The 144179-nt window shown below is 40.0% G+C and overlaps 2 protein-coding genes across 7 annotated transcripts; both read left to right on the top strand.

Annotated features, from left to right (window-relative positions):
• Positions 1-28641: 28641 nt before the first annotated feature.
• Fam135a (family with sequence similarity 135 member A) lies at positions 28642-98594 on the top strand. 6 transcript variants are annotated; one of them, XM_051204591.1, is made up of 23 exons: positions 28642-28745; positions 30181-30269; positions 40631-40722; positions 41887-42002; positions 50633-50712; positions 60041-60180; positions 60259-60329; positions 61703-61876; positions 63346-63472; positions 63995-64148; positions 68147-68224; positions 70839-70888; positions 72805-72960; positions 78809-78882; positions 80545-80699; positions 81508-83266; positions 84640-84800; positions 86136-86227; positions 86663-86760; positions 87710-87861; positions 90925-91035; positions 95829-95942; positions 97198-98594. In XM_051204591.1, exons 4-23 carry the CDS (start codon positions 41926-41928, stop codon positions 97401-97403), a joined length of 4029 nt encoding a protein of 1342 aa, XP_051060548.1. In that variant the 5' UTR covers positions 28642-28745; positions 30181-30269; positions 40631-40722; positions 41887-41925; the 3' UTR covers positions 97404-98594. The 6 variants fall into 6 exon arrangements, with proteins under 6 accessions (XP_051060548.1, XP_051060545.1, XP_051060546.1 ...); XM_051204588.1 differs by having other exon boundaries at positions 80917-83266; XM_051204589.1 differs by lacking the exon at positions 30181-30269 and having other exon boundaries at positions 80917-83266.
• A 6738-nt stretch (positions 98595-105332) lies between these two features.
• On the top strand, positions 105333-113555 carry Sdhaf4 (succinate dehydrogenase complex assembly factor 4). Its single transcript, XM_051204332.1, has 3 exons — positions 105333-105460; positions 107483-107632; positions 113213-113555. Exons 1-3 carry the CDS (start codon positions 105406-105408, stop codon positions 113320-113322), a joined length of 315 nt encoding a protein of 104 aa, XP_051060289.1. The 5' UTR covers positions 105333-105405; the 3' UTR covers positions 113323-113555.
• The last annotated feature ends 30624 nt before the right edge of the window (positions 113556-144179 follow it).

Here is a 144179-nt window from a genome sequence, read left to right as displayed (position 1 = left end):
TATCAAATTTTACCAGCTAATTGTATCAAATTTTACGTTGCCAATTTTATTAAAGTAGATTATTCTGAAGTAAGTGTAGCTTGTTATGAAATGTAACAGTCTTACTATAACACGATTTTAAAACAGCATCATTAGAATATTGTCAGCAGAGAAAGACATCAATAATATTGGGTTTTACATATCCTAAGAAAGTCGACAAGCTATTCTTGACTGTGAATGTGACAGACAGGATTTCATCAATCATATAAACAAAAGCATGGTGCAGGAACCCAATGATATTCAAACTCTCTTCAATTCATTAAAGTTTAACTTAAAACAGTGACTATATAGTTGGTCAGCGGTGGCACACGCCTTTAATCCAAGAACTTGGGAGGCAGAGGCAGTGGTATGTCTATGAGTTTGAGGAGAGCCTGGGACACACAGTGAGTCCCAAGACAGGCTCCAAAGCAATGCAGAGAACCCCTGTCTTGAAGTAACAACACACAACAACAACAAAAACCAGTGACCATAACCACCATTTTATATGTGTATATACCAACATGAAATTGAATGTTGGTATTATTACTGAAAAGAATGAGTTGTCTCCTGTCTAATCAGAAGCACGAATATTTGTTAAAAGTAAAACTGTCTCAATTATAAGCTGTTTGGAACTAGTAATAAATCAGTGTGTCTTACATTCCCCCATTTTGTATTTCAGGCAGCCAACATTAAAAAAAAATGACTAAGAAATCCATAAAAAATTTATTTAAGCACATAGTTCTGTGGTTTGAATTAAAGAATAGACATAAAGTTTAATCGTTAAAGTTTAATGGTTAATGTGTTGATGAGTCTTAACATTTCTTAGATGTCTACAGCATTTGTGCACTAACTCTCCATAGAAATCAGGAATTCTCCAGTGTTACCACTAGATGGCAGACTTGGAGACTCACCCACCTAAAAGGATGTTACATCTTAACAGCTCAGGAGACCTCAGTTCTTTACAACAGAAGTACAGGCAACTAAGTAATGCTGAGAGAGAGAGAAATAAACATCCCCAGAGAAGAAGAGCATACTGACTGGTTATCCAGTATCAAAGAGTCAACCCTGAAAAACAAATGTGGGAGCATCCTTATACCGATGGAGCAAGTTGTATTTATGTATGTAGGGATATATGTGAATGTAAATATACACATATGTTTGTAACAACAGTTAATGAACAAAGAGACCATGAATCTGAAAAAGAGCAAGGAGAGATATAGAGGAGGGCTTGAAGGGAGGAAAGGGAGAGGGAAATTATTAAAACATAAAAGAAAAAACTTTAAGTAATGTTAAACAAGACACAATATCCTGTGAGCATAGTGGACATCAACACATTTACAATACCTTGAGTCAAAGAAAGAAAGAAGAATTAATAAGGAATTTTTCCATGTACCAGATTTGGGTTTCCCACTTGAAAATTTAGGATAGTAGAATTTTATAAATTAGCATATTTGGGACTAAGGAAGAAAATTAGAGTTAGAAATAAAATGTTTTCTGTGAAGTTTACCTATTTCACTACAATAAACATTACAACAGAATGGTGATAGGAAGAACCATAGAAACTCAAGCCCCTTTTCAATTTTGTCTATGTATGTATAAACGACATATACATACAACCATTGGGAACACACATCTACAAGTTAGCTATAAACTAAAAATTTGTGAACAAGGTGCTTGCAGCGCGCTCTGCAAGGCCTATGAAGTGGAGCAGTGGCAAATTAATCTCAATGACTGGAGACAATGACAAGGACACACTGACTAGTTTCCTGCTGGGCGGAATAGAGCGTTTAACAAGAAGTGCCACCCTAATTTCCTGTTAGTGGAAAAGGATAGCACTATCACTGAGACTGAAAACGTTTTCGGGTAGTTTCTAAACCAGGATAGCTTTGGTATTATTCTCATCGACCAGTACATCGCAGAGAGGGTTCTGCATATGCTGTGTATCCATTCCAGCCCATCTGTAGATCCCATCAAAGGCTCTTCCGTTATGGAGATCTCGCAAACTGAAATCCTACATGTTTTCAAGGTTTGCCTATGTTGCATGAGGCAACCTCACTCCTTTTCACAGCCAAAAGCATTCCATTATGCCTTCTTATGCATTCAACAGTTGGTGGACATTTGGGCTGTTTTCTAACTTTTTGCTATTGTAAGTAATGAGCATTAGCATTCAGGTATCTATTTAGGTCTCTGTTTCCAATTCTGGAATGTTAATGTTCATTACAAGTAGATTCGTGGACTGTTGATAATTCTATAGCTAAGTTTTAAGGAACTACCAAACCTGTCTTCATAGGAACTCCAAAATGGCAGGATCCCACCAGCAGTGGCCAAACCATCTACTTTCTGTTTGCCAGCAGCTATTTTCTGGGGCAGAGTGTGGTTTGTTTGTTTGTTTAGTGTGTGTGTGTGTGTGTGTGTGTGTGTGGTTGTTTGGTCGGTTGCTTATTTGTTTGTTTTGAGAAAGGATCTCACTGTGCAGTACTAGCTGTTCTGAAACTCACTCTGTAGACCAAGATGGCCTTGAACTCACAGGCCTTGAACTCATGAGTGCAAGGGTTAAGTATTTCACTGCATTCAGTGCTTGTTTCTCATAACCAACCCACAAGGTGTGAAAGGTGGCCACACACTGCAAGAATAGCATTGAGGCTAACTATAGACACCCCATGCCACGCGCTGGTGGTGCCATAAAATTATAATGAAGCTGAAAACTCTCCACCTTCTAGTGGTGCCTTAACCATTTCAACAGCTCCGGGCAACGCATTACACACATGCTTGCAGGATTACTCAAGTGAATGAACCCAATGCACTGCTCCTGTAAAACTGTAGCATATACAATCATACACAGTACGTGATACCTGGTAATGACAACAAACAATTTTGTCACTGGTTTATGTGTTCAGTATGCTCTACTTTCTGTCCTAGCGCAGAGTGTACGCCTTCTATTTAAGTCACTGAAAAACAAACAATGTGCCGCATAATAATAGCAGCAGCCCCATACCAGACTCATTTCCTGCATCAAGAAGCCATGTGTGGCAGCTGGCCCTTACTATCTATGTTTACATAAACACACCGTGATGTTTGCACAACAAAATCAGCTAATAACAAGTCTCTCTCAATAGATACCTGTTGATGGCTGGCACATGACAATATGATACTAAGCCTTTAATCTACATTTTCCCTAAGGACACCTGATGATGCTAATCACCTTTTCACATGGACTGCTGGTCTGCTTTCCATGAATTAATGTCTATTTGAAGCCTTTGCTCACTCACCGTTGCATTTTCTCTTTAGTACGAAGTCCTCTATTCAGTTTTAAATATCTCTAACCAGTACCTAATTTGCAAATGTCGTTCTTGCTCCATGGCTTGTCTTTTTACTTCTTTTTGTTTGTTGATTGTTTTTGTTTTTCAAGACAGGATTTCACTGTGTAGCCCTGGTTGTCCTGGATCTGGCCTTCACCTCAAGTTGGCCAGGAGCTCAGAGTTCCACCTGCCTCCCAAGTGCTGGGAGTAAAGGCATGTGCCACCATGCCTGGCTATCTTTTCATTTCTTAGTGGCATACTTTGTGGCCACACACCACAGAGTGTTTTCTTTTGTCTCTGGGGGCAGCAAAGGTGACTGCGTGGGTAGTTAAGAGTACTTGCTGTGCAATCATGAGGGCCAGAGTTCAACTCCCAGCATCCACATAACAAGCCACGTGTACTGCAAACTCGTGTGACTCCAACTCCACGGGCTCCACCCTTTTCTGGGCTCCACACGTGCAAGGTGCTTATACCCAGGCACTCATGTGCATGTACATTAACACAAGTACACACACACACACACACACACACACACACATACACACACACACATTAATTAGTCAGGTGTGGTGGTACATGCTCTCAATCCAGCACCTAGAGGCAGAAGCAGGTAGATCTTTTTGGGCTCAGGACCAGCCAGGTCTACATAACCAGTTCCAAAAAGCTAAAGCTATAGAGTGAGACCCCATCTTGGTCAGTGTGTGTGTGTGTGTGTGTGTGTGTGTGATTAAAATAATCCTTTTGAAATACAGTTTTATTTGCCAGTTTTGTTTTGTCACTTTTTCTTTGGGTGCCATAGATAACGAACTAGCACTGAACCCTAAGTCTTCGGTTTCCTCTATTTTGCAGCCAGCTTTCTGTAACTTTAAGAAAGGGAAGAAAGGGCCTGGGTAGACATCTTAGTGGCTAAGAGGGTCAGGAATACACATAAATAAAAGTAATAAAAACATCTTTTTAAACTAGAGAACCAATAAAAGGAAAGAAAGTAAAACCATTGCAACTTATGTTTAAAAAAAAATAAAAACACAAAGCTAGATGCCCTTTGACACTTGAAACTCTAATGATGTTCACCAAACTAAGAATAACAATCACAAGAAAAGACAATTTCCCTGGCCAATTTCATTTGACTTGTCACTAATTCCCTAGCTGAGATTAGAATATGTTCATTGACAAGAAGTAAATACGGGCTCTAAGTGTGTCAACACATACTGTTATACTGTGGGACCAAAGTAAAAAGGAGACTTGAGGAGCTATCACCAAAAATGAGCCAGACCCTACTAAATAAAAGAGAATCTGGCCAGGTGTTGGTGGCGCACACCTTTAATCCCAACACTCGGGAGGCAGAGGCACGTGGATCTCTGTGAGTTTGAGGCCAGCTTGGTCTACAGAGCGAGTTCCAGAAAGAGAAACCCTATCCTGAAACAACAGCAAGAGTGGATCATGACCAAGTCCACAGATAAATTTAACCAAACGAAGCAAAATTCAACTAATAGATATTCTGAGTGAGAAAATACCTAAATATATAAATAAGAGTACTACATTGTGTGTTAAACTTCATATTCACATGTTCTATAACAATGTGTATTCCACATACATAAGTCCATATGAATGCACAAAGAAAGGGTTGTAAAAATACACATTACTAGAATCTGCTTGCTTCTAGAAAAGCCACTAGAGGATGTAAGTGGTCAGAGACGAGTTGGGCTTTATTTTAAATGACTGATTTAGTTTTGTACAGCAAGACTCTATTCATGAATAAGCTACACAATTGCTATGGTTTGAAAGTATTCCCCAATTCAAGCATCAGAAACTCAATTATCCAAATCAATGGTATCTGAGAGCTCAGACCTTTTGGGAAGTGATTACGTCATAAGGGTCAATCCCTCAGGAATGGATTAAGCCATTCATGGCTTAATGAGTTATCCTGGGAGTGGCTTTCTTATAAGATCCATTTTTTTTTTTTTTTTTGTCTTTCTTGCTCTGTCCCACTATGCAATATCCTCCCCCACATTATGATGCAACAAAAAGGCCCTCACCCAGTGCCATGCTCTGGGACTTCCCAGCATTGAGAACTATGGGATATGTAGACTTCAGTTCTTTATAAATTACCCAGTCTATCATATTCCATTATGCAAACAGAAGTAGGCAAAGGCACAACTAAATACACTTCTTAATTATTTAAAAAATTTTGATAAAAACTTGAAGATACAGTAATGTGGAAAAAACAAAGATATGATTGATACAAAGAAGTATGGAAGGAATGACTTAAAGCTTGCAAATTCATGCTTTTGCAAGGTCCCAGTATCAGCGATTCATTAAGATGAGTTGCCTAAGTGATGTCTCATGGGAAAACTATAGTAATTAGAAAGTGGTTTCTATGCAGCTCTACTCTCAGAAAAAGAAAATGAACTACTCTAAACTTTCCCTGAAACTTTGATGCCTCTGTCAGAGAGAGTTAACTGAAATAAACGTAATAATATGGGATTCTTGCTAGAGGCCTTAAGGTCTGGGGTGCTTCCAATGAAATGAATTATCTGTGAACAAGCATGAAACAACAAAGAACAGGTGGCCTTGTCCACCAGAGCCTAAAATTGAAATATCAAAAAATTTTTTCAGGCCTAAAGAGATGGCTCCATGGTTAAAATCCAGCACTGCTCTTCCAGGACTCAAGTTCATTTCCAAGTACCTGGACCCCAGGATCCTCATCAGATAGCTCACAACCACCTGTAATTCCAGCTTCATGGTTCTGTCTTCTTCTGACTTCCACAAGCATTGCATTCATGGACACAAGCACACACATTCAAATGCACGCACACTCAGACACATACATGTGCATGAACAGAATAGAAACATAATGTTAACTTTAAAAATAAATCTCTCAAGTGTTTTCCACCTTGCCATTTCTTAATTATTCCATTCCTTTCCTAATCCTAACCGTAATCCTAATTCTGTCTAACCCTAACCCTTGAGTTATTCCTCACTAACTGCAATTACTAATGCCTCACCAAAAAATTTCCCCAACAATTTTTCTGAATGCTAATCACACTCTCAAATATTTATAAAGGTAAGATAAGGGGGAAAAGAATAATGAGAAAGTTACTTGTGTAAAGTGCCAAGTCCCTCAAAAAGCTTTCCAAGTCATGACCTAATCTAAAATGTTCTAAAAGTGCAAGATAAGATTATATTTGTTTGTTTCCATGTGCCCTACAGAAACCCAGTGAAAGGTTTTCTAGTGAGGAAGAATGGGGTATATGCTGAGGGTGACAGAACTTACTGCTGGCACATGACACATAGGACTCAAGTCCTTCCTCCTTTCCTGAGAGTCTAGGGTAGAAATTGAAGAGGAGATTCTCAGCAGGTTGGGAGATTGACCTGGAATAAGAGACTCCCCAGTATGAGAGTCTCTCTTCTTGTGTTCCTTCTGGGGCCACCAGCCCAAGGTGGTCTTATTTTGGGGAAGAATGTGGGCTATGAACTAACTAGATTGTCATATCAGGAAATAAAGGTTGACAAAGTGATCAATGGAAGCAATTCAAGCTCCAGCATTAAATGTCACAGGAGGCAGCTCAGGCATCAGTGTCAGCCAAGATGTTCTTTAGCCTGTCTCACAATGTCTTGATGCCATGACTTTCCTCCCATATAGCAAGACAGAGCAACCACCGATGCACTAGTGATGGGCACAAAAGGCCACCAAGCTTCCCATTCAACTCAAGAATGGCCTGACCCACAGCCTTAGCAACACCAGTGGGTACCTGGGTAAAATTTTTGGTAATATATTAGCTACTGTGCTACATTTTCCAAGAAAGACCTATCCACAGTCTTAAGGGAGACAATGATATCATAGATTGTGATCATGAATCCCTCCACAATTACCTAATTTGTCACCATGAGCGTCCTTGGCTGGAGAGTTATGTGGTACTGAAGACATTACAGATGATCTGGAAGAAGTTATTGTATTTATTCCACACTTCAAAAACATGAAGTTATCAGCAAGAGGAGCAAAGATGACTCTTGTAGCTTCAAGCGACCCCTAGATTTCCCCATAGTAAGGAAGACCCCAGAGGATCCCACAATGTATATATCACCAGCATCATTCTACATTACATTAATGGGACTTTGCTCCTGGAAGATGGAGTTGGGCTTTCCTTTCAAGACAAAATTCCCATTCTCAGCCTTCACATTGTCCTTGAATCGAATCATGCTGAAACATATAGACAATATAGCTGAAATTTAAAAAGTGTCATTGATTTTAACAAGTTCCTTTTGCCAGAGCTGAAAGCACCTTTGGTGACCAGATGCCCAATATGGTCAAAGCTAGTCTTTGTCACCATGTCTGAGATGCAGCCAGCACCAAATGAGAGGATGTGGTTATCTGTCAAGCAGGGCAAGCAGAGAACCAGAGGCAAGATTTGGGATGCCCTTGTGGTGAGAAAATAAAAGGTCAATCATTCTGGAAAAACACGTGAATTATTAGAAAAATCTTCAGCTACACTATGAGGAAAGCTAAAAAAGGGAAATTTCCCACAGAATTCTCATTTCTTCTGTCTTTAAATGTAAAACACAAATAAATAATTAAAGATGTCAATTTAAAAAGCAAGCACTCTTTCAATGTGCTTTTGTATACATTCCTGAGTGACTGCTAATCGAGTGGATGGACTTCTGTTTGGTTTTCCATTAATAACTACAGATGTGCACACATCCGTCTATTCTCGCAGACAATGCCTCACGGGTCCAATAGCATCCATTTGCACAATGGCTGGAGACAGTTAGAAGTGGTACTTCAGGCCCCTAGGCAAGTGGAGCTAATTGAACTACATGTGAACTGAGCACATGACCTTGGCCTCTGCTGAGCTACAACAACACAGTTTAAGAATCAACTGATACTTGCTCAAGTAAAAGTAATGTTGAAGAATAAAAATGAGTTGAAAATTAAATGTATGTTATTGGAAACATAGACAGAAAACAATAGAATAGACAATAAATGCCAATTCTTGAATGACCTTCAAAGTAATTGTATTGTTGCTTTAAATTTCCAATAATTGTTGGTGGGGATGCTTTTGAAAGTCCTTTTAAATTAAAAACATTTCTGTAGGGATATTTAAAAGTCTTTTGAGAGTTAATCTGTAGCAAAAACATTACATAAGATCCTTCGAGTTAAAATTTAATTGCTATGAAAACTATAATAACCTACAGGTGATAAAGGATTAAGCTGGGAAAGGGAAAAGTTCATAAGTGATAAGGAGGTTAGTCACTAGTTCCTGTATATGCTGATTCTGAAAATAAAATAAAAGCACCCACCAGCTCCCAACACAAACTCCCAGCAACATTCAGCTGCAGGAGTAACAGATATTCTTCAGTAGGTCTCAGGTAAATGGAAGAGCCGGACTAACCATGAGGGAGGAAGTTTGATGAGTAACTTATTGATAAATCACTGTAACACAACACCCGGCATTCAATCAAACATCCACCTATAGGTTCTTGAAGGGTATTTTTAAGTTACAATGACTTAAGTCCTAGTCCTTACAGTAAGCTTAGAGTCAGGAAGGTTACCTTCTATGGCGATGGGAAGACTCAACTTACTAATTTTTGTTGGTTTTTTTTTTTTCCCAAGACAGGGTTTCTCTATTTTGCTTTGGAGCCTGTCCTGGAACTAGCTCTGTAGATCAGGCTGGTCTTGAACTCACAGAGATCCACCTGCCTCTGCCTCCCGAGTGCTGGGACTAAAGGCGTGCCCCACCACCGCTCAGCTTCAACTTGTTAATTGAAGATCTTCTGAGAACAGACCAAACAGTCCTTCTGAGAAGGAGGAAACTTGTTTCCAGTCTGTAATCTCTTCTCTGTGTCTCGGCCTGCCAAACTTTTCAGTGATCGCTGACTAGCTCATGTGATTGTGGCAGCTGACTAGTACAAACACACAGGAACCAATTTATGCCCCATTAGTTCTTTTTATCTGGAATACACTAAGTACTGTAGATATATAAATGGTCTTTAAAGTAGGTTTCTTCCTCACAGAAGGATAAATATAGGTCCTGCTATTACTTTTAAACACATTCATCTTCATGAGAAGGGTGAAGGAAAAGTGGATTTATTTACTCAACAGTGTAGGAGTGTGCATCGGGTTTTGTGCTGATGGCAACCACCAATTTAGTCCTCCTTGCTCAGTTAATAAATTTGCATATAATTAGCTTCCCCTGGAATTTTTACTGTCAAAAATTTGTCGCCACACTGATAATCACAATCTTTAAAATCTACTTGATAGTTAAAATTTTCACTGTGTATTAACACATTGGGTCAGTTATGGGTCTAATTGATGCCAATCAATATTGATGTGAGTCAATCTTCTTCAACTAGAGTCCTCAGAAAATGCCTTTGTCTTAAGGAAAAAATGGTAGTTCATTAGCTAAAGAATGCGGCGGAAAGGCAGAAGACATGAGCAGGTTGCCTTGGTTATTTTTCTGTTTCTGTGACAAAGCATGATGATCAAGGCAACTTTTGTGTGTTTGTTTGTTTGTTTGTTTGTTGAGACAGGGTTTCTCTGTGTAGCCCTGGCTGTCCTGGAACTGGATCTGTAGACCAGCCTGGTCTCCAACTCAGAGATCTGCCTGCCTCTGCCTCCTGAGTGTTGGAATTAAAGGTATGCGCCATCACACTTGGCATTGAGGCAGCTTATAAAAAAAAAAAAAAAAAAAAGCGTACAGTGTCATAGGTTTAGAGTCCATGATGGTGGAGCAAAGGCATGGTGACAGGAAGAGCTGGGAGATCATCTTGATCTACAACAGAGAGGCAGAGAGGCACAACGGGGATGGCAAGAGTCTTGAAACCTCAAAGCCCATCTCCAATGACTGACACGCCTCCTCCAACAAGGCCACACCTCCTAATCCTTCCCAAGCAGTTCCACCAACTAAGTCTTCATATATTTGAGCCCATGGAAACCATTCTCATTCAAACCACCACAGAAACACAAAACCAAAGTCAGAAAGGGAAGCATGAGGCTCACATGATCATCTCACGTGAACAGAGCAGAAGCCAACCACTTGAGGAATGCTGTGAGAGATGTTTAACGAGGTCATTGGAGTTAGCTCATTCTCAGATTACCATAATGAGATGTCCGGATCACATCCTGAAGCCGTGGAGGATGGGATGTATGTTGGAGAGGGGGCTATTCAGGTGAAAAGAGGAGTATAAGAGTGAATAAAGCCAAAGTATTGTGTCACGCATGCATAAAAATGCCACGTCACCCATTAATTTCTATAATAGCTTAAAAGAGAGAAAAAAAACAAATTTTTAAAAAGAGAAAAAATAATTTTCCTAGGAAAGAGCTTCACAGACACATACCCTCTCAGTAGTCACAAAAGAGCTTGAAAAACAGAAGGGATGCAGTATCAAAGTAGAAACCAGTCAGCAGGCTGTTGGGTGTTATATTTAGCATATTTTATAATTAAGTGAGCTGCATGTTAAAGTTATTTTGAGAATATAAACAACTACTTAGTTTCCCTAATAAGACTTAGCACTCCACATATTATCTGCCGGCTGTTACCATACAAACAGCTCTGGGTCCTGGAGAAAAGCTTGACAGCTTTTCGCTATTATTCTGTATTAACAGTTTTTAGTGATGTGAGGACAGTTTCACTGGAGCAATATTTTTAATTCTGTTACTGCATACCATACAAGCTCGAGCTATGTTGGTAACTGACACCTTAGATCTATGTAACTCCTAACAATGGTAACCAACTTAAACTTAGTATCTTGAACTATAATGCCTATACATTTACTTTTATTCATAAAATCACAGAACTCTGGAATAAGGTAGTACTTAGCTGTGAAAAAAAAAGAAAGATATTTTAAGTTTTAAAATTTCCATTTTTTTTCCTCATCACTTCCGACTCAAAACCTGTCTCGTGGTTTTCATGCATGGGAACTTAATAAACACGCAAGTTTCAAGGCTCGGTGGGCCCAACAAGGCTCAGGGATTTGCATTTGAAATAAGAACTTAGGATGGTCCTTGAAACTTCAGGTTGAAAATTACCAATTAGTGCCCTTACGTACATGTAGTAGAACTTAGCTTCAGAGAGGATAAATGATTTATTTGCCCAAATCCACACAGCTAAATGATGACAATCGGGGGTTGAACTGATGCAGCCTGTCTGTTCTGTGCTTGTACAGATGGTCCTGATGGATCAAAACAAACAAATCGAGAACAGGGCTGAGGATATGGTCAGCATCTGCAAGGCCCTAGGTACAATCCCCGTACCGGATTACAGAAGAAGAAAGGGAGGAAGAAAAGTCAGACGAGGAAGAGCAAGAAGACTGCGAAAGAGGCCGGAGGAAGTAGTAAACTGCCTTCCTTGGGAATGCATAGTCAGGAGGTAAAATTAGGAAATGATGGACAAGCATACTGGGATAATGGAAGGAACAGCCATGGCAAAGGGCCAGCGGCTCCCACGAGGGTGCTGGCCACATTGTGTCTCTGGAGCTGGATGAAGTTTATGACTGAAAGATTTTACATGTATTGAAGGCTTTAGAGGTTACTCAGTGGTTAAGCAACCCGCTGCTCTTCCAGAAGACCTGGACGTGGATTGAACACCCACATCAGGCGGTTCACAACTGGCTGTAATGCCATCTCCAGGGAATCTGGTACTTTAGGCCTCTGTGGGCACAGGAATAAGGTACATATATCCACACACAGATACATACACAAACACACAATTAAAAAAAACATAAATCTTTAAAATGTCTTTAAGAGATAAATTTAGCAGATTAAATCCAAAGATATTATTATTGTTGGACATTCCTATTTTAGATGCGAGGGTTGTCTCTCCACGTGGCCTAGTAAACTAGTAGCCTACAGCTATGTATCGGGTCTTTGTAAATATTTGCCCACATCCTGGCCCATAGGACTCACACCCCAAGGCTGTTGTGGGGCCCAGTTGTGAGTTATTTGATCAGAAGTTGCCAAGATCCATTTAGTGCTAAATATATCATCAACCTGGTTCCAGATGACTGATGGATTTGGCACTGACTGTCAAATCACGATCTTAAAATAGTTAAGTTTTCTTGTTCCAGCAATGTTTTCACATACGGTTTCTATGGTTTCCTAACCACAAATAGAGAAATAATATACATTCTAGAGGGAAAGAGAAGTGATTTTCTGACTTTCACAGGGGTAAAGATTATCATTTTGTCATCAGGAGAGTATTTCTCAGTCTCTGAGTATCTGTATTTAACCTGGAAACCAAATTACAATGTTAACCAAGACATTAAACATGAAAACAATTATGGCCTCATTCATTATGGGAACTAACTAGTGCTACTTTGACCCCAAGAATGATGGTGAATGATGGGTGTGGGTGTGTGTAATCACACTAAAGTTAAAGAACAATCGTGAACCTAACCTAAAAAGGTTTGTTGTTGTTGTTGTTTTATTTTAGTTTGTAGAGACAGGGTTTCTTTGTGTAACAGTCCTGGCTGTCCTGAAACTCACTCTGTAGACAGAGTTGGTGTGGAACTCACAGGATCAGTCTGCCTCTGCCTCCCAAGTACTGGGACTAAAGGCGATCATCCCACCATCTGGCTTTTTTTTAACATATAATTTATTTTTATTTTATGAGCATTGATAGTGTTTTGCCTACATATATATTTGTATGAGGGTGCTAGATACCCTGGAACTGGAATTATTGGCAATTGTGAACTTCATGTTGGGTGCTGGGAATTGAACCTGGGTCCCCTGGAAGTGCAGTCAGTGCTCTTAACTGCTGACCCATCTCTCTAGCCTTCTGGACTGAGCAACACATAGATTCTCTTTTCTTCTCAGGTATGAGACAGGTGATGTGGAACTATTTCAACTACATTGCATGAGTTAATTTAACAAATCTTTTGCTTGGTGTGTGTGTGTGTGTGTGTGTGTGTGTGTGTGTGAAAACACACATTCAGTTGATTCCTGGCTAATGCAACTACCAAAAGCAAGATGCAGATTCGGTGCAATTCTCATCAAAATTTTAATGCCATTTTTCACAAAACACAGTCTTAACATTCATGTGGAAGCATTAAAAAAAGTGTATAGCCATAGCAATTGTAAGCAGAAAGAATAATGGAGGTATAACCATACCCGATTTCAAGTTACAGGGTCATATTCATATAAACATCATGATACTGTCACAAAAACAGATTTGTAAAACCATGAAACAGAATGAGGACTGTCTTATTTAGGGTTTCTATTGCTGCCGTGTAACACCATCACCAAAAAGCAACTTGGGGAGGAAAGGGTTTATTCAGCTTACACTTGCACAGCACTGTTCATCATTGAAGGATGTCGGGACAGGAACTCAAACAGAGCAGAATCCTAGATGCAGGAGCTGATGCTGAGGCCATATAGGGGTGCTGTTTACTTGCTTGCTTCCCCTGGCCTCCTCAACCTGCTCTCTTGTAGAACCCAGGACCACCAGCCCAGGCATGCTACCACCCACAATGGGCTGGGCCCTCCCATTTTGATCAGTGATTGAGAAAATGCCTCATTTTCTCGCATGGAGGCATTTCCTCGGCTGAGGCTCCATCCTTTCTGATGACTCTAGCTTCTCTCAAGTTGATGCAAACCCAGCCAGTAGAAGGTCCTAGACATAAACCTGCCAAGCTATGGCTACCTGTTTTGTTTTGTTTTTAACAACAATGTTAAATATATATATATATATATATATATATATATATATACTGTAATAAAAAAAAACAAAAACAAAAGACTCTTCTCCATGTGGAGAAAAATGAAAGCAGAAGTGGAAAATTGGCTCAGTCGGTGAACCGCCTGCTCCATCAGCATGCGGACCAGAGCTTAGATGCCCAGCACCATGGCAAAGGGCTCGGCATGGTGGCATTCGCCATAAGGTATCATTGGAAAAGTGAGGAGGTGAACAGAGATGATCTCTGGAGCTCCATGCTCATCCAGCCCCTCTACAGTGCTGAGAGAAAGACCCTGCCTGTAAACAAACAAATGGGAGATCGATGAAGGAACGGACTGATGCTGGGCTCTGCCCTCCGCAGGCACACATATGCTTGCACATCTGCAAGCTCCCAGAGGAGTGTTGTAAGGCGGCTTTATATGCTTGTGGACATGAACTAGTCATTTACTCATGTTTCCCACTAATTGCCTCCAGTTTGCTCCCCATAAAAAAGTAAAAATCATTTTTGTTCCTTTATTTTTTTTTTAACTTCATTTAAAGTTTGCAAAAACCCAGTGAGAGCTTCTTAGCACTTTCCATGTCCAGGGTAAAGCACTTGAGCCCTCCAAACAATTGCACTGGTATTACGGCTCAGTGACAAAGCATGTGATTTGTACGTGGGGCTCCTTGATTCAATCCTTACCCCCACAAATAAAAATTAAATAATATCCACACTGAAATAATCCTCCCCCAAAGGAAAAAAACCTCCCCCAGGTTACAGAAATTCTCACTGTTTTCATCTCATCTCTTTGGGGATGAGGGTCATTTGGATTCATTTATAGTATTTGTTCCCTGGTCTGCTTTCCAAGATAAGGTGGAAAGATGCTGTGATGACAGCTGCTGGAAGTATAAACTGTCAACAGTGTTCCTTCCATTACTAACATGCACTACCAAGACTCCCTGGATCGGGATGGTGCAGTCGGCGCTGTGTGCTGCAGAAATGTGTGTCGTTTGTTCAGTTCCCTCCTACTGTGGGAAGTTGCTGTGGAAATCATGCTTCGGAGCATGGGAACCATGCATCAACATATCCTAGATTATTAATAAGCAACAGGAAATGAGGTGCTAGAGGTACAGGTAACAGAGGAGAAATGCTTGCCTAGAATGCTGTTTGATCCTTAGTCCTGCCAAAAGCAAAAAAGAAAAACAAAAGGAGGAATTGTCTTAATTGTCTCCAATGAGTTTATTATAATGTGCGGTGACAAGACAGCCACCTTTAAATGGGAGATGCTTAAAGAAAACACAACTGGTCCAGCTGCAGGGAGAACTATGGTGTGCACAACCCTAACTCATACCTCTATAACACAACTCCTACCTCTACAGCTCAGAGACTATCAAGCAAGAGGGAGCAGAAATACTGTAAAATCCAGAAGACCAGGACATCTGTAGCAAGAGGCTGCTACATTTTAACAGGGAGGCTGCACCCATGAAATCTTGAAAATATGGTTGCTTAAGTATGACCCACACAATCACAATACTAGTAGATTTGGCACTATATGTGCCATGGGTAGGCCCTACCCTTAGGTAAAGAGCTACAGGCTATTAATATCGGCCAAGAGAAGGACAGTCAGTCTCCTCTAGGGATGAGCTCCCTACAGATTATCCAATCCCAAACAGCTCTAAACACACACATAGTGGCAACTAATGTATACACAGACACACACACACACACACACACACACACACACACACACACACTCAGAGGTAACAATGGCTAAAGAAGAGATTTGAGAGAGAGATGGGGAGGGAGAAATTGGAGGGAGGAGAGCAAAATGTGGAAAGATGTAAATACAGCTCTCATAAGACACTGTCCAAAAAAAAAAAAAAAAAAAAAAAAAAAAAAAAAAGACAAATCTCCGAAGGGGAGGAAAAGAAAGAGTTTAATCCTAAAATAAAAATCTCACCCAGAATCCACTGAATGACATTTCCTAGAATTTAAAAACCCTTAATGAGAAGGAAACTTTGGATACGCCGATTAACCTGTTAAGTTTGTTATTGGAAAAAGAAAGCAAGGTCGAAAGAGCATTGTTTTAGCAACCTTTCTTTTGGCTACTCTGAAAGATTAGATAACCAGTTACATAACAAGCTACATAAAACACCAGGCTGAATCCAAGAGACATCAGTCTAACACCCGAGCTTTCACACGTAGTACAAAAGCCTATCCGACTTTCTCTTGTGCAGGACCTGTGGCCTAAAATGATTACAATTGTCACTACTAACGTAAAGGACATTTTAACGCTTCCTGGGAGCCCTTTATTTAAAGAACACAGTCAATTAGATATTTGGATGGTTATTCATAAAACATTGCAGGGTTACGAGTAAAACTCCCACGAAGATGGAGGAGTTCTGTCACTCAGTTGTACAATGTTTGCCGAGCATTATAAGGCCCTGGGTTAAATGTCCAGCACAACAATGATTTAAAAAATTTTCAATAATTGGTTAACAAGTTGAGTGGGGGTAGGTGCAGGCGAAAGACAATGACATTAGAGCAGCAGAGACTTGAACCCAACTTACACATGTGTTATATATATATATATATATATATAGAGAGAGAGAGAGAGAGAGAGAGAGAGAGAGAGAGAGAGAGAAAGAAAGAGAAAGGACAGATATAAGATCAGCAGGACCCTAAGGCCAAAGCTAATCCTGTTTGGTTTAGGCTATTATTTGAGATAGTAGACTGTTCCAAGCTCACTCTGCAGGAACTAGAAGTTGCTGAAGTCTATACTACAAAAAAAAAAAAAAAAAAAAAAAAAAAAAAAAAAAAAAAACCCAGGCCATTGTGTATTTCCAGAAATGGAAAAAAAAAGGCTCTATATTACACAAAAACAGAGTGCACATCACCCTGACCTTGATCAATCCTAAGGGGGGAAGGTTAGGGTTCAACTAGCATGCTTCTCACACTTGCAGAGGAGCTTTGGAGGGAGCTAGCATCTGTCTTTCTCCTAATAATGATACATGGATAGGAAGAGAAACCTGCTGGGACTGGAGCTGCTGGTCTGGTAAGCTCGAATCAGTCCCGCACATAGGAACCAGTCCAGTCACTCTACCTGCCCTTCTGATTGGCCCCATGGGAGCCACCCTCTCCCAATGCTGTGATGAGAGACTAGAGGAGGGTTAGGTGACCTGGAGAACCATCCTGCCTCCCTCTTGAGAGTAAAAGTCATCCTACAGTAAAGACAAATTTGGCTCATTCCTGTTTCCCAAGGATTGGGCTGTGCCTCACCTGTAACCTTAACTACTTATGCTCCAGGAATGGCAGTCATGTTTTTGTTTCAAATAGTTGTTCATAACCAGCTTGAACCCTACCTTTGTTTCAAAACGTGATACGACCACTTATGGCCACTTCGTTATGTTCACCTTGCAACCATTGTCTAAGTTTCAGGAGCCCATGCAGGACTAACTTGTTATGCTTGTGTTCTGCTGCTGTAACCCTGCCTGTTTTGCCTGCCAAATGCCTCATTTGGAAACTCCCTGTCCCTACCTATAAAAGTTCGGTCTTCCTCATATCCTCTTGAACCCCACCGTAGGGGGAGGCAGCCCATTTACATTGAATAAAGAAGCTTGCTTTTAACGAACTGCTTGTTTTAATTAACTGGGCCCTGGTGATTTGGACAAATGATCTTTTTCCTCCCATCTTGGGGATTAACAGAACCTCTATTGGTCTCTCCTATGATTGTTTTCACTTTACAGACAGGGACAAAATCCTCCCACATTCCTTCAAGTTCCCTCCACCAGCTCACCTCCTAGATAATTGGAGCAAGTTAGACCCTCGGGTGCTTGGGAAGGGAGTTAGACAACTATTTACCACTTAATGAGTCTCTGTCCTGTGTCCTAACCATCATGTGTCCTAGTTAACTGAGGCTTCCAGAAACTGTGTTGTCAGACTTACAGATGTTGATGTAACCTGGGTTTCATTCAGGTTTGGCCCACATTGTCCTCTACGGGACACTGCAGCTGGTACATGGACAGAGGCATCTCTTGCTGGTAAGGCCTTGCCGATAGACCTTCTACAGTATTCTGATAAGAAAGTTTCTGGTACATAGTCCAGACAGCTATAAAATTATTCCTCACTTTATTAAACGAATCTAACCATAATGTCAGGGAACTTCGCTTATTAACTTTGTCTTGTGATATTCCCATGAATTTACAAGAAAACAAAAACAAAGCTTCAGTGGCCGACTTCTCAACTTAAACTGATGGATGAAAGACTTCTTGAACTCCTGAACCAGACAAATGGCATCCTCTGTGTATATTATGGTAGTCAATGGTAAAATAATCACTCTCTTGGTGCTGATGGCAAAGCCTGCAAAGGATATTTTGGTTTTCTTGCTCATTCTCTTCCTCCAATAAGGACAAAACGTCTCTGGACTATGCTCTTAGGAATTGCAGGACAACTAATCATCACACTTGACAAGATGCATCCAAAGATGCACACCATCACCAAATGGTTGTGTGTCTCTGGATCATCACCATCAGTTAAGCTTGGACCCTTAGGTAGACCCTCATTTAAGGAACTCTGACTGCTGCACCTTGATCATCAACCCTTTATCAGCTCAAAGCATCCAATGCAGTCGTCACCCCCAAATCCCCTAACAGCAGTTACGGTGAGCTCTGAGGGGGGAGAAATGAGAGACCAAGGGTTAGACAAACTCCCTAATAATTTCCTGCTGGTGGACTACACTTCCTAGCTTCCCTTGTGGACTGAGGGAGTCATTTTCCACACATTTCCATCCCTACAAAAGGCAGTGTCCCATCTTCCCCTGTAGACATTTTGGTCATCAGGTGGGTGCACAAGATGCCCATCACCAGGAATAATTATGGTCTCTCCTAAGGTCAGGCTGAGCCTTTCTGTCTGTCTGCTTTCTGTCTTTCTGAAGTTGCCTCTTTGGTAATCTAACACTCCCTGGTAGGCAGAAAGATGGAGAGATGGGCCATGGCTGGGTAATAAATGTGGTGAACTTCCAAGATGGCTGGCTTCTTCCTCAACCTCCTGACTTGAGACAGAAGCCTGGCAGCTTGGAGCAAAGGCTTTATGGGCTTTTGTTTCCTCCTAGTTGGCCCCTGCATATAGAGACAGGCTCAACAAATCAAAGGCCTGGCCAGGATGTGTCACTCAATAGCTCTGGGACAATCAACCATCCTCTCTGTCTTCTATCGGACTAACCCTAAAGTAGGGGAGGAAAGCTCCTCGGAGGCTCAATATCCCCAGTTCTCAAGACTGGAGCTCTTGCCTTCCAGGGCTCCACCCCTGTTTTACAGAGGGTCTTTCTCTCCCTGTGTCCACTTGCTTATGAGTGTTTCCTCACCCGCAGTAAATGCCTTTCTTCAACTACTAAAGAAAAAACACAGGCAGGAGAGAGAGAGACAGAGACAGAGAGACAGAGAGAGAGACAGAGAGAGAGACAGAAAGAGCTCATAAGACAACAGAGGTATTTTGTACCTAAAACAAAAAAAGGAAAAGCAGCCCATGCAGGTCAGGGGAAGTTGTTGTAATAAATTAGATACTATGGCAAAGAACCTTATTCCTTTACACTTTCCACCACAGCTCATGTTGTGTGATAAGTTATGGCTTTCAGAGGCCTCTTCCTGTACTCACCTATTTAGACATGGGTACAGATAATTTACAGAAGTGTTCTTACTGAATATTATACCAAAATTAAATCAGAATCTCCCTGATACCTCATCCCATACATGACATTTCTACTTTTTAATAGTAGTAAAGCCTTTGTCTAATGTGACTAAAGTAGAACATGACACACATATTCTTTATCTTGTATTTCACTCTTGATTTTTTTTAAACCTGCCCTGTCAAATTTTTCAGTTCCTTGTTGCTATTATTTGACTTTAAGAAAATTTCAATACCGCTGGGTGTGGGGTAGTTAACCCCAGCACAAAGGAGGCAGAGGCTGATGATTTCTAAGAATTCGAGGCCAGCCTTGTCTAAACAGTGAATTCCAAGACAGCCACGGTTACACAGAGAAATTGTGTCTCAAAACAAAACCAAACCAACAAACAAAAACAAAAAATAAAAAAGTTGGAATATAAAAATATATAGATGAGAATACTAAAACTCTACATAGACTTTTGAAACTCTGGCAAGTGGTTGATTCTTTTATTACCTTGATGGCTAAATCTCCCTTTGTATTTATTCTTAATTTCAATTACACACGTTTTAATCAATTTTTAGCCTCTTTTGTTCTAAGTTCTTAGATTTTTTTCCACATCATAATTCTCTAGTTTCCATTGTGTTGTTTCCTGTTATGAATTATTTAACGTGGTTTTTTTTTTTTTTTTTTTTTTTTTTTGTTGTCTTTCACAGAATGACAGGCAGCACTTGGGGTTATTTCACAATGCAGTTCCTTCCTGTGTAGACATTCACACACGCACCCACACACAAGCACAGAAAGCAGTTCCTACGCCTTCGAATTCTTTGATTACCCCTTTTCCTCTCTATTGGAAGCATCCCTTCGCCTTAAGTTACCTTGCACCCTGTACCTTGCTGAGTACCCTGCATCTCTTTCTTATAAAGATCCCAGTGTCAGCCACAGCTTCTGGAGGTCCTGCATTATGGTGGCCGACAGCAGACATGTATAGGGAAAACAAGGAAAGAGGCAGATGTTCCCGGCAGCTGGCAGACAGTCTGTCCACCGCAAAAGAACTTCTTCTGAGTTACGTCCTGTCTGTAACTAGACGGAATCTGTCCACCGCAATAGAACTTCTTCTGAGTTACGTCCTGTCTGTAACTAGACCGAACGTATTATATCTGTTGTGATTAAACTCGCCCAAAGGGTGTTTCTCAGAAGAGTGGGGCAGCGCCGTGGTGTGCGAAATGGATAACTGGGGGCTCAAAAGTTTAACAGTGCAACCTATCAGAACCGCATGCCCACCCAGTCAAATAAAAACCTCAGAGGTTTTAACCATCTGTTGACCTTCAAGATTCTAGCTTATTCTAGAGGTGAAAATCTTTGCTTCAGGAAAACACAATGGGATGTTCGGTTGTCTAGAGCACTTCAGTTCTGAATGGTTTCATGCTTAGCTTAAGCAATCATGAAATACGTGACTAGGTGTTTCTGGAAAAGAGACATTTAAATAGGATAGGTCGTTCATTTGTCATACATTTGTTATGTATTAGAGTATATACTACCCTGATTCAGAAAAAAAAAATACTTTTAATAGTACTTGTGGGCTTATTTCTTCTGTACTGGGGAACAGTTTCATATAAACAGGTTAGAAACTTATTCCAGTTTGTTGATATCAACGTATCAGTTTTTCTCAGTAATAGGATCAGAAAGCTTCTGCCTATTTCTTTCTTTTGAGATAAAATGTCAGGTATCCCAGACTAGCCTCAGACTTACCATGTAACCGAGGATGTCTTTGTGCTAGGTGAGGTTATAGGAATATGCCACCGCGAACAACTTCTGCTCAAATTTTAAAGTATCAGTGTTGATACTTTCGATATTTGACTCACTGTCATTTTAATATTAAAAATATATGTTATAGCTACATAAAATTACCACTAACATCTTAAAAACTTGGATTCTGGCTATACACAGGTAGTTTTTTGCTTTAGCAAAATTACAGTGAGTATGTCAAAGTGAGCTAAGACTATTTACTCTAAAGTGCTCCATGCCCCCAAACAATTCTACACCATATGGCAGAAATTTGGTACAGATGGCTAAACTTGCTGTCATGTTCGTTAATTATTAATTGTAAAAACCAACGCAGAGAGTTGGATGTGACTAAATGACCCCTCAGAACTAAGAACTTGGGTGAAATTCTATCAAAAGACCATCTCTGACTAATCGAAAATGTGTAAGACAATAGGCAAAGATGGGAGACAAAGGGAGAGATGTGTATGGTATGTGCCAGCCAGACATTGGGGCACACTCGTCTCATACTTTAGGTGACTTAACACCACATTTAGATAGAAACCCTTACAGGGCTGTCGACACGACATGTTTACCTAGGTTTTCTTTTTCCAAACCAGCACTTGGTTCGCATATGCATACTAGAAAGGTTAACTTGCTCAATTTGATGGTTCTCTTGCACAATTTTTGACAGTCTCATCTCTTGAATCATCATCTGCCCCAGGCTTTACTTAGTGCCGTCTCTGGAAGACTGGTTTAGCACCTTGACTCACCTTCCAAAATATGTGCAATACAGGCCGCTCATTCTGTGTCCCAGGTGGCTCGTGAGTCATTTTCCTCTCCCCACTGGACAGAGCAGGATATCAAAGCCTCGTTTATCTTTCTGGGTGGATACAACATCATTAAGCTTAAATATGCCCTTTGCCAACAGACTTGAGGGTTGGGTTTAGTTATTAACTTGCTGAGCCTCCACCCAGCTAACTATTCTAGGAAATAATCTGGTGAGTCAGGTGTTTTTATATTCATATTTTAGCAACCAGTAATCTGCCCTGGGTGCTGCAGCTAAAGGCCGAATGTTCTGGAAAATCTGTCTCCATCTTTCCAATACTTCAAAGGCTGAGTGCCCAAACGCCCAGAAAGATGCATTGTTTGTTTTAACACAATCGTTTTTTTTTTTTTTTTTTTTTTTCTGGTTCTCTCTTTTATGGCATTGCCCTGTTTGTTATAAAAGGTCACGTTTGCCTGCCTCAATCTTGATGAAGTGGCGAAGGCTTGCCATCAAGCACAAAGCCGCCTTCTGACTTCAAGAGCATGAAGTGAGAAAGGCAATGTGACAGTGTGTAATGAAACAGGACTGAAAAATGAGCTGCTCCGCCTCTGCTGGTATCCGAGTCCTGACCATGTGCCTCTCCGTCTAAACCACTTGACTCACTGGCTTGCTTTCCTTCTGGCAGCTGGTGTTGCAAGCATGCCAAGTGGCAGTCTTTCCATCACCCTCCTCCCACCAAACATGCATACAGAGAAGAGTCTAGGGTGAGAGAGAGACAGCAGGTTGGGTAGTGCCTCCCCTGCACCCCACTTTTTCACAGGAGCAACCACAACACAGTCTCACCCACTTGAGAGGTAAGAACTCTGATTTATAAGAACACAAACACAGAAGAATTTCCTAAAGGTGAAGGCATGAGGAAATTTATTTTAGAAAAAAAAGTCTTCCTAAAAATCAAATGAGTTAGTTTTCTATTGAATTCTTTCCGTGTGGTTAAGTGCTAAGCCAAAGACCGCTTGTGTGCTTTTGTGCATGACAATGCTCACAACATCACAATATGTTGCCAATATTTTTACCATTTTACAGGCGAGCTTTTAGATTGAGATTTTCTCAGAGCAGCACAAGCGAATCAAAACTGAGATGGAGTCATTTGTTCTGAAGAACTATTACATTATGTTGCATTTGTCTGGAAGAGTCAAAACTACTAATAAAGTATATTGCATATACACTAATTCTTTTAAGATATATTAATTTTATGGGTATGGATATTTGCCTGCATGTGTGTATGTGAATCAAGTACATGCCTTGTGCCTTCAGAGGTCAGAAGAGGGTATCAGATCCCCTGAACCAGAATGATGGATGATTGTGGTGTTGGGAACCCATGTGGTTGCTGGGAACTGAACCCCACCCAGTCCTCTCCAAGGGTAACAAATGCTCTTAAGTCCTGAGCTGTATCTCCAGCCCACTATAGTATTGTTTTTTGGTTTTCCTTTTAAATTAATACTACTAGCATGTACCCTGCATAGCAAATTCATGACTGGTGTGGTTTGAATATATAAAACAACATACAGATGTCAAAACTTGTGACATAGGTGTTTACCATTCTTTAAACAAAATGATAACAAAATTTTCAAAGCAAATGTTTCAAAACAATGAGAAATAAGGAATTTCATCAAACATAACTAAAATTCGTAACCTAAGCAATACTACGATTCAGTGGCAAAGCAGTGAGTGATGTGGCTTGAAAGCCATAAAGAAGAAAAATCATGCTTTCAGATTGGACAAAGATAGGTTGGATGGTTGTACATGCATGCATGCATGTATATATGTACATATACAAAAGCATGAGTTTTTATATAGAAATATATTCCTTAAAATGCAGATTATTACCTATGTAGAATTTTTTGCCATAATCCCTATGCTTTTTGACTATGCTTGTTACAAACATATGCTTTATGTCTTAACTAACAGCTACATTCAGATATAAGAAGAAAAATTAAGTGCTAGGTAGCATAGAAAAACAAAAAATGATTAGGATTATATTGGTAAAGCAATAAACAGGCTTCCAAGATCAAATAAGGGTGGTCTAAAAAACTAAAAACCATTTCCAAATTTATTTGACAAAGTTGGTATAAACCTGATACCAAAGGATGTTAAATACAAGGAAAAGAAGGAGAAGGGAAGGAGACTAGAAGCAAGAAAAAAATGAGGATTTTAATTTGGGTATAACTGACATATAAAATTCAAGACATAAATGTGATATTTTAGCATACAGTAACATGATTACAGCTAAGTTAACTAACATTTCACAGATTTGCGTGTGCTGAAAATGCTGAAGATGTAATCTCAGCAAGGTTCAAGCATATAAATTAATATTACCTGTAGTCACTATGGCACATTAGGACTCCAGGACTTACTCGGTAAAAGGAAAATAAAGAGATATTGGTTATATGACACCTGTAAATTTTCCTATCTATACATTTCAATCTCAACAAGTATTTATAGAATCATATAAAACCAACAAAGAAGTGGAAAAATATTTTTAAATTGGTAGCAAAATCATTACTGTTAATTTTTTTTTTTTTTAAAATAAAGGGTCTCTATGTAGCCCTGGCTGGTCTGGAACCCTCTATATAGAATAGACTTTCCCTGAATTCACAAAGATCTGCCTGCATCTGACTCCCAAGTTCTGGGATTAAAAGTGAATGTTATAACACACACACACACACACACACACACACACACACCTAGTTGCTAAGTAGTCTTACATTCTGATCATGGTACAAAAAGGAAAACCCATCACCAAGGCTATTTTCCCTGAGTCTGCAAAAGGAAGTGTGTGGCAAATTTCTTGTTCAAGATGTTTTTACAAATGGCGTCACCTAGAAGCTGTTAATTTGCTACTGATCTAGATTAGTTTAAATTGCATTTTTTAAATTAGAAAAATGATTTAAATAGCCTTTCAAGATGGAACGGAATTTTTAGTCAATGACCATGCCATTGACCAACCTTGTTTGATCTTGGAAGCTAAGTAGAGTCAGGGCCTGCTTAGTATCTGGCTGGAAAAAAATGAAAAACTAGATTACCGTTCTTTATGATACTATATGGTTTGCTTTCTCTGCAACCTAGATAAATTCAGCAACTCATAATATGTTTCAAAAATAGAAAACATAAGGGAAAAACAAATTTGAAGTTGATAATAAAGGAAATTCAGCTTAATGAGAGCTAGAACATAAAAATGTAATTTTATTGTTGTGGCTTTTCTGGCTACTGTGATGGTTTATAGTGATGGTTCCAATGTAAAACTTAGAACTGTAAAAAAAGAACCTTCTTATTGAAAAGAAATTTTAAATGTTTAATTTTGCATTCTGTTTGGACATTGGAGTTTAGAGCTGTGTGTATCTTTAAAATTTTTATTTATTTTGTGAACATTGGTGTTTTACTGGCATGTTCATCTGTATGAGGGTGTCAGATCCTCTGGAACTGGAATTACAAACACTTGTGAACCTCAATGTGGGTGCTGGGAATTGAACTGGCGTCCTCTGGAAGAGCAGCCAGTGCTCTTAACCACTGAGTCATCTCTCCAATCCCAAGTTGTATGCATTTTTAAGGGATGTGTAGCAATAATTATAGATATTGCCTAGAAATTCAATTAACCTGTTTAAGAACAGAAATATTCAAAAGCAAGGATCTTTCTTTTCTAAAAATATCTTTGAAGGAATACATTTTCCAATACACCGATGAAATAGTCTATTATGACTGTCTACAGATCAGAAAGTGGTAAAAATTTTATAAAGTCACAGATCTTCAGAAGACAATACATCTAAAATTTTAAATTAGCTAATGAATTCATGAACTGAAAACAAGTACACAGCTTTAAAAAAAACTCTAATTGAAGAGGCAAGAACACTGATTTTAATGTTAAGCTAATATGAAAAATGATACACATAAAAAGAATGGTTTAATTTGATACATATGAGTTTTCTTTTATGCAGTTTTTAATTAATAATAAATCAATGTTTAATAACCTTAACTTATTAGTTGCATGGCTGATTATTTTAAACAATCTTATCAGATAATCTTGTCATAAAATGAACAATTTAAAGTTGACAAAACTCCTTCATTTCCATTAATAGTATGCTTTAAATCCCTTTCTCTGATCTTACTAGAAGTGCTTTTCCTTTTTTTTTTCCCCAAGTCAGGCTTTTCCTTGGAGTTGACAACCATTTGAAAATAGAGATGCATTTGGAAACTAACACGATATGGAAATAAAATAGATGGGAGACACAGGAAAACATCCTATGAGACTGGAGGTTCTAGGGTTGGTAAGTGAATCTGTAAGACATACTGTCAGCCAGGTCTCTGCACAAAGGGAAAAGGGAAGTGGTCAGAGCTCTGCCTGAGCTACAGTGAACAAGAAGATTCATCAGACTACCTAAGAAAACCAGTCTGATGCAGCCAGAAGATTATGTGGCTGGAATTGACTAAGAGATCAGGACTTGAGATGAGGCATGAGTCAGCAGAATGAGATAGTTGCCCTGATGTGTTTGCTATCACAAAGCTAGTGATAATTAGCATAAATATCACATTGCAAAAAAAAAAAGTGGTAAGCTTTAGGCATATAAAGCATAGCATAATTCATGAAGTCATGTCATTGCTGTCACTTGATCCTAGATAATTATACTTTTCAGGAGTGATTCAGAGGTCTGGTGGTGGGAGGAATGTCTCCTGTCTGACAGGTTCTGATCCAAGCAAATGCTTTGTCACTTGGAAAACCCAAATAATCTGAGTTGCAATCCAGAAGTAACTGCACATTTTCACGCTGTGTATCAAAAACTACTTGCAGTTTAATCAATTATGCAGTATCAGGGCTTCCTTGGTAATATATTATTAAAGACTATGGCACATGCATTTTAAACCTGCATTTCTTTTATTTTGATTCCAATCTTCTCTTTTTAATACAGTCACTTAGATCAAGCAGTAAAGTCTTCTCACTCCTCATCTATCTCCATTCAACAACTAGATGCAAGTAACATAATCAGCTTTAAAAGAAAAGGAAATCATTCACTTATTCAGACAGGGTGTCACTCTGTAGCCCTGGCTGGCCTCAGCCTGTCAAGTGCAACCACGCAACACAGCCAGACACTTTCCTTTTAACTGGAGGATTGGCTTGTATCATGCCTTTTCCAAAACGATCATGGCCATGAAGTCATGAAATAACATCACAAAATTATGAAGGGATACATGTATCCTTTGGACTTGTAGCTGATGTACCCATGAAGAAAGTGTTATACTTAATCTTTGCTTTCTTCCGTTTCAGTATATTTGCTGTTAAAAGAAATATAACTTCCAAAACTCACTTACCATCTTAGTATCTATGACTCTGTCTATAGGAGACAAGAATGACTGCACCAAGAGTCATCTTTGCAAGTGTTAACAGACTGGCTATAGGCAATGGAAGCATTCCAATCCTTGTTTAAAATTTGTTCAGAAAAGCCAATGGGTAAAATGGCCTAAAGTACAAGGCAACATTACTTCTGCCGAGAGAACAGAAAGGTTCCGCTCATCTTTAGTGTAGCAAAATGCACACAGAAGTTGCCATTTTTAACTATTTTTGGATCAGTGGCCTCACGTCCACTCACGTCGTGCGTGACTATCACCACCACCCGCACTCCCAATTTTTATCCGTTGGGGAAATGTTCCGCAGCCCTGCTTTAGTCACACACAGAAACTTGAACGCGCTATGAAATGTTCTGCTGGGGCAGTGGGAAACGGAGGATGGGGTTAATCAGTGAAGGACTGATGGTTGTGAGCTCAAGACCTGCAAGCGTCTATTTATTGACTTAGAGAAGACGCCGTCCATCAGGAAGCTAATGGATCAGCATCCGCGCATCGCCGCAACCACAAATGAGCCCCGAAAGGGCAGCCGGGACCCTCAGCAGCTTCCTTGCCTATTATTGCCCTGCAAGGAGAGACGGGAAGGAGACAGCCAGCTCCACAGCCTTACACCGTCCCCTCCAGCCTCTCCCGCCTCCCCTACGGCTCGGCCAGCGCCCCCAACGCTGCCCCTCACTCCCACCGCGCCGGGGGCGGGGGGGGGGGAGCTCAGCGCTTCTTATTGACGCAAGCCTCCCGCTCTCGCGGGAACTCGGGAGCGCGAGCCGGGCAAGGAGAGCAAATCTTGAAAAATCTGTGTGTGGCTCCAAGGGGGCGGGGCGCGGAGCCCGAGGGGGCGTGGCCTCGCTCGCGAGAGGGCGGGGCGTGGGGAGTGGGGGGGAGCGCCAGGGGCGGGGCCGCGGGCCGGGGACCTGTTGAACGCAGGTATCGCTCGCCCGCCGCGCTCCCTCGGGGGACCCAGGCGACTGCGCATGCTCGGCGGCGGCGGCGGCGGCGGCGGCGGCGGGCCGGCAGCCGAGCGCCCGTGACGAGCTGACTCCTGGCTCGCGGTGGTTGCGTTGCGGGTGCTGCGATGGCGATGTGAGGGGGGGCCCCGGGGCGGGATGGTGCTGAGCCGGGTGAGGACGCCTTCCAGCCGGACGCCGAGCTCCTCCAACGCACAGGCGCGAGCGGAGGCCGCGCGCCCCGAGAGGTGAGCCCCCTCGCTGCGCGGCGCGACTCGCCGGCCCCCCGCGACCCCGCTTCGGGTCCCTCTTCCCCCGGGGCCGCACAGGAAGCGGCCTCGTCGTCTGCCCCGGCTCTCACGCCCTGGCCTCAGCCGGCTGCCGGCGGTCGCTGCCGGGTCCTGGGCCCGCTGAAGGTCGGCGGGGACGCGAGGGGCGCGGCGCGCAGCCCGGTGCTCCCCGCCGGCCCTTCCCGCACGTCGCCCCGCTCCGTCTTCGCCGCCCGGCCCTGCGACCCTCGCCCGCTTCCTCCCCCTCTCCAGCGAGTCGGGTGGCCCCTGGTTGTCGGTCTGCTCTGCGCGATTTGCTTCCCTCCGCTGCATCCCCCCGGTCGGTACCTCTTGGCCACCGCGGACCAGTTTTCCGACTGTCGACACTGTTTTTCGCCTCTGGTACTTCGTCGTAGCTCTTTTGTTAGTTATTGACTTGTGGGAGGGTGGGTTGTTTCTTTCTTTTTCTTTTCTTTAATATTTTTTTTTGGTGGGAGGGGGGCTTTTTTGCTTGCTTGATTTGTTTTTTTCTTAAGCATCCCTTTGCGCCTGTGTTCTTTCTGTGTTCCACCTTGCCTTTAGAGGCCCCCACTCTCTTACCTCTCTCTCCTCTGGTACCCTGCTTCATTGCTTTCTGTCTAACGACCCCTAAACCTCCGTGCTGAACATGTTTCTACTCTCTAATCTTGGGTGGTTTTGTTCTTTTTCGTCTGTAAAACTCCTTTTTCTTATTTGTTTGGATGGAACCTTTTCATTCGGTCCGTTTGTTTTACTCTTTATTACATCCCTAAAGAGTTGTTACATGCTCTTCTCTCTTCTTCCCACGGAACCTGGGGATATGCTTGCCCAATATCCTTAGTTCAGCTTCCAGAGAAATCAATTTCGTCTTTCTTCTCTTTATAATATCTAAAGAATAGCAGTACACTTTATTGAATCTTTAAGAAACATATCCAGTTCATTTTATGAGAAACAGCCTGGTCATTTATAAAGAGGTAAGATTTGGCAAAAGCTCAGGTAAATATAGTTGTCCAGGAACAAATATGAAATGAAATTTAACAAAAAAAAATGCTATATAAAATGCATTGATTTGGTGTTTACACTCAACTGTTAACGGCTGGTTGCATCATTTTGAGTCTGTTCTCTTTAGTAAATGTCTACGGTTTCTGCTAACAGGAATAGGATAACTGCCCACTGGGGAGGAACAAAAGAGAATAGAATCATTAATCTTTTGAATTGGGCAAAAGAACTTAATAATATAAAAAAAAAAAAAAAAAACTGGGAACCTTTCTTCCTTTCATTTTGAGCCAGATCTAATTTAAGGAAAACTTTTGTTTGTGTTGATAATAGTGTAGTATCAAATTCTGGAGGCATCTGCTCAGGCAATTATTGTCAGTAAAGTTTGCCTTTATTCTAGGGTTGAAGACCACCTGGATTATGTATTTCATTCTGGAATCTCAAAGCAGCCCACAAACAATAAATTCTTCCTTATGTTATCTATGCCAGGTAGGAATTAAATCTTTCTATTTTTATTTTAAGAAGGGAAATACTAAGGCAAAAACAAACAAACAAACAACAACAACAAAAACAAACCCTCCTTTTTCAAGGTAGCTTACACATAGCAGAAGGGCCTGGAGTTAGCTCTCCCCATGTGAAGTGAAGAATCCATCCTACACCTACATTTTAAATGCTTTTTTTCAAATGCAAATAAAATCATTGCTATTTCTCAAAGGTGCTTAACTCTCCTCTAAAAGCAGGTCTTTTCATTCCTAGGGAATTAATCCATTAGAAATCCACCAGCTACACATTCTTAGTATTACAGTGAACTACTTTTATTTTCTTTGAAATTAAATAAGGGGTCTGTGTTATAGAGCAGGCACAGGACTAAATGTCAAGAGGTTTGAACCCTTGTGTAACTCCATAGTAGTTTGTAGAAGCCACTTAGCATCTTCCTCACCTCCACCTGTAGAATGTGGTGACAGCAATGCTGGCAACCCAGTAATCTGTCTGTAGTCAGCCCATCCTGTCATTTAAACATGCTTAGGTCCACCACAGACAGAAATTACTGTGTAAATACACAGGGTTTTGTTTGTTTGTTTGTTTGCTTTTTGTTTGCAAACAATAAAGTTGACTACTTAAATCCCTTAAGATCAAGTTAAACAGTTTTTGTTTTGTTTTTTCTATGTAATACCCAGTAGAATACTAGTGAACTATGGACTGGCTTAAATTAGTTAATGTTCAGACACAATGAGCAGATACTGCATCACTCGGGGGTGTAAAAAAGATAAAAATGTTCTCTTTTCCAGGAGTAGATACTCAAAGGAACTACAAGAAGTCTATCTTTAGTTACTCTCTAGTTGTTGTCTTTTATGTTCACTTTAATTTCTGTAAACTGTAGGCCCTGGCCCTGGAGACTTCTGGGTCATGAGAGATTGTTTAGGAGATAGAAAAGGCAAGGATTTCCTTTGCTTTGAATTGAAGTATTGAGGAAAGAGCCACTCAGTGAACTGTGTGACCTGTGCATGTGTTTATTTCAGTAAGTGAGTGGAGACAGCCTAGATGTGTAAAGTGAGTGGGGGCAGCTTGTTTTGAGTGGTAGGAAGAAGGCTGAGAAATGAATAGGAACCAGATGCAGAGTCGTGATAGAGAGCACATTCTTACTGGATCCTGAGGCTTTTAGTTCAGTGCACATGTCATTAGGTATGCATGTTTTCAGGAGGTTAGTGAGGCACCTCCCCAGTGGTTGCATGTTCTAAAGATTGGAAGTTTTTAACGTGTACCCATGTTTAGTTATCAAGGGCATGCTAAAATAGAACTTGACCTCCTTATAGATATGTAAAAGCACCAGGTATACTGTGCCATTAAAGGATATTTACTACTTAGATAACCTAGTTCTTGATTTTATGAAACCACCTTTGTGGATTATCTTTCAACTAAGGAACCATTCTGAGAAGATGATAGTGTATATTTGCTTTTATGTAGTTTTGCCAGGCCAATCATGATACAAAAATTATTTCTAAGTATCTTGTGAATATAAAATTTGGGTTTGACCAAATTGAGTGGGTTCCTGATAGGCACCTAGAACATTTCTGTTGTTTCATTTAGCAACAGTTAATTTAGTCTGACCTAGAATTGGTATTCCTTTATTGAATCCCTTGAGGTTGCCCTATAGAATGCAAGGACAGCATTCGTAACTGTTGTTAGAGCTGTGGTGACTCAACACCAGACATGGAAGTGTTCAAGTTGCCAGTAAGTTAGACTTGGATATGCTGCTCCCTGTCATGTATAAGTAACACAATCAGGGATTATCACCTCAGTGTAAGACCATGAAAGCCTGTGTACCTCCACCTATCACTTCATGGTACCCCCAACCATCACTTTTGTCTTTTGGAATTGAGAGCTCCAGATTTTCAGACTGCTGTCATCCTTACTCAGCTTTAAGACTTAACAGTAGTCCCCCATCCGTGGACAAAGTTAGAATACAGGCTTTAGGCAGCTCCTTTATGGAAAATTCGTAACTACTTTGCCACCATACAATAATGTAATGCTTGCAGGGGAGTTTTGAAAGAGTCCTGATACAGGTGAGCCAGGGAGATGTTAGGAGTGAAATCAGTGAAAAAGATTCTCTGAGTATCTAATTGAAATCTTCAGTAGGTTTTTCCCCCAGCCTTTGCCAAGATCTTCCTTGGATTTTAATTGAAGCTAAGCATTCTGCTTTTAAAGTCCCCTGTCCTATAAATGAAGATATTTTTCAAACCATACACTTGAAAACTATAACTTGTTTTACTTGATCAGCATTATTTTGAATAGATATTTCCTTCAATATCTTCAATTAGTGATTAGCCAGGTGTTGGTGGCACACGCCTTTAGTCCCAGCACCTAGGAGGCAGAGGCAGGGGGATCTCTGTGAGTTTCAGGCCAGCTTGGTCTACAGACTGAGTTCCAGGACAGCCTCCAAAAAATACAGAGAAATCCTGTTTCAAAAAACAAACACACAAACAAAAAACCAAAAATTAATGATAAAAAATCACAGGTCCACTATTTATTGATTATCATGCACCAAACACCACATTTAGTGCTTTCTGTATATTATCTATTTCCATTTGAGAAAACAGGTTTACATCTGAATTAGAATCCAGGTCTGGAGTCAGAGTTCCTAGTAGAATAACAACTACAAGGAGGCATAGGACGTCAAGAAAACGTTTCTTGCAATATTCTTATAGAAAGTTGTGATTCTATTCTTTTCACTCTGAGTATTGTTTTCTCTTGAGGCAACCAAAAAAAATATTTGAAGCACTGTTAAACACACCCTTGAACTGGCTAGACATCAGATGACCATTGTGGTTCACTCCGCTTTTGTAACTTTCACTCTTCTGACTTTCTAAAGATTTGTAATAGCGTGACTTATTCAAAGGCATTCCATCCTACAGTGTTGGCAGAATTGTTTTTACATTAATGTAGCATTAAAAGGTTTGCATGAACTGCTTTATTAATTTGGGTATTCCTATTGTCCAGTCCATTGTCACATGAAAAGCTCTTTGTTTACTCCCTTCTCATGTACAGAAGGAAACAGAATAACTCTAAAATTAACCAATGCATCCTATTGTATTTCTTAAAATTTGCAGCCCCCTTTTATGCCACTGACACAGTTTTCTAATAGCCACAGTGTTTTTATTGTTTTTTTAAGTGTCTACTTAATATGTCAGTTCTAATATTAGTAGTAGTGTATTTCCTTTCTAATAGCTGTTTATAAGTCCAAATACAGGCAGTGGGGTTGAACACATTTTAATTCTTTCTCTTTTTCACTGTTTCCCTTCTATGTGACATTGAAACAAACATTTTGAACCTTAATTTCTAGACTTAGAGGAGAAATAAATCAAATAGCATAACTAGAGCTACCAATACAGAAGTTTCTGGGCCAAGTTGTAAGTGCCTACATTTGCTTTTATTTTACTCTGCTGTTTGGTCTATATTTGGTATCCCCGGTGGAGAACAAAGCTTTCCCAAAACATGTCTGTCAAATTGCTCTTCCCTTTCCTCTGGATGTTCTGTCCTCTCTCCCCTCCCTGGCCAAAGAAGAGAACCTAATTCTGTATTTTTAAATTTTGTGTAATTCACGAAGTGTGCAAATGGCTGGTAAAGTACTAAGTTCAGAGATTACTTTTGATAAATGAGGAATGCCGGGGGAAATGTATAGATATATGATTTTCCTTCCTTAATGTGCCCTGTTTATTTGTAACACCTCTCATGAACTCAGTTTTGCTGTGAGTCATCCTTTTGAATGAGTGACTTTACTGCTGAGAGTATGTACATACAGGTGCTTCTGAGTAAAATAAGAAAAGGTTAAAAGCTATCTGAGGGTGGTGATCTTTGGAGGTTACTGCACGCCAGCTTGGCTGGGCCATTGAGGGCAGGTTATGATCCAGTACTGACCATGGCTGGCTCCTGCAAGAAGCTTACACAAACATGGATAGGGTGTCATGGCCTCAGCCAGCCTAAAAAGGAATACAAACCTAAGACATTAGATTTGTTCGAATACTCAGAATCAGCCAGCCAGTACATGCGTAATCACATGACCAGAATTTACACATGACAGCAGGCTTGATACAAAGACTGCAAATCCAGATGTCACCAGCTGATTGTTTTCAGTATATATGCTGTGGTTTATGACCTAGTCAAGATTAGTGCAAAGTAGCTATGTGAATTTAGTGTTCTAAATTTAGACTGAAACTCAGGATAGTTAAGCATTCCTTCCATCAGGAGGCCCATCTTCCTACTACTTGTTGGACTACAAACAGGGTTATTAAAAGAAATTTTTGTTATAAGAAAACAGCATTCTGAAGACTTGTAGGATTCCTCCTTTTTAAGGCTTTCTAATAATTTCTTTAGAGAAACCCAAGGAAATTGGCACAAACTTTATATTCATTGCTATTAGATGCATTGAGGTAATGCTATTCTAACATCATTAACACAAGCTGGAGTTATCTGAGAAAATGCCTCTATAAAATCTGGCTCTAGGATATTTCTTAATTAGTGCTTGATGGGGGAGGGGCCGGCCTATTGTGGGCTCTCCCCAGACTGGTAGTCCTGAGGTCTATAAGAAAGCAGGCTAAGTAAACCATGGGGAGGAAGCTAGTAAGAAGCATCCCTTCATGGTCTCTACATCAGCTCCTGCCTTCAGGTTCCCGTCCTGTTTGAGTTCCTGTCCTGGTTTCTTTCCATGATGAACAGTGATAAAAAGGTATAAACTAAATAAATCCTTCCCTCCCCAACTTGCTTTTTGGTCATAGAACCCTTGACTAAGACATGTGTCCATGTAAAAATGAAATATTTACACGATTTTTATATTAAATCTTCAAAATCCATTATATATGTCAGCATATTTGAGTACACTCCTTTTGTTGTTGTTGTTTTTAGAGACAGAGCTAGCTCACTGTATAGCCTGGCAGGCCTGGAACTAGCCATGTAAACCAGTCTGGCCCCAAACTCACAGAGATCTACTGCCTCTGCCTCTTGAGTGTAGTGCCATGTCTGACCCTAATATTTTTAATGCTGTACATATAATGCTTAAAGTAGTATCAGCACAATAAAGCTATGCTTAGTAGGTACCTTACTTAGGGTTTCTGTTGCTGTGAAGAAACACCATGACCATGGCAACTCTTTTAAAAGAAAACATTTAACAGTTTCAGAGTTTTAGCCCCTTATCATCACATAGAGAAGCAAGGCAGCAAGCAGGCAGACATGGTGCTGGAGAAGGATCTGAGAGTTGTACATCTTAATCCTCAGGAGCAGGGTGTGAACGCTGACCCATACTGGGTGGAGCTTGAGCACGTGTGCCCCCACAGTGCACTCCTCCTCCAACAAGGCCTCACACACCTCCTAATAGTGCCACTCTCTATAGGCCAGACCATTGCAGTGGGGAATGTAGCATGGCTTTCATGTTAGACTGAGGTTAAATTAAGAAATCAGTTCTCCAGTCACATTAAACACTTCTTTGTTGTGGTCTCCATGTGGGACAGAGCATTTCAGAAAGAACAAGAATAACTTTCAGATTTTTTAACCCCCTTTGAGAGAAAGCTAACTTTTCCTGAGGTATCACAAAGTAATTTTTTTTTTTTTTTCCTCCCTTCCTATGATCCTATGATGAGATTTGCTTGGTGGGGCTGGGGAATCTTTTTTTTTTTTTTTTTTTTTTTTTGGTCTCCCTGAGGGCTTTTCAGCATGAATTTCTCACTGAGTACCAGAGTCGTCGCCTTGTCTAGATTGGGCTCAGCTGAATTATCTGTTGGTGGTTTAGGAAATCATGCAGAGCAGGTTCCTGTTTGATTGGTCTGTGGATTACTGAATTCTGTATTCTATTTTTCCAGGGCTAGAAGAGTAAACCATTTAGTCTCAGATAAGTCAGCTGATTCGGATAGCTTCAGAGGCCAGGATCAAGTGATGGGCTCTGAGCCATCCCAGACTGTTCAAAGGCTGTGATGTTCATGGCTTGTCGTGACTACAGAAAGGCGTTTGCACTGGAGAGCACCCTGTGCAGAACTGAGCTAAAAGGAAAGAAGTCCTTTCTAGCAATTTCTTTTTTTAAAATTGTTTTTGAGATGTCCTTTTTTATTTCCAAACATTTTTGAAACATTGTAATTTCTCTTTTTTAAATTTAAATTAGAATCAAGCTTGTTTTACATGTCATTCCCAGTTCCCTCTCCCTCCCCCCTCTCCCCTGTCCCCACCCCTCCTTATCCTATCCTCTTTCTGCTCCCCAGGGAGGGTGAGGCCTTCCATTGGGATCTTCAAAGTCTGTCCCTTGAGAAGGGACAGATCAGGACTTCTCTTGTGAGTGGCATAAAACTACATAAATTAGAAATCAGTTTGTTAATCTGTAGAATGAATCTGCACTTTATGAATTTGGTTTGCAATGCACAGTTTTTGTCATTCATTTTTTAGTGAGTTGACAACTTTTAAAAGTAAGATTTCACCTTTGTGGGGAAAGATGGCCTCCAGTTTCCTCTTGAGAATGTTTTACCACTAATAATTGCCGCCAAGGATGAAATGGAGATCACAGAAAATATTGGGTTCCTCTTGTAGACAGCCAGAAAGGATCGAAGGAAGCAGCATTTTCTTAGCACTTCCTCGATGGAAACAGACTAGTTTGTGGCAGAGAATCGCAAACATGGTCAGTGAACCTGAGAGTCCTCAAATTTTCTCTTTTCACCCCTTTACCTTTTCCTTAAGCTCTTTTGTTACCTTTTTTTCATAAAAATAAAACCGCCTGTGCTTTAGAAGATGACAGTGCCAGTCACAGCGATCTATAAGCATCATTTGCATATTTGTACATACCTATTTCTTTATAAGGTTGCTCGGTGAAAAGGGAAGTAGTTAAGGGAAAGAGCAACAATATAAAAAATAGCATAGCAGGGTATAGGGATTGGAATAGAGGGAAATTCTAAATATACACTAATAAAGGAGCTTATTCATCCACGCCTGTTTTCAACATACCTGTATTGTAATTACATTCTCCAAATTGTTTTTAGATAGGAGAAAAAATAATTTCTATTTGTGGAATCTTTAATATTGGTATCTTAATAGTCCCTAAATTAAATTTAAGTACCTTCCATGAGACTGTTCATAGGTATAACTCAGTAAACAGTAACTTTACAAAAGTTTATGTTTTAGATGTAAAAGAGTAGTAAGGCTAGATTTGGTAGCACTTGTTTCCAGTTGAATTATTTAGAGGAAGTAGTACAAAGATTGGGAATTCAGAACCAGACTATGTAGTGACTCCCTAATTTTACAGGGTAGTAGGTAAAGCGTTGTGGGTTATTTGTATACTTTGTGAAGATATACTGCTGTGATTGGTTTAATAAAGAGCTGAATGGCCAATAGCTAGGCAGGAAAGATAGGTGGAATTTCCAGAGAGAGAGAGGAAAAAGAGGAAGACTCTAGCCCCACAGATTACTTTAGAGACATGCCAGAAAGACACAGGGAATTGGACATACAGAATGAAGGAAAAGTTTTAAAAAAAAATGAGCCAAAACAGATTAATATAAATGGGTTAATTTAAGTTGAAAGGTCTAGTGGAACAAGGCTAAACTAAAGGTCAGACTTTCATAATAAATAAGAAGTCTCAGTGTCATTATTTGTGAGCTGATAGCCGGGGGGGGGGGGGGTGAGAGCTTACTACTGTAAAGTCTTTAATATTTTAAAGGGACATCAGTACTTGGGAAACAAATGGGGTGTGGCCAGAGAAGGCCTAATTGAGAGGCTGGGATTTAAGTCTAGCCCAAGAGGAGGTAAAGGAGTGAGTCATGTGCATACTTGGAAGGACAAGAGCTCCAGAGGAAATGAGTGTAAAGACTGGGTGCTTGAGGAATAGAAAGGAGGTATGACTGGACAGGGCAGATTGCTGGGAGATGAAGTCAGATAAGTTATAGATTAAGTGCATTTACTGTATCAAAGAATCGTAAGACTAAAGAGCCAAGCAAGGAGGGTCTAAGCTGCTAAGACACTCTGGAATCCACAATCCTTCCCTTCTTGGCCAGTCTTTAAGAGTTTTGGCCTAATCTGTGTGATCAAAGCTAGATCATTGTCAAGAAAGTACTCCAGCCTAGAAAAATGAAGGAAGGTGAAATTCAGGGCAAAGAATTTCCTTTTAAACAAGTAAGGCAGATGCTGCATGCTTCACTTCAGTTTATATTACTTGAGTAGGGTCAGTTGGCCACATTCCAGGGGAAAGGATAACTTGACCATTTGTCGTGGAAAGGAGAAAAGAAATGGCATGCAGTGTACTAGTCTGTTACTCTAGCCCTCCAGATATCCCACGTATAACCTGTCAAAAACACCTGGCCTTCCTAGAAAGAACCCTCTATGTGTTGCATTAATCCTAGGTCACTGAGAGACCTGCAAGTCCAGTTTCCTAGAAATAAACACCTGTCTGCTCTAGTCCCATCCCTTCCACACATGTCCGTGTTTTATGATAAAACCAGAAACAGAATTGTAAAAAGTCTCCCATTTGGGAAAGCAAACAGTAGGAAATGCTTTCTAGCTGAAAGCAGTGGTGGACTGGAATGATGAAGATGTCCCTGCAGCAGAGGAATACCTGTGTTCATTGCATTAGGAGCCTTCTGATTGCTGTCTGGATACTCCTCCTTATCTTAGCTTCTGTATAGCCACATTGAAGCTCATGTTGAAAGTTTGTCTACTTTGAAAGGAACAGTTTTCATAGCCTTCCATAGCTTCCTGCTATTGCAGATTCTATAGCTTGCAAGTTACATAGTCACAAGCTTTTGTAGGTTATTTCTTTGACAGATAGTGTTCTGTTAAAGAGAAATAGGACTTTTATTATTTTTTTCTCTATTCTATTTTTTGTGACAGTGACTCACTAAACATTTATGGATGTGGCTCATATGCTCGCCCTTTCTCTCTGTACACCTACTTCATTTTAATAGCCTTATTTCAGTGAGATTCATCTTTATATATCATTTTAGTGACCATTGTCTTTAAACTATATGTAATAACAGGCATTGTCAGCGGCACCTTTAACCTAATCTTAATTTGTTATGTCAACACTTTTTAGAATTCCTTTGACAAAGATGCTTATCCTGGTTTGGGATATTGGAGTACTTGGCTGCAAGCCCCTAGTTTCTGCCCCTTCATTTCCTTCCATCTTTACTTACAAACCAGCCAAAGTAAACACAGTAAAGAACCACCCACACAACCAGTATTGTGATTCTTTTCAACTGCTTTTCTGGGGCTCTGGACATATATGGACACCTAGTTCTGGAGGTTATTATAGATATTTTTATTGGTTGTTTTGCTCTCTATGTAAGAGTTTATCAGTATTTTAGTAGTATGTTTCCTTGTTGCCTGGTATGTAATTACTAAGCTAATATCAGGTATTTTAGGATTTTTGTTGCAACTGTACCCTACTTCTGGTAATTGTTAAGTCATTTGTACCCTACTTTCCATATTAAATTCTGTGCATTAGAGTTATTGTTATTGTAACGAGATCTCTCAATGAAAAGAGCTAAAAGAGATCTAAGTTTATTTCTCGCCCATGTAATAGGCTGTTACTGGTTTATATGAGATGGATGCTGTGTGCCTTAAAGGGGATGAAGATACAAGGGCAGCAACCCCTGGGGCCTGAATCCTAAGGCCTTATTGTTATCGTTCTGCTGTACTGTATGTACTCACTGTGTTTCTTCTGATTATGGAGCCCATGGCATCCAGAACTGACCTACACTTAACTTCTATGAAATGGGGAGTCTCTTATCTAAAGATGCATTGATTTGATCCATATTAATCTTTATTATTGTTGATGAGATTACTAATATAGCAGCCTTAGGATTGGCACAGTCTACACCATCATGACAGAAGAAAAAAGTGAAGAATGAACATGATCCTCACTTTAATGGTTTTGGAACACAATTAATTATATTAAAGGCATAAGTTTTTTTCATCTAAATATTAGAAATGTAAGGAAGAATACAGCATAGGCAATCTTTTGTAATTATTTTAAATACTATGTTTTATGCATATGTATCTGTATGAAATATATGCATCTATATATAAAATTATAAAAATCACTATTTTGTTATTATTAATGAGGAATTGTGCATCTTAAAAGTTAATGGTGAGATTCCAGTGTTTTAGGTGTTCATTGAGAAGTGTTCCTGAAAGTACCCTATTATACTGTGTGGTCTACATATGGGAATCCTTAGTAGAAACACATAATAGTGATGAAGTTATAATGCGTTCCCAAGTTTTGAGGATGTAGGTTCTATGTGTAAATTGTGAATGTTAAGTAATTAAACATAGGTATTTTTATAATAGATTTTGTATCTCTAACTTTAAGATTTTATTGTTTCTTCTAGGGGGAACAGTATATTTTTAACAACAAGAATCAGTAACTGGAAATAAAAGATTGGTTATTTAATAATGTAAAATGAAGATTTGATCAGCAGAGGTAAGCATGTGGCATTTCTTTTGCTTGTAATTCGTAATAGGTTAGAATATTTGCTGAATTTTAGGAAAGTATTTTTCAAGAGCTGTGAAGATTGGAGACTTTACTAGGCTTGCATGCTAATGAATTGCTTGCCATGGTGCTATAAGGTTGGCAGAAGATAATGGACTTACCAATCAAAGACAAAAATGGTTTATACTCACAGCTTTCAAGCTAGAGTGCCAGGTGGCATCTACATAGGAGTAAATTATATTCTAGAAAGGGAGCCCTGAACCAAAGGATCCTGATAATTTGATAATGCACAGTGGACCCACCTGTTCCATGCCTTGGCAGGCTTTATTGTGTAGAATCGTTTGCAGTTCTGCTCTTTGCTCTAAAGTGAGACCCTGTCTCTGATGTTTAAAACTGTTCAAGTGTCCCTGAATAGAGAGCCCAGAATAAAGGCTGTCAGTGTCCCTGCTTGAACGAGGAACAGAAACACCTGGAGTAGAAATCTCCCAACATTTCTTTCCTCTAGATTGCTTTTGAGAATCTGTGCTCTTGGTAAGGATGTTTGTTATTTTTCTGAAATAGTGAAGATAGAAACCACTGAAACACCAACACTAGGTAGCTGTTGAAACTAACATGCTCACAGTATAAGAGTTACACTTAAAATAATGTTATTTATATGCTTATTAGCTTAACATGTTAATGTTTATCAGAAAATTGTCTGAAATGAGATTAGAAAATGTGCATGCCACAGACACCAATTTTACAAAAGTTGTAGTAATGCACTCATATGAATCTATATATTTCAATGGATATAATAATGCTTTAATTTTCAGTTGCCTGTGTGCCTTTTGTTTTAACTTCTATGGAAATGAATGCTTTTAGGCTTTTATAATAAGGGGATTTTTTTTTTTTTTTTGGTTAATTCAAAAGAACTTTGTTCTTTAAGCAATATTTTTATTGCTTTAAGCAAAAAAAAAATCCATTCATGGATTCTCACATGGATGTCATCGGGGGAAACATGATAGAACAGCTTCATAACCAGTCTGAAGTGGTAAAAATAGTACTGTGTTCAGTGGTCCTTGGATTCTAGTACTATTTAGTTGGACTAAGCTAAGTTAGGCTCATAAATTGGCATTTCTATTGTGCTTCTTATGACTCTTCCCCCTTTTAACTAAGGTGCTGTTACCGGATTTGTCCTTTGGGTATAAATTAAAAATGACTGAAGTTCAAGCAATGGTAGAATTCTCCGTGGAGCTAAACAAGTTCTACAATGTGGATTTATTCCAAAGAGGGTATGCATTTTGTAGTAAAAATGTAATTACAGATTTTGTTTTAACATATATTTTAAAAATGGGCTGTATTTGGGTGATTATTGTCTAAGTAATTGTATTTAACTAGATATTTGTGGATTATGCACATGGATTTAGTGATAATACTGAATGTGTTTAATATGTGTTTGAGTTTGTACTGATCATTGAGGGGGTGTTTAATGAAAATGTTCTATCTCATTTTTACTGTTTAAAGGCATATTGTTTTAATGGAGGAAAGTTATTTACAAAGAAACCACTAAGTAGATATACAAAGCATATATGATAAAGCTTCAGTGGGTATAGGAAAATATAGAAATCAAGCAGAACATTTTTCTGGATTTGTTTATTATTAAAGTCATTACAGTGATATTAGCAGCAATAGGAAAACACAGCCCAACACAGCCTGAGGCATTTCCTTCCTTGTTTAGAGATCTCCATTCAGAGAAAGCCATATCTTTGATGCTCTGCAGAAAAGTATTTTATAGTGAGCCAGGGTAAAGCAGTTAGCTTACTAAGACCAAGGATGATGTGCTCTCAAGAGACAGCATTTAAGAGGAACAAAAAAGAGAAGTGTTTAGGAAAGTTGCGGTCCATATCCAAGACAGGGATGTGAGCTTTTCAAGAGGTGGTCTCATTTCAGTGACTATCTCAGCGGGATGTGCAAAGTGCACACTTCACAAGTTTTGAAGAGTAAGCAAACCTTAAAATTTAAGTTAAAAATTAACGAAAATGATATGAGCTGGTTTACTTTTTGTTATCTTAAAGAATTCCTTTTGTAAATGAAAATTTAAAGTGGTTTTTGAAGTGCATTGTTTAGGTTTAATGGCGTGAAAGAAGTACTAATATAGTGAATTTCAAGATTACAACGGCCTTAACCCTAAATAATCCTAGCTTGTTTGTTGTTTAAGATTGTCCTCTCTCTCTTTCCCTCCCTCCCTCCATCCCCCCCCTCTGTGTGTGTGTGTGTGTGTGTGTGTGTGTGTGTGTGTGTGTGTCCTCTGCATAAGCACTATCCATTCTTAACCACTGAACCGTGTCTCCAGCACATTTGTTTTCAGCATCCTTGTTTGAAAGGCTTTTAGGAAAACAGGCATTGTCTCTATAGGCAATTTTGAGTTTATCCTGAAGTTTCTTTACTTTCAGTAGGAAAAGCAAACTAGATCCTAGGTTGAGGGACTTCTTCCCTTTGTGTCCCATTTTTCCTGTCTGTTTATCCTACCTCAGAGAGATAGGACTAAAATTCAAGTAAGACTTAACTAGGTAAAGGATGAAATGAAAGATTTTAATAGGAAAACTGTTTGAGTTTTAATAGGAAAGTAGCTTGAGCCAAGTCTTGGAAATACAGACATATTTATTTAGTTAATTTATTTTGGTTTTGTATGTTTGTTTGTTTTTTTTTTTTTTTTTTTTTTTTTTTTTTTTAAAGATAAGGTTTTACTACATAGTCTTGCCTGACCTTAAACTCATGAAAGTGCTTGTTGCTCAGTCTCCCAAGTGCTTGGATTTTTATGGGTATATGGCACCAAGTGAATATGTTATTTTTTAATGGTATTTAGGAAACTGGATGTTTTCTAGAATTCTAGAAAAACAGGTCATAAGGAAAGCAAAGCTATGTTTCTGATAGCTTTTAGTGTCTGGAGATGAGTTGATACTATGGATTTAGGTAACAGTGAGTCATTTCCAAGTGAGAATAGAATTACTACTACTACAAGTACTTGTTAACATGAGAACTTAGTTATGTTTCTATTGCTGTGATGAAACACCATTAATAAGGCTACTTATAAAGAGAACTAGAGTCTGTGGGGATGGAGTAAAGGCATGGCAGCAGGGACAGCTGAGCACCTAACATCTTGATCCTCAGGTTGGAGGCAAAGGGAGTGAAAAATACACCCTCTGGGAATTAGTCCCAGTCTTTTGAAACTTCAAAGCCCTCAAAGCCCAGTGACATACCTCCTCCAACAAGGCCACACATCATAACCCTTTATAAACAGTTCCACCAACCAGGGACTAATATTTCAAACATGAGTTTATGGAGGCCGTATTCCTTTAAGCCACTGTGTAAATGTTTCAGGCTAGCCTGTGCTACACAGGAAACACTTTTAAAGATATAAAGAAATTAGCAGAGCCAGGCATGTTCAGTAATTCTCAGCTGTAATTCTGAAGGGCTGTATAGCGTGCTGTGCTATCCAGTGCTTAGTTTCCTAGCCTGCTGACTCAGTTCCCTATATTCCAGAAGAAATGAGGAAACAAAACCTGGTAAAAGTCATTGCATCTGTTTCTAGTCTGGTCAAACAAGAAGAGCGACAATTTATAGAAAACCATGAGATAGTCCAGGAAAAAAAAATGTAGATTTTTGTTGTAAGACAGTTTGACTAGCAGATACTTCCCTAGGGAGAAGGCCACTCACTGGGCCTCAGTTTCTGGTTTCTTCATTCCCTATTAGGAATCCATTTTTTATTGAAGGTCAGGTCTAGGGAAAAGGACTTGAATGTTCTGTAAGATCCCCCCCCCCCTTTTTTTTTTTGAAAAGCTCTTTGGGTTTTATGGAATGTAGGTTAAAGATCCCTACCTTTTCAGGGACATGGAGTTCTTTGTCCTTATGTCCCTTCTTTTGACAGATGTAGGGCAGGAAGTCTTTTGTATCTTTTCTTCAGAGGTTTGCTGCCAGTTCAGCCTGCTTCTAAGTTCAGTCTGCTTCCTAATCACACCTTGCAAAGGCAAAGGGCGGGGTGGAATAGGGTGGTGGACTTGTGGTCAGTGGTTGGTGACTAAGTACCTTCCTATAGAATTTAGAGCATCTCCTCTGCCACCAGGTCTTTTGCTAGCCTCGTCTCATGGTGGTAGGTGATGGATAACTACGTTAAGTACAGGAAGCTTTAAAGAGTTGATTTTTGAAAGGATTTAGCTTGATTTTACCATCTTATTAAGAAAATACTTCGCTCCAGTCTGTTCCATGTGACCTCTCATTCATCAGTAGACTAGCCTGACTTAGTTCTCACAACAGAACTCCAAAAAATGTACTGGAGATACAAGGCCTCTTGAATTGGCACATTGTTTCTTCTACTGCAGTCTGCTGGGTTAGAAAGTTACAGAACAGAGTCCAGGCTGCTGGCTTTTTGGACTTAGCTCACTCTGAATGTCTGACATGGCCATATCTTAAAAGTCCAACTCTAGATATAATCACTAATACCACTTGGGGATCAGAGTTCTTTAGGATCGTGCCTATAAAGCTCCTAAAAAGCATTTTGTCAACATGAAAATGCCTACTTACAACCTTTTTTTTTTTTTTTTTTTTTTTTTTTTTTTGGTGAATTTTGAAAAAAAAAAGTATATCCACAATCTTTGATTCATCTTATACTGTGAATCTTTTAGATCAGAAACAAACATTTTTTCCCCCCAGCTCTCAAGTCCTAGTCCTTCCATAGTCCCTGAAGCCTTTAGTAAAGTGACTGATTCTTTCTCCAGCTTTTTCTCTCCTGTTCCATCTAAAATGCTCAGCGAGTAGCAGCTGTTTAGGATTGCTTTTTCATGTCAAAAAGTTTCTTGGGACATCATCTAATTTTTGTTATTATAGACAGCATATCTTATCGTTGCATAATAAGAGTTACCACTTTTCTAATTTCCTGTTGTTTCTTCTTTATTTTTCTGCCTCTTATAATTTAGGTTGTCCATAAAGCCATTGTGTTTTAAATTTCTGTTATAGTGTCAATCCTAGTTATTGGTTTCTACATTTTTTAAATTTATGACTGTGGTATTACATCTATAAAGAGCTAATAACAAGCACAAAGCCTGCAGTAGCATTGCATCAAACGTGTGTTTTTTCTCCTAATGCTGTATTAGCTCAATAGTTCTGCTAAGCTGTTTTTGCTTGAATAATCTTTGCTGGGTTCACTCATCAATCCAGTCAGCTGACAGGTTGAGTGAGTACTAGCTGATGCAGAATGGCCTCAGCTTAGCAGACACAGCTTTCTTTTAGTTTTCATCCTACATCTTGTCATGGAGTGGGCAAGGATCCAAAGAAAGCAAGAAACCATTCAAAGAAACCTCTTAACACTTAGAATTGGCCAGAGGCACACTATAGCATGTACACACACACACACACACACACACACACACACACACACACACACACCCGGGGAGCGGGGCAGCAGGGGGCAGGGCACAGTACACATGTGGAGATCAGAGGGCAGCCTATAGGAGTCATTTTTTTCTTTCCTCCTGTGGTCTCCAGATACCAGTTTCAAGCCCTCAGGCCCGATGGCAAACAACCTCAATGCACTGAGCCATCATTACTACCTGCTACATTGTTTTAAACACTTTTACCTTATACAGTTCTGTTTATAATAGTTCTAGGGAAAATGTATCATAGGAATACATTCTTATCCTACTAAAAATTACATCATAGGTTGCATTTGATTATATGTTGCTTAGATTGTTTTTAAGGCTATAATCATTGACTTAATTAATCTAAAGGCTAAAATTCAGTAGAGTTTGTAAGAGGAATGCTCAAGTAGAGCTGTGTCCTTTTGGATACATTGCAGAACATACAGTGTCTGGTTGTTTCTTTTTGTGACAAGATTGATTCAAGGGTTATCAATCTGGTGGACCCTTACAAAGTTTTCTATAATCTAGTTGATAGTGTCCTTTGAAGGTCTTTTCCCAAAGTGGTTATTTTACTAGGAGTTTCAAAACAGTGCCACTCTAATTCTCTTACTCCTTTTGGCATTATTAACTGGGATTTTAGAAAGAGAAACAATACTTCATTCACTGTTTGGTTACTCTGTGTAGAAAGGGATAAGGTTTTGTTTATCTTGTTTAGTTATTTTCAGGATTTTGTCTTGTGCTCTTTTGGTTATAATTTTTATTCAGTGGCAGAATGAACTCATAGATTTCTTAGCATATTTAGTGATATTGTCTCACTTTTTTATGTTCATAGGACACTCACTTGGCTTCACACAGTATCTAATCACATTGTTCTGAACCAATGACCATAGGATACACTTGGGATCTCTACTTTTCTGGTGATAGTTATAGTTATTACCAAAAAAAAGTCTAAGTATGAAACAAACTAGCATCCATATTTGCTAATTTTATATAACACTAGGTAAAATACTATAACAGCTAACTATGAGAATACATAAACAGGATGGGGAACTAGTCCTGAACCAAATCCAGACCTATCTGTTGATTCATTGCATCCATGGCTGTTTTTCCTCAGCACAGGGAAGAGTAGTCACAACAGAGTGTGTGGCCCACAATTAGATGCGAATTACTGAGCCCTAAGTTCATTGGTCTTGGGCGCAGAATATTTAGGTGGTGTCCCATTCTTTACAACTGTCCAATAGTTTTTCCCTAATGTATTTTAACTGGTATGCTTTCATACGTTGTAAAAAAAAAAATTATAGCCATTATATTTTATAGGATGCAATGTAATGTTTTAGTATAGAAGATTTTGAAGCTATTTAAGTTAGCTTGGCCATTGCCTCACCTACTTATCTTTTAGTGTGTGGTAAGAACATTTAAAATTCTTTTGAAATTTTGAAGTATGCAATACATTATTTACATGTGGTCACCAATCTATGCAATCTCACGGCAACTTAATTTTCCTTTATAACTGAAATATTGTATCGTTTGATCAACAAACTCCACCCCCTAGTCCTCTACCAACCCCACCCCCACCTCCTCTCATTCTACATGTCCTTTCATGGGTTCAACTTCCTTAGATTCACATATAACTAAATTAATGTGCCTGGATTATTTAACATAGCAAAATACCTTCCAGATCTATTCAGTTATTTCAAATGACAATTTCCTTTTTAAAAGCTCATTTCATGTAATGAATCCATTTTCTTGTATTCATTCATGGATAGACAGCTTGCTTACTCTGTTGTTATGAGAACTGTTACAATATGGGCTGCACATAGCAATTTCTGTTGCTGGATCATATGAACATGTTCTTTTTAGCTTTTTGGGTAACTGCTGTATTGTTCCCCATGATGACTGTGATAATTTATATTCCTACCAGCCATGTACAGAGAGGTTCCTTTACTTACAACTTTACCAACCCTTGTTCCTTTTGATATTTGTCATTCTGTAGTGAATAATTATGAATTTTATTTATATTTGTGTTTTTTTTTCAGCCAGGATATATTGTTAAATATAGGATTAACACTTAACAAATAGTACAACAAATAGTACTGCTTCAGAAGTTTAAAATGAACATTACCTAGTGTTTGTTTAGTTTAAATAAACTTTTGTGTCACATACTTACATTTAAAAATTACAATATTTAATTCATATTTAACTTCATACTTATCCATGTTCTTCACATGGGAAGTTGAAGAGCTCCTAACATCACTATGACTAACTTTGACTCTGTGATGTGGCCATATATGTCCTCTCCCATCTTCATGTTATTTATAGGTTCAATGAATTAAACTACTCTACTTCATTATTAAAGAAAAATAAACACCAAATGTTCATCTCCCCAATATACATCTAAATTTATCTTTTTTTTTTTTTTTTTTTTTTTTTTTTTTTCCCTCCCTGAGAAGAGTCTCACTACATAGCCCTGGCTAGCCTAGAACTTGTTTAATAGACAATTATCATTTGAAGGCTTAACTCTTGTCTTTGGCAACCGATACTGACATTTGTTTTCCATGAAGTGACAGGAAATGTCTGCCAAATACTACATAGCTTGTCTGTCAGTCAGTCTTTCTAGTAAGAATGATGTTCCATGAAAGGAGGCTAATTTAGCATCCAACTTATAGGAACAACATCACATTTTACTAAGCAGCAGGAATACATTTTATCATTAAACATTAAATGTAGTCAAAGGTTGAAAGTTAATTAATAATGTCTGTTCCTGGGGCTCAGTGGTCAAGACCACACACTGCTCTTCAGAGAACCTGAGTTTAGTTCCCAGCACCCATGTTGGGCTGCTCAGTTGCCTGTGACTTCAACTCCAGGAGATCCACTCCCGGATTTGGCCTCCATGGGCACCTACACCCACGTGCATAGACACATAAACACATAATTAAGAATAAAATAAAGCTAGAAGTAGAACATACTTTTAATCCTAGTATTAAGAAGGCAAAAGCAGATGAAACTCTGGGTTCAGGGACAACCTGACTTAGAAATAGAATTCCATGCCATCCAGGGCTAAATAGTGAAACCTTGTCTCAAAATAAAATAAAGCAATGATTCTTAACCTGTTGGTTGTGACCCCTTTAGGGGTCAAATGACCTTTACACAGGAGTCACCTAAGACCATTGGAAAACACAGATATTTGCATTATGATTGATAACAGTAGCAAAATTACAGTTATGAATTAGCAACAAAAATAATTTTATGGCTGGGGGTCACACCACAACACGAGGAACTATTGTCAAAGGGTCACAGCATTAGGAAGGTTGAGAACCACTGGGTTAGGTGTTAAGAAAACCTGCTCTTGCAGGGGGATATAGTTCAATTCCTAGCACTCATGACAATTGGTTGCCCCCGTAACTCCAGTTCTAGGCTGGTTTCTTCACTAGTGCAAGTACCAGTTTCTTCACAGTAGTGCAAGTCCATTTATGCAGGCAAAACACTCATATGCATAAAATAAATAAATCTAAATAACTATTTAATACTTTCTATTGCCCATGAAGGACATCCATAAGTAAAACAAGTTTTATTTTCTGTGGCTATAGAGAGCATGATCACAGTGTTACTACCTTCAGTGCTACTGCCTCTCCCCACCCCCACCCCCAAGATAGGATCTTACCATGTATCCTTGGCTGTCAGGAAATTCACTATATAGACCAGCCTGGCTTGGTAGTCGCTGAGATCTACCTGCCTCTGCCTCCTGAGTGCTAGGATTAAAGGTGTGTGCTGCCACACTCAGACACCCAGCTTATCCTTATGTTTCTTCACTGTGGGAAATACTGTATTAATAGAAAGCTTTTACTTCATAATTTTTACCTAATTTAAAATGATTATATCTATTTTCTTTCTCAAATTCACAATTAAGAACATTTATTTTCTCTTAATTTTTTTTAACAGTTATTATTGTGTATGTGTGAGTGTGTCTGTGTGTGTGTGTGTCCGCGCTTGTGCGTTCACACTCATGTGCATGCACATAAACAAGTATACACTTACATGTGGAAATCAGAGGACAGCTTTTGGGAGTGAGTTCTCTACTTTCTCCATGAAAGTTGTAAGGGTTGAACTTAAGTCATCAGATCAGGAGTGGCAGCAAGTTTCTTTAGCCAGTGGGCATCTTGTAAGCCCAGTTTTATTATCTTAAAAAAAAAAAAAAATGAATTGTAGGTGAAGTTCTTAGATGTCTCTCCAATCCTGTAGGTTACCTTCACATTCACAGCTGGTACAGTAAAAGCTACCATGTATATTTGCTTCTGTTTCTATTGTTCGTCTTTATACATGCTAAGTCTTTCTCTTTTGGTTTCATGCTATGCTAATGTTTCATAATTTCATAAGTGAAATGTTATAGGAAAACTGGTAGAACTATAGAAACTGGTAGAATTGTGCCAATTGTTTGTTTTAATACATAACACAGTATAGAGATAGGAACATACGTTTTAAACTGACTTTCTTAATTATTTTGCTCTTAGTTTTTACCAAATACGTGCATCAATGAAAATTCCACCAAGAATTCCCCACAGAGTAGAAGCCAGCTTGTTACATGCAACAGGTAAGTGAAGAAATATTTTTAAGTTAAAAATAAGACAAAAACATGTTGGTCAATGGTAATATTTTGTAAATACTTCTACATTTTCCATTTGTAAGCATGAGTTACCAAATAGGATTATTAAGATCTCCCTCTTTAGAAATCAGTAAAACAAGCTTAATTTAGTTTCTTACAAATGAACACATGAGAAAATGTTTATAAAAATTCTATGGAAATAAACATAGATATGCGTGGTATTAGTTGTGTAAGTTAAGGTTTAAAATGGTACACAATAAAAGTACTACATACTTGATTTAAAGTTAATGGACTACTATATATAATGAAATTTCACAGTATGCTTTTTAATTCTGCATCCTTGTGACTCTGAGTTTGGAATACTGGTATTTCAGCTATATATCACCATGCTGAGCTATTGAGGTACAATAAAAATGCTGTATAAAATTATTTCCATTCTCCATATATAAGCTACATATGAATTTTACCTTTAAATTTGAGTCTCAAATCCAGTACTTTATTTATATACAGATATTTCACAACCTGAAAAAAATTAAAAATTTAAGCACCTCTAAATCCAAGCATTCTGGGTAGGAAATACTCAAGTTGTATGTGTTTTTATTCCATGTATTTAGGAAGTGAAATAGTTAGTAAAACATTCTAAAACGTTGTCATGTAAACCTGATATTGTAGTTTTCCAAGCATTAAAAAAATAATAACATACTAAACCTAAAGTTATGCTGAGCATAATACAATCCTTTTGATAGTTAAAGAAATTTACTGGACATTAGAATTGTTAATTGTCTTTTTATCATACTGTAGATATTAACATGCTATTTCCTGTTAGATTTAATGAATAGTTATTGTGCTCAATGGTTTACCTTTCAAACCACTATCAAAGTTGTCAGGAAGCCTATTATGATCACAAAAGAAAAATAGCTTTGTTGTCTTAAAAAAGAAAATCAAAATGTTTTCTTCTTGGCCTAACATGTATCTTGTATATATGTTTATTGTCATAACAATAGCCTTCTGTAAGTTTACCTTCAAGGAACAGAGGAGGCTGGAAGGACAGTTCGGCCGTTAAAGGCTAGACTCACAACCAAATATCAAGAAACAGGTAGTAAAGCCATAGTAATTTCCAAACAGACTTGGAGCTCCCCTTTGAACTTCCTTAGGCCTAACAGGTGGCACATCTTGCTCTGTGTTATCTCTTGAGGTTGCATTGCAAAAACCTCAGGCTTGACTTTATGAAATACTTTTCCAGATGGCAGTATAGTTTATGTAAATTAAAAAAGGTCAACTAAAGTTTACTGCTTTTAAGGATTGAATTTCTTAAGTAGAATCGGTTACTTTAGTATAATGAAATTTGGAGATAACTAAGGCAAAATTTTGTATTTACATTTATATGGGAATGTGGAATAATAATTGAAGAGATTATAAAATTGAGAGGAATTGGGGGCACATATAACAAATTGGGGTAGAGTATGGGATAGAAATCTTAATTGTACTCATAATCTCAAAAACTAATGCAATGTAAAAATGTAATATTAATAGATGTAAGTAGTAATAAACTATATTAGTGTATAATATAAATATATATAAATAATGGCATATATTATGGTAGATATACCATAATATATAACATATATCATGCATATTTTATCAGTACATATTGCATATTAGTATAATATATTGATATTTATTTTCCAGATGGCTGTATAGTTTATGTAATAAATAAATAGTTTATATAATAAATGTGAAAATTGTAAATATTATTTACAGTTGCTGTTTTCCTCACAAGGACATGAGATTTTTTTTTTTTTTTTTTGAGGCTGAATTTATGCTGAAACTAACATTTCTTTATCTTGTTTATTCTAATTTGGAATTAATTTGAAAACATTGCTTTTTCAGTGTTTGGGTGTAGGATTATTTAGTTAATCCAGAAAATTCTAATTGGGGGTAAGGGAAAGATAAGAAGTCTCAAAAGAGATGAGGAAATGGTAGAACATATACAAAGCTATGTAAGTTGTGAATTCCTGGCTAAATACTGTGTGAAAGGCCAGAATGAAATGTGCTAGAAACAACAGATCCAGTATCTTTTTTATATAGTGTTGTTGTATTGAACAGAAATAGCTCTTTGTTTGTGTTTAGTATAATTTGTTTGGGGGAGAGGCAAATTTCATACTTAAGAGATTAAAATTTTTTTTAGTAATTCAAAGAATTACTTATACCTAATTTTTCTTATATTCTAAACAACTCTCTGGGAGGACTAATCATGGTTAGTATTACAGAATAATTCTAAGAAAGATTATGGATGCCAGAATTTATAGGCAATAGTGTCAATGTCAAATGGACACCTAGTATTTGAAGCAAGCCTTATGTATTTAGATTGATCTAAATGGTAGAATTAAATATCAAAGTATTGCATCTGGTTGATGTGTTTTGTTGAAAATTGCATATGATTGCCATAACTTCTTTTTCTATAAATTATGTTGGCCTAAAGTTCATAGAATATTTGTCTACTTGTTCTTCTTAACTGGTGAGCTAGGGGGTAGGAAGAGCATGAGAAATAAACTCCCAAAAGCTTTAGCAGTAGCTCATGAGTACTTTCCCTACTCTAGTAGACCTTAAGTGACTCACTGACTGCTATTTGTATGAAATTCCCTTATATATGCATGACATTCCCATATATATATATATATATATATATATATATATATATTCCTGCCAAGAGTACCCTTTTCTGCCCTTAATCTTGATTAACAGTAAATCAGAATTGCAAATCTTGTTAGGGGTCTTACAATCCAGTAGTGGGAATGGCATAACCATTGTGGACCTTTGAGACCAATTTACGTCCCGGAAATTGTAGCAGAAACTATGTTTTGTGACACTAAGAAAGTGAGCTCTTCAGGGCCCAGCAGTTTCTTCAGCCCCTCTGATAGATGTTTAGTCCAGGCAAATAGCTGAAAGATCAGTTAATTTGAAAATACTTAGATTCCTGCCTCTTTCTCACCTCTTCTTTTTCCCGCTCCCTTCTTTCTGGTTCATATGACTATAGGTAAATGTCCTTTTGGTAAAATTACAGGTTGAAAACCTGTCACCAGCATGTGTGGGTTTTGTTGCAGCATACGAGGACAGGGCTTTATTAAATTGAAGTGAGTATCAAGCATGAAAAAAAAAAAAGCTTAAGTTTCTAGAAGAAAATTTAGAGAGGTTTAGTTATTTGAGTATTAGTCTAGTCAAATAGGTAGATAGGGAGACAGGCAGACATGGATACAGTTTAACTGTTGGTTTAGACATGTCACTCTCAAATAGTAGACAATGTAGGTATTAGAATGCAGAAACCAGCTTCCTTTTATGCCCCCTGGGAAAACTCACTTTTTTCTCAGAAATAAAATTCTATTAGTAACAATCCAATATCAAACATAAAGAATACATTTTAAAAATAATTTAAGAAAATACGTAACTGGAGGCAATTCATATCATGTCTCTAATTATTTGCTGTAACTGATAGCTGGTTAATCTCAACAGCCATGGATAGAGAATTCACCATCAGATTTTATGGGTTATGAAGCCTTTAGATTCATTTGGAATTTCAAGCTTCCATTTTGCTTGCTCCCATTTGAACAGCTTCATTCTCTCAAGGAAAGATTTAACATTGTGCTGTGAACTCAGGAGGCAGGCATGGTGCTTGTTTATGTGGCTGTCTTTTACTTTGCAATATTAGTGACAATGAGGTGAGGCTGAGTAAAAGCTCAGTTATTCAAAAAGTACAATGAGAGATCTCAAAGGTACTTGTTTAGCCAAGTATGTGAAAATGTAGCTAGATCGTGATGGAACTAACATGTAGATTAGTGTAAGTACTAAGCTTCCACATTTGAAAAATGTCCAAAAGTAGGGTTTTGGGTGTGTAAAAAAGAGCTGATTAGCAAAATGCAAATAGTCACTTGAACAAGAAAATAGGTCACTAAATTTAAGAAGTTAGATGGTTATTTATTCATATATACTCATGAAATGTCTGTTATGTTTAACAGAACAGTGCTGAGTCCAAAACTAAAAGACTTTGTGATTCTTGACTTCATGGAGTTATAGCATGTTGAAAAGCCGTTTCTGATTCAGAATAGTACATTGAGGATTTGTATGCTTTGATCTATTTCTAAGCCATTTTGTGAGTGAATGCAGTCGTGTAAGAAGAATAACATGAGGGTAGAGTTGAGTGCTGATCACCAAAGCTGACTACCTTGATTTGACCACTAAACACTAGTTACATGCTGCTACACCATACCCACAAGTGTGCAGGGTTAAAATTCTAATTCAAAATCAAATTTTAGAAAAAAAAATATGACAACTCTGTCCATTTGTGATAAATCTTCCCCAGCCCAAATTGTTGGAAACTTTGAGACCTGTAAAAGACATCTATGATATTCTTTTTAGTTTTCTTTAACTGATGGTAAAAGAGTTGGTATTTTCCTCGTTTTATTTATTTTTTTTTTCTAAGCACAATATAAACAGTTTTGGTTTCTAGCGTGCATGCTTAAAAGTTTCATTTAGATTTCTGCTAGGTCTCAACTGTCTAACCATGACTGAATAAAGGAAGGGAGACATGAGATATTCTAAGAGCTTGTTGCATATCTGTTTGAGGCTCATTTTAGATTGTAAGGAATTCTCGATAGTATTTATAACTGTAGCGTGCAGGAGTCTTCCTCAATCTCTCCCCTGCCATCTCTCACTGAACCAAAAGCTCACTAACCAGCAAGTACTGAGCATCCTCCAGTCTCTGTCCTCCACCAGAGCTGTGCTTACAGGTAACTACCACCATGCTTGGCTTTAAGCATAGGGTATGGAATCCAAAATTGAGTCCTTGTACTTGCATAACAAGCGGTTTGCCCATGAGCTGGCTTCCCAAGTTCCTGGAGATCTATTTTATTGGTTTAGTCAGAGAATTGTGCCAAGAATTGTGAAGAATCTTAATATTTGACTGTAAAATATTGTAAAAAAGTGTGTGCTTCATGTTTCTGAACATCTTGTGAGCAGAGATAATTAGAAAACCTATTGTAGATTTTAAAAAATGCTCATGGGCAACTTTGGAAGCTATAAATCTTAGTTTGAAGCACAGAGTAAACTCTTTTCCTGACTAGTCTGATAATGAGACTGCCTCCTGCTGAAACAAAGGCAGACAGGTTTACATACATCTTCTGATAAAGATTGGAGCAACCAAACCCTCCTGGCATGTGTGATATCCATTTGGCCAGTCTCCCCATCACTGCGATGGGGCTTGAAGTGAGGTAACTGATGTACAGCTCATGCCTGTGCTGGGAATTATAAAATGTCTTGTCTTGTGTCTTCTTCCAGTGTCTGGGAAGCTGTTGCAGATTAGCTGGTTAGCTTATGAGTGGAATAATTTCTCAAAAGAACACACAAGAATGTGTTGTCCAGAAAGGCAAATTAAGAAGTGTTCAAGACTGAGACAAATTGTAACTCTGGCAGATGCTGACAAGTAAATGAGATTTGAGAATTTTTTCATTGGATTTAATAGTGTAGAATTCATTGGTCTTGATGTGCAGTTGCATGGGTCAAAGACTAGCTGGAATGTAAATTAATTCTTGCTGTGTAAAAATTTGCCACCCAACTTAGTTTTAAACACCACATTGGCTTAGTTTCTGTGTATCAGGAATTTAGCCCCATGCCTCTGGTTCAGAATCTCTCATGAGTTAAAGTCAATTGTTTCTACTATGTTTACACGAATTATATCATTACTTTTGTTGTATTCACAAACATTAATCCTGACAATGTTGTGGTGTGGACAGGAAGTGAGAAATCAGTGGGCCACCTAAAATTCTGGCTATAACAAAATAGGCTGAATAGAGAAGAAGGGGAGATATGAATTAGATAAATATACTAAGTGCCACGAACTTGAGCTGTTTGCCAAAAAAGGAAACAGAAATAAGTTGTCTAGGATCTTCTGCAGGTAGATATGGTAGTGGGGCTTATAGAAATTCTCTGATGAATTATTATTTTTTTTGTTATGTCATGAAATAAGTACCCAAAATTATCAGAAATTGAAGGCTAGGGTTGGGGAGAGAAAATAAATTGTGAAGTGTAGTTACCTAGAAATGTGTGTAACAAACAGGTTGAGAAGTCAGCATGATTGCTAGGTAGCACTAAAGGGCCCACTTGAGATAATTGGTCATGACATAGCCAGTCCAAATAGATGTATACTGTTCCCCAGGCACATAGATAGGGCTTGCAGGTGTAAGTACAGATTAGACAAAGAGCTGGACTTAGCAAAATTGAGATATACAAGCCAATATATTAAAGCAAGAGTAGTATATAGCCACACATAAATACATGCATGTATCAATCATGTATGTATGTGTGTATGGCATGTATGTGTGTGTGTATGGCATGTATGTATGTGTGTGTGTATGGCATGTATATATGTATGTATGTAAAACTGAATGTTTGATGATTATTTGGTTGGTTGGTTTTTGTGTTTTGAGACAGTATCACTGAGTTGCCCAGGCTAGACTAGAATTGTCAGTCCCTTTACTTCAGTTTTGAGAGTCACTGAGGTTCTTGGCACTGCTCCTGGATTCTTGTAACAGGATGTGTGTATATAAAAGGGTGTGATAATGTTGAAACAATTTAAAATGTGCTAAGAAAGCAAGTGGTGCTTGGAAGAAAATGGATTGACCAAAAGAGGCCCAAGACTCATAAAATTGCTCCTAAATGGCCCAGAGGATTGTTAGACCTTGTTATCTGAGGAAGTAAGCTGGGAAGATAGGTGTAGTTATAACAGGAAGTTGATTAAAATCTACAGCTCAGAGGAATTGCAGTCAAAGGTAATGTAAAATTCTAGGAAATGATTATAGGAAAGAGTGGCTAAGGAAGGCTGTGGGGCAGGAACACACAAAGAGGAAGAACACCTAGAAAATTGAGGGTGCAGGGTTTACCTGTATTGCTTGCTGTTCATAAGGAACATGATATAAGTCGTTTGGGAGGGAATAATTCTGAATTAAGAAGTGAAATCTTTAAGAAATTAGGTTCTTTGTGACGACAAGAATGGGGGGGGGGTCAGTGGCATACAGTAGTCTAACGATAGGAAACTCAATGTTGTTAACAGTGGTGATTTAAAGTGAGACAGTATCTAAAAGCATCAGTAAGGGAAAGGTGCCCTGGTCCTGGTGACTAAGTGCAGGAAGGGGCTGGAGAGATGGCTCAGTTTGTGAAGTACACACCTTGCAAGCACGAAGGCTTAGGTTTGGACCCCAGCCTGTAATCCTAGCACAAGGGAGAAAGACAAGGGAATTCCTGGAGCTCACTGGCAAGCCAGTCTAGCTGAATTTGTGAGCACTAAAGTTCACTGAGAGGACCATCTCAAAAAATAAAGTTGAAAGTTATTGAGAAAGACACATAGGAGCAACTTATTAACCTCCATACACACTCCTAATCCTTACCCAGACACATGTTTACAACGACACACAGAGGAGCATACAGGAGAGGAAATGGCCCGTTTGAAAAACAGAATGCACAGTGAGAGCCATAGGAAAAGCCTTCGCTTCTAAAGGAAACAAATTCTAATTAGCATTACCTGAGGGCTTTACATAGGACCTACGGTGTATTGAAAAGTTCTTCCCTCATCTTCGTTCTCTAAAACATTCAGTCACTCGTATGCCACAACCCAGGTGTGGTGGTCAGAGGGACAACTTGCAGGAGTTGATTCTCTCCCTCCGCCTTGGGACCCAGCGATAGAACTCAAGCTGTCAGGCTTGTGTGGCAAGAACTTTGACCTGGTAAGCCATCTTGCCAGCCTAAGACCATTTCTTGTGAATGTGAGGAACTTGTCAGGGTGTGCATGTAACTTTGATCCATTGCTTTTTTTTTGATCCATTCTCTTTTGGTCACGCCTTCACATGTCCCCATCTGTCACTCTACCTTCTCCTCCCTGAGTGCATTCTTTGTCCTGCTGGATTTCCCTTTACAACAGGTTGCTCCCCTAATGTGACATTTCAGTCCTTTTCACCTTGCTGAAGAGTTTGTGCCAGGAGGTCATTTCAGAATGTCCCCTCCCTTCTTTGACAATAGTGGGCATTGTAAGCTGCAGCTGCCTGCTTTCTCCCTATCGCCTGACTCATGTGGAAGCCTTTCTTGAGCCATCTGAATTCTACACTGTTTGTCTCATACATTACTATTTCTGGGGGGCAAAGCAGATTTCATAGGTTAGGAAGACAGCCCTTCTGCAGATGCCAGTCACAGGTTCAGTGGCCAGCAGCAGCTGCAGCCTTCACTTCTAACAAACTGAGTTCAAATTTGTAGTGCCAACAATTTGCTAATTTTGATAATTCACTAGAAGAACTCACTCAACTAAAGATAATGCTTATTTAGTATAGCTTTATTATTCTAACGAAAGTGTCCCATCATAGCCAGTCAAAAGAAGAAATGTAGCCAGCAAGAAGGCTCAGTGGCTAAAGGATCTTACCACCAAGTTTAGCAACTTGTTTAATCCCTGGAACCCACACCGTGGAAGGAGAGAAACAACTCCCTCACGTTGTCCTCTGATAGCTGCACAAGCACTATGACACATACACACACAAGGGTGAACACACAGACACACTAAGTAACTTTTAGACGTTTTTGAGAGATAAGTAGGACTGAATATATAAAGTCTCGTATGTAAGCCTCCATTGTTTTCTTCCCACCACTCACATGCCCAACCCATGTAGTTAAGGATTTGCAATATTATAAGCCAGGGAAGCCAGAGTTATTATCGAAGTGTTATTAGGTATGCACAATTGATTGACTTATCCTCCAACATAATTTCAAATCTCCAGTCCTTTTCCTTTTCCCCTGCCTGGGTAGTAACCTTACTTCCTGTGGCTGAAAGCCAGTTCTCTAATAATCACATGGTTTGTCTTCATGGTGGTATGGTTAGCCCCATCCTGGGTCACCTCCTTAACAAGAGAAATCTGAGATCACACATTTGGAAGAGTCTTCTGTCGCAGTAACAAAGACAAAAATCCAGCTGTATTTCTTTTTACTTCAGCTGTGGGGATCTAAGCTGCACCTTTTCTGTCTGTATTGAACAGATCAGTGTTCACTCTACAATAGCTAAGATTTCCTCACTCGCATTTCAAGTACAGAACATTCTATACAGGAATTTTCATAATAATTATGGTATACTTTTTAGTCAGTTATCAAAAATTAGTTAAGTTTTCAGATATATAAAATTGTAATGACAATGGGATGATATCAAATTATAGTACTTTAGCATAGTATTTAATTACTTGTACTATTACTTGTTTTTTTACCTTTCAGTTGTATATCTCATCTGTTTTAGGTGTGACATTAGCCTTTCCAGCTTCAGTTCATGATGCTCTGGTTTGCAGTAAAACATTTCAGATCCTATATAAAAATGAAGAAGTTGTTCTAAATGATGTCATGATCTTCAAAGTTAAAATGTTGTTGGATGAAAGAAAGGTAAACATCTCTTTATTTCTACTTTCTGTGGGACTTCAATGCCTATTTGTATTAAGCATCTTATAAATGTCTCTTTAGATTGAAGAAACCCTTGAAGAGATAAATTTTTTGTTATCCTTGGATCTACATTTCACAGACGGTGACTATTCGTAAGTAGGCTGGCTGTTCAGAAAATTAGATACTCGTGGCTTTACTTGTTATGTATCCCCATTTTCTTTTCTTGGAACCTCCACCTCATCCTTGCCTATTTTAAAGTGCTTGTATTTTTTTCTGGGAAAGTCTATTGAGAAGGTTGGGACTACTCTTCCATACCCACGCTCCAGGTAGTGAAATCAGATAAGGTGAGAAATTATGAACTTCTTCCCCAGACTTTAGAACTTGAACAGGGGCTGCTCTTCAAAAGGTCCTGAGTTCAATTCCCAGCAACCACATGGTGGCTTCCACCACCTCTGGTACCCTCTTCTGGCCTGCAGTACATAACAAACAAATCAATCTTTAAAAAAAAAAAAAAAAATTGTACAGTTGCTATAGCAACACTACCACAAGGCACTTAACTGACTTCTCTTCCATTGGTCCTTGGTGATTTTTTTCCTTGGCATGAGTTGTAGCTTCTCTAGGTGGGACTATACTGATGTTCAGAATGGTCAAGACTGGTGACAATCGTATTGGGTATTTCTAGTTTATTAGTTCTAACCCTTGACACATACCTAGATATTCAGTCACACATTGTGCTTTTATTCATTTAAAGCAAGGATGTTATTTCAGAGACCTTTTCCTCCATTTAAGCAAGTATGAAAAATACTTCTTGACTGTGTAATACCAAACAGTCACATTATTGAAAGTGTCCTCTTTATTTTCATTTCAGGATAATACTTTTACATAGTAACTACTCCGCCTCTTGATACTTTTTAAAACCAAGTCATAATAATTTCTTAAGTAGGATAAGCTGAAGTTAGGTAATTCACTAGCTATAGGTAGTATAATAAATGCATGGGTTTGTAAAAGGTTATCCAGATATAATTTTCATAACTTATTTTTCTGGGTTTTTTGGATGTGTGATTGTGACAGACTACATAACGAAAGTATCTTTACTGACTCGGAAGTGGTTTGTTTATGAGATGGGTTCTCACTAAGCATTTAATCAGGGTCTCTAAGCAACACTTAAAATTTTGTGCAGCAAAAATATTTTGACATACGTTGGGGGATTTATTATAGTAGGGTTTGACCTTGTAAGAAATAGAATTCTCCCTGAAGTAAAATTTAAGATGGATGTTAATTATTGGGCTATCAAAAAAGCCTTGCTTTTATAGGTGTGTTAGTGAAAACATAACCCGATCATAAACTGTTAGAAAGCTGTGAGTAGAATCTGGCTATTTTTATATCATCAATTTGATGCTTGCAAATTACTCTCATTGTAAATGTAAATAATTAAGCCTTTAAAAAGAATGTAAAATGATTTATTAAATAATAGGCTTTATGAAATATTTCATAATTACTTGAAAATTTGTCCCTTTTTTTATAGGGCAGATGATCTGAACGCCTTGCAGCTAATAAGCAGTCGAACACTGAAGCTGCATTATAGCCTCTGTAGAGGACTTCATCATCATGTGAATGTTATGTTTGATTATTTCCACCTCTCTGTTGTGTCCGTCACAGTCCATGCATCATTGGTTGCACTACACCAGCCACTAATAAGGTAAATTTAACTAAGATTTTACTGTTTATTAATATAATATCTGTCTTATACTGAAAACATACTCTGACAAAGTAACTGAAATAGTAAAGAATTATTAAGTACATAATTATTGATATATTTTCATTTATGTCATATAATTAATATTGACATAATTATACATAAGAATAAATTATAATTGCTTAGTAATAAGTATAATTATAAGTGATTATAAATAACCATATTAATAAATATTGTTATTCTATATACATGAACTATTTTTTATATACATGGGACCACTAGTATCAATAATGTTTTATTACAGAAATATGGAATAAATTGAGTGTTTTTTATTTTAATCATTCAGTTAATTGACTAAGTAAAAATACAATACAGAAATAATGATACAACATTGTTTAGTCTGTACCTGGTTTAATGTTTAATTTATTTTAGTTTTTAGATATGCTGTACTGTTAACTTGTTCTGTGTAAGGGAGTATGAATGTATTCTTAGTGTTCTTTATCTCTTTCCTGGATCCTTATTTCTTCTTTTTAACAGTCATACAAAAGTCATTGCTTTTTAAGGCTTTAAACAATCTCATGAATCTGTACTAACATTTTTATATTATGACACAATACTCTTAATTTGAAATTGTGTAATATTGGGATTCAGAGATGGCTTGGGGTCAAGAGCACATAATAACCTTCCAGAGTACTCAAGTTTCATTCCCACAGTTGTCATTGGGTGACTCATAACCACCTGTAACTCCTGCTCCAAGGGCATCTGAGACCTCTGGGAGTACCTGCACTCATGTGCACATACCTGCTCCTACACATACACATAATTAAAGTAAATCCTTAAATAATATGTAATAGTCTAGTTAACAGATTCATTGGATGATTAATTATTTTTTCTAACCACTTCCATGGGGAGAAAAATTGTTTCATTAGTATAAGATACAATTAAGCTTTATGGTTCATAAAATAAAAGTCTTTGGTAATGTAGGCAGTAAATGGAACTGTCAAATCAGTAACATTATCTAAAAATACCCCATAGATTTGATCTCTGAACTGTCTACACTTTCTAACACAGATCTGATTGTAACAACTGTTATGGATGATACTTAAGCAGTATGTGTGACATAAAACACACACACACACAATCTGACTTGCCAGCTTAGTAGTTGAGTTGTGGAATTGTCCTCAGAATTTTCTGGAGCCTGGCATGCTATATGCTTGCCTGGCTTTTGTAAGGTCTTGGTTCTGTCCCTAGTTTCTCAAAAAGAAAGACACAGTCTCAAGTATCTAGCCTTAGAGTCCTTAATATTCATTGGCCTTTGTATAAATTCTACTTATGAAAAGGAGAATTATGAGTACTATAGAATTTGGAATGCCGCACTTCGCTTGCGTTTCATTTTTGTAATATTTTCTTTTGTGAATCGCCATATGCAAACGGACTACTGAGACAGTAACAGTGTGCTCCCTGTTCCCCAGCTTTCCTCGCCCTGTGAAGACTACCTGGCTAAACAGAAATGCACCAGCACAAAGCAAAGATTCAGCCATTCCTACTCTGGAAAGTGTAGTCTTTGGCATGAACTACACAAAACAGTTGTCGCCAGATGTAAGCACTGAATATGTGTATTACCTTTTTCATATTTTACCCCTATTTTAAGTGAATGTAGTAAGTGAATGTAGTTTCCTTGATGAATTGATTGTCTCGGTGACGTAAAGATCTAGTCAAGTAGAATCATGAGCAACTGCTTAGTGTAAGTATGCGTTATGAACAACCTGTTGAGAGTGGGCTTCAGAGTAGCACGAGCATGCCCACTCCTAGGGAGGGGAGACACGTGTAACGACTGTGAAAGCAGCGTCTCCAAAACAGTTGCAGTAGGAATCCCATCATAACACAGTCACAACTCCAAAAGTGCTATGTCACATTTTATATTTAAATCATTTACATGAGCAGCAAAGTACTGATGAATTTCTTACATGGTTTTGGATAACTTAATGGCAATAAGTTGGTTGGTTGGGTTTTTGTCGTTGTTGTCCCCCCCCCCCCCTTCCTTTTTTTTCAAGCTTTCAAGTGTAATGCATTTAGAGTTTTGCTTACTAACATTTTATATTCCAAATCTGTTCTTTTTAGGGTTGTAGCTTCCTCATTGCAGAGTCCTTCCTACATCATGCCTATCATTTTCATTATACACTTTGTGCCACTTTGCTGCTAGCCTTCAAGGGATTGCACAGCTACTTCATTACGGTAACAGAAGAGATTCCCTCTTGTCAGAAACTAGAACTGGGTATGTTACAAGTGGCCAGACGTCTGCGTGTCTCTCTTCACCGCTCTCACTAGCCACCAGCTTTGCTGCAGCTTTCCTGGATTGTATGCTTTGCTTTTCTCTCTCAATTCTGCCTTTCTGTACCCTTGATAATCACTTTTTGAAATTTAAAACTTTTTCTTAGAATGTGGAGAAATAACTTCTTTGTGCTAAAATGAAGTGAATCTTTAAGTAGGTTTTTAAAATAACAAGTCATATGTCAGTGTTCCGTTTCTATTAAAGTTTAATTAAGAGCGAGCTAGAAAGCAGAGTCTTGGGAAGGTAAGTGAAGTCCACACTTGAGCATCCTAAGAAGTACAGACACTTAGACTGTGAGTGAGTTATCCCAGGGCTTTCTTTCAAAGTACTGTAAGATACAATAATGTGGCTTAGTATTTTAACATCTCAGAATTACTTATATCAAGCTTCAGTTTTTCTTGGATGTTTCATGGGCAGTTTAGCATTCATTTAATTACTAGTTTTTCGAGACAGGGCCTCTCTGTAGCCCTGGTTTTCCTAAAACTCAGTCTGTAGACCAGGCTGGCAAGGAACCTACAGAGATCCTCCTGCCTCTGCCTCCCAAATGCTGGGATTAAAGGCGTGCTTCAGCACTGGCAAGTTTATAAACTTCAGTTTTCAAATATTGGCTCATAAAAAGCTCATTTAATTGTCTTGACAGAATGAGTTCTTTTTATAATTATTTCAATAAGTTAAGAATTTTTGAAATTTTACTTAGCCACTATTCCTGTTATATTTCTTTGTACCTTGGAGTTAACAGTCCCAATATATTCTCTAAAATGATAACTATTATCTTAAATATTTTTGGATTTGAGACTAGATGAGGGTTTTTGTTTTTACATTGTGAGTTTGAAGTTATAAAACACTGCAAACCGGGGGTTGGGGGTGGCTGAAGTGATGGCTCAGTGATTAAGAGCACTGACTATTCTTCCTCTGGACCCAGGTTCAATTCTAAGCACCCACCATGTGGTTTATAACTGTCTGTAATTCCAGTCCCAGGGGATCTGTTGACCTCTTCTGGCCCCCTAAGGCACTGCACACATACACTGTGACTACATGCATATAAGCAAAACATCCATTCGCAAAACGTGAAAGTAAGAAATTTCAAGAGCCTTATAAGAAATTGCAAGGCTTTGTGACCTCACTTCAGTTCAGTTATGAGAAATTGCTAGGTAGGGTACCGCTCCTTAGCAAGCCATAGCCCAGTGGATGTGGTGAATGAAATTGTTCTTCAGTTCAGTTCACTCTGCTTTCACTTGACAAAACACAGTCATCACTAAGTGAACTGTTGATTTGATTCTCTGACTTCCAGGGATAACAAACACAAGAGTAAGATATGCTTGCTTCCTTGCTTAGTTAGGTAGAGAGGTACACTGACCATATATTCTTCCTCAAAACAGAAATAGTAGTATGCAAAGGGAAGCCTTTTGACATTGTTCTCTGAAATGCCCCTTTGTTCTCTCTACTTCAAGTCCTTAGATTGCCTCTGTATGAAGCTGCAGCCTCAGGCAGAGTGATGGTCTCTGCTGAGAAAGAAAGCATCTTTTATAAAGTGGCGATAATTCAGTCCATCTTTTATTTCCGACTAAAGCAAAGTAATGCCCTAAGTATAATAACTTGGGACTCGAAATATTTTTGAAAGAAAATTAAAAATTTGGTTAGGATTAATGACCAGACCACAAAATTCTGAAACCCTAGTATTGGTGCCAGAAGGGAAGATTTTTGAAAAGCACTGCCCTTAGATGTGTAACTCTGCTGAGTCCTGGGTGCTTGCCTGGTATGTGTGAGGCACTCAGTTGCATCCTCTGTACCACCGTAAAATTAAAAATTGAACCTATAAACAAGACAGAGTATTTTAATAGGTCTGTGTGAAGTCCACAATGAGAATTAAGAGAGGGTTTATTTATTAAGAGTGCATCTGACGGTATGTCTTTGACTTTGGATGTATAGACCCCAGCTGGTTTGGATTCTCCAGGTAAAATTGAAGGAAATCAGTGTTGTATATGACAAGTCAGAATCTAAGAGTAAGACCACTCAAAAGCCAAAGGTACAGTTGCACTAGCAGTGACACTTCTTAGGGTGATTTCATTGGACTTTAACATAGCTACCCGTGCCAGGCACAGTGCTAGGTGCAGATGAAAGGACAGAGCTGCATCTTAGATAACTCCCCCTGACTCCTATGTCCTCTCTCTCCCCCCAGCAACAGTAGTAACAAACCACCTTGTTGCTAGGATGGGCAGGAGAAATTCACACAGCACCACTCAGCATCTTTTGATTTTGATAGATGACGTGGGCCCTTAAAGGACCAGTGTGAAGATGTTCACGTAGATTTAACATATCATATTGACAAATGGAAATACACAGGGGCCAAATTTTAAGTGAGAAAAAGTATTTCTCAACCAGAAACATGTTTATTGGCAAAATGTCTAACTGGTAACCAAACAAAAACATTTTGTTTTGTCAAATATCTTAGTGCTAGTACGATTTTTATCAATCTAACTTCAGCTTAATAGTTCATTTAGTTATAATATCCTCAAATTCCTTATGTTGTATAACTTTGGGCATACAGGTATATTTTATAAAATTGCACATTTAAAAAAAAAACCTTTAAATTTAGGAGTTAGTTATTAAATGAGTATGAGCATGATTCCAAATGACTTGCCTTAAAATATTAGAAACAAAATTCTAAAGCAAGCCCACACTTTAATTTTAGAAATAAAAATATTAGAGATTAAGATTATTAGTATAATGCTGGACTATGGTGGTGCACATCTTTACTCCCAGCATTTGGGAGGCAGAGGCAGGTGGATCTTTGTGAGTTCGAGGCCAGCATGGTCTGCAGAGCACATTCCAGGAGAGCCAGGGCTACACAGAAAAACTTTGTTTCGAAAAATTTTAAAGAGAAAAAAAGTATTGTTGAGAATATATATATATATAATGAATTAACTGGTAAAATAGCACACTGTGTTTTTCATTTTGTTAATTGAAAAGTATAGCCAGTCAGTATAACATATGATAGTTTCCTAGGGATTTTTTTAAAATTAGGATTAATCTTCAATAAATATTTATTAGTAATAGGGTGTGTCCTTGAACTTTACTATTTATATTTTCTTTTTATTGTATTGTTGTTTACTCACAAGTATATCCTCTAGAGAAATATCTAAAAATATATTAATTTTTTAAAGTGAAATTTTTTGTTTCACATTCTGAGATTATCAATATTATTGTTCTAATAAAATTGAATTGTGGATACTAATATATATTTCCATGGTATATAATGTACTATTTATCAGGCATCATTATGATCACTAGTTATAATAAGGGGATATAAAGTAGCTCCTGATTAGAGAATATATTTTTTCTATCATTTAATATTTTTCTTAACATTTCAAATAAGCATGGAGTTAAAATTCTTAAGCACCATGCTTTGGAAAACTAATGTAAAGTCTTCCCTCTTTTAAAATAATACTTTGAATTCCTTTCTGCTCTTTTGCCCTCTTCTTTTTTCCTGGATAAATGATGTACATTGTGTTTTGAGGACATATCATTAAATACTGGCTGGATTCAGAACGTCACTGTAAAAAGCTCATAAAATAAGTCAGGTCTTGTGGAGTCTAGGGTTTGGCAAGTCACACAGCCTGTCTGAGCCTAACATCTACACTTGGGAAAGCAGGGAACTGACCTGGCTGGTCTCTGAGACTCTTGCCAACGTTAAAATTTTCAATCCATGTAACTAAAACATCAAAGTAATAATGGAATAAGGAATATTGAGCACTATAATTTAAATACTAAAAAGAAAATAATTTAAACTTGAATGTACATCATTTGTAATTCTAATAAGCTAATTAACCAGTTGCCCTATCAACACTAAGTCTATTATTATTAACAAGTTGGAAAATTCAAGTAAGTTTTGTTGTAAAAGGAGTGTAGTAACTAGTGCTGTGTGCAACCCTTATGACTAGCCAAGGCCAGCATGCAGGTCCTCTATGAGCGCCTCCTCAGAAGAGCACAGCCAAGAGCCCAGAACGTCACGCATGTAGGTATGTCTTCAAATAGGTTAATTAAATATTCCCTGATAATCAAACTTTGTAAACAATGTAGTGTATTCCTAGTGCTTTTATTTAAGAGATCATATATATGTGCTTGGTTTACAGATAAATTTGGGTTAATTTTATTGGTTTGTAATGGTCACATTTTTATTTAGAAATGGAAGTGATAGTGTGAAGATCTCTGGCTTTTCACATATCTAGTTTTTATAATGACCACTTTTTCAAAAACATCTATATTGTCAAAATTTGCCTCTACTTCCCAAGTGCTGGGATTAAAGGCATGAGCCATCACACCCAGGCTCATTTTAAACTTTTGTTCTTACATAGCAGTAATAACTAGTTTACTAACTTTCTGTAAATATATTGGAAGTTTTTTCTTGATATTGAATAATGGTTGTGTTTTTAAATTACAACTATTGAAATTTTTAAATGAAATAAAATTGTATTCTTGGTTGTCAGATTAATAAGCAAAATGAAATAATGAGGATAGTCTTTCATAGTTTTTCAGATGAGTACTGGCTGATAGTTTCTTAATTTTCACTAAAACTATCTAAATTCATTTGTTTATCACTGGAAAAAATTAAGGTTGAAATGTTATAGTGTTTTATTCTCCTAGGAAGTTATATAAAATTAAAGAATTCATAGTATGGAATTATGGCCATTTGTGGCAGGCTTTAGCACTCTTTATAGTGATTAAAATCGACTTCTACTTTAATTAGTATACTTCCAGCCTGTCTGCTTCACTTGTGTGCATTCTGGTTTTATAAAATGCTGCTTGTCTTAAAAGGAGTAGATTTTGACCATTGGAGAAAAGTCTTGATTTAAAACTAAGGCATAAGCCAGATGGTGGTGGCATATGCCACCCAGCAGCACTCAGGAGGCAGAGGCAGGCAGGCATCTAGCCTGATCTATAAAGCAGGTTCCAGGATAGCCAGAGCTACACAGAAACCCTGTCTCCAAACATCAACAAAACCCCAGACCTACATGTTAGCTGTAAATACCATTTGAGTGTGTAGATGGACGGATCTAGAAAATACCTGTTACCTGAGTAGACCTCTTCACTTTGTGACCTCAGCTCTGCTTTCTGCATTCAAAAATAATGTTTTTAAAAAGACATGTACAAGTAAGCTTATTATACTGTTTCTCTCAGTTAGCAGAACATTAAAAAGATAATGGCCAATATTTGGGCAAAGAGTAGAATAGGGAAAATTTTGGTATACCTACATAAAAGATTGAAAGGTACTTTTTATTAAAAGTGCTTAAGCTAGGTGGTAGATTCACCAGACAAGTGCTGAGAAGGCAATGCAAATTTCAGAAAATGTGTAAAGTAGAATTCCACTGTTAAAAACTATTAACTCTGAAATTCATATGTGTATGTGTGTTTCAAAAACATAAAAGGATATATTCTAGATTGTAACCTTGGACAATAGGAGGAACAAATGTCCTCATGATAATTTAAATAAATAGTGGGTATAATTTTGTATTTCTATGAGTTGTTATATCATAAGGTATCATTTGAAAAGAAAAATATAATTAAAACAAAATTTTTTTAAGTGAGATAAAATTCTGTAAGTCATTTTGAAATCATTGTGATTGAGCTTAGCAGTTAAATTTAGCTTTTAGTCCTTGTTGAAGATGTTTCTGGCCGAGGACATCAGTCAGTGGTTAAAGTGCCTGCTGCATAAGCATGATGGCCCGAGTTAGGATCCCCAGTACTGAAGTAGAATCTGGGTGGATCCCCATCACTGTAGTAAACTCTGGGTGCAACTGCTTGCATCTGCAACCCCAGCAGTGGGGTGCAGAGACTCAAGAATGCCTGGGTTTTGCTGGCAAGCCAGTCAGGCTAAAGCAGTGAGCTCTGGTTCAGTGGGAGACTGTCTCCAAGAACAGTGTGGCCAGCACATCAGAAAGTCATCCAGCCCTCACTTTGGCTTATACACACAAAGAACGTTTTCATGGAGTAGCTCACTAGCTATAATAGGTATTTGGACTCGTAGATATAAACATTAGGAAAAGATACCAGAATTTTAAAGTTTATTTTCTGAAGTGGGATGTATAACCGAAATCTAATTTTAATGATTGTCCTAGTCATAGTAAAATATAGTGAATGATGTAAAAATAGATGTTGGCATATGGAACTTATGCACGGTTTGCTGTTGGGCTTTTGGTTTTAACTAAACATTAGAAGCCACTGGTGTTTCCGACAATGAAATGATTTGTGAAATCAGTGAGCTATTAAGTCAGTTGCAGCATGTCATAGGATGTACCTTCACTTTTGTGTGAGGATGATTTTTTTAATGACTTTATATTTGAGCCTTTAATGTAATTCTTTCTTTAAAAATAATTAGTTTTTATGTTGTTAGTTTCATTGTTTTCCTGTTGATATTGCCATTTTAACTATAAATATCTTACTAGATGCTTAGAGTATACCTAAGTAAATCAGAATTATAGGACAAAAAATCATTTTACTTTTATAATACCTAATATCTTGTTAAATCGGGGGTTCACTTTTTATTTCAAAAGATTTTGTCCTTCATATACTATCAAAGATAGTTTTCCATCTAACACTGAAATCTTTCCTCTAACTAGTTTTTACCCCTTTCAGAGGAAATGGATGTAGAAGCTCGTCTTACTGAACTGTGTGAAGAAGTTAAGGTACTTGAAAAAAAAAAATTTAATTTTAATTATTTGAGTGATTTTTATTTTCTCTTCTAAATATTTTGTTCAAGAAAATTCAGTTACTTCTTTTTTTTTTTTAACTGCAAAGATAAATTGGGTAATCGTGCTAGAACCACAGATTAGATATGCAAAGACATCTAACCTCAACATAAAGCTAACTTATCCTTTGAAAAATTTGCTATTTTGCACATAAAGAACAATTGACTGAGCAAATATATACACTTTCTTCTGTGATTTTATTTAAAGAATTTCTGAACATGTTTTTAAAGCACTTGTATAGTTTTGAAACATAATATTTGTTTATCGATAACTATTTTGCAAAGAAATGGGTTTCATTGTGCCAGTATTTTGCAGGACTAATTGTACTTTGTTCTCATTTACCCTCCCTGCACACTGTCCTGTCTGTCCCTGTCTGTCCCTGTCTGTCCTCTTGCTGGCTCTTCCACAGAGCAAACCAGCCTGTAGCGTAAACCTGTTTTCCACGTCATTCTTACAAATTGGAGACATTTTTATTTTTTGGTCAGGAAACTGCCTTGACTATCTTAAGTTCACTGTATATTCACTGTTCACCAGCTAGGTTGATGAGAGAAATCAAAGCCATGAATCACATGAAAGTGTCCATTTGGTTTGGAGTGTGTTTCTGTATGTGTCAGTGAAAACTAGATTCTTAAAGTAAAGGGTCTTTTTAATATTTACAAGTATGTAGGGTATGCAAGGATGTAATTTTGTATGCTGTCACAGGGTTTATAATTCAACTGATGTTTTTCTTTAAAAGGTCACCAGCGTGGAGCTGAAGTGATGGATGAGCAGTTAATAACTCTAGCTGTTCCTCCAGAGCACTGGAAGTTCTGTTCCTAGCACTTACATGACAGTTTACATTGATCTGTAACTCCAGTTCCAAGGGATCCAATACCTTCTTCTGACCTCCATATTCACTAAACACATACATATACATGCAGGCAAAACACTAGTCTACATAAAGTAAATAAATACAGGTTTTTAAATATAGTTCTTAAATAGTTACCCAAAGGGCAGTATTCATTTAAAAATAGTTATAAGAAATGTGCAGTCAATATGAAAACAAAAATAATCTAGTCTTTCATTCAGAAATTGAAGAGGGGTCGCTTTGTTTTGGGTGTTTTATTTGTTGTTTGGTTTGGTTTTGGTCTATTAGGATTTAAATCTTGTTATTCCCATTCCTTTTTTTTTTTTTTTTTTTTTTTTTTTTTGGCTGACTTTTATTCATATGATATCTGCTGTTCATATATGTTTCTCCCATATGACAGGTGTCCTGATCCTTTCACTCAAGGAAACTTCCATCTTCCTTACACACACACACACACACACACACACACACACACACACACACACACACACACACACCCTATCAACAGCAGGCGTTAACAAGACATGTTGCTGAACCTCTTTTTAAATTCCACTCCTTTGAAAATCTGGCATGTGAGATTTTACTGTGCCATCACAGCTTTCTCTTCTTCAGTCAGTAGAGTTAGCTCTCTTGCCGAGTCAGGAAGGTTAGTCTTGAGTTCCTGTTCCAGCATGTAGTGTTTGTAATCCATGTCAGAGTCAACCCTCCACTCACTGTCTGTTCCCGCTGATCGACCTCCATTTCCATGGTGAACATTCTTTAGTTTTCTTTTAAAAAAGATTTTAGTGTTTTATTTTATGTATGTGGTATTAAAATACTGCCTAGCTTGATGAAATTGCCTCAGTACCCATCAGTTAAATAAAAAGCATCCTTCAGCTGTTCTTTCTCTCTCTCTCTCTCGGCACACATGTACACACTCGACTTCATGCTGATGTTCTCGATAGTGTTGTCATGAGGTATGATGAGTAATTCTCAGGAGGCGTCAAGCTGTTTGTCCTTATTTTAGAAAGTAGAAAACCCTGATGAACTGGCAGAACTGATCAACATGAACCTCGCACAGCTTTGCTCACTTCTCATGGCTTTATGGGGACAGTTTTTGGAAGTCATAACACTGCATGAAGAATTAAGAGTTCTACTAGCGCAGGAACACCATACCTTGAGGGTAAGTTAAAGAAATGTGGTCTTTTTATTGAGTATTGTGTGTCTTTAGGAATTTATTTATTTATTTATTTTTTGAGACAGGATTTCTCTGTGTAATAGCCCTAGCCATCCTGGAACTAGCTCTATAGACCAGGCTGGCCTTGAACTCACAGAGATCCTCCTGCGTCTGCCTCCCAAGTGCTGGGATTAAGTGTGCGCCACCACCGCCAGGCAGGAATTTCTTCTAACTAAAAATATTCTTAAATAATGTTAGATAAATGTAGAAGAGAGACATCATTGTGTTATTGTTTGATTTTTAAAGCTAATAGTAAAATAAGACAGTTCAGTAAACATCACACCTCAGTACCAACTTCTGCTAGTAAGAAAACCACCTAAAGGTAAACAAAACATGAATATGTATGGTAAGAGAAAGCTCCTAGAACCCAAAACCAGGAAGGAATTAGAAATCAGTCACCAAATAGGCATTTCTAATAGTCTCTCCTTCTTTTGTCTTTGGTTTGGTTTTCCATTTCCTTCCCTGACCTCTCATGAGACCATATATATGAGACATTTGGCAAGGTTAACTCAGAAAGTTAAACTGTTTTATTATATAGCATGTACTTGTTACTGAATCCTGTATAAGTCAGCTCATGTACTGTGTGTGTCCCCTTATATGCTTTTTAAAATACCTGCCAATTGTTGATTTTTCTCCTGTGTTATGCACCATTTGAGGATATACACAATTTATTCTCTTGATAGACATTTAGATTCTTCCTGAGTTTGTAACGATTGCAAACCAAGAACAGTTTCTCTGAAGAAGACCATTTGCCCTAGCACTTCCGTATATATTTCCCAAGATTAGGAACTCTTATCCATTATAGTAGCCAACTTTAGAAATTTATATACTGATTTAATAGTGATAAGTAGTATCTGGCCAATCTAAATTAAACTTTTGTTGGTGTGATACCCTAATAGAAACCATATAAGAAAGTTCCAGAGAGGATGCAGTCCACATGACATCAGGAACATGAGGCCTACCAGTCATGTGGCATTAGCTGTCTGAAAGCAGAGAGAGGGAGAACAGGAAGTAGGGCCGGACTATAAACTCTCAAGGCCTGCCCCCAGTGGCCTATTTCCTCCAGCACGGCTTCACTTCCTAAAGGGTTCATAACCTTCCAGTAGTATAAACCATATAGTGGCCATATAGTGTTCAAACACATGAGTTACAGGAGACATTTCGCACCCAAAGCACAATGTGGCCCGTTGTTTAAATTTTACCAGTTGTCATGTCCCTTTTGACAGCCCCACCCCAGATTCACACTTCAACACTTCACATTCCGTCTTAATGGCCTTTTAATTTCATCTAGTGTGTAATCATATGTCTTTATCTTCTGTGAGTGATTGTGTTTTGCAGAGTATTGGCCAGTGGTTGCATAGAATACCCTCAGTTTGGTCAGTTCTTCCTAGTAAATAGAGTAAAATGACACAGTGTAAGTAGGGATGTTGTATTTCATTTCTTCTTCAAACAGTTCGATAACTTTCATTTTTCTAAGGAGTTTTTCTATTATGTCTGCATTTTTAAAATTTACTATTATCAAATAACAATATGTTTCATTTTTTCTAAAAACTAGCTGCCTGATCTCTAGTGTTTTCCACCATTTATGTACTGATATTTTTGTGCCCTTATCTTTTTGGGGAGTGGTCTTACAGAAAGTCTGTCATTTTGTTGGGGTTTTTTGTTTGTTTGTTTTGTTGTGTTGTGTTGTGTTTTTCTAGACAGGGTTTCTTTGTGTAGTCCTGGCTGGCCGGAGCTAGCTCTATAGACCAGGCTGAGCTCAAATTAGTATTTTTAATGAACATTTTTTTCATGTTGTTACTTCTCTCTTTGATGAGTTTTCTTTTCTGTTTTATTATTATTATATTTCAATAAGTAGGGTTATCAGTACTAAAACATAATTTTTTAGGGTTCTTCCTTAGAAGCCCTTTAATAAAGATTAGTTACTTCTCTAAAATGAGATTCTGCAGTGGGTAAATTAGCATAATTACAGTGTCCACCACACTAATGATCTTCTTTAGCTTCATATAGTAATTTAAAATGGATCGCTCAATAAATGCAATGTGTGTCTTTCAATTTTCATTAACATTTTCACCACCAAGATTTTGCACAGTGATGAACTTTAGCAGAAATGTAGCCAGCCCTCATGGCATGCTCACACTGAACTCCAGCCTCTTCTTGGTGCTCTTTGGAAATTAGCACTTCTCCTCAGGGAGGTCAGTGCATCTATTATCATTGTTTTCTCCATAGCATTCTGACTGGAATGTGACTAAATCACAAAGAAGTTTTCATTTGTGTTCTTCTGGTGGCTAAGGATGGTGTTTATTGACTGCGTATATACCTTTTGAGAACTTTCTTTTCAAATGGTTCATTATTGCAAAGGTTGGATAATATACTCAACCCAAATATTCGGGCATCCTATTCTAAAATTATTAGAATATTGGATTTGTGTTAAAAGGTTCCTAGTTGTATTTTTTTATTTCTTTTCATCCTTTACTTACACAGATTTTTGGAGAATTGTTTTTTTATAATGGCTTTTTCTTTTTTACTTATTTATTTTTGTTTTTTGAGACAGTGTCTTACTGTGTAGTTCTTTCTGACTGTCCTGAAACTCACTGTTTAGACCAGGCTGACCTTGAGCTCACAGAGATTCCCCACTGCTCCGCCTCCCAGGTGCTGGGATTAAAGGCATGTGTCACCATTTCTGTGGTGAATTGTTTTCTATATCAAGTTGTTATAGCTGAGCCTGGTAGTTCATGTTTATAATCTCAGTACTTGAGTGACAGAGTCAGGTTTGCTGTGAGTTTGTGATCAATGTGAACTATGCAGTGAGTACCAAGGCTACAGGGTAACACCCTGCCTCCAAATTATAAACCAGGCAAGCAAGCTCTGGTTCTTACAGTGTCCTCTGACTCTTTATGTGCAATCATCTCTGCAAATCCTCATGTTCTTTTTGATGGTGGTGTTCATGATTAGCATGGTGATACTTTCGAGTCAGGATTCATCAAATTGGGCTTAAAATGTGTAATGCCATAACTCAGGTATCCCTCCAGAGAAACTAAAATGGTGAGCTAGGGATATAGCTAAATGGGAAAGCACTACCTCACATCACATGTGTGCTAGGTTCAGTTCCAAGTACCAGGAAGAGGAGAGGGCCTAGAGACCGTAATAGTAATAGAGTAAGATAATAAAATGGCCTGCCACACGTGCAAAAACATCTTTTCCTTTGTTAATTTGCTCTTTTAGAAGAGATGTATCAAGAAGTCAATTCATTTAAATGAGCTAGAATTTTATCTAATATTAAATGTGAAGCATTTTTGTGTAATAAAGCATTGTGGTATCCTCCAATAACACAAAGAACATGTATTTATATAAACATTTGTAAAGTGCCTGTAGTTTTCATAATCTTTCAGATGGAGACCCTGTACTCAACATTAGACTTTGCTGTGCATGAACACATGCAAAGTTATTATAACAAATATTCTGAACAATCTGTACAGCATATTCGAGTAAGCCCAGAAAAAGAACATTTAGTCATTTTGAAATTTCAGCTTTTTTTCTATTTGCTAAAATTTGAGTAGTTGCAATATTGCCAAGTAAATGATTTTTAAATTAGAGTATATAACCAATCTCACTTTCATAAGCAACTGTAACAAAGTAATAATACATTCCTTGTAACCCCCTAAATTTAAATTTGGAAACCTAGTAAACTTTAATATTATTAAATTAATTAATGTTGCCATCAGGTGGCAGTGATACATTACTTATGGTAACACAATACAGTGAATGGACTTATTCATGGCTTATCATCCCAGTGTGCTAATAATTGTAAGGGAATTATAAAAAGAACCTTGTATGATTACATAGAGGCATGGAAAGATTGCTAATTACAGAGTCTTGGTGTAGAAAGACAAAAAGAACTTTAGAGCATAAGATTTAGTTTCCCAATCTGTACTTGAAACCCTGGGCTGCTCACTTAATTGGCTGTGTGTCCTTGGCTCCTTTTGCCACCGGTTCCTACTTCGTAAAGGACGATGTCTTCTCCATAGCACATTTAAGGTTTAAATCAGAGCCTTAGCACAGAGCCTCCTAGGAAGGATACTGGCAGGAGCTGCTACTTACTGAAGGAATCAGGACAGTTAGGGAGAGAAGGGGAGCCTGTCACTGACTAGCAATGCAGTGGAAGCTGGAGAAGGAAGGTTGCATGGAATGAAACAGGAGTCTTCTGGAGAACAGGCAGAGAAGGGAGAGGGGTAAGGAAAAGAGTGGCTGTTATGAAGATACAGTATGGAAACATTATAACGAAACCTCTTTTTTTGTGTACTTAATGTAGTAAAAGTGCATTTACACTTTATAGTCACCAGGGAAAACAAACTTCAGACAGACAGGCAGGTCCTTTAGTGCTGAGAGAAACAGGAGGTAATTAGGTAATTAGGCCACATTTAAAAGTGAAGAACACAGTTCATTTTTCTCATCAGTGCCCCACACCTGTCTCTTTCCATGTCTGGATCAGAGATCTGTGTTACTCACCATCAAATTCTGTCTTGCCAGACAAATTCTGACTTACTAAAATTCTGTACTTAAAAACCAAAGAATCTCAGATCATATTTTCCCTTAGAAAAGTATCCTCAGTCCAGAGAGATGGCTCAGTGTGAAAAAGAGCTTGCCGTTCATATCTGGCGATCTTAGTTCAATTCCTGGAATCCATGTAATGATGGAAAGCAAAAACTGATCAATACCAGAATTGTCCTCAGACTTCCACACATGTGCTATGGCACACACACATGCGCGCGCACACACACACACACACACACACACATCCTCGACATAATGGGATGTGAACATGTGACATATTTCTCTTCCTTATGTGTACCCAAACAGCGTATATTTTTCTTTCTTAAATTGGCTTTCTGGTATTCATTACCTTACAAAACCTTTCTTTTCACCATTAAAAATATTTTTAAAATCCAAACACAATGGAAGTAGTCTGCAAATCCAATAAATATTTATCAAATGCATTCCTTTATAAGATGCCCAAATACATTAGAGGACATAAAAGTTATCAAAACATACCTCCTTTGGTATCATAGCACACACCTTTAATCCTCCCTCTTGGGAGGCAGAGGCAGGTGGATCTTGGTGCGTTAAAGGTCAGCAAGTTACAGGCCAACCAGAGCTAAACAATGAGACCCTGTCTTTAAAAGGAAAATAAAACATACTTCCTGTCCTAAAGAACACCATATATGAGGAAGGGGTGTGAGTTGTGCATAGTTCTGCTAAGGCAGTATGCACTGACTGCTAGAACAGCAATTAGGAACTACTGTTGCATGTGTGCTTTGTTGCTGTGTGCACAAGTATTGAGTGCAATTTGAAAGTGCATCACCTGAAGCTCAGAGTCAGATGCCCAAAGCCAAAATGCTAATAACTCACTCAGTTCATGGTCATATATACACTTGAATGTCTAACAAATAATGTAGATGAAGTTAGCCACCTGGGATTGCCCTCCATCATTTCCCATGTGGTGGGCACTATTTTAGATATGGTAGACAAAGCAAATGGTACAAGTAATATCTCTACCATTAAAGAGGTTAAATGAGGTCCAAAATGTAAACTTAAGTTTCTCATTCAGTTCTGTTTCTTTATTCCACACTGTATAGAAATACAGTGACTTAGGTACACTGAAGGAAAGAAGTTTAATTCTTACAGGAATGGTTTTTGAATGCCTAGTGGAATCAGCATCTCTGCTTGCTAGTCTATGCCAGATTGACTAATGAAACACACCATGTTATCAATGCTCCTTTTTGAAATTCTTTAGGTTCGCAGATTTTCGGAAGCATTCTTTTGTTTTGAACATCCGAGAGAAGCTGCCATTGCGTACCAAGAACTTCAGTAAGTAGCCTAAATCCAAAATGCAGATATTTTATTTCCTTTTACATAAGATGTCTATCATAGAATTTATTAATTAAAGACTTCATAGTATGTAAAGCAGAAGACCAGGTTTAATTTTAGAAATTATCTTTTGAAAGCTCCATTCTGTTCATTGAAAAGTATAATGGACTTACAGTGTTTGCCCTGATGTAAGCTTTGTCACACTTTGATAATACTCCCTAGCACTGCTCTTCACATGCCATCTTCTATCTTTGCTTCCTCGGGTCGGATTAGCTCACATTCATCATTTTCATATCCTATTTTCACAGTCTAGATGTGATTGGCACTGCCTTCTGTGACATAAATGATAGATAGTTAAAATACCCAAAATAGCCAGGCAGTGGTGGTGCACACCTTTAATCCTAGCACCTGAGAGGCAGAGGCAGATGGATCTCTCTGTTCAAGGCCAGCTTGACTGCAGAGTAAGTTCCAGAACAACTCTTAAAACAAAAAATCCAAAATAGATGCCTTCCATCATTCCTACAGAATGTGATTAGGTCTTGTTTTCTTTGAAGTCATTTCACTGAGAAAAATTAAACAGACACAAAGAAGTGAATACTATATGTAGATAGATAGATAGATAGATAGATAGATAGATAGATAGATAGATAGATAGATAGGGAGTGTTTTGAATAAGCAAAACTAAGGTGAAGAAATTTCAAACAGTGATCCTCTTGGGATTGACAGGTTTGGGAAATTAGGAAAAATGTGAGTAGATGGAAATTATTATTCTGTGTTGTGTATTCATTTGACAAATCTCATAGGATATGTTTCAGTTCATGTATATTTTGTCTTCTAAAAACGCCTATAAACAATAACTGTGGCCGTAGGAGGTGGTCATTTTTTGGAGTATAAAAAAGGGGCAGGTATTAGCTGTTCAGACTGGGTGATAAGTAATGCAGTTAACTGTACTATTTTGATTCTTTTAAAATTTTTACTAGATAAGAAAAAAAATTTTTAATGTGTCTGAATGTATGTATGTTCGTCATTTGTGGGCCTGGTGCTGTTGGAGATGAGAGAAAGGAGTCAGATCTCTTGGAACTATGGTACATTAGTTATAGTTACATGGTTGTGAGCCACCATGTGGGTGCTGGGAAGCAAACTGGGCCTTTTGCCAGAGCACTAAATGCTCTTAATGACTGAGCCTTCTGTCCAGGCCCTAGAAAATCTTTCTGATCACTATTCTATATTAGAAATTTGTATATCTTGTTTTAAATAGCAGTTCAATGTATTTATCAACAGGTATTAGTAAAGCAGCCATGTGAAACATACTTTTTCCCTATGTTCTCATTAATTAATGAGTAATCATTGAACTTTTGATACTACTTAATATGTGCTATTTGTAGCAAATTTGGAACTTAAACAATGTGTATTGATATTCATACAATAGAATTGGAATTAGCTTATCAGCAAACTATAATTTCATGTCAGTAATTCATTACCAGTAAATCATTGTTTTCATTTTGCCCGTTTTGTCTCTGACCAAGAAGCTTTTCCCAAGGACATGATTATATATTGAGGAAAGGGGCTAGGACTGGTGGGGGAAGAGAACAGGGTAGATTTTAAAGTGGAGGTGGGTGTAATTATTTTTTCACTACAATCTGACTTAAGAATATTTTTCAGTGCTCAGAGTCATCTACAGATGTGCACCGCTATCAAAAATACTTCCTTCTGCAGTTCTCTTCCACCCCTACCTATTGAATGTAGTGAATTAGATGGAGATCTCAATTCATTACCTATAATCTTTGAAGATAGGTATTTAGATTCAGTTATTGAAGGTAAGTATAATCTAACTAAAATACGTAAGCTATGTATGTCAATTTCAGCATATTCTTCCAGATATACATAAAGCCATTCCCTAATAGTAAATCATCTCCCCCTGTGGTTTCATTTACTTTTGAGGAAATTAGAAAGTTGTAGTTAGAAAAAGTAGTCTCGACCCTTTGAGTTCTCACACTTGTTGTAAACTTGAATCTCTTTTTCTTTGGATAAAAGACTTAGATGCGCCCTGGATGGGAATTCAGAGTCTTCAGATATCAGAGGCCAGTAGAGTGGATAAACATGACACTGAAGAAAGCTCTGTAGCAGGACTTTCTAGCCCAGAGTTGAAGGTCAGACCTGCTATTGCCTCCAATATTTGCTATACAGAAGGTGAAAAGCAGCTAACAAAACCTCTAAAAGGAAAGAATGAAGAAGCAAATAAATCCAAGGTTAAGGTCACTAAGCGCATGAAAACAATCAAACCAGAAAACACAAAAAAGTTAATAAAACAGAACTCTAAAGATTCTGTGGTTTTAGTAAGCTACAAATGTTTGAAAAGTACAGCATCAAGTGATTTCACTAAATGCTTGGAAGGCCATGCTTCACACAGTCAGGAAGACGGTCTGGATCCCACAATAAGTGGGTATAATTCTGACACAAAGGCCTGCATCAGACAGACAAGTCAAAAGGAAGCTGGTTCTTTGCCAGCTAACACAGACAGAACTGAACAGCAGTCTCCAGATACTGAAAATATGCAACCAGACCAATTCGATCCATTGAACTCTGCTGGCAGCCTAAATCTTTGTGCAAATTTGTCCATTTCAGGTGAACTTGGTATCTCCCAAGATGATAGTGCTGTCTTACGTATGGAGTACAATCTGGCAGCTAGAAGTGTATCAGATGAATGCCATGACTGTCAGACAACTCCCTCTTCAGGAGTTACAACACCGGAAGTCAAGTCCAGCAGTAAAGAGCCTGTCAGTGGAGAGAAAATAACGGTTAAAATAGGAGCTTGGACAGAGCTTCGAGAAGAGGAACTATTTGTGGATAATTTACTACCCAGTTTTGAGTCCTCAGAAGCTAGTGGTAAATCCAAGTCTGTAGAAATAACACTTGGAAGGAATGCTTTACAGGATGCAAAGTGTCATCCTCCTGAAGAATCATTAACCAAATTAAGAAGTACTCTGCCTTCCGCAAAAGAATATCATGTTGTAGTAAGTGGTGACTCGATTAAGTTACCAGACACTAATGCCACATATGCCTCCTCTAGATTTTCAGATTCGGGTGTTGAAAGTGAACCAAGTTCTTTTGCCACACATCCAAATCCAGAAGTGCCCTTTGAAACTCTCCAAGGGCCAGGTCCCTACAATAATGAACGATTATTTCCTCAGCTTTTGATGAAGCCTGAACATAATGTAAAATTTTCACTAGGAAGTCACTGCACAGAGAGCACAAGTGCTTTAAGTGAAATACAGTCGTCTCTGACGTCGATAAACTCGCTGCCTTCTGATGACGAACTGTCACCTGATGACAGCTGTAAAAAACTTGCTGTACCTGAATGCCATCTGAGTGATGGGAAAACTGCAGTAAATCTCGGAACGATGGATCTGCCAAAGTGTGATGATGCTAAAAAGTCAAGTATTATTTTACAACAGCAATGTGTTGTATTTTCAGGGCATTTGGACAATGAATCTTTAGCAACACATTCATTAAATCCAAGCAGTAAAGACCCTTTACAACTTACTTTCTCAGGTGAAGATACTTCCAGTGATGTGAAAAGTAGTTGTAGCTCCAAACCTAATTTGGATGCTGTGCTTACAGGCTCCCCAAGCCATGATATATCTGATAACTCTGCAGAAACAGCAGCAACCCTAAATTCAAAACTGATTTGCTTAGGTACTCCTTGTGTTGTTTCAGGTTCCGTTTCCACTAACACAGAGCTTAGTGAAGATAGAACTGTGGAAAGAAAAACTAGTGAGCCATTAAATGACAAAGAAATGTATTCAGAAACCCCTATTAGTGAAGATGACCCTCATCTGAGTACAAGCGACTCCGTTTCCGGTAGTACTGATGTGGTAAAACAAGGGCTTGTGGAAAATTACTTTGGATCTCAGAGCAATACAGATATTTCTGACACAAGTGCTATTAGGTACCACAGCTCAGTTAGCTCTCAGAAGGAAGCCTGTGAAAAAGGAATTAGTGATCTTCAGCAGGAACAAGGCAAAGAGGAGGAGGAGGAGGATCCACAAATGATTCAAAATGGTTATTATGAAGAAACAGATTTCTCAGCTGCAGATGGAACAGTAAGTGTTCTGTATGCAAGTGGAGATATGCTAGGAGAAGACAGGCATACACAGTCCGAAAAAGTAAACAATGAATATCTGAGGGCTGGTGTCACTGTTCCTGCTGTTTGTACTTCTGGTTGTTTGTCTTTCCCATCTGCTCCACGAGAGTCTCCTTGTGGTGTTAAATATTCTTCTAGAAGTACATTTGATGCCATTACAAAGCAACCAAGCAGCATTTCTTACAACTTCACTTCTTCAACTTCCTGGTATGAAAATTCACCAAAACCTCAAATACATGCGTAAGTAATGGAACTCAGTGTCGTGTGCTGTGTGTATCTAGAGCATCAAATATAGTGCCAAAAGGTGAAATCCTTTTGGTTGCTTCCTCCAACAAAACTTGCTTCTTTTGATTAACTGTTAAAATGGTGTCATGGATACAATATAGGCAAATTGCTTCCATGTGGTCTGTTGTGTAGGTTAGACATTTTCCTTCAGTAGTTTATGTTAGAAGTTTGCAGTAGCTAAGTTAAAACCCTGTATTTGTTAGTGCGTTTCTCCCCTGTGACTTCAGAAAAGAGCTGGGTTTTATGAGTCCATGTGGAGAGTAAGGATAATATTGAGAATATGGATGACACTTCCTTGATCTGTGTGCACTGGTTCCTAAAGTCTACTTCAACCTAGGCCAAATCATGATCTGTTGATGTGAGGAGTGTGAGTGTTGCGTACAGTTCACAGATTACTCTGGAGTTGAGTATCTGGAAAACCTAAAGCTAGAATGTGCTAACAGTCATTGATTTGGAAACTTATATACTAGCCTGGAATGATAGTGTAGGTCTTTAATCACAGCACTCAGGAGTCGAGGCAAGCATATATTTGTGAGTTCCAGGCCAGCCTGCCATACAAGGAAGTATCCAATCACAGAGAGGGACCCTATCTTAAGAAAAAATAAAAACTGATAACCTCCTTTTGGGTTCTTCTCACTTTTTCTGAAGGACCAGAAAGCAAAGTCTGTGTGTTTTCACCCAATGTATACTACACAGACTACTATATACTTTTCTCAGTCAAGTGGGTGTCATGTTAAATAGCAGTTTTGGTGTTTACAGTCTTCAAGTTAAGTTTGTTACCATGCCAGGCACTACATGCTGCCAGTTACAATCACGCGGCTCTTTTGATAGTGCTCTTTACTGGTATTTTTAGAGAAAATTTCGAGCAAGCCACCCTGTGTGAATACCATGCTGTGCTTTCCAGGATAGCTTCTTTTAAATTGTAAGAGAGCAAAGAAGGAATGCGATTGCATAATAAATGCCACATTGCCATTTTTCCAGTACTTCTTTGAGTTATTTATTCTTTGCATTCAATGTTAAATTATATATAAAGTGTAAACAGCTTCTGACATTTTCATAGTCAGTTTCAAGGTTTATTAAAAGACTATTTTAAAGTTACTGCAGGCTTACAGTATTCATTGTATCTAATTAGAATATGTGCTAAGAGTAGCAAAAACGTCCTTTGATAAAGTCATTGAGATGATCCATGTGGCTTCGTGATTTTTTACAAATATTGCTGATCTTGTTTTCCTGCACATCTCTAAATTCATTATGCTCTCTTTTTGTTTCTAAAAACAAAGAATGATCAGTTTTTAGTAATGCATATTTTCCGTAATATTTCACTTCAGCTTCCTTCAGGCAAAAGAGGAATTGAAGCAACTTAAGCTGCCTGGGTTCATGTACAGTGACGTTCCTCTGCTGGCACCCTCAGCGCCTTACTTTAGTATGGAAGAAGACGATGGTTCTGAGGACGGCGTGCATCTCATAGTCTGTGTTCATGGTTTAGATGGTATGTGGCAGCCATTGATGCACCCCATAGCAACTTAGTAGATTTTCCTAATAGAATATTTAGTTGTCTGTAGCCTTTTGAATTTGAAAAGTGGTGAGTTGCTAAAATTAATTGTATATATTACATTTTGAAACAGATACATCCTTAACTTTACTAAATGTTGTATTAAATTTTCTTTTTTTTTTTTTTTTTTTTTTTTTGTTGTTGTTGTTGGTTTTTAAGGAAATTTGCCATGGATCTTATACTCATATGTAAATGTTTTAGTTTTTAATTCTGTATTCTCAATTTTATCAGCTATAACCTCAGTACTATCCCTTTAACAGTTTTCATATCCTCTTTTTACCTTGTTTCATAAAGCTTACAGGCTGAAAAAAAAAATGGTACCCTTACTAATTTAAGGCATCACTAACTTCATGCTGTAGCTTCATAACAGCCATGGCTACTCAGCAGATCTGTCTTTCTTGGGTGATAAGTGTTAGAAAAAGCCAGTAATTTCTAGATCAGCATGATATATTACTATAATCGTACAACAAACTTTTATGAGATCTAAAAATATTTAACAAAGATTTTTTTTTAAGAACCTTCAAGAAATAGAATACCTTCAATACCAACTTTTTACTCCTATCCTCAAATGTGATATCAAAGAATTATCTCCTAAACAATACTAATTGAGAGTAGAATTCTCTGACAGGTTTCCTTCACTGAAATTTTCAAAATGAAGAATGTTCTTATGTCACAGAAATTGATTCAGAACAATAGAGAGAAGATGGAATGCAGCCCATTCTTTGGTTGCCCCAACTGTGGTACCAAATCTGGTAGCAACAACATACCAACATTCCCCTAAATAGACTGACGCCAGCTACTAGTACCAATATATTGAACTATTAGAACAAAGTTAAATTTCCAGAATATAAAAATAAATATCTATTTGTTGTTTTATGTCTGTTTTGTAAATAAGCTTACAATGTATTTTTAGTTAACAATTACTAAGCTATCCTAGCCACCACCGGAAAGTCTGAATGCAAATCTAAACTACATTCAGGATTTGTTCCTTGGTCACTCAGGGCAGTGACAAAGAGCAAGTCAGTCATTTACAGCTGCTGTGTCCACTTAGCCTCTAAAGTGGTGGGTTGTTGGGCAGATACATGAACTAAACCCCTTCAGAGATAAACATGGAAAGACATTGACTGGGAACTCTTCTACACAACATACTGTCTGTCAGCAAGTGGATTAAGACATGAACTTCCTGTTTCCAGAAACTGTAAAAATGCAAGATAGTGTACGTAGCACTTTACACTTTGCTTTATCCTTTAAACATGGCTTTTCATTTTCTAGGAAACAGTGCAGATCTCCGACTAGTAAAAACGTACATTGAACTTGGACTGCCTGGGGGAAGAGTTGATTTTCTTATGTCTGAGAGAAACCAGGTAAATAAGGCAGTATTTTCAGTGCCAGTTTTTAACATTTTGCTTGCTGCAAAATGCCTGTGGTCTTGGAAATACTTTTCTGACTTTTGTGAAGTTTTCACCAGTTTCTATGTCAAGGATGTGCAGATGACACACGTTTGACTTTTGTTTGTATATGGAACATCCAGAGGTCTGATTTCTATACAGAAATTTTATTAACTAAGCACTCTGTGAAGCGCTGGTTTCATCCTGCTGGCCTAAGACAGAACTAAATGAAGCAAGTGCTGTTACCAGTACCGAGGCTCTTTCCCTAGAAACGTGTTCATTTAATACAATGGATGCTACAGTCACTAACCTGCCTAAAGATAAAAGATGTTGATAACACCTGTGTAAAAAACAATATGAGTGTATTCAGTGTTTCGTGTTTAGTATATAATATATTTCCCTTTTGTTTAGAATGATACTTTTGCTGATTTTGACTGCATGACTGACCGCCTTTTGGATGAGATCATACAGTATATTCAGATATATAGTTTAACAGTCTCAAAAATAAGGTAACGTTATTACACGGTCTATTTTTTTATGCCTACGACATACAGAACAACAGTCTGTAGCACTCTTAGCCTAACCTGAAGTGTAGGAACTAGGGCTGGAGAGAGGACTCAGCTGAAAACTGTGTCTGCGACAAGTGTGACAACTTGTGTTCAGTCTGTAGGACCCATGGTGTTGAAAGAGAGAACTGACATCCACATGCTGTCCTCCGACTTCTGCGTGCACACTGTGGCACACACATGCATGCATACATACCCGCACAGAAGGATTTATTTTAATATAAGGAAGTACAGAGCAATGCTTTAGAGCTAGGGAAATTGTTTCAAGGTTAGAGTGCTTACTATGTAAGAATGAGGGTCTGAGTTCAGGTTCCCAGCACAATGGGAAAGGCAGGTGTGGTGTTGAACATCTCTCAGTCTAGTGCTAGGGGACCAGAGACAAGTAAGTAGACCCTGTCTAGCCAGCTCGTGAGCTCTGGCTTCTTGAGAGATTCTGTCTCAAGAAATAAAGTAGAAAACAATAAAAGCAGATAGTTGATGCCAATCTCTGGCCTTTACACATATATCATACGTATGTACTTGTATACAAACATATATGCATACATTCACCATTAAGGAAAGATTGTATTATTGTATAAAGTGTTCAGACCCTGCAAATATTTTTAAGTTATTTATTTCTATACAGTTACTAATTATGATAGGTGTTAAAAGTTATTTTAAAATGGGAGGGAGAAGGAACTGGGATTGGTATATAAAATACGATTATTAGGAAATAAACTTTTTTTTCTTTATGTTAGTATTTCAAGTTTTAAACTATTATTTTAAAACATTTCAAATTCTTAGTATTTCAAAATAATCTCTGGTGTGTCGGGTTTGGAGAGTTTTCTTGGTAGTGGTGATTTGTTTCTCTCTTAAAACAAATAAGAGAGAAATTAATGTCTTTTTCTTACAGCTTTATTGGACATTCATTGGGCAATTTAATAATCCGTTCAGTGCTTACAAGGCCAAGGTTTAAATATTACCTCAGCAAGCTCCACACTTTTCTCTCTCTTTCTGGACCTCACCTTGGCACACTCTACAACAGCAGTGCTCTTGTCAATACAGGTAAGAGAGACGTTTGTTCTGCAGGTATTTTAAAGACAGTTTAGAATTTTTTGGTATTTATTTTTAGAGCCAATTTGTCTCACACTTGAAGTATCATAAAATAGAAGATGAAGCTAGTTCCTTTTGTTGTGTATATGAAATAAGTTAATAAAAAATCCTTTCATAGGATGCTTACAGATCTTCCCTGCGAGCTAGTCTGGCTACTTTTCTGAGTTCTAATCGAGAAGCAAAACTTAGGAACTAGAGAAATGGCTTAGCAGTTAAAGGTACCCTTTGATTCTCTGTACCACATGGTTTCTCACCCAGGTCCAGGGACTCCGGTAGGCCTGCGTATGGTGCAGTTTAAAAACTTTCAAGAAGCATAACTTCACCTTTTCTCCATTCTTGATCTTTGAGTTCCCAGTTAAAAACCCCAGGATGTTTGCCCTGATGCGCCTGCCTTTCCGACTCTTCACTTTGAATTTGTACAGCTGCATGCAGACCTCCATTGGAGTATGCGAATATCCATACTTTCTTGGAACCCGGCCGACTTGGTCCCGTTTCCTATTGCTGCAATAAAATAGCCTGACAAAAGCAAAGCATGTTCAGGGAGAAGGGGTTTGCGTGACACATTGTCCCAGGCTACGGTCCCTTGCTGGTGGGAACAGGGCAGCTGGAACTTGAAACTGCTAGGCAGGTGATGTCCAGGCTCAGTTCATGCAGCAGGCCTGTGCTCAGTCCAAGGCCTAGCTCATCTGTCACATAGCACTGCCCACATTTAGGTGGGTCTTTCCACCTCTGTTGACCCATCCAAGCGAAGAGCAGTCCCGGGAGAGGGCTCAGCAGGGGCCTGCATGGTAGAAGGAGAATGCCTACTCCCTCTACCTGTACTTTGACCCTTCCAAACACAAAAGAAGAATTAAATAGACAACACCCGAATGAACCTGTTCTAGACAATCCCTCGTTTATACTCCTTCCCCTGACGATTTTTTTTTAAAAATCAGGTCAAGTTGTCAGTCAAAACTGTCACAGATTCTAACTCAAAAGAAATGGCTTTCTCTCTCCTCTTTCCAGATAACTTGCCTATCCTGCTGTCTTTCTTTCAGAGTCTAATAAAATTGTCTTCAAGCTTCAAACCAATAAATAAATAAATATTCAGAAAAAAAATTTAAAAAATTGAGGCAGTATTTGTCAGTGGGCCCAGAGTTTCCTTCATTAAACTCTGTTTTCATTACATTTTTATCATCTAAATAAATGGTTCTAGTCATTTAGTTGAAAAGATAAATGTCTGATGTATTATAAAGCTGTGGTAATGATTAAGAGAAAACTATTTGTTAAGAAATGAATCCAGTCTATCCTAGAACTTGCTATATAGACTTGGCTGGCTGTGCGTTCTTAGTATTCGCATAAATGTTATGTGCCACAGTCCTCAACCCATATAAACATTATATTGAGATATGACAGGTCCCTGCTTTGCCTACTGGTTGGTTTTATTCTTCCCTTAGTGTTTTTTGTTTGTTTTGTTTCGTTTCGTTTTGTTTTTTTTTTTTAATGTGATAGTTTAGTCAGATTCTCACTTCAAAAATAAATTTAAATCTTTTAAAAAATACCATTGTTTTTATATCCTATATCCAACCAGTGATTTCAAAGCACAGCCAATTCTTTATTTATAGTTTCAAAAAGAAATTATGAGGGAGGCTGCAGGTGACTCAGTGGTTGAGACTATCTTTGTAGCTGCTCAGTACCCCACACCTGCCTCTGGCATCTCACAGCCACCTGTAACTTCAGTCCTGGGGATCCGATGCCTTTCCCAAACTCCACAGGTACTTGTATTCATGTGTATATACATACATATGTGTACACACACGTCCACACACCCTGACACACTCACACACAAATGTGCAAAAATAAATATTTTTAAATAAATAATTATGAAGCCAAGCAAGGTAGTATATATGCCTGTGATCCCAGCACCTAAGAAGCTGAAACAGGAAGATCATGAGTGTGAAGATACCCTGGCCTTCATAGTGAGACCCTGTCACAGAGAAGGAAGAGGGAGGGAGACAGAGAAATTCTCAAGTAACATGAGAGACAACTCCACAGGAATAGGATGTGATAGATTGGATTTCTTTTTTTCTGTACACTTTCTCTCAGCTGCCGTATGTCTAACAGATTTAGTCAAAGAATGATTGCCTTCATTTGTTTTTTCACTATTCCTAATATAAAACAGGAAACAAAGAATTTGGAAGTGAATGGCACAATCTTGAAATGTTGGAGGTATTAATTTGTATTGTGGTGAAGATTCATTTAAATATGGGTTATTGGGACAGGAGGAATATGTCTCAGCAGTTAAAGAGCAAAGGCTGGTCCTGTGAAGGACCTAGGTTCTGTTCCCAGAGCCAACATGGCAGTTCACAACAGTTTGTCACTCCGCGTCAGGGGGTCTAGCACCCTCTTCTGGCTCATGTACCAAGCACACATGTGATACACATACATGCATACAGGTAAATACTCAAGCACTAAATAAAGATAAATAAACCTTTCAAAATATGTAAAGATGTCTTATTTGTACAATTATAGTTAAAAATAGTATGTAAATAAAATTGAATTGTTACTAGAAAATGTAACAAGTTGTTCATTCCACGTACTTTTTAAATTAGTCTACCGTACCTTCCCTTTAACTACTAGTAGTGTGAAAACTCAGTTCAAAGGTATTGGATCTGCTGTTTGAGGTTTTGCTCCCTCTGCTTTCTTATCATTTTAAGTAGGATATCTAATGATATGATGTACCCAAGTTGTTCTTTATATATTGTTCTGTATTTTATTATTGACAGAATTTAAATACCAAGCCTCCATGAATGATAATGAATCATTATGAATTAATGAATCATTAAACTGTGATTAAACTGTACTTGTAAATAATGTTTATCATGGAGTATAAGTACTTTGCAAATAAATTTTTGTTCACTAACAAAATGTTAGTGTATGAAGTACTGTTTTAGATGAGTATATTTGATCATTGATAACTTTAGTATGTATTACTATTTTCCTGTATACGCTGATGCATCGTATTAAACTTTCTAGGCCTCTGGTTTATGCAGAAATGGAAAAAATCAGGCTCTCTTTTACAACTGACATGCCGAGATCATTCAGACCCTCGCCAAACATTTTTATATAAGCTTAGTAATAAAGCGGGTAAGTATGTAGTAACATTTTGGAATACAGGTTTGTAAGCTAACAGACTATCAGGTCTTTCTGGTGATGAAAATATATCATTCAGCTATAATTTTGGAAAGAAATAGCAGAATTTAATGCTAAGCTATTAGAGTAGTATTTAATTTGTAACAGGATATATAGACAATCGCCTCTGGCAGTATGCTGAGTACCTTGAAGTACCATGAACACTAGTCAGTGGAGGTGAAGGCTCTAGGTAGGCACCAGCTTCACTTCTCTGTGTTTGATGACATATATAAGTGTTGACTTCAACAACAGGGCCTGACCATCAGGTAATGGAGATCAACCAGTACCCTTGGCAATAGTTTGTGATGTGTAAGGGTTCCATGGGTCTCCTTTGGTCAGTAACTGAACAATATTTGACCCCTTCCTGACACTGGAGGTTTTACCTGGTAGCAAAAGATATTCAGTGGGGTATTGTGTGGCTCTATTAGGGTTCTATATATATTACAAAGCTTCTATAGTAGTAGGTTTCCATATGGTTGTGTAATGGTCTTTTAGCGTTTGTTATTCCTCCCCATATTCTTTGCTCTTCTCTTCTGACCCCTTCCTATTAAATCCTCCATTCTAGTTTCTCCTTTATATCTCTATGACAATATATGCTATTTCCCTTTCCTCCTTACTGAGTACTTAACTTCCATGTTTATATGGATTACAGCACACATTGAAAGCTTAAGAGCTAACATTCCCATATAAGAGAAAATATGTATATTTGTCTTTTGGGGACTGGGTTACTTCACTTGGGATCCTCTTTTTTTTTTTTTTTTTTTTTTGCTCCATCCATTTACCTGCTAATTTCTCATAAGAAAATAATACTCCACTATATAAATGTACCACATTTTATTCATCCATTCATCTTCTGGACATCTAGACTGTTTAAAATTTCTGACTGTTATGAATAGAGCAGGAATGGACATAGTTAAGCAAATGCCTCTGCAGTAGGATCCTTCACCCTTTTACTATACCCAGGAGTATATATAGCTGGGTCTTTCCATAGCTATCCCCAGCTTCCTGAGGAACTGCTGCAGTAATCTCCATAGTGGCTGCACAAGTCTGCAGTCCCACCAGCACTGGATGAGTCCTCTGCTTTCCTCACATTCCCACAAGCATGTGCTATCGTTTGTTTTATTGATCCCTTGGCCATTCTAACTGGGATAAGATGAAATCTCAAAGAAGGTTTGACTTGCATTTCTTTGTTGAATAAGCATGTAGAACATTTCTTTGACTATCTCTCAGTATTTGTGTTCCATCTTTTGAGAACTCTATTTAGTTCTGAACTCCATTTTTAATTCGGTTACTGGTCTTCTTGATGTTCATTATTTAGTTCTTTATACATTTTAGATATTATCCCTCTGTGGATGTGTATTGGTAAAAATTCCCATTCTATAGCCTGTTATTTTGACTAAATTATGTTCTTTGCCATGTAGCAGCTTTTAATTTCATGAGGTCCCATTTGTTATCTTAGTGCCTGTGCTGTCAGGTTCTGTTCAAAATGTCGTCTGTGCCAATGAATTCAAGCCTCTTCCCCACTTTCTATTCTGTTAGATTCAGGGTATCTGCTCTTAGGCTGAGGTCCTTGATCTTTTCAGAGCTGAATTTTGTGCAGGGTGATATATAGGGATCTGTTTGCATTCTTGTGGGTGCTGCCATCCAGTTTGGCCAGCACCATTTGATAAAGATACTGGTCTCTCCCATGTATATTTCTGACTTCTTTCTCACAAATCAAGCTTCCATAGGTGTGTGGACTTACATCTAGGCCTTCAATTCCTTTGATCATTGTGTCTGTTTTTTATGCTAATGCCATGTTTTATTATCATCATTATTATTACTGTAACTCTCTAACACAACTTAAAATTAGTGATAGTGGTACCTCCAGAAATTCTTTTATTATTTTCAGGATTGTCTTAGCTATCCTTGGTTTCTTTTGTGTTTCTGTATGAAGTTGAAATTTTTCTTTCAATTTCTTTAAAGAATTGTGATGGAACTTTGATGGGATTGCATTGGATCTGTAGATTGCTTTGGGTAGGATTAATATAGGATGGCAATATCGATCCATGCACATGGGAGATCTTTTCTTCTTCTGATGTCTTCCTCAAATTCTTTAGTTTTTAAAATTTATATTATATAATTCTTCTACTTAGTTAGTAATCTCAAGAATTTATTTTTTTATGCTGTTGTGGAAGGTACTGTCCCCAATCTCTTTCTCAGTCTGTCATTTGTATGTTGGGAAACTGCTGGTGTGTGTGTGTGTGTGTGTGTGTGTTTATATTCTGCTTCGTTGCTGAAAATGTTTATTGGCTGTAGAAGTTTTCTGGTGTTTTAGAGGTTTTTTATATATAAAATCATATCATCTGCAAACTTCCCTTCCTATTTCTATTTCCTAATACATAATAGCCATTGAGGCAAAGCACAAAAATGAACATTGTTGAATAAGCCTGCCAGAAGCTATGTAAGGCATAGCTCCAAGAATTAAATCCCTGTGGGTTACAACATAAAGGCATCTTAGTCCTTACACATTGTTTTGTAACCCTTGTGGAAGACATTTTGAATAAGTTAACAAAGTGAATTGTTCTGATGGTGCATGTCAGTGTCTTTGTAGCTTGGAATAACTTTTCAGTAATGTTACTTTTATATTCATAATGTATGGTCTCTAGAATTGCTTGTACACATGAGTGATCAGATAATAACTTTCATATTTTTGTTTGCTGCTTTTTAAAAAGAATTGTAGAATAACACCTAATTTTTTTTCTAAAAGTAGATTAAGCAATATATTTTTCTGACTTTAAGGTGGTATATATTACTTTACTTGTATATTAATAAAATCATACTGTCTCCACTTAGTCTGTTAGAGTTACAGGTCTAGCACTCATTCAGTTTATGGAAAATGTGCCACCCAAAAAAAAAAAATCAGTATTTGAAGCCATCTTTCATTGTCAAAGTCAAGTCAAACTTAATATTATATTGATAAAAAAAAAATTATGTTGTGCTAGAATCATCCAGTGTATATGGATCTTAAACTGAGCCAGACAGTGGTGACACACACCTTTTATCTCAAAATGTGAGATGTAGAAGCAGGTGGATCTTTGTGAGTTGAGGCCAGCCTAGTCTACAAGAGGTAGTTCCAGGACAGCCAGGGCTAAATAATGAAACCTTGTCTTGGAAAAGCCTAAAAGTGTTGAAATACCTTGCACCAGCATGACAGCTCACAAACATTTCTAACTCTAGTTCCAGGAAATCTGATACTCTTTTCCAGCCACTGGGGCACCAGGAATAAATGTGTTGTACATATATACATTTGGCGAAATAGCAAATAAAAATAAATTCTTTTTTTTTTTTTTTTAAGTGGGAAAAGAACAAGTTTTCCGTAGAAAAGTTGAGATCTGAAATGAATGTTTACAATACTCTGCATGCCCATCCACTCATGGAGAGACGGGTTAGCCAAGGAGTCTGGTCAGTCGCAGACCACCTGGGCATCGGTGTATTTCCCATCATATGATGCCAAAGGTGGAACAAATTGGGTTCATCAGATGTGACAGTGAAGAAGGGAATCATTTTTTTCTCAGTATTTTTATGAAATGTATGTGTATGTATGTGTGCAGTTGATTAGTTCATTTATAGATATTTGGTTGTTTACATTACTGCTTGAGTATTCTATTTTTTCAACTTGTCACTCAAAACAGGGGACAGCATTTCATGAGGAAAGGAGAAGAATGACTTTATCTTTTGTAAGCATGATGTCTGCCATGAGTGTTGCTGGTTTATGTAGGTCCAACCTTTCCAGAGTCATGGTCCTTGAAATGTCTCCAAAGATCTATGTTCTAAGTCAACAGTTATCTTCACAATTAGCTTGTCCTACGACTGACTCAGCATGAAATACCAGAATCTTACTGTGAAATATTCTAGAGCAAAACACCATGTTTCCACATCCCATTGTGATATATTGCCATTATTTTATTTAGTAATCACATAAGTTTTTATTAACCAAGCCAAATAACGACTTTGAATATTGATGATGTTAAGAAGTTAAGCACTGTATGGTTCAATCACAAAAATAACCCATGGATTTCACCTGAACTCTCCTTTATAAAGAAAGAAGTCTGTGGGAGGGTGACACATTGTGAATCTATCACAGTATCCATTATTATTATCACTAAGAAAATCAAAGCATCTGGCAGTAGTGGCACACATCTTTAATCCCTGCTCTTTGAAGTCAGAGGCAGGGACAGCTGAGGCTACATAGAGAAACCATGTCTGAAAAAACAAGGAAGAAGGAAGGAAGAAGATCAAAGCATGTGTCCTCTTCACAAAGTCACATACGCAGAATAGATGAGTGATGATAGATAAATGTTATAAGGAAAAACTTAAGAAAAATCTCTAAATGATTTTTAAATGGAGTGATCTGTTTTTATGGAAGAATATGATTTTATTTCTTTGGATTACCTAAATATTACCTTGTAGAAGGTAAGGCCATCATATACTCATAGACCCCCTAGACACCCACATCTGGTTTCTCAGTTTCCCCATGCCAGAGTCCTTTGGTTGTCGTTAAGTGCAAACAGATATTTCTCCTTTAACACAGCGATTGCATACACTGAAGCTGGCTTTCCTAGAGAGTATCTAGAGATTTGAAGGATAGAGTTACAATGCATTTTAGGTCATAAAATTACTACTGAAGAAATTTAATTTTTATTATGATACTAGTAAATTTGCATCTGGCTAAGTTTGCGTGATAACTCATTATTTTCTGTCTTTAGGGCTTCATTATTTCAAGAACGTTGTGCTGGTAGGATCTCTGCAGGATCGCTATGTTCCTTATCATTCTGCCCGCATCGAAATGTGTAAAACAGCTCTAAAGGACAAGCAGTCAGGTAATGAGTGAATAGATATTTCAGTGAGTCCTCAGGACTGTATCCTACTTCTGAAACATGAAGCCTATTGTGCTTAAATTTGCTATTTCCCTGGAAACATTAGCTACTGAAACATCAGTACATGAACATTATAAGCAATTTTGTACCTTATACGTACATTTATATATGTGCAAACATGATATATCTCATCTTTGATATCTCATCTTTGTTCTTTTTCTTTTTTTGCTTAACATGACTAAAGTGGATTTATGCTAAATCCACTGTAAGAATTAACTAAAATAAGAGGGGGAGAATGGGAGTCTGGCTTTGAATAAAAGCCGATTTGGGGTTTTGTCTGTTTTACATACTAAAGTGGGTTTCATTGGGACATTTTCATACACATATATTATGATTTGTTCTTCTCTATTCCCCCATATACCTTTTCCCATCCTCCCTCTTCCCCCCTTTCTGGTTCCCTTCCTCCCCTCCAGTTAGCACCCTCTCTGTTTCTGTGAATCACATAGTCCATTCTCTTTGCCTCCTAACATCATCTCCCCTCTCACAGTTCCCTGTCCGAAAAGGAGATTCAGAAAATGAGGTGCATATTCAACTGTGAAAAAAAATGACATCTGAATGATACGGATAAATCTGAGATCACCATGTTAAGTGAAATAAGCCAGGTTCAAAGAGAAAAAAACACGTTTTCCTCACTTCACATTTAAATATAGAATAGTAGAGGAATCAAACTTTCGATTTAAATACAATTTAAATATATGGTGTAGAACATGGAAAATGCTTTAAATAACCACTCAAACCACAAAAAGCACACTCTTAAAGCCAGCTCATATTGTTCTGACAAGAGGAAGTTGCTGTTCTTTTTCAAAATCGTGTAGAAATGTTATCTGCCATATAATTATTTTTAAAGTACTTGCTACAGTACCAAGTATTTTATTTTACCTTATCAAAATGTTTTATCATTTTCAGCTTATTTTTTTGCTTAGCAAATTATAAGTGATTAAATTTAAAGAAAACTGCTTTATATATATTATTCTGAGTTAAAAATTGACAAAAATTTTGTATAATAAATTTGAACTGGCTAGGGAAGGCGTTATGACTACCAATATTTCCTAGAAAACAATCTCAAAATAATAGCTGAAGTAAAGGAAATCTAATGATACTTTTCTGCTTATGTGGAAATATGAATTTTATAAATCAGAGAAAACTTGACAGACTTCTTTAGTTGTGCAAATAATTTTCTCTTTTGTTTGCTTTACAGGGCAAATCTATTCAGAAATGATCCACAACTTGCTTCGCCCAGTGCTGAGAAGCAAAGGCTGTAATTTGGTTCGATACAATGTCATTAATGCCTTGCCCAACACGGCTGATTCGCTCATCGGGAGAGCTGCACACATAGCTGTTCTTGATTCGGAAATATTTTTAGAGAAGTTTTTTCTTGTTGCTGCCCTCAAATATTTCCAGTAGGACAGAAGCATCATTAGAGACTTACCAATTACCTCATTCAAGCAATGGTTTAAATAATGTATTTTAGTGTGTAGATGTTAAGTTCTAAGACCTATTTATACCTTTTTATATGGAAGATAATTTATATCATCCATGTGTAGAGCCTTTTAAACATCAACTTTACTTTCTAAGTAATGTGGCTGTGCAATATTTTTTTAATTTTATCTTTTTACTTTTCTATTTTTCATATATTTTGCTACCTAAGTATTTCAGTGAAACCTTGAGCCCATATGTATGTCTGATCATTTATTATTGGCTTCCACAATCCTTATTCAGACTACATCACATTAAAGGCTGTTATTGCTAGAATAACGTAGAATTTTAAATTTTCTAGTTTGGGGCTTTCAGTGAACACAAAATTTTACTTTTAACACTTTATTCTGTTTTAACTGGAAGTGAAATAATGGCTGCTAAAATGTATTTTTGGAAAAAAACCTCTTTAATCTTAAAATACTAACTTTGCATTTGCTCAAACAGGTGGTTCATATATGCCAACGTTTTAAAGGTTTTCTATAAAAATCATATTGTTGCTATTAAACATGTCATGCTCATTAAAATATATTTTTACTGGTAATTTCAACATTATTTCCCATGTTGACTTTTATTACTGGAAACTTTCTTGTTCATTAGGAGCTTATAAGATTTTGAATGCTCTCTGCCTTGATTTGGTTGGAATTTTGTTAAATTTAGTAATGTTGCTTGAATTTTCTCACAGCAGTTCTTTAACCCTTTTCATAAACTTCCTTGTATGTAATAATTAAATGTGGAAATTTATGAAATACTTTTATGAATTTAGATAATTTTTAAATACTATTAAAATTTATCAAACTAAAGAGTCATGTAAATAGACTTAAAATTGAGAGATAAATAACTTTACATGTCTGGTGATCCTGATGCAGATGTTTTTGATATATGGAGATGTTGAGTCTTTTGACTTTACAAAAGGTGCTGAACAGCATTCAATTCACTATTTTCCCTTCCTGTTTTACTTGTGAAGATAACATGCTACGGGTGGATGGAAGGTCTGTTTACATTCACCAGTTGTAGTGGACAAAGTTTTTGTTACAGCTGTATTGTGTACAATTGGTGCATGTTTATTTTTAGTATGTTAATTGCCTCTGATGTTAATAAATGAGCAAATGCCTTTCTGGAGGAATAGTAATATTTGTAATGCTTTGCTTGCTCTTAGAACGCTTGGAGATGCATCAATGGCCTGTATAATACTCTTTTCAACAGTGAATGAGTTAAGACAGTGGCATATCCATTCAGCCTCAGTGTGCCACAGGCTAATACCATCTCTGTTTATAAAGGCATGCCATGTTGCACAGCACTCAGATCCCTTCTTAGGGTGTATTCTCACCATTAAGTGGTAAACAGCTGCCTATGCTTTCATCCATAAGTAGATGTACTAATCTTTAATATATATCAAGTACTGGAAAGAATTTCATTGATGTTTTTTGATAATTATTTACTTTTAAAAAATTATTCAAGTTTTTTACAAGTTGAACTAAGCAATAAATATACCAAAAGTATTATAGTTGAAATATATAAGTATATCCATTATCAGCCTCATATTTTTGCTACATAGTTTCATGTATAGGTTAGTTCTCAGTTTGAAAGATGGATTTTCTAAGTTTAAATACTTTCTGACTTGACAAAGGCTTCATTCATAACATAATTTGTATTTAAAGGAAAATTGCTCTCAGGATCATAGTTCACTGGCTTTGGTCATTTCAATACTATACTAAGTGTTTTGATGATTGTGATTTAAATAACTTCTGATTTCTCAGGAAAACCATCACATATATCATTTCCCTCCATAATGTGACATTCTGAAAGAGAGAGGACATGATTTCCTGACGTGCTACAATTGGCTCTTAGCGTGAATCTTATCAGTGTCTACAAGTAATAGTTCTTGGTTAGAAACAGTAAATGGTTATGATTAACTTAACACAGAATAAAAGACTTTATTGAAAGAATAGCAGGTCCCTCAGAACAGGATTGGAAGACAAGCCAAAGGGAAGTGTGGTCCAAATTCCCATCTGGGCTCTGGCCTTGAGAAGCGTGAAGGAAGGTGTGTACTTGCTGCCAGAGGCCTGTGATGACTGGCCTCCAAATACTCCCTGCAGATCCAAAGTCTGGAGGGAGTGCCCATCTGACCAGGGTTATGTTTTGTACCAATGCTAGGACATTGTGCCATGAAGGACTGCAAATTCACCTAACCCTGTGAGTTCCCATAGTAGGAAATGGGTGATTCTAAAAAGATGGCTACTTTTCTTGCAAAGTGTCACTTTTAACTTCATGAAGACCTGTGAGGAGAACATGGGTAGTGTGGCCCAGTGAAGGTGTTTTACACTTTTGAAACAGAAGTTGGTCCTGATCCCTGACATAAACTGACATCTCTGTAGCTGGAGGACCTTGGACAAATTCTTTGATTTAAAACAGTTATTTAAACCTCATCTCTAAGAAAAGACAGAATGATACTGATTACATACAAAATGCAGATTTTTTTTGGGGGGGTGGTACAGGAGTGGGCTTCAAGGCAGGGTTTCTCTGTGTAATGTCTGGCCGTCCTAGAACTCATTTTGTGACCAGGCTTTCCTCAAACCCATAGAGATCTGCCTGCCTTTGCCTTCCAAGTGCTGGGATTAAAGGCATGCGCCACCACCACCAGGCTAAAACCCAAATTTTGATCTTTCCCCTGTAAAGGTGACCTTGCCAATGAGCCTTGCCAACTGCTGTCAGGGAGAGAATCAGTTTCCTAAGTCTTGGGGCTAGGGTATCCCAAGACAACTAGGTTGTCCTTGTCTTCTAGTATAAATAGAGTGAGTAGGGGGCTGGGGATGTAGCTCAGTTGGTAGTTTGCTTGCCTTATGTAGGCATGGTGACACATGCCAGTTTGATTTCAGGTCTTAGAAGCTGGAGTTAGGATCAGACATTCTTGGCCATCCCTAGATACGGAGTAAGTTTGAAGACAGCCTGGGATATATGAGACCCTGACTTTAAAAAAAAGAAAATCAGTGAGCATGACAGTATACCAGTTATGGGCCTAGGTTTTGTTTATTTTAGTTATTTTATGTATATGAGTGTTTTGCCTACATGCATATCTGTGTGCTATTTGTGTGCCTGGTTCCTGCAGAGGCCAGAAGAGGGTGTCTGAGTCTCAGAAACTGGAGTTACAGGTGGATGTGGATGACTTTGTGGGTGCTGAGAAAACAAACCTAGATTCTCTGGGAGAGCAGCCAGTGTCCTTAATTGCTGAGCACTCTCTCCCTGTGGGCCTTAAGATCTTGAGTACCTGTCCCCGACCCCACCATCTCTGCTGTTGCCTGAGACTGTCCCATGTTGGCCTACAAGAGGGTGCAACACCGAGAGAGGAGAGCCGCAGTGCCCCAGTAGACAGACAGGAAGCTCTCCCAAGAAGCAGAGCCGTGTCAGCCAGCATGAGGTGCGCATGGCAAGCCCCAAAAAAGAAGAGTGGGCCATCAGGGATCGGCCTCATCTGGGCCCAATCTTAAATTGAAAAGTTCAGTCATAAGTAATGTGTTTTAGGAAGGCTCGGTATGCTTGACAGCTAACCAATAAATAATCCAGTGCATATAGAATGCCTTCAAGCCTTGCTTGTTTGAAATTATCTTGGTAAGTCTTTGTTAAATACCAGTTTCCCTTTTCCTTATAATAGTGCTAAATCCTGTTAGATTATCTTTCAGTTCTAGAGCAGTGGTTGTCAACCTTCCTGACGCTGTGACTGTTTAATACAGTTCCTCGTGTTGTGGTGACCCTCCGCCATAAAATTCTTTTGTTACTACTTGATAACTGTAATGTCAACATCTGAGATGTAAACTGTGGAGGTTGTGACCTACAGGTTTAGAACCACTGTTCTAAAGAAGTGCATGTAGACATGTACACAGGTTTTGGTGTCAATGATCACACTGTACACCACTAACCCCAAGGCTTAGTAACAAAACTGTATTTAATGATTTCATGTTGATTACACTGAAGTAACATTAAAATACATTGAATTGTTATTAAAAATGAAGAAAGTTGAAAAGGGGACTATTAATATCCAAGATCTACCAACCATATAAAATGAGTTTGGTAATAGCAGCGATTATAAAACATCAGCCAAACACTGTACATGCCTATAATCCTAGTTGCCAAGGAGGTTGATAGGACAGACAGGCCTTCCTGAAGTACTTGAAATCCTGTCTCAAAAGCATGTGAGAAGCCCTGGGTTCAATCCCTAATGTCATTAAAAATGTCAGGTTTATGTCCCCTCTTTTGTCTGTCACAACCACTGTTCTTGGTTTTACATCTAAAATGCTTCCTCCCAGGATGTGTGTCATCCTCTATGGGCACCCTTTGTTTCTTTAGTGATCAGTCTAAAACAACAAACTGGGCCTCCAAAATCAGGACCATCGCTATATGTAGTAATAGTCTTTGTTACTGTTCTTCTACTTTGAAGAGACACTGGGCAAAGCAACTCTTAGAAAAGAATGTATTAAGAGGACTTGACTAACAGTTTTAGAGAGTTATTTAGTCCATGGTCATCATGCGGGAAGCAGACAGGCACGGTGGTGGGGTAATAGCTGGGATCTTTACAGCCTGATCCACAGGCCTCATTCTCACGGTTGCCCTGAATCCTGCAAGGGCTTTTGAAACTTCAAAGTTCACCCTTCACCTTAGGGACACTCCTCCTCCAACAAGACCACACCTCCTAACCCTCCCCAAACAGTCCCCAGCTGGGGACTAGACATTCAGATACAGGAGCCTCTGGGAGCCATTCTCATTCAAACCATGGCATCCCAGCCCCTAGCCTTCAAAGGCTTGTAGCCATATCAAAATGCAAAATGTATTCAGTCCAGCTTCAGAAATTCCCATGGGTTTTGAGTTTCAATACTGTGCCAAAGTCCATGTCTCTTGAGATCCATCTGTAACCCCGTGTAAAAGCAAAAAGCAAATCACATACTCCAGCACACAGTGGCATAGAATATACATTACTATTCTTCAAGGGCCACGAGGGGGCATAATGGATCAGCTGAGTAAACTCCAAAACCTGTGTCTGTGTCCTATGGCAAAGGACTTAGATGACTCTTCATCCCCTCCATCTTTGCTACCTGCAATATATTCTCTCTCTTGGGCTGATTCGACAGTTTTCCTTGACAAGTGTCCCACAGCTCTGACATCTCCAACATCTTGGGGTCTTCAAGACAATCCAGGCTTCACCTTGACGGCTTCATGAAGTGACCTCCATGCAGGGGACTCCTATGCCGCAACATGGACCCAGTAGCTTTTCTTAACTTTGGGGGAAATTCTATAATCCCTCGTCTATATCCTGGACACCAAAGCCAGAACCATATGGCCCAAGCTGCCAAGTTTGCTGAGGCCTGGCCCCTCCTTAAATCATATGTGCATAAACTTTACATTGTTGTTTTTTTTTTTTTTTCTTTGCTCCTTAAACTGTGCTTTAGTTATTTTTCACAAGTTGGAAGCTTAGCTGGGTAGAGTCTTGCCCTGAGGCAAGATATTCCCTTCATTCCATTTTAAATCAGGCCTTTAGACTTTGGATCTCCTTGAGCACAGAGCTTGGCTCCAACATAGCATTTCCTGATGCTCTTTTGCTCCTCAAACTATGTGTACATGTATTTCTCTTTAAATCCTGACCCACAAGGCAGAGAGTGCTACTGAGCCCGGCATGGGCTTTTGAAGCCTCAAAGCCTACTTCCAATGACAACCTCCTCCAACAAGGCCACACCTCCTAAACCTTCCCCAAACAGTCCCCCAACTTGGCACTAGACATTCACACATAGGAGCCTATGGGGGGGGGCATTCTCATTCAAACACAAATACTATGGTAGGAAAACCAGGAAATGGCATATGTAAACATGTAGTCTAAAAGGAAATCTTCCTTGATGAGAAACCATTAAAAATACACATTCTGGCCAAGGATTACACACACATCAATGAGAGACCAAAGGAATGATTCCACTCCTGTCAAGATTGCCGAACCAGAGAAGTACGGGTAACCCTCCTAGTCACATCTCTGAGACGCCCCACACGAGGATGGACGGCAATGCTTCCATAGCTACATTAATGAACTCCCCCACCAGTTAATATTCTATTTTGTGTTCTGTTAACATTTTCCAAGACCTTGTGTACCTGGAGCAGAATTCTAGGCAAGTGGGAGTGGCTAGAATCTTGGGAGGGTCAAACAAGGGAAAGCTGACAGCCCCAGCTGTGTAGGGAGGGTGTCTTGGGCTTGATATACTCACACATGTTCTCTTAGGGAACAGCATTCTACATTAGTACACCAGGAAATAATAGGCAGTGGCAGGTTACGGTTAAATGCCTCCTCAAGTGGGAAGCAAAACAGGCGGCATGTAGAGAGGTAAACAGTGCTTCCCTCTCCTACTCTCTGGGCTCCCATCAATCCAAGCGATCTCAAGATTTAGCTCATGTGGAGCATATGACATCTTTTAGGGACTGCATACCAAAATATTTCATCACCTGGTTCTAAAACCAAACATGTAGAATTGCCCATCATCCTACAAGGCCAAATTCTGGAAGATGGAATACTACTTGATAGGGTTGGTTGGTGGATCCTCTAGATACCAGATTTACATTTAGAGGGGAAAAGTTCTTTTGATAAGCAGATTTGTTTAATATATATACAAAGCTTCCAGTAAGACCACAGATGAAGTGTATGAAAGGGAAGATAATTCAGGGAAAGTAGTCTAAACACAATAATTATTTAAGAGCAAATTGCTGCCTTCTTCATGATGGATTGATTCCATTGTAATCAGACCTGTCTCTGGGGCCGCCTAATACTATAACACAGGTCAGGACAGTCATTAGAATTACTAATTGCCACTAGTAATGGTAGTAGCCAATCAGTCCTGGGAGAGGAAAGGCAGTTAAAAATGTACACGTGTGTCTTTGTTCTTATCACCATAGCTACTGTACTGGTGGATGCTCAGAGCAAACACAGCTGTGGTAAGAGAAAGTGGCTGAGGTGGCTCTTCTTGATGGTCAGCATTATGGGATTTAATGCAGTAACTCATCCAACTAGCTATGGATTTGTTTTGTTTTCTAAAAATGGGCGGGCATTGGTGGATTTCATTATTTGTCATATATAAAGTTTTTACCTCAATTTTTAAAACGACTTTATATGAGTGTTTTGCTGACATGTATGTATTATGTCATATGCATGCCTACTGCTAACCAAGTCCAGAAGAGGGTGTCAGGGTGTCAAACACTAGAACTGGAGTTACAAACACGTGAGTTGCCATGTGGGTGCTGGGACTAAAAAGAGAAGCCATCTCTGCAGGCCCTCAGTATTTTAAAATATTTTTTACAAGATTCCTGACATGGGACAGTCTCAACAATCAATTCACATGAGTGGATAGTCTTTACTTAACTAAAATTTTCTTTTCAAAATTTGGGAACGTTCAATGTAATTAAATGTTTGTTTGGTATTTTAGCTTCAGGTTTATAGAGCAATACTTTGGCACACGTATGTGGCATGCGGAGATTAAACTTTTAAAAGTCATTAGTATCTGCTGATTATGTAGGTTATTAATACGTGTCTAAAGACGTAGTGATCAGATTAGGGTGATTCATGCTCCCATCTCATTGTTGGACTTTGCCCTCCTCTAGCTATCCAGGCACGCTACACACTAGGGTGGTGTGAACTGTAAAACTTGTTGCCCCTGTGCAGGCTTTCGGTTTTGTCTGAGTCCATCGGAATGGCCAGGAGCGATCTCCGGGAACTGCTTCTGAAGGAGGTGTAGCTATGCAGAGTTTCAGGAGCCAGCAGTTCAGGGTGGCCTGAAAACCCGACCCAGCGAAGCCCCGCCCAACTCTGCTTCCCTGGCGCCTGCGCAGACAGCACGGGTCCCGGGCCGGGTCCGAGGTGGCCCCGCCCACTGGCTGCGCGTGCGCAGACGCTGTGGGAGAAGGCAGTATGGTCTCCGCCAGCCTTGCGGGGTCTCTGGTGGGCTCCGTCCGGAGAGCAACAAGTAAGGCAGGCGGTCCCCCGGGGTCCCGGGACTCGGGGACCGGCGGGGGAAGCCGGTTTCGGACAGGAGAAGGCTCAGGAGCAGAGACCCGGCGGCGGGGCCCTGTGACCTGACCGCAGGCTTCCGAGCCTTTCGGGCGTGCTTGGCGGAGGGGAGCGGAGCCTGGGGTGCCGCTGGGACGTTTGGAAAAGAAGGACATTTCAGGGATGAATGCCATTAATTTACTTGTTTGCTTACGTCAAGAATAATTTGTACCAGGCAGGAGGTGCGTGCCGTTAGTCCAACACTAGGCATGCAGAGGCAGGAGGATCTCTTGAGTTCAGGGGCAGTCTGGTCCGAATGTTCCGGAAGCCATAGTCAGACGAGGACACATAACGAAAAGTACACGAAGCCGAGAACTGTTAGAGGAGATGATGCCTGCGTGCCGTCTATGGAGACTAACGTTTTCAGAACGGTTGCATTATGTCTCATTATATTCCTCAATTAGCATCCCAAAAATGTTTCAGGATGTAAGTTTAATTATGACATCCCTGAGAGATCAGGGAAACTGAAGACAGAATTGCTGCTTTCTTAACAAGTGGCCCGATTTTTAATTTAACTTTTCTAGTTTTCCCCTTCAAATACTTGATACCTGTAGGTTTTTAAAATTTTAAATGATCTATATAATGAATATTATAGAAAAGGAAAGGCTCCAAACTCTTAGGTGATAATGTTAATACTTTAGTGTTTATCCAGCATTCGCTGTCTTTAAACGACTGTGTAATATTTGATACCAGAAATTATATATACATACATACACACACATATACATGACCCGTGTATAAAGTATAAAGCAAAAAAGAACATTAATGAACCCATTTTCCCACAGAAATGGTTCAATGCAATTTGCATTTTTCAACTACTCATATTTCAAGATCACTCCATACAGAAATGTGAGGTGGTATATTTTTACCTGTGTATGATGCATTTTCCATTCTCCTTATGGACGCTTGGGCAACACTAGAAATGCTAGCATAGGGTGCTACACCTTCTGATGTGTTTCCCATGCCCAGGACAAGATAGAAATCCCTAAAAGATGCTATTTTATTGATTATAGTGTCTGGGTTGGTGCAAGCCAACTGCTTGCTTATCCAAGGAACTGAAATTAAAGCCCACAGATCGCAAAGTGGCAGTGAAACTTTAATTCTTACACTTCGAGAGAGCAGCAGGTCACAATGCAGAAAGGCCAGGGTTGGATGCCCAGGGTCTCTTCAATGGGATGTACAGGCAAGAGGAGGCTGGTTACTAAGGGGTTGGGGTAGTTCACATTTTGATCAAAATAATAGGTAGTATAATCATTTTCTGTATATTTTCCTTCTTATAATCCATCTGATTTTAGTCATGTGCTTGCCAAAATAGACGTAAGATGTTAAATATATTTTCCTTTAATAAGTCACTTTTAGGGTTCAGTTTTCCTTCCTGGGCAAGCACCCAAACCCAGTGTAGGTCCCACCCAAACGCCAGGACCAGGCGTTTCTGGTCCTGCATTGGCATACGAAAAGGGTACACTTGAATAGGATCTAAGTTTCTTGTTGAGAAAGAAAAATCCCATGTTTCAGAGAGGGATGTACATACATCCTGGTGCTATTGGGGGTAGGGGTAGGGCTTATGCTGTTAGGTGCATCTCTTGGAGAGAGGTATATGTGCATAGTATGTACAGGTAGGGAAATTAGGCTGCCAAGTGCATTATTAGAAGAGGAATGTGTGCATATTCCAAAGTCGTAGGTTACCAAGCTATTGCTTATACTTGCTTACCTCCTTACTTAATAGCTCTTTGCAAACATGTAACACTGGTAATCTCTAAGGAAGGAAAATGTGTAGAATGTAGGTGTCTGGGAAACAGTTTTCACTGTATGCCATTTGTCCTTTTTGAACTATGATAAAATGGTCAAAACACAAACAGGCAAAGTTAGTCTTTCTTTTTTTTTTTTTTTTTTTTTTTTTCTTTTCTTTTTTTCAAAGTAAAATTTTTTTCTCCATTAGGATTTTCCCTTCTGAATAATTCTTTGAGGAAAGTGAGTTATCAAAAAGGAAAATCCGAACCCATGAAGCAACCTCTTAAGAAGTCAAAGTTGCCAGTGGGCCGTTTTGATGCGCCAGAGGATTCCAACATGGACAGGGAGCCGCTGACGAGTGAGTAGAGTTACCCACTGTCAGCATTTAACTCGCTACTAGAAAATGAACACAATGTGCCCTTAATTGTTACTAACAGTTATAAAGGCTATTTCAGCGAGTAAAAAGACCATAGGGGCCGTCTGTAGGCACGGTTGTTACCTGGGTTGGTGAGATGCCTCAGTGCATCGAGGACTTGCAGGACAAAGTGCAGGACAACTGGAGTATAGATTGCAGCTCTCTTTTGCTGACAGCCATGGCAGCCCACTGTATTTCCAGTAGGAAGACACGGGATCCCTGGGGAAAGGCGGCCACCTAGACTATCGGAATTGACAGTCTTTGGGCTCAAATGAGAGGCCTTGCTTCACTATACAAGGTGGAGAGCAACCAAGAGAGACACCTGAAGTCAGTATCTGGCCTCTGCAGATACACAAGTGCATGGATGCATGGGCGCACGCGCACGTGCACACACATGCATACACACATGCATACACATAGGCATACACACATACACATAGGACCCCAACCAAAAGACGTTTCTAAATCTGGAAATGGTGGTACATGCCTGGAATAGCAGCACTCTGGAAACTGATGCCAGACAGTCAGGAATGCGAGGCCAGCCTGAGCAGCATAGTGTGTCTCAAAGAAGGTCCTAAGTTTCTAAGTTCTAGTCCTTATTTAGTTGTTTGGGGGTTTTGTTTGTTCGTGTATACTACACTTCCATTAGGCAAAAGATAAAACATGTAAGTTGGTATCTTCTGTGATCCACATAACAAACCTGCATTGTTGACAAGACTTTCTGCAGTTAAACAGTCAGCTGGAGCAGATAGATCATCATCAACGTACAGGTAAAGCCATGTCAAGTCTCGGTGAAGATGTTGGGCCTTAGAAAGCGACGGAACACGGGGCTGCATACTGAAGGGAGGGCAATTCTCCAAACTCTAATAACCGCCCTTCAGGGTTCCCTGTCATCTGTCCACTGCACAGAAAGTGGCATCTGAAAGGGACACTAGCCCACTCGAGCAAGTGGCTCCGGCAGACCTTGCCCTTCTCCCCCATTCCCTCTGCCTTGCTAACAGACAGCTAGATTACATTCCTAAAGCCAAGGTCTGGTCCTTTATTTGGCCACTTCCTCCTCCTGAGGCGGACAACCAAGGTCCAGCTACCAAAGTGTTCAAGTCCAGCAGTCAGAAGCCCCCTCTGGCTCACCTAACTAATATGCCCAATTAAAATATAACACCTCATTCTAACCCAGGGTTTCCCTTGTACCTTTATAAACTGCTGTTTTCCTGTGTGCCCTGTCCGTGCCCTCTCTGTCCAAACGTAGTCCTTTGCTTTGTCCTCCAGGAAAAATACCCTTGCAGGCTCCCCTTGTTTTTTTGTTTTGTTTTGTTTTGTTTTGTTTTTTTTCCCCTTCTCTCTCTTTCTCTGTCTCCCATCTTCATCCCTTATCCTTGCCATCTGTCCCTCTGGGACAAATAAATCCTTGGTCTTGGGGGTCCTGATCCAATACTTCTTCAAGTCTATTACCAGAAAGGTGGTAATAGACTAAACAGAATTTATTGTTGTTTTTCTTTATTTTTTAATTTTATGACTTTGTTTGTTTGTGTGTGTGTGTTAGAGTGTGGGTTTGTGTTGAATTCCTTAGAGATGGAGTCACCTGCATTGATGCTCTGAACCAAATTCTGGTTCTCCAAGCCTTGGTTCGGGCCCTGTTCTTACTTTGATTGTATTGGCTGACTTTTCATGGAAAGACATTTAAAAAGTGAATTCATTCCCAGATAGGGCACTGGTAGGGGATGATTCTGCCCAATTGCTGAGTCAGTGAATTTATTGAGATTTCTGACAGGAGCATGGGAAAGTGGTGTGGTGGTTAATTTTTCTTATTGCAGTGACAAAAATCCCTGATAAAAACAACTGAAGGGAGGAAGGGTTTGTTTTGGCTCACAGTTTAAGAGGGGGCAGCCCATCATGACAGGGAGGCATGGTGGCCAGAGCGTGAGGTGACAGTCACATTGTGTCTGTTGCCAAGAAGCAGAGAGGCAGATGCTGGTGCTCAGCTTGCTTTCTGGCTTCCAGGATCCAGGCATGGCATGAGTGGATATTCAGGGTGCATCTCTCTGTCTCTCTGGAAGCTCTCTCCTAGAAACACCCAGGGATGTGTCCTGGGTCACTTTCCATCTTGTCCAGCTGACAGTTAAGATCAACTATCACATGAGGCTACTTACAGGAATGTGGGCACATCAGAAGTAGGAAAGAAGTTCATTTGGGCTTACAGTTCTGGGGGGCTGAATTGCTAACAGCATAGTGCTGGCATCTGGGCTTCAGCGTGGCTTCCAAACCTCACCAGTTCGAGGTCAGAAGATAGACCTGCCCATGTTAACACATGCCCATGTGTTATCAGTACATACACACCTTCGGTTTTTCATTCCTTGTGGTTACATTAAAGCCACCGTTCTTAGAAGATGCCAAACACCCGGTGCCAAAAGACACCTTTCAACCTGACCTGAACAGTCAACAGCCTTAGGCAGGGTTAACCACTGCTTCTGGCGGTTTCCAGCTCAGCTTCTGTTTTGCTTTCTTCATCTTCTGCTATTGCTTCTGCCATTTCTTCCTGGGTTGTTTTCAAACTCCCTTGTTTGTCCCATGCCTCCGGAGTCCCCGTATCCTCCTCAGGTGACTTTAAATATCTCCTGCGTGCTTCTCAGTTGTCCTGTCTTACCGGCCTCTTGAACATCTGGGCATGTTTCAGACATCTTAAAATTGCTGTTTCTAAAGCTAAACTCGCTCTGTCCGCATGGTGTCCCCTCATATTCCTCCCTCTGCCAGCCTGACCCCTACATCCTACTTTTCATCCTGCTCTCCAGTAGACTCCTCCAGCCAAATTACACAAGCCTGGTGCCCAGGTTAACCCTTCCCTCGGGTCTCACTGTTTCCTGTAGCCAAGTGAATGAAGTCCCACTGATTCTCCCTTATTAACTTGCCCCAAATTCATCCCCTCACGCCCTTCCAGTGAAGCTCCAAAGCAAGCCGTGTTCTAGCTTGTTCCCTTCAAGTCTTGGTTTCCTGCCATGTTTCATTTTAAGGGAAATGTTTAGGCTAACCTGTTGCAGTGCATACATTTCACCTCTAAGATGATAAAAGGGCCAAGCGTGATGGTTTACATGTGGAATCAAGCACCCAGGAGGCTTTTTGAAATAGGATGGTGATTGCTAGGTCAGCATAGGATACATTACCAGCCTCTGTCTCATGACAGATTAGATAGATAGATAGATAGATAGATAGATAGATAGATAGATAGATAGACAGACAGACACACAGACAGGGTAAATGGGGAGATACATAGCTACCTGTAAACATCTGATGGGAATTAGCATGACAGACGGAAATGAGCAGAAGAAGGTGACAAATGAAATGTAAAGGACAAATGAAGCCATGACAAGTAGATGTGCTGGGGAAATGCTTGAGAGAGAGAGAGGTATGGCCATACAAGAAGAGATTACAGAACATGGCACATGACAGGCACAAAAGTCAAAGAGGAAAGAGCTCAAGAGTGAGATGCAGAGAGAAACATTCAGGGGGTAAGGAAGGCCGGTGGGAGGGTCCAAGTGCGATGAGCCTCCTTATAGGAGGGTTAGGGCCCTCTGTGTCCTCAGTGTGTGGATGCTGGTGTGTGACGGATGAGGGGGGGAGAGGTGACATTATAATCTCAATCATCTTACAGAGCAGTATAGAAAAGTCCATGAGCTCCTACAACCTAGAGGCAAGCATTGGGCAGGGGGGTACTGTGGGATTGAGCAGAGGAAAGTCTATCAGAGTTTGGTGGTCAGCATTGAGAAGGGGTATCTCAATGAATGTGTGCGTTCGTGCGTGCGTGTGTGTGTGTGTGTGTGTGTGTGTGTGTGTGTGTGTGTGTTAAGGGTCTCATGTTCTAGACTAATCTGAAACTACTGGGCTTAAACATTTCTCCTGCCTTCATTTCCTGAATAACTGGGACTACAAGCAAACCACTAAAGCTAGCTCAGCATCTCAGGATTTTTTTTTTCCCCCAGTACTGTTAAAGCCCTGACCCCAAATGTGAGGGTATGTGGAGACAGTTGGGTTAAGATCATGTGGTGAGGACTAGTACCCTTATGGGAGAGACACTGCCTCCCCCTTTTCCATGTGACAGTTCAGAAAGAAGGGACAGACCATAGTCAGGAAGAGAGCTGTCACTCCAACCACCCAACCAGGCTGCCCCCCCCCACACACAGTCTAACTATTTTGTCTGAGCATTCCCAGTTAACAATCACACCCATAGAGTCCCAGGAACCGGGGGGTGGGGGGATGGGGCAAAGAAAAACTTCCATACAGACTTTCAGGGTTATCACATAAGTTCCCCCAGAAAACAGAATGATGACGAGTTGGGCACAGTACAGCAAAGGTAAAGATTGAAGGAATGTTTGGAAAGTTTCAAGGTGACGTTGTGCATCTTCTTTGGTTAGTATGTGGAGGGGCTGTGTAATTTGTGGCAAGGATCTTTTAGTTCTCCCAAAATACACCATTTTAGATGAGAGGTTCTTCCTAGCGCCTGGTCCTCCTCTGTTCTTTGTATACACAGAGCAGTGCCACATGTGAGTTTCAATTCAGGCCCCATCCTGCAGTTCACTCGCTGTGTGACACTGAAGGACTTTGTGCTCCGGTAACGTGGGACAGCATGGCTTCCTGACGTACAGAGTTAGTGTGCGTGCTGAGTGAATGAAGGTGTATACAGGGCCGAGACTCAGCATTTAACAGCAGCCCGGGAACATTAGTGACAACATCAAACAGTAAGCAACGAAATTGATTGATTAATTAAAAGTTAAAATTCTCACTGTGGCTTGACTCACAGTGAGGATTCTCATCAGGAAAATGTAGCGTGTGTGTGTGTGTGTGTGTGTGAGAGAGAGAGAGGGGGGGGAGAAATAGAGAGGTGCTTGTGTTTTCTTACTGGACACTGAACTTCACTCTCAGCCTATGAACACAGTGTTAAGGCCAATAATATCACTATGCTTGTAAACACACACACACACACACACACACACACACACGGTAAAGCAAAAGTCTATGTCAAGGAGCAATAGTGCTCACGAGTAAAATCATCAGTCAGCACCTGTCACTGTGCTAGACCCTTTATGTAGACCCTTTGTCAAGTCAACGATAGAAGGCAGGTATGACAGCCACCACACCCCGTGTGCGCATGCACACGGACGTGCACACACACCGTCCACGTTGAACTTGTTCTAAACCTTCCAAAGTCAGTGAAGCTGCACCCTGTTCTCACTCCTTCCCACCTGTTGGGTCCAGCACGAAATTACTTTCTAGTAGTTTCTAGACCTGAAAGCACTCCAAGAATTAGAAGCCATTAGAGCCAGTGGTAAGGCTGATTGGCTATGAAAAACGCGCATCTCAAGCTGTGGGTGTGGGAGGAGAAAAGAACCACGTGCAGGCTGTATTTAAAGACTGTGGTGAGCCAGCACACTGTGAGCCAGCAGGCTGTATTTAAAGACTGTGGTGTGCGTGCGGTCTGTCCTTCCTTCCATCTCTGCTGACTGCCTCATTCACACCTCCTGTCTTCCTTAGAGTTCCCAGATGATGTTAATCCAGTTACCAAAGAAAAGGGCGGACCCCGGGGCCCAGAGCCCACACGATACGGAGACTGGGAACGGAAAGGACGCTGTATCGACTTTTAGGTCACACATCCGTCCATCCGTCGTTTTCCGAATGACTCTCTGCACAGTGTTCTTCCTCTGCATCCATGTAGTTTTCACCCTGTGTGGTAGCCGTGAAGAACAAACGCCGCTGTAAATTAGGGAAGGGGAAACACTTTTCCATGTTAACTTTGACTTGTGTGTTGGGGTAGAGAGAGTGTGGTGAGAGCCGCAAGCCTTTGCTATGATCTTTGTCAAAATAATCAGTTGCTTATTAAATGCACATGTAAATAAATATTTTTAAAGGTTTTCTTTAGACTGATTATTCTATTTGTGTTTTTCCTGCGTGTGTGTGCACGTGCTTGATACACATCAAGGCCAGAAGAGGGCATCCGATCCCCTGGAACTGGAGTTACAGGTTGTGAGGCATCCTCTGGGTTCTGGAAACTGAATCAGGGTCCTCTGAAAGAGCAACAAGTGCTGTAAACCTCTGAGCCATCTCTCCAGCCCCCAAGGTTTATGTGTATTATTTTTAACTATGTTTATATGAGCATGTCTGTGGGTATGTACACACTAGTGTAGTTGTCCTAAGAAGCCAGAAGAGGGCGTCAGATTTTCTGGAGCTGTAGTTACAGGCTGTTGTGGGCCTCCTGACCTGGGTACCAGGGACCAAACTGAGGTCCTCTGCAAAAGTGGTACTCTCTTTTAACCACGAAGCCATCTTCCCAACCCCGAGAAAATAACTACCACGTGACTGTTGCTATGACTAGGTGTGCTGGCTAGTTTTTGTCATCTTTACATAAGCTAGAGTCATTTTGGAAGGGGGTACCTCAGTTAAGAAAATGTTTCTGTGAGACAGACTGACCTGTGGACAAGTCTGTGAAGCATTTTCTTCACATGACTGACATGGGAGGGCCCAGCCTACTGTGGGCAGTGCTGCCGTGGGGCCGCGGCTTGTAGAGAAAAAGCACGTTGAGCTAGCCGTGGAGTGCAAGCCACTAAACTGCTTTCCTCTTATCCAGCTCCTGATTTACCTACCCCACCTTCCCTTCATGATAGACTATAAACTGGAAGATGAAATAAACTCTCCAAGTTGCTTGTAGTCGGTGTTTTATTAAAGCAACAGAAACCAAATTGGGACACTCGATTAGTTGTGTGTGTGTGTGTGTGTGTGTGTGTGTGTGTGTGTGTGTGTAAGGGGGAGAGTGTATGTGAGCATATGTGTGGAGGGCAGACAACTTTGCGAGTTAGTTTTCTCCCGCCACCAAAGGTCCCAAGAATGAAGAACTCAGGCTATCGAGCTTGTATAGTAAGCCTTTGACCCAGTTAGCCACCTCACTGGTTCAATGGTGACTTTTCAAATGTGGCTTAAATAATAATAATGAAGGTGACAGTAATGATACAGAATACTTAATCTGGAACCAAATAAGTCCTGCCCCCCTTCTTGATGTCTATATGACCCTGAACATGTTATGAAATGCCGCTGTACTTCTGTATCCTTTTGTGTAAAGTGGAGATAATAGTGGTTGACAGGACAGTCGGGTAGGTTGAATAAATGAATATGTATGCATTAGAATTCCTGAGAGAAACCGAACTGCAGAGGAGAGGCGTGTGTGTGTGTGTGTGTGTGTGTGTGTGTGTGTGTGTGTGTTTGTGACAACCCAAGAGCATAAAGGGAGATTATGAGGAGTAGGTCCTCTCTCCACTATATAGATTCCTGGGATCACAAGTGCCTTTAACCACGGAGCCATCTTGCCAGCCCAAAGACTGAGTTTGAAAACAGCTGGAGCAGTGCAGTAAGAGCCTACCCTCTTAAAGGAAAAAAAGAAAGAAAAACTGAACAAAACACAGCAAGAAGAGATAGTTCCTTTCAGAAGCAACCTCACAGATGCCCAAGGGTAGTTTCAGCATGCATGCCAATTCCTGCACAGCATAACACACATCATTGTAACACATGCCGTTCATTGTGTTCACTATTCTTAACCATGAATGTATTTTTCCAGATCAATAGGCTCCCTGTGGGAATGATCAAGAAAAGCAAACTTTTAAATAATTGAATTAAAATACTTTTATGTGAACACATTAAAGAGTCGTTAGTTAAAAACGGTGCTAACATGGGTGGGTGGAATGAAAGGCCTATTAGTCAGTGAGACACAATGAAGATGTAGGCAAGCAGGGAGCAGACAACTCTATTCAGTTCAGTTCCATAACTGCACAGCTTTTGCCTCACGGCTCAGAGCCTCTGGGCTCACCTGAAGCATCGTTTGCTGTGTCCTCTGCTGCAGAGATTGGGCCTTCAGCCCCCCTGGCTATGCCAATTGCTTTGGAAGAAAGGGTTTGCAGAGCTGATAGACAACGGAGTGCAGTGGGTGAACCATTGAGTGATGTCAGTTGTAATGTAATATGATAGGAATATAAACTGGGAAACCATTGAAGAGATTAACTTTAATATTTTAGGTGGGTTTTTTTTTTAATGTGCATGAGTGATTTGTATGCATGTATGTATGTGCACCCTATAAATGCCTGGTGCCTGAGGATGTCAGAAGAGGGCATTGGATTCCCAGAAACTGGAGCTAGGAAGGCTCGTCAGCTGCTGTGTGGTTCCTGAGAACTGAATCCGGGTTCTCTGCAAGATCAACAAGTGCTCTTACCTGCTGAGCCAACTCCCCAGCCAGTGGATAAACATTTTGAATTATGTCAAGGAATTAATTTTCATGCTAGTTAAACTAGATTTGCTTTTGAGCCAACACCACTTCCTTTTTTTGAGAGGGGAAAAAATGATATTTTTATTTTATGTGCATCGCTGTGCATGTCTGAGCACCAGGTGCATGCAGTACCCTTCGAGACCAGTAGAGGGCAACAGATCCCCAGGAACTGGAGTTACAAATGGTCGTGAACCACCATTTGTTCTTTTCCTTGTAGTTTCGGCTAAGTAAAAATATTTTGAAAATACTCAACCTCCTAGATTAGTGAACATTTACTAAAATAACCTTTTGAAAAATATATTAAATTATTTTGAGTTATTAGTAACAGACCACAAGAAATCAAAATCATGCTACTCTATACTAATTATCACAATGTGTGAGAAAGAAAAAAAGCCTGTACTTCCAAAGCAAGGTTAAAATATACAGTAAGTGAGGCTTTTTCCTTTTATCCCAGGGCTTGGGAGGCAAAGGAAGGTGAGTCTCTGTGAGTTCCAGGCAGGTCTTGTCTATGTGATGAATTCCAGGACAGCCGGAACTCCGTAGAGAGACCATGTCTCATGGGACACACACACACACACACACACACACACACACACACACACACAATGTATCTATACACACATATGGTAAACAAAATCTTAAGATAATAAAACATTTGCTAATAATAACGCATCTCGGGCTAGTGAGATGGTGAGTCGACCCAGCAGGTAAAGGCACTTGCTGCCAAGTCTAACTGCCTTAATTCAATACCCTGGACTTACATGGGTGAAAGAAAAGTTGTCCTCTGACCGCCACATGCACCCACGAACGAGTATGAAAGTTTTTGTTTTAAGTCACACAGCTTATGTCAGCTCTCCGGCAATATTGATGGCATAAAAATACTTGCATTCTCATCCATGAATCATTAGTGAGAAAACTCAAAAGACTCTAGGTTGGTGTCTGCTGAAAATGATGTGGCTGGCGGCCACGAAAATAACAGCTCTCAGTATCAAATGGGAAGCAGAGTCCACACAGACCCCCTCCGCCGCTGCCACTGTGACCCTGCTTTCCAGCCCGTGAATGAGTACGCAGGGTGATGTTACGTGGACGGTCAAGCTGACAGGGTCTCATCACCTAGGAAACCCGCTCTGGGGCACACCTGTGAGGGAAGACTCTGAAAGAAGGCAGCCCCATCCATCACCCGGGCTTGGGTCCTGACTGCAGAAAAGGGGAACTTGCTGAGCAGTGACTTGCTGTGATGAAACGCCATGACCAAAGAAACTTGGGGAGGAAATGGTTTATTCAGCTCATGCTGCCACATCATCACTGGAAGTCAGGACCAGAACTCAAGCAGTGCAGGGACCGGGCGGCAGGAGCTGATGCAGAGGCCATAGAGGGGAGCTGCTTGCTGGCCTGCTTCCCATGGCTTGCTCAGCCTGCTTTCTTATAGAACCCAGGGCCACCAGCCTCAGGGTGGCCCCATCCACAATGGATTGGGTCCTCCTTCCTCAATCACCAATTAAGAAAACACTCTACAGGCTGGCCTACAGCCGGTTATTATGGAGGCCTTTTCTTACCGAGGCTCCCTCTCAGATGGCTCTAGCTTGTGTCAAATTGACATAAAACTAGCTAGTAGAACGGGCATTCATCCCTTTTCCTCTTCTACCTCCTGACTCTGGTTGCTGCCGCTCTGGTGTCCGCCATGATGGACTGTAAATGTGAGTCTAAGTAAACCCTCTGTCCCGGAAGTTGCTCTTATCGGGGAATTTTTACCACCTTAACAGGAAAAGTAACAAATACACAGGGTGACTAATGCAGCCATCTCTCTCCTCCTCTAACAGAATCTTTTTCTGTTGGCTGCCTAGTTTTTTGTTGCTGTCTGTTTTTTGTCTTGTTTTTGGTACTCTGCTCCTCTCCGAGGCCCTTTGTACCCAGTCTGTGCTTTCACTCTCCTGCTCACTGATACGCACTGGGACAGTGGTTCTCACCCTCCCTAATGCTGTGACCCTTTAATACAGTTCCTCATTGCTGTGGTGACCCTCAACCATAAAATTATTTCCATTGCTACTTCATAACTGTAATTTTGCTACTGTTATGGAGCATTGTGATGTAAATATCTGTGTTTTTGGATGGTGGTAGGCGATCCCTGTAAAAGGGTCATTCCACTCCAAAGGGATCACAGCCCATGGGTGGAAAATCACAGCACTAGGAGAACCTGAATTGTTAGTGCACACGCTTGCTCTTTCAAAGGAAGGAATGTTACCCCTGTTGTCTGCCCAGAGGGCTGGGAGTGAATGTACATTGTAGCCTGGTGACCTGCGTGCTGTGTGATGACAGACCACACCAGACCCTGGTCCCCCAGGGTCCCCCAGACCCTGACTGTAAGCCAGGTTTTCTCGGCCAGTCTATAGAACCCTTCTTTTAGCTGTCACGTGTACTTTACAAGGAGTTTCACTGTAGTCATGTCTGATCTTTATTTAGCTTACTTTCTTCCTCAGTGAAAGAAAGGTATGCCTTTTTTGTTGGTTTGCTTTTTTGTTTTGTTTTGTTTTTGAGATAGAGTTTCTCTGTGTAGCCCTGGCTGTCCTTGAACCCACTCTGCAGACCAGGCTGGCCTAGAACTCACAGAGGTCCACCTGCCTCTGCCTCCCAAGTGTTGGGATTAAAGGCACGCACCACCACCACCCAGCTTATGTATGCATTCTTGTGTACATGAGATGGAGTTAGTATCACCAGAAGTTTTCACCAAATTTTGCTGTGCTTAAAAGAAGCCACGGGGTCAGACTTTGGAAGTTTGAATCAACCAGTGTCCAAGAATGTTGAATCGAAACTGCCTTCCCTCTGGAATGGATGGGTCATTTCTCTGCTGCTGTGGAGATGGCACAAACCCCTACAAATCCACCCCCCCCACCATAGTTCCCAGATGTCTCCCCCAATGAAACTCTTTCAGATGTGATCCTGTCGTGACATCTGTTTCTCAGAGAACCCAAATTAACATGAGTAAGTTACAAAGAACGATTGATACTAGACCGTCAGATAATAGACACAAAGCTCGTGGCTGTTTGTAGCATAATGATAAGTTAAATACCTTCAGATTACTTTCAGAAGTATAAGCTGAAGTTTAAGGTTAAGGCTTAAACCAGGACATCTTTTCGTACTTACTGTTTTGGTTGGACTGAATTAAGACCAGCATCTTTATTTACTTTGATATCTGTTGCTGGACCTATCATGACTGGTAACAAAGCCCCAAATCATGCTCTTTTAATGGCCAGGGCCACAAACAGCCAGGGCCACAACGGCCAGGGAAACCAGGAGTGTTAAACACACAGGGTTGCCTTTTCAGCAGGAGAGGTGCATAACCCATTTTCTCCCCAGAAGGCTGGGAATGGAGGCGGCTAATGGTCTAGGTGACCCCTGTGCTACCTGTATGATGGAGTACACATCGGATCCGTCCCTGGGCCCTTAAGATAACACATGTAGCCTATGTTAAGAACACATCTTCGGAAGGAGTGACATGAACTTTGGAGAAGTGTTTCAATGTAGTCATGCCTCCTTGTACATAAGGGATTGTGCTATAGCAATGAACATTTTCCCAAAATATACTGTACTCAAATGGGTCACAGGAAAACCACCCAGTGTCAGACGATAGAAGTTTGAATCAGCACTGCTCCTGAGTCATGTTGAACCGGATTTCTTTCTTGTCCCATGTGGATCATTACCCTTCTGCCCATGGTGTTTGCAGAATTCAGTTCTCTCACCCAAGGGTTTGTGACCATAAGGGAGAGAGTGGAGATAATCATGGATTCTAGTCAGTCCTCTGAGACAAAGCATTTTATATAACTTTTGAGATGTGTGCTAAGATCCAAAGGATCTAGCATCAACTCTGCGACTTCATACAGGTAACTATAAAATGTAATCATTGGTTTCCAGAACAAGGAGGCACAGATGTTAATCACTGAAAATTCATAGGAACTAAAATGCATAGAGCCCATGAGAAGGGGGATAAAATCCCTGTTAATTATTTTGCAAGCTGGAGTACAGTGATATATTACTTGGGACTTCTCAGAAAGGAGAGAGAGAGAATATGAGAGTTTTCTGCTGGACTTGAGTGGGCTTCACGGATGTTCTGGCTTCCTGCCCAAACCAACTCTGAAGTGACAAAACACTTGAGTTCCAGGGACTGGAAGATGGGACTGACTTGGCTGCCCCATAGCTTAGTTTTTGTTTGTCTGTGTATTTTTTTTTTTTTTTTTGGCCTGTTTTTCCTCAAGCAGGAATAATTCAATATAGATTGATAAATGGCCCTTCTCAGCTTCTAATTCAGGAACCATTGAAATGATGACATAAAGCACCTAAGCTGATGGTGCTGGAATTCCCTGAGGTGTTGGTTATTCATCGTATGTGCGTCATTCTCCTGCTCATCCAATCAATACTTAAATGGTTGCTTGATGGTAAATAAACTAAAAGATCAAAGCAACTCCCCCGTGACTCTCAGGAAAGGCAGGAGAGAGAGAGCATGTGTCAGGTCTAGGGACAGGATGGGAGCTTAACTACCCTGTAGGCGTGGTCCTGAGCATCTGGGGGGGGGGGAGCTGCTGCTTGGTGGATTTGCAGAAGGTAGTCTCTAACAGAGAGAGAGGCGAGGCTGAGGTGGAGAGTCCACTGAAATCTCACCTTTCAAGTTGCTTTCTGGAGACTCCCAGTCAAATTCAGTAAGAAATGTAACATTTGAAGCAGAGTAGGTTATTAGAGCATTAAATCGTGCTGCTGTTACATCTGTAGCACATGGAATTCATCCCCCACGTTCCTGTCATTTACCCTCCACTCCTCCTCATCACCCGCTGGAATGACAGATCAACAAAAATCATGGTATTGCAGAAATGTATGCAAGTCATAATCCTCCACAATAATCGGCAACCCCTTATTCACAGGAAATTGTAGAGCTAATGATAGGAAGGGCACATCTTAAACCACTTACTGGCAAAGAGCCTATGGAAATGATCGTGCCACAAAGTAAAATGCAAGTTGATTATTTCTCCCACACTGAAAATAATCGGCAGGTTGCTTTAGCATGTTACTGGGGATCATACATAGCCACTATCCCCAAGATCCCCTTTTTAAGACTGTTTTTTTTTTAAGATACCCCATGTGTAGTGCACAAAATTACATTAAAAAAAAAAATCCTGTAGAGATTGCTTTTGCTGCTCTTTCAGATGGCTCTTCAGCAGGACAAAGAGCATATGTTTTATGTAGAAGTCCACATGCTTCCAAAAGAAGATTGTGTCTTCTTGAGCTCACAATGAAAATTGCCCTGAATTTTAAAGATCTCAAGTCATATAGCCTGAAGTTTAAATGTTTAAAAGTTAATGGCCATTGCTAACCAAGTAGATTTTGTTTGTTTCTTTAGTCTGTGCTCACCCCTGGTCTGGTAAATGATTAGACTTTGACAAGGGAAGGAGCTAGAGAGGAGGCTCTTGAGGTGACTACTCTCCAGTAAAAACATGAATTTTACTCCAAGCTCCTAGTGAGTAAGTACTAGCGAGTAACTCTAACATTGGCTAACATCTGGAACTAGGGTTGTCTGTGTCCGGGGCCTTCTGTCTCTATCAGGTATGTGGAGATCTGTGCTGGAATGCACTGCAGGCATGGAAACTCCTCCCTTAAGTAGTCAGAGCGTAACCTCAGGCATGGCATGGGGCCCAGGAGACTCCAGAGAAATACCAGATGTCATATCAGAAACTTGACTTTGTCAAACAGCTCTTTCTGCGTGTCCTTTTAAGGACTCATATTACAAGTAAAAACTGATAACAGTCCTGCATATACTAACAAATACTTGAAAGAGTTTTAGAATCTGTGAGATAGTTATCATGTTACTAAAGTTCCTTACTACCCACAGAATCAACACCATCAGATACTTAAATGACAAATTTTAAAGTTAAAAAGGATTATACATGCATACATACATACATACATACATACATACATATATATATATATATATATATATCCCCACATTCTATGCTGCATTTACCTATGCTAACTTTAATTTTTTTTTATTTTTTTCACATTAAAGGATAGTGACTTTTCTGTTGCCCAGAAGCGTTTTATTCTAAAGGAGACACAACCTAAAGTGTATGTTAAACGAAAAGATCTACAAACTAATCAATGGAAAGATCCTGATGTTCCAACATCAACGGAAATCATGCTTGTGTCTTTCCAGAAAAATGAATACATTCCCAGATGGCTCCTGCTGTGATGTGTCTGATCGGGACAGCATCCTGGAGACCACCAGACAAATGAAACATCTGAAGGTAGACAACAACACATCAAGAGAAGACAGTCCAAGAGCAAAGAGTAAGCTGATCACTTGGGGGAGAGACATCAAGACTTTTTATTTATTTATTTGTTTTTATTTTATGTGCATGGGTGTTGGGTCCCCTGGAACTGGAATTACTGGGTTTCCAGAATTGCTGACAGTTGTGAACAGCAATGTGAGTACTGAGAATTGAACCCAGGTCCTCTGGAAGAGCAGTCAGTGCTCTTAACCACTGAGCCATCTCTCCATCCCTGAGACATCAAGACTTTAACTTATCACGCTGAGACTATGGAGAAACAACAAGGGCACCATACTACTGACCCTAAAAACAATGGTGTTATGTTTACTGACTATATAACATGTTAATTCTCAGCTTGTCAGTGCAGAATCCGAATGCTTTTTTGTCACGGGGATAAATGACACACCTGTAATAGGAGGTAGTATGATATTTTGCCATACTAAGGATTTTTGTTTTTTAGGCCTTTTTATTGCCAGCCCCAGGAATGGTGACCAAAATACAAAGAGAAGTCTCTAAGGTGACCTATATGACCAGTAAAACTACTAACATTACAGCAAAAATATTAGCAGAAATTCATAAAGAGATGACTGAATTGTGGAACATAGCTTTACAAAATAAAGCTACTATAGATTACTTTTAACTCAAACATAATCTTGGTTATCAACAGTTTCCTGGCATGTGTTGCTTTAATGTATCAGATTGTTCTCATACTATCGATGGTCAAATTCATTTGCATAAAGAGACAGACAAAAATCTCTCAAGTGACCTTTGGACGGCCATCTTGATTAAGATGGATTTCCTCTTTCTTTGGCCCTTGGTTAGCTATTCTTATATTTCTCTTATGCTTGATTATATCAGTTAGACTAGCCATAGAAGCAATACATTCAACCTTGACCTCTATGACAGCCACTACCTTTAAAAAAAAAAATTAGAGAGGGAATAATGGAGACACAAATGTCCTTGCACTCATAGATTAGCACTAGGGAAAACAGGGATGTTAAACACACAGGGTTGTCTCTCCAGTGGAAGAAATGTATAACCAGTGCTATCTCTAAGGCCAGGCCATGCCTACCTTCCCCAAGCTCTGAAAAGCAGGCCTGGAATAGTCTTGGTGACCTCCATGCTATCTGTATGTCTAGGCGTCTCCCAGGCTCCCACAAGTAGGACTGGAAGTGGCTAATGGTCTCCATGACTGAGACCACATCAGGTTCCCACCCCCAGGCCCTTAAGATGACTGTGCTAAGAACCCATCTTCATGGAAGAAGTGACATACTTTTCAGTTTCAATATAATTATGCCTCCTTGTACACATGGGATAGTGCTACACCAGGAAACCTTTTCCCAAACTGTGTCTAAAATAAACTACTGGAGATCATACTCTCGAAGTTTGAATCAACACCAGCTACCAAGCTGTGTTGAACCGAACTACCTTCTTACCTCCTGTAGATAGAGACCCCCTCTAGGAAAAAAAGCAAAGAAGCTGATTGTAGAATTGAAGATTTGTTGGTAGGTTTTTGATTTTTCTTCTCTCCCATTTAAAGAGTATAAAGTACTGTGTTCAAAGCCTGCTTAAACAGGTCACCTCTCCTTTGTAGTTTAAATGTTCATTTGTTCTGAAATAATGGGTTTTCCATCTCAATTAATCCAATGTAGATAATCCTTACAGGCATAGATTTGGGGTCAAAACTAACCTAATGTAGTTACTCCCAAGGCGTTCCTGGAAGTTTCTCTCCTACATATCCTAGCTAATTCTGGACTTTTTCAAATTGACAGCATTAACCATCACATGGCTATATGTAATTGACTTCTGGTCTGTTTTGTGTCTCCCCACCATCCTCACTTTCTTCCAACTTTAATCTCATTTTTGAACATTTAAAACATATTTATTTACAAAATACTAATGATATAAATCTATTCAAGTGTGAGTTTGGTATAAACATGGTTCATGTTACTGACTGGGAACACCCTTTCCACATGAGCGCCTGGAGGAAAGGAGAAGTCTACCCCACATAAGGTAAAGGCTGGGCAGAGGAGAGTTACCCCTGGGTGATTGCTGGAGCCTCATTCGGGTGCAGGAATTACCCACCTGTTCCTGTGCAGTTTATGGACAGTACATCCAGTACAAAGCTCCACAGAGATGAACTAAAATATGTATCACCAAAGAGGCACACGTACATTAGAGAAGTGTGTAATTCTGCACAGACACTAACCTGGGAAAGTCAACTCTTTAAAAGCCATTTACTGAAAAGAGCATGTTATTGCCAGGCTACTTTGAATTAGTAATTTCACTGCCATTCTATGCCAAAGGTTATCATTTCACCCTTATATTTTATATCCAATTTAATATCTATATGAGACAGGTTTAATAACAAATTACAAAATATTATTTCTATATTACTTATTTTTACATCTCAGCTGAGGGATATATTTATTTTTTCTTTTCAGATGTTCCTTACTAATTTTCCCTGAAGTATTAAACAGGATTTTAGCAATAATAAAGGCATTACTGAACAGTTTAAAAAATAAAAATGTGTGTGGTGGCACACACCTTTAATTCCAGCACTCCAGAGGCAGAGGCAAGTAGATCTGACTTTTGAGGCCAGCCTGATCTACATAGTGAGTTCTAGGCCAGCCAGAGCCACATGGTGAGACTCTGTCTTAAAACAAAACAACAACAACAAATGTTTGGCTGAGACAAGCTCAGGGAGACTTTACTAAGTCACAGCTTGTGTTAAGAAAGTAAGATATTGCTGGCCAGGGACCAACACTTAAGAGAACAAGGGAAGCAGATTTCCCTGAAGGAAGCACAGTGTTCAGGGCACAGGAAAGGGGCAGGATAGCTCTGCTTTGTGCTGGTTGGAGCACAGGAAAGGGGCAGGATAGCTCTGCTTTGTGCTGGTTGGAGCACAGGAAAGGGGCAGGATAGCTCTGCTTTGTGCTGGTTGGAGCACAGGAAAGGGGCAGGATAGCTCTGCTTTGTGCTGGTTGGAGCACAGGAAAGGGGCAGGATAGCTCTGCTTTGTGCTGGTTGGAGCACAGGAAAGAGGCAGGATAGCTCTGCTTTGTGCTGGTTGGAGCACAGGAAAGGGGCAGGATAGCTCTGCTTTGTGCTGGTTGGAGCACAGGAAAGGGGCAGGATAGCTCTGCTTTGTGCTGGTTGGAGCGGTTGAGATAAAGGATTCTGTTGAGGAAAACGCAATCTAGGAGGAGATGGAAAAGGAGTGCGGGCTACGGTACCACTGTCAGGAAGTAACACAAAAGGGGGCAAGACAATGGTCTGAAAATAGCCAGAGACACTTCAGTGAAAGAACCCGTGACCTTGGGTTACGTTTGTCGGTGGAGCTGGGGTTCTTGGACACACAACACAGGCTGGGGGTCATGGTGTGACTTGGTGGTAGAGCGCCTGTCTTCTGCTCAACCGCAGCATCACAAGAGAAAGAAAAAAAGACATAGGAAAGGAGAGAAAGAAGCAGGGCGTGGCAGCTCATGATACAAATGACGGTGAGCCTCTCCAGGTCCAGAGTACCCCATCCCTCTCCGTCTCTCTCCTCTCTCCCCTCTTCTCCGCATTTCTCTGTCCAAACCCTGCCTGCTCAGAGAGTCTCCTTTACACACAGGAAAGACCACAACCCAGCCCTGCGTTCTTGACAGCTACCGCCACTTCTACCCCTGAGGTTGCCAGCCACCCAAGTCCCCCCACCTAAGTGCTCAGTTTTTGACCATCTTTTGGGCACAAACCCAGCCTGTGGTAGCCATGTCATCACCCGTCACCTGCAGTCTATAAAACTTTCCTGCCCTGGCCTGGGTGTACAGGTTCTCTGGACTCAATCTCTGGGACCAGAGAAGCCGCCCAGAAGTTGCTCTGCTCAATATATCCGTTCTTAAACTTTTGTAATTTGGCTTGATCTGGCTTACTGCATCAGTGGAGAAACTCATTATTGGGGCGGGGGGGGGGAGTAGAAAATCTTTTACTAGGAATTGAACCTGGGTCCTTTATAAGAGCATCAAGTGCTCTTCACCACTGGGCCATCTCTCCAGTCCCTAAGAAGTTCTCTTATCTTCCCTCTCCCCTTGCTTCCTTACTCACCCTCAACTCACTCCAGAGATACTAATTGCTGGGATTTCAAGTGGACAGAGGTGGAGTTGTGATTAATCTTCCCTGTGAGCTGATTGGATGCATTTACATGAAAGGTGAAGACCCACCACAAATGTGGACGGCACTGTCGATGGGTAAAGTCCTGGACTGAGAAGCCAGCCTTTCCCTCTCTCTGCTTCCTGACTACGGGCAGATGCAGGGCCTCAAGCCCCTGCAGCCAGGCCTCCCCACCATGATGGACTTGTACCCTCAAACTGTGAGACAGAGTAAACCTGTCACCTTCTTAAGTTGTCAGGAATTTTGTCACAACAGTGATAAAAACAACTGAAACACACACTAACCGGCTTCCATAGTGGCAGCTTTGGACAGAAACAGGCTAAATGCCCTCGATACTGACCTGTGTATTTACAAAGTGATCCCAAGGAAATCTTCCTTAGGGGAAATTTCACAACTCACAGTTTATTCATAAGGATGAAGGAATCAAGGTTTCAAAAATAATTTGTCCAACACCATGAAAAAAAAAACTGTAAGAAAAGTTGTCATTCATAGTATTTCAATATGCAACTTGCGGTTCCATTCTTGAATATCACGACAGGTTGAATACATTACTTTTGAAGAAGTTTAATTAAAGTTCTTTTTTTTTGGTTATCAATTTTATTCGTAATAAAAAAATCTGTGACAATGACAAAAAGACCACCCAGTTGAAAATAGGCAAAGGTCCCAGAAAGGGAAAGAATTGAAACATTAATGACTTAAACATACAAGAATTCAGCGGCATACAAATTAAGGGCACAGAGAGCTATCAGACTGGCAAGAATTAAAATGGGATAGTTGTTAAATGCAGGATGTGGTGTGGAACAAATGAAAACTTAAAATTGATGCATTTATACTATGACATAGTATCAATTAAAGCTCTTAAAGCTGGAATCAGTATTTAAAAAAAAAAATCCTTCTACCAGTGTGATCCCAAATAGCAAAATAATTTTCTGAAGTGTACTCAGCTACAACATGGCATTGTTGACTTGGAAACCAGGTCTCCTCCCCCATTTATTAGGAATTTATGCATCCCTTAAATTCTTTTAATTGTGATTTAAAAACTAAATATATGGTAATATTCTTTTTGTTTGTTTGTTTTGAGATAGGGTCTGATGTGGCTTAAACTGGTCTAGTATTGCTAGGAAGTCAAAGTTATGCCTTGAATTTCTGATGCCCCGCCTCCACCTCCTCAGTGCTGGAATTACAGGTAGGCCTTACCACAGCTGGCTTAACACATACCACAGCTGGCTTAATATTCAGATCCCGGTTAATTTTTGCTTTTTATAGAAACCGTGAAAATACAGTCAGGCAGGCGCATATACAGAAAGGATCATTCGTATTTCCAATTCAAAGCTCAGTTGGGGCATCACTATGCTGATACTGCTCTTTGCCTGGGACCACCAAGATCCAGGACCATGGTGGGTATGTTACTCGTTGCTGTGAGGGAAATCATGTAGTGTGGGGAATCGTGAGGTCTCTAGGTAAGAGGGGCTTAGTAAGAACGTGTGGTAGAAGTTGCACCTTGCTTGAATGTTCTAAGAAAGAGCTGAAGGAGGAAGGGAAGGTGTTTAATCCCCGTTGGCAGCTGTCTAAAAGCAGGAAGTTCTGTAATTGGGTATCTATGTCAGTCTTATTCAGAGGAAGGCCAGGCTAGAGTGAGGATGAAGTAGTAACTTGAAAAGAAAAACCTTATATCATCATGTTCAAGTGTTTGGTATTATAGGGGTAGTCTATTGGCTCCGTTTTTGCCTTCTCCACATCCTTTCATATTCCTCCTCCTCTCGCTTCCTCTTCCTGTTTCTCCTCTCCTCCCTATCTTCATTTCTTCTCTTCGTCCTCCTCCATCCTCTTTATGCTGCTTGTGATAAAGCTCAGAGCACTCTACCAGGAAGCTACGCCACAGCCTACCCTTGTCTGTTCTTAGACGAGATTATAGAGGGTCCCTTTTCATCTCATTTGACTCTTGTCTCAGAGTAACCCAGTCTGAGGTTCAGGCGTTGCGTGTCATGTCAGCTCTGAAGGCCAAGGACTACAGCTGCTTTTTGTGTTTCTTGCTCATCCGGGTATTCTTTTAAAAATTGGCCTTTTATTCAATAGCTGCATTTTCCATTTTATGTGTGTGGTGTGCATGTGTGTTTTGCATGTGCATGGGTGTACTTGTGTATGTGCACATGAGTGGATAGAAAATTCATCCTCTATTGCTCTTCCATCGTATTCACAAAGGCAAGGTCTTTAGGTTATATCACTGATATGGGTGGTCTTACTTTATGGTTAGTCTTACTCTGGGGACCCCCTGCCTCTGCCTTCTGAGCCTGGAATTACAGGCTGGCTGACCTAGCTACCTAGTATTTATGTGGGTTCTGGAGATCCAAAAAATCAAACCTTAAGCCTCTGATCCTCCTGTCTCCACCCACTGAATGCTGGGATTACAGGGTGCCACCATACCCAGTTTAAATAACTGTTATTTAGTAGCTATTTATAACTAGAAATAGGCCAGAATGTAGTAGAGAAAGCACTCTCTGTTTTGCTGGGATTTATATTCTACTGTGGGGATAAATAATCAAGTCGGGTAAAACAAAGTGCATGCATTTCCTCTGTTCCCACAATACAACAATCAACAAGGAAGCCTTCTGTGACCTCAAAAGTGAAGGGTTTCTTCACCAGGAAGCAAGCAATTCAGCCATGGACACCAGTTTTTGAGTCCCTTAATCCTGCTCAAATGCCAACCACAACCCCTGTGTTGTTTGGCTTCTGTTCTGATATCAACCTTTCATCAGAACCCCCACAATCCCCTCTTTTGCTTTGATTAATGTCATGGTTGGCTTTATTTTCAACTTGTCATAAAAATTAGAATCACCAGGGGTGGAAAGCCTCACTTATGGGATTTGTCCTAATTGCCTTTATTAATAGAAAAGGGCTCAGCCCGCTGTAGGAGGTACCATCCCTTAGCCATCCACAAGAGCAGTATGTACAAGCTGGCTGAAAGCAAGGAAGGAAGTCAGTATGTGCAGTCCCTCCATGGACCGGCCTTGAGTTCCTGCTTTGCTTGCTCTTACTGATGGACTGCAACTTTTAAACTCCAAAAAAAAAAAAAAAAAAAAAAAAACCTTTTCTTCCCCAGCTTGTTTTTGGTCATAGTGGAGTTTTTTGTTCGTTCGTTTGTTTGGCTTTGTTTGTTTTTTGTTTTTCCAGACAAGAGTTTCTTTGTGTAACAACCCTGGCTGTCCTGGAACTCACAGGCGGGCCTGTGACCAAGCTGGCCTGAACTCACAGAGATCCTCCCGTCTCTGCCTCCCCAGTGCTGGTATTAAAGGCGTTTGAACCAACAACCAACCCATCAACTTATTTTAGCACAGTAACCGGAAACCTAACTAGGACAATTAATTGCTTGGGTCTCTCATAAAACTCAAAAGAAATGCCTGTTTCCTGGTTCATTATAATGCCTATCTATGACGATGGGCACAGGGTGTCATGCATGGGAAGGTACATGGCAGTCCCTTGTGCTCGGCTGTCTTCTGTGAGGACTCAGTACCCAGGCACGATACGTGGACAAGTCTGCAGAGACGTGACTGGAAAAGAGCATGAGGTAACACAGGCCAATCGTATTGCTAACTGCTAGGGAACCTCAGCGAGGCCTGTGTCTTCACTCCCCTTGGCCTCTGTGCAACGTTCTGTCCTTCAGGGCATGAATCAGGACCATCTGGAGTGGCAAGGGTAGACTAGGGATGAACTTTCTTTCTTTGTCCTTTCCTTCCTTCCTTCCTTTTCTTCCTTGTCCTTCTAATCAGTGTCAGATCATATAGGCCCTGTGGATGATGATGAAGTGTTCGGATGCTATTCTAAATTAGGTGATTGGAGCCCCTGGGAGGTTTGGAGCAGGAAATAAGAATAGTCTTGTGCATGTGACATACAGTTTTATTGCAGTATTTTGAATAATCACCCTGGCTGGTAAGAAGGGCATATCTGTGGGAAAGCAGTAAGGAAGAGGTGTGATGCAAGCTGGGAGACTAGTTAGACTGTAACTAGGAATGATGGTGTAGTTCAGTGGCAGAACACGCTTAGTGTACACCAGGTCCCAGGCTTGATCCTGGTGCACAGGAACCATTACCCTGGTTAGTCCAGGTGAGAGAGAATGCAGACAGGGGACTGGGCAAAACCACAACCGAGTAAGGATCATGGAGGAAAGAAGTGACCAGGCAGGGCAAAGATCTGTCTCCGAGCAGCAGGGAAGGCAGAGAACTGGGATGGGTGCCAGCTGGTGTGGAGCTAGCGCTTGTGAGTGCATTTGGGGTCCTCCTCGGACGGATTTCATTTTCCTAGGGGAATTCGATTTTCCATAAAGAAGCGAGACATCTGTAGAGAGCAAAGGGAGAGACTGTGCTGTCGGCGTTTAGAAAGGGGGGATGAGACTGTAAGGCTTCTGTCTGCCTGTCTGTCTGTCCGCCTGCCTGCCCGCCCGCCCCCCCCCCCCACACACACACATAACACACACTCACTCACTCACTCACCTGGCCTCACAGTTTCATTTGCAAGGCCTGGACTTACAGCCCTTCCGCCGCCCTCTGTCTTTCTAGTTTACCCCCTCTAGTACTCCGCGCTCCTTATCCTTAACTCTATGCCTGCAGCCTGTTCACACCTCCCCTTTGGGTGGCTCTTCACCTTATCTTGCTCCAACAGATGACCAATCACAAGCATCTCTTTTGAATACACCCCGCCCACGGGCTCTTATCTCTTTTTCATGCTAACTAGGCACAGCTCCACGTGATTTAGATGAAATTCTCTACATGCTGGCTCTTCTCAAACATGGCTGGAGGGGGAAAAAAACCAATCTAACAAGTTTTGTTTTATCATCAAGTTCAAGGATGCCCTAGTTCTCCTTAACAGTCACAGCACGTTTCCCCCCTCATCTGGTCAGTCTCTAGTCCTAGTGACTGTATTTTCATATCCCTAAAATCTTCAACTTCTTGAATTTTGCTCCTGGCTGATTAGCATGTCATGTCTGGCGGTGGAATGGGAGCATCAGAAAAGAGCTTCCCACAAGCCTTCGCTCTTCCTGTCAGCCTCAGCACCTGGGTACCTGTATCCAGACTGGCTATGGCTCTCACTGTGTCCGGATTTGGTCCCTGTTTGCCACACATGATAGCACTGTAATGATTATCTCTTCTACCCCCTAGTCCCACGGGTTTCTTTTTGGCTCCTGATTTTTCTACAGTTACACATGCTGAAACGGTTTCTTCTTTGATCTGTCAGGTTTTCACCCCAGTATCTGACTCTTGGTTCTTTATTGGTAATAGAACAACTTAGAGACGCAGCAGTCTCCAGCACTGGGCTCGTATGCTAGGTAAGAAAGGCGTTTAGGCATAGTATCCAGTATTCGAGGAAAAGGAGTGGAGCTGTCAGGATGGTTTGTACGCTGGCTAGCTTTATGTTTACTTAACACAAGTTAGAGGTACCCAGGAAGAGGGAACCTCAATTGAGAAAATGCCCAGATTGGCCTATGGGGCATTTTCTTGGTTGATGATTGGTGAGAGAGAACTAGCTGAGGATGGATGGAGGACCTCAGAGTTCCTGGTGCCAAACCAAACCAAACCAAACCAAACAACCAGAAGCTCACTTTCCACAGTTACAACAAGGTTTTGAAAATTACATTTATTTGTATGTCTGTGTGTGCACCCTTGTGGGGGTTGGTTTTCTCCTCCTACTGTGTGGGTCCGGAGGATCAAATTCAGGTTGTCAGGTTTGGTGGGAGTCATTTAGCCAGCCCTCTCAGTTTTAGAGACAGTGTGTGTGTGTGAGCACATGTTCGTGCTTGTATGTGCATGTGCGTGCGCACATTCGTGTGGAGTCGGGGCTACCCTCTCACCATGAGTTCGAAGGATCGAGCCTGTAAGTTAAGAGCCTCCATCTCAGATTTATCAGTAATTTATTTCAGTATTGTTATAGCAAACAAACAAAACCAGAAGGAAAAAACCCAAAATGAAAACAAAAACAACAAAAACGAAACTCTTATTAACAGTCAACAGTTAAGTCAGCAGATTCATTTCGGAACTGACTTGTTTAAAACTAGCTTGCAGTTCTGCGTTTAAAGGGAGCAAATGACATTATTCCAGTCATCTTACTTAAAATGAAGCTTCTAAAAGTAAAAACATTTCAATAACTTAGTAAGTAAATTTGTAGGAAAGCGAGTCAGAAGTTTTTGTTTGAGGAACAGTCTCATGAGTGCTGGGATTATAGATGTGAGCCACCTGTTCTGGCTCCAAAAGGTCATATAATTAATGCAGTATACTAATAAAAAGTTGCTTGTTGAATTTTTAACTAAAACGTTTATTTTTAATTTTATTTCTTCTTCTCTCATATAATGCATCACAACTACAACCTCTCCTCCTCCCAGTCTCCTCCCACCTCCTCTCTCCCCGCCATCCACTGCTCCCCATCTCCCTTCAGAAAAGAACAAGCCTCCCAGGGATATCCACTGAACTGGGCATAAAAATATGCAATAAGACTGAGCACAAACTCTCATATCAAGGCTGAACAAGGCAACCCAGTAGGAGGAAATAGGTCCCAAGAGCAGGCCAAAGAGTCAGAGACAACCCCGTGGTGGAATATTATTTTAAGGTGTGTGATTTTTGTTTATGCCCCATTTGTTTAACACTGTCAAGCTGTGATTCTCCGCGTGTCTAAAACACCTGGTGGTCCTAATAAAGAGCCGAATGGCCAATAGTAAGGCGGGAGCAAGGGTAGGCGGGACTGCCAGGCAGAGAGAGTAAGTGGAAGGCCAGCCGCCCAGCCGCCCAGCCGCCCAGCCGCCCAGCCGCCCAGCCGCCCAGCCGCCCAGCCGCCCAGCCGCCCAGCCGCCCAGCCGCCCAGCCGCCCAGCCGCCCAGCCGCCCAGCCGCCCAGCCGCCCAGCCGCCCAGCCGCCCAGCCGCCCAGCCGCCCAGCCGCCCAGCCGCCCAGCCGCCCAGCCGCCCAGCCGCCCAGCCGCCCAGCCGCCCAGCCGCCCAGCCGCCCAGCCGCCCAGCCGCCCAGCCGCCCAGCCGCCCAGCCGCCCAGCCGCCCAGCCGCCCAGCCGCCCAGCCGCCCAGCCGCCCAGCCGCCCAGCCGCCCAGCCGCCCAGCCGCCCAGCCGCCCAGCCGCCCAGCCGCCCAGCCGCCCAGCCGCCCAGCCGCCCAGCCGCCCAGCCGCCCAGCCGCCCAGCCGCCCAGCCGCCCAGCCGCCCAGCCGCCCAGCCGCCCAGCCGCCCAGCCGCCCAGCCGCCCAGCCGCCCAGCCGCCCAGCCGCCCAGCCGCCCAGCCGCCCAGCCGCCCAGCCGCCCAGCCGCCCAGCCGCCCAGCCGCCCAGCCGCCCAGCCGCCCAGCCAGCGGAGGAGGAAGAGGGAAAGTAAGGTATGCAGAAGTAGGAAAGATAAAAGCCCAGAGGCAAAAGCTAGATGGAATAATTTAAGAAAAGCTGACAAGAAACAAGCCAGGCTAAGGCCAGGCACTCATATCTTAGAATCCGCCTCAGAGTGTGATTTATTTTGGTCTATGTGAGATCCTCCGAGCCCTGCTTAGCTGATTCTGTGGGCCATGTCCTCCTGGTGCCTTTGACCCCTCTGGTTCCTATAATCCTTCCTCCCCCTTCGCTGTGTGGGTCCCCTGGTTCTGCCTCCTGTTTGGCCGTGGGTCTCTGCCTCTGCGCCCATCAGCATCTATCTAGCTTCCAGACCCCAGTCATCTAGGATCTAGTATGAGGCATGCGCTCCCTCTCACGGTGTGGGCCTCAGACTAGACCGGCCATTGTTGGGCACTCCCACAAGCTCTAAGCCTTCTTTGCCACTCCCCCCCCCCCACCGCATCTTGCAGGCAGAGCAGGTTATGGGTCATAGATTTTGTGAGTGGGTTCTGTAAGCCTAGGCTGCTTACAGAAGATGGCTAGTTCAGGCTCCATGTTCTCCATCACCATGACTCCTCGCTGGTTTTATTAAGTAAAATCATGATTAATTCAATTATAAATAAATTAAAATACTGTTATTAAATAACATCAAGATAGCTTCAGGAAGTTCCTGAAACTGACTTAGATTCATTCACCAAGTCCCTCCTGGCCAACAGTAAAGTCAGCTGGGAGTCACCTGAAGAAGCCGAGAGCAGTTAAACTGCTCAGGATCACTGATGACCAGCTGAGATGCTGGGAAGAGACTCAGGCCAAGTCACTTAGGAAGGGCACGCCCAACCTGCTGAGCTGCCTGCGGGCTGTGCGGTGTGCTCCAGGGGATTTCCAGATTTGGTGTGCGCTTCCGTGTTTCAGCTATTTTTGAGTCATTCCAGCTCTTGTAAGTAACCCCTCACCCACATGTCTGTGAGTAACCCCAATAGACCTGGTATCTAGACTTGGGTAATATCCAGACTTTGGCCTGTCATAACCTCCTTATTCAGGGTGAATGGATGAGTGTGTTGTCTCCCCTGGAAGAGCCAATCAGGCAACAATGTTTTATTTCACTTATCACTCTTATTCCTACTATAAGTAATGAGGCATTTAAAAAGGGGAATTTATTTATTGTATGTATTATCATATTTAACTGTACCCTTTGGGGGATTTGCTTTTAAAAACAATATTCACAAATTGTCCGTTTGCCCTGAGCTCTGCAAATATTGTAGTTGAATCTGGTGTGTGACTAAGAGCTGAAGGAGATAAGCCTGATACAGTGAAGAGATTCTTAGTGTCGGCTTGAGGGAACATTTTTAAAGAGTCGAATGTTATATGGGGAATCAGAAAGTGTAGGATTTGAGGATTTTAAGGTACTTCCAATATGATAGCCTATATAAGCCTTTTTTTTTTTTTTAATTTGGAAAGTTTATTGGGGAAGGGAGGAGGAGAGAGGGGGAGAGAGATACAGAGAGGCAGCTACATAAGCCTTTTTATTAATATATGTCATAATGTGCATTTTATGGGAGTCTTACTTAATGGTCTATTGCTGTGAAGAGACACCATGACAGATCTTACAAAGAAAAGCATTTAGTTGGAGTTTGCTTACAGATTCCGAAGTTTAATCCACGAATGCCATACTGGGAAGCATAGTATCACACTGACAATGATGCTGGAGAGGTAGCTGAGAGGTCTACACCCTGATGGGTGGCTGAGAGTTCTACATCCTGATTGGTAGCTGAGAGGTCTACACCCTGATTGGTAGCTGAGAGGTCTACACCCTGATTGGTAGCTGAGAGTTCTACACCCTGTCCTGATTGGTAGGCAGCAGAGAGAAAGACACACCTGGCCTGGCTTGAGCATTCGAAACCCCAAAACCCACCTGAGGTGACACATTTCTTCCATCAAGGCAATACCTCTCCAAACAAGGCCTTAGCTCCTACTCCCTGTCATGTAGTGCCCCTCTGCAACACCCTTCCTAGTCACACTACCACTATAAGCAACCCTGGACAATCAGTGGACCTGAAGCTTATCCCTTGCTACACAGTGAGTTTGAGGCCAGCCTGGGCCACAGGAGATAACTGAGAAAATTAAACCAAGAACATTGCATTTGGGGACTGTTCTATTTCCATCAAAGCATTTCCCAGGTTTAGTGTTGTATTGTGAAAAGTGAAATACAATTAGTTTGAATTTGTAATATTCTAAAGTATCAATGACTATAGATAAGAGAGCAAATCTGAAAGTGACGTGTAAGGCTGGAAAGATGGCTCAGAAATTAAGAGTCTGGGCTGTTCTTCCTACGGAGTACCCGGGCTCAGTTTCCAGCAGCCACATGGCAGCTCACAACCATCTGTAGCTCCAGTTATAGTGAACCCAATATCCACTTCTGGCCTCCATAGGCACTTAGATAGTATCATACATTCACACATACGTACGGATAAAATAACAAAAGTATGTAAAAAATTGTTTTAAAAAATGTAGTCATAGATCTTTCCTTCAGAGTAAATTCTCTTATTCAGAATTTTTCCCTCTGTAAATTATGATCACGTAGTTCCATGCTATAAAAATTCTTCATAAATTTTTTACCAGCACTGAGATGATAGGTCATTGCATGGCCCCAACAGAGGTGACTCATCCATTCACTCATTGACATTTAGGTTGTTTTGGACTGGCTCGCAGTTTTACATAAATTACATAAAGAGTCTTACTTGACCTCCTTTCCCATGAAAGTATTCCCAAAGTAAAACCAAATGTATCATTTTCATTTTTTCTGCCTATATTCCTTTTTTAAAAATCAGATACTCGATGGTGTGTGTTACTGATCCATTTCCATCTCAAGTCCGAGGATCAGTGTACATAAACACTACTATTCGTGGTCAGTGAGAGGTGGGGGGGGGCGGGAACCAAACAGCAAAGATGACTGGACCTCACAGAAAATTGCCTTTATGAACTCATTTCATTATCCAGTTTTTATGGTGGGAAAATGCCTGTACATTTTCTTAGTGAGGAAAGCCAGTCAAAAACTAAGATATTGGACAGTCTGCTCAATTGCCCATCAAAGGAAGAACTCCAGGAGGAAACGGGTTGAGGCTGTCTTTCTGACATAATGAGCTGTTTTTAGTCTTTAAATGTAAGCAGGCCGCTTGGGAGCCCATTTAGGCATTCCCAAGTGACCACTGCAGACATTTTTCTCTTGCCCTCTGTTTGAATCAATACGACCAGCAATGGCTGACCCAGGGGGGTTATTTTGTGGTCAGCTGACTTGAAGGAGTTAATGCACTTTGCAAAATGCCAACCCTTATATTTGGAACTCATTTGCTCCCACAGCAGGAGCTGGATGATTAGAGCTTCAGCTATGTCTAAAGAAAATTCTACGTTGGCTGCATCACTAGGGTGCACAGTGTCTTGATGGGAGCCTGCAAGGAAGCAGCTTGGTAGACTCAACTTCTTTTCTGCCTTTTTCTTCCAGGGAGCTTTCCACAAAACAGCTGGCCTTTTCTAAAATGAAGTTGAGTAACCATCTATGAGATTTAAGGAAGGACTAATTAGTATTGTGGGCTGATTGGGGAGTGTTGCTATTTTTATTTTTGACAAATCACATACAAAGAAGCATTTGTTTAGTGACTTGCTTGTAAAATTACTTTTCACTAACTATAGTTTTAGAACATGGCTATTGAATAGCGCAGAAAAAAAAAAAAAAACCCAGCTCATCTTAATTTATTTACAGAATGAGCCCATACAATCATGGTCACTAAATTACATGATTTTGTAATTTAGAAGCAAGAGACAGTGACAACATGTTTCTACAGGTGTCCTTACTAATTTTTCTAAGTGGGGTCTGAGGCTAATGTCACAGGCCTTTCCCTTAGCTGCCAAGATATCATTGGAATGGACATCTCCTAGCCTCTGGCTCCATCCTGACTTGCAGTTGGTCTACTGACAATGAGCTTAATCTTGACCTCAAAAAAAGAACCACGAGTAAGACAAAAGAAAATTGTCATAGAGACTGCTCTAATGAAAACACTTTAGACTGGGCAATTTATAGTCAAAAGAAATGCTTACAGCTCTGCAGGTTAGAAAATTCAAAATGAAAGTGCCAATAGACTTGGTGTCTAGCTGGGGTCTGATCCTCACCTATGGTTTCTATGTGTCTTCAGCAGGCAGAAGGACTCTCTGCTTCCTTAAGCTTCTTGTATAAGCTCACAGCTTTCATGTCTTTACCATTTATTCAAAGGCTCCATTTGTGTGTGTGTGTGTGTGTGTGTGTGTGTGTGTGTGTGTGTACACGCGCGAGTGTGCAGGTGTATGTATGGGTCCAGAAGTGTGTGCGTATGTGTGTGTGTATGCGTAGGTGCACAGATAAAGGCCATAGGAAAAATTGGGTGGCATTCCTTAGGAGTCCTCTAACTTGCTTTTTTTTTTGAGCAGGGCCTCTCATTGACTTAAAGCTAACCAGCAATCCCAGAGATCTGCCTATCTTTTGCCTCCCTAGTTCTGGGATTACAAAATGCCCTTGTATTTCCACATAGGTTCCTGAGATCAAAGCCCAGGTCTTCATGCTTGCAAGGCAAACACTTCATTGCCTATGCCATCTTCTCAGCCCATGGGCCACGGCCCCTTTGAGGGTCACATATGCGGTATCTTGCATATCAAATATTTACGTTGCAATTCATAACAGTGGCAAAATTAAAGTTATGAAGTAGCAAAATGAGAACTTAATGGTTGAGGGTCACCACAAGACGAGGGGCTGCGTCAAAGGGTCGCAGCTTTAGACAGGCTGGGAACCACCAGTGCTAGAGTGATTTGCTGGCTTAATCATGAATTCTCAGCGATAACACAGAGCATAGAAAACATTTTGGGGATGGAAGACCCTCGTCTCCGGCCTCACTACCGCTCTTCTCTCGCTATCTCTAAGTAGTAAGCCAATGGTTTAGCTTGATACTTGTCCCTCCCACAGAATCAGGGTAGCTATCTCCTCTTTCTCTATATTCTTGGTGTAATGTCAGTTTAGACTCCTCCATCCTTTCCTTTCTCTACGTCATCATTGAACCTTTAGTCTGGAGGTCAGATTCCTAGCCACAGCCTGTCCCACTGAAAAACAAACCCCAAGAGACAACAGCTATGAAGTGGTAGCCTATCCACGGTTCTTTCACAGGACCCTGAAGCTGGAAATAACGCCTATATTCAATTTGGTCACCTGTTAATTGCATGTGTGGGGATCTCCTCTGTAGAGGTCATTGCTCTCAAAAACTGTTCAAATTTATACCCCATAAGGCAATAGACATAAGACAGAATTCCTTTCTTCTAGGAATTTCCCATCTAGGTGTAGAAAACAAGCCAAAGTGAAAAGATATATACCCATCATGCAGCCAAAAACTATTTGATCAATTAGGATTTACAGGGAAGAGTTACTGATGAAGGCAGAAACCATCTATGGGATTCTTCATGGGTCATTGTTGAGATTCGCTTGTCAGATGTTGATGTTGTCATAGGCTGTGGAAGGGGACAGAGGGCAATCTTCTAGGACGGGAGAATGAAATAAATAAAAGTATGGAAATGGGAATGAGGGAGCTGCAGAGATGGCTCAGCATTTAATCACTATTCTTCCAACAGACCCAAGTTTGGATCCCAGTAGCCACATAAGGTGGCTCACAGCTGTGTATAACTCCAGCTCCGAGGGATCCAATGTGCCGCTCTCTGGCCTTGAACTTGGGTGATCCTCCTATTTTTTCTTTCCGTGTGCTGAGATTACAGGTGTGTGCCACCATATACTTTGTTTTACTTATCTATTTATGAATTCATCTATTTATTTAGCACGATTGGGAACTAAACCCACAACTTGACTCTTGCGTACTAGGCAAGCGTTCTGCTAGCGAGCTTTATCCCCAGCCTTTATGTAAACTGTTCTCTGTATAGCTTCAAGACATCTTTTCTCCCAGGCGCTGCTTTTATGCAATTGACCGCTGTATTAACTTAGAGCTTGGCCACACCACTTCGAAGCACTGGGGTTTGTCCTTTGGGGTTGCTGCCTTTCTTGTGGGAGCAAATCCGTGCTGGTCTCCATGGTGATGAACTTCTCTCTTCCTGCTGCTATAGTCTACTACTGTGTCTTGTTGGCTTTACTTCCCTGCTACTTCTCCAGATCGTCCTTATCGTCCCCATCACCACTACCCTGCGCCTAACCATCATCATCTCATCCAGACTCTGCCAGAGCGAGTTAGCCTGTCCCCCTGCATCCATTCTTGCCTACATTCAATCTGTTCCCCACATCGGTGCCAGTAACTTGTTTTCTTCTCCCTCCAACCATAAATCTGATGATGCCAGTCCAGCGTTTTAAATATACAACTTCTGGTTGCTCTTAAGGGAAAGGGGGAAGTGTGAAGGAGGATGGAAAAAAGCAGAGGGAGGGGAAATTACACTGGGGGGGGTAACATATAAGAGGAAAATAAAATAAAAAAAAAAAACTCCCCATCATAGGGAACAAACTGTTAAGAGTTCAAGAAACAGATGCTATGGGATTAGCTGTGAAAGGTATTCCTCGGGAGATGTACCTATTCTCCAACTTCCAGTCAATGTAGGAGAATGTCGGACTGCCACACAGCTCTCGGGAAGAGGAAGGCAGTGCTAGACAGGAAGAGGTTGAGATCGCCACAAAAGTTCTGAGGACACACTGGCAGCCAGGTCAGCATGGCCCTGAGCCAGTGTTACTATTAAAGGGCCCTTTTGTCTGCTAGTAGTTACCCACCCCAAACCCCCCCATACCAAATACCCAGGGGCCTTCAATTTTTGGCTGGGAATTATTGACCCAGGGGAACTGTGTCCCAGTGTGGGCACTGGTAGTGGATCCACAAGGGCAACAGCTCAGATGGCTTGTCACATGTGCTTGCCTGAGTGGTTAGTTCCTCAGACAGCACAACCCTGTGTGGTTTGGTCCCTGGCCACTTCCCCGGCCTTATCTTATACCATGAAGCCTTTGATATTCTCATTCTAGCTGTTCAAGTTACCTCTTTGAATGTGAGCACAGAATGTTTTCAGTCTGCTCCTGAGCGCACACACCACCTCATTTTTGACCAGCCCACTGGTATCTTTTCTTGTAGAAGAGTTCCATGACGAGGGCCATGTTTCCCTCAGTATCAACACCCTCACTTCAGAGCATTGCTTCCACGAGAATGTGATCACTATTGGTCGTCTTTAGACTCTATGGTGGTTGGAATAGGTATGGGCCCGTAGTTTGAATCTTGGCCCATGGGGAATGGGCACAATTAGGAGGCGTGGTCTTGATGAAGGAAGTTTGTTACTGTGGAGGAGGGTTTTAAGTTTATTTATTTGTAGTGTTCTACCTGCATTGCTCGCATGCCAGAAGAGGGCACCAGATTTCGTTATAGATGGTTGTGAGCCACCGTGTGGCTGTGGGGAATTGAACTCAGGGCCTCTGGAAGAGCTGCCAGTGCTCTTAACCCCGGAGCCATCTCTCCAGCCCCAGGTTTTAAGTGTTTACATGCTCAAGCTATACCACATGTGGCACATAGTCCTGCTGCTGCCTCCATGCTTCTTCCCATGATAATGGACTAAACTTCTGAAAGCCAGCCCCAGTTGAATGGTTTCGTTTATACGAGCTGCTGTGGTCAGAGTCTCTTCACAGCGATAGAACCTTAACTAAGACAGACTGTGATGGACTTCAGATCAGAAAGTGGGTGTTCTCCACTTGTGACTGTTGTCCTGTGTACACGACATCCTACAGTCAGAACAGATTTGATTGATTTTCACTTATGCAAGGCCAGCTAGCTGTACTGGGTGGTTTTGTGTGTCAACTTGACACAAGCTAGTGTCATAAGAGGAAAGAGCCTCAGCTGAGGAAATGCCTTATCGAGATACAGCTGTTTGGTATCTTTCCATTTAGTGATCAGTGGGGGAGGGCCCAGCCCATGGTAGGCAGTGCATCTTAGGGCTGCTTGTCCTGGGTTCTAGAAGAAGGTGGGTTGAGCGGGCAATGGGAAGCAAGCCAGTAAGCAGCTCCTCTCCCCGTGGCCTCTGCTTCAGCTCCCGCCTCTGGGATCCTGCCCTGTTTGCGTTCCTGTCTTGACTCCCTTCAGAGATGAACAGCAATCCTGAGGTGTAAGCCAAATAAACCCTTTCCTCCCCAACTTGCTTTTCTCATCATGGTGTTTTGTCACAGCAATAGAAACCCTAAGACACTAGCCAAATCCGGCATCTGTTACCATTCCCTCGTGGCATGAGTTAAGGGGGAGATCTTCAGACTCTGAGGTTACAAACATCTGAGATCACAGCCACTCTTCTCCCTCCCTCCCCCCAGTCATATCTTAGCTGCGGTGGTCTCGGGGGCTGCTAAACTAGAACATCTAGAAGAGTACAGAGTTCATCTAAGGAGCCTTTGAACTCCATCACCTATGCTGGTGTGGAACTTCCCTTCAATGTGGCTGTTGTGGAGTTAGAGATGCTCATTTTGATGATGTGTTTCCCTGGCCCTCTAAGTATCTCTTCACCCAGGCTTCTTGAAGAAGCTCAAAGTCATTGGTTCACCAAGTTGGAATTGGATGAAATTGCTTTCTCTAGTCAGTTATTGGTGCCCTACCTGGGTTCATTTCTCCCCAGGAAAAACAATATAACTAGCCAATAGTCTATGATCAACACATGTTTCCTGATTGAATGAACAAATGAATGAATGGACAAACGAATGAATATAAGAAGGCAGACTCAAGCCCTCTACTTGTTAACACCTTGGGAACTTTTGGCCTTTTAAGCTGCACTTTCTTCCTGGCTGACTGTTGATGACCCTGCCCTTTGAAGTGACTTCTGTGGAGCCTGAGAAAATGTCATTGCTTAGTTAGGGTCAAGGGTTGTTGAAAGCAATAACCCATCCAGCCCAAAGGAGCCGGTGAGCTAAAACTGTTTTAAATGGTAGCTTCTCAAATATCTATCATATGAGATAGTCTAAAGAAAGACCTGAACTGGCTGGACAGTTTATTGGGTGTTTTGTTTTCTGGAATGAATCAAAGAAGTTTCTAAAGCAGATGGTTGAGATGTTGTGTTTGAACTTGCTGATATTAGAGGGAGGGAAGTTAGAAGGTGGATCCTGAACTAGGAGGAAGTTTAGTTTAGGCTTGCAGAGTGACTTTCTTACATGCCACGCCCCCATTTGTTTGTTGAGACAGGGTCTCACTATGTAGCCCTGGCTGGCCTGGACCTGACTATGTAGATCAGACTGACCTCCAAATTGCAGCCATCCCCCTGCCCCAGCTTCTCCTATGCTGGGATCATAAGTGTGTGCCTAGCCAAGACTGACTCTTGCATAATGCCGTGTTCCCCTAAGTGATCGTACGAATGGTCTGAAGTCCAGTGAACATCTTCTGTTGAGGGGCCTGTGGTGGCAGTGATGGCTAAGGAGTTGTTGGGTGAGGAGACAGGTCAGCTTGCCCTCTCTGCCCCGGAGGGACCAAAACAAGATATTCATGGAGACAAGGAAGATGCTGATTTGGCGCCTGCTAAGTAGAACAGATGGTCAGAGTTGCTGGGGTAAAGTACCAAGGTAAAAATGTAGACTTGGAGTGGGAGATGACAGATGGAAAATACGGCGCCAGAAGTGACGGGGAGCTTTCAAAGGGTGGTGGTGGTGGGGAAAACTTGGGCAAGGATTCTTGGGAGTCTGGGGAGACTGCCCATCAAAGTTGCCAGGACCTGTGGCTTTGGGCACAGGCAAAGATTATTATGCTAGTACCCGAGAGAGCAACTAAAAGACGAAGCTGGGACGTCAGAGCCTGGATAAGTACACTCACTGTGGGAGACACAAAGCCCTGGGCTAAGGCTCAGAACCAACCAGCAAGAGGAGTAACCCTATAAAAAGAGAGGTTTTGCTGCTTTTTACATGCAGATTAGGTTTGTTGTTCTACCTCTTTTTTCATGGACACGTAGTAATCATACACATTTCTGGATTGCAGCACATGCACTTCAGTACATGTATACAATCTGTAATGATCAAATGAGGGAAGTCAGTATAGTAACCCCCTTAAAGTTCTGCCATTTCATTGGCCGAGGAAGCTTTAAATATCTTTTAGTTCTTTATAGAACACGGTATAAATTATTATATACTGTTGTCACCACACGGCAGAAAGCCGGGACTCGCTCTCTCAGCTTAGTTTGGTTAGCTCTATCTGGCCTTTCTCCTCCTGTCCCTGCACACACTCTTTCTGGCTTCTCTACTTCTGTAAATTACACTTTTTTTAGTTTGTTTGCTTTGGTATTTTTGAGACAGTTTCTCTGTATTGCTTTGGAGCCTGCCCTGGAACTCACTCGAATTCACAGAGATCCGCCTGCCTCTGCCTCCCCAGT

This window comes from Phodopus roborovskii, unplaced genomic scaffold (genome assembly GCF_943737965.1).
Source record: "Phodopus roborovskii unplaced genomic scaffold, PHOROB, whole genome shotgun sequence".
Classification (NCBI taxonomy): domain Eukaryota; kingdom Metazoa; phylum Chordata; class Mammalia; order Rodentia; family Cricetidae; genus Phodopus; species Phodopus roborovskii.
This window is presented reverse-complemented; position numbering and strand designations above follow the sequence as displayed.

Coding starts and splice junctions, on each gene's coding strand:
- Sdhaf4 (XM_051204332.1), top strand. CDS start 105,406: ATGGTCTCCGCCAGCCTTGCGGGGTCTCTGGTGGGCTCCGTCCGGAGA. Junction 105,461..107,482: donor CTCCGTCCGGAGAGCAACAA/GTAAGGCAGGCG, acceptor TTTCTCCATTAG/GATTTTCCCTTCTGAATAAT. Junction 107,633..113,212: donor GGACAGGGAGCCGCTGACGA/GTGAGTAGAGTT, acceptor TGTCTTCCTTAG/AGTTCCCAGATGATGTTAAT.
- Fam135a (XM_051204589.1), top strand. CDS start 41,926: ATGACTGAAGTTCAAGCAATGGTAGAATTCTCCGTGGAGCTAAACAAG. Junction 42,003..50,632: donor GTGGATTTATTCCAAAGAGG/GTATGCATTTTG, acceptor TTTTGCTCTTAG/TTTTTACCAAATACGTGCAT. Junction 50,713..60,040: donor CAGCTTGTTACATGCAACAG/GTAAGTGAAGAA, acceptor CATCTGTTTTAG/GTGTGACATTAGCCTTTCCA.